The 127,892-nt window shown below is 38.3% G+C and overlaps 6 protein-coding genes, 2 long non-coding RNA genes and 1 pseudogene across 13 annotated transcripts; 6 read left to right on the forward strand and 3 right to left on the reverse strand.

The window, feature by feature from the left end:
- The first annotated feature begins 7,424 nt into the window (after window positions 1-7,424).
- LOC131315181 (cellulose synthase-like protein E1) lies at window positions 7,425-28,878 on the forward strand. 2 transcript variants are annotated; one of them, XM_058344288.1, is made up of 8 exons: window positions 7,425-7,859; window positions 7,999-8,323; window positions 25,490-25,630; window positions 25,769-25,900; window positions 26,753-26,965; window positions 27,068-27,292; window positions 27,452-27,799; window positions 28,160-28,878. In XM_058344288.1, the coding sequence occupies exons 1-8, from the start codon at window positions 7,588-7,590 to the stop codon at window positions 28,706-28,708; spliced, it is 2,205 nt and encodes a 734-aa protein (XP_058200271.1). In that variant the 5' UTR covers window positions 7,425-7,587; the 3' UTR covers window positions 28,709-28,878. The 2 variants fall into 2 exon arrangements, with proteins under 2 accessions (XP_058200271.1, XP_058200272.1); XM_058344289.1 differs by lacking the exon at window positions 27,452-27,799 and having other exon boundaries at window positions 7,495-7,859.
- Window positions 28,879-31,094: 2,216 nt separating this feature from the next.
- LOC131315184 (uncharacterized) lies at window positions 31,095-37,654 on the forward strand. Its single transcript, XR_009196623.1, has 2 exons — window positions 31,095-31,234; window positions 37,155-37,654. It is a non-coding gene; the product is annotated as an uncharacterized LOC131315184 (long non-coding RNA).
- Window positions 37,220-54,756, reverse strand: LOC131315183 (acetyl-CoA acetyltransferase 2-like). The gene is made up of 16 exons (XM_058344291.1): window positions 54,468-54,756; window positions 52,788-52,855; window positions 52,187-52,285; window positions 51,916-52,089; window positions 50,439-50,544; window positions 46,980-47,118; window positions 46,618-46,695; window positions 46,469-46,531; window positions 44,506-44,591; window positions 42,496-42,595; window positions 42,285-42,395; window positions 42,164-42,205; window positions 41,871-41,957; window positions 41,455-41,540; window positions 40,618-40,653; window positions 37,220-37,599 (listed from the first exon to the last, which is right to left on the reverse strand). The coding sequence occupies exons 2-15, from the start codon at window positions 52,831-52,833 to the stop codon at window positions 40,620-40,622; spliced, it is 1,251 nt and encodes a 416-aa protein (XP_058200274.1). The 5' UTR covers window positions 52,834-52,855; window positions 54,468-54,756; the 3' UTR covers window positions 37,220-37,599; window positions 40,618-40,619.
- On the forward strand, window positions 38,589-40,303 carry LOC131313968 (cellulose synthase-like protein E1; annotated as a pseudogene).
- A 3,187-nt stretch (window positions 54,757-57,943) lies between the features above and the next one.
- On the reverse strand, window positions 57,944-85,318 carry LOC131313969 (uncharacterized). The gene is made up of 13 exons (XM_058342464.1): window positions 85,259-85,318; window positions 85,069-85,138; window positions 81,853-81,980; window positions 76,817-76,912; window positions 74,910-75,211; window positions 74,699-74,706; window positions 74,524-74,588; window positions 73,828-73,881; window positions 73,061-73,088; window positions 70,680-71,029; window positions 59,269-59,385; window positions 58,972-59,161; window positions 57,944-58,695 (listed from the first exon to the last, which is right to left on the reverse strand). The coding sequence occupies exons 2-13, from the start codon at window positions 85,082-85,084 to the stop codon at window positions 58,490-58,492; spliced, it is 1,560 nt and encodes a 519-aa protein (XP_058198447.1). The 5' UTR covers window positions 85,085-85,138; window positions 85,259-85,318; the 3' UTR covers window positions 57,944-58,489.
- LOC131314668 (protein ALP1-like) lies at window positions 60,569-65,065 on the forward strand. Its single transcript, XM_058343486.1, has 4 exons — window positions 60,569-60,936; window positions 63,600-64,122; window positions 64,232-64,457; window positions 64,541-65,065. The coding sequence occupies exons 2-4, from the start codon at window positions 63,601-63,603 to the stop codon at window positions 65,014-65,016; spliced, it is 1,224 nt and encodes a 407-aa protein (XP_058199469.1). The 5' UTR covers window positions 60,569-60,936; window position 63,600; the 3' UTR covers window positions 65,017-65,065.
- On the forward strand, window positions 65,197-66,554 carry LOC131314670 (uncharacterized). Its single transcript, XM_058343487.1, has 2 exons — window positions 65,197-65,592; window positions 65,664-66,554. Exons 1-2 carry the CDS (start codon window positions 65,212-65,214, stop codon window positions 66,324-66,326), a joined length of 1,044 nt encoding a protein of 347 aa, XP_058199470.1. The 5' UTR covers window positions 65,197-65,211; the 3' UTR covers window positions 66,327-66,554.
- On the forward strand, window positions 68,243-69,156 carry LOC131314671 (uncharacterized). The gene is made up of 3 exons (XR_009196468.1): window positions 68,243-68,299; window positions 68,533-68,561; window positions 68,881-69,156. It is a non-coding gene; the product is annotated as an uncharacterized LOC131314671 (long non-coding RNA).
- A 5,687-nt stretch (window positions 85,319-91,005) lies between the features above and the next one.
- On the reverse strand, window positions 91,006-116,875 carry LOC131314667 (sister chromatid cohesion protein PDS5 homolog A). 5 transcript variants are annotated; one of them, XM_058343484.1, is made up of 33 exons: window positions 116,522-116,875; window positions 113,662-113,865; window positions 113,260-113,441; window positions 110,088-110,214; window positions 109,732-109,950; window positions 109,086-109,302; window positions 108,861-109,006; window positions 108,612-108,757; window positions 107,689-107,838; window positions 107,540-107,588; window positions 107,257-107,448; window positions 106,991-107,173; window positions 106,346-106,500; window positions 106,129-106,255; window positions 105,863-106,012; window positions 105,717-105,776; window positions 105,384-105,520; window positions 105,134-105,251; window positions 104,819-104,953; window positions 104,467-104,666; window positions 100,771-100,927; window positions 100,452-100,595; window positions 98,554-98,634; window positions 97,810-98,442; window positions 97,608-97,706; window positions 95,116-95,195; window positions 94,267-94,318; window positions 93,701-93,787; window positions 93,555-93,592; window positions 93,374-93,436; window positions 92,713-92,888; window positions 91,625-91,965; window positions 91,006-91,545 (listed from the first exon to the last, which is right to left on the reverse strand). In XM_058343484.1, the coding sequence occupies exons 1-33, from the start codon at window positions 116,615-116,617 to the stop codon at window positions 91,501-91,503; spliced, it is 4,989 nt and encodes a 1,662-aa protein (XP_058199467.1). In that variant the 5' UTR covers window positions 116,618-116,875; the 3' UTR covers window positions 91,006-91,500. The 5 variants fall into 5 exon arrangements, with proteins under 5 accessions (XP_058199467.1, XP_058199466.1, XP_058199465.1 ...); XM_058343483.1 differs by having other exon boundaries at window positions 97,608-97,709; XM_058343482.1 differs by having other exon boundaries at window positions 98,536-98,634.
- Window positions 116,876-127,892: the final 11,017 nt, after the last annotated feature.

Genomic DNA, 127,892 nt, shown 5'->3' on the forward strand with positions numbered 1-127,892 from the left:
AGGTATTATACCTTTGCTTGAGTGTATTGAAAATGGCTTGAATAAGGTGGTGTGATTTGGAAATGAGTGTGTAGGAGTGATTTGGAATGGAAGAAGTGCTTAGGCCTATGTCTCCTTCTCTTCTTTTGGCAATTTTTTTGGTAACCCTTGAAGATGAACCATGGGGTGGTGGGGGGGAGGGGGGGTACTTATAGAAGGAAATGTTGGTTGGTGGCTAAGCAAGGCAATGCAACCAGCCTTGTAGGCTGGTTGCAATTACTTGGTGGAGAAGTGGGGTGTCAAAGGTGATGGGAGAGTGGGGGAGAGGTGGTGCAAGGGCAACCCTGCAGGACGCTGTTCAATCGACGAAACGGGGTTACATAGGCCTGTAGCCCCCTGATCACCACGCAATCCAACTGGAAATTGGTGAAAATGACAGGTGTTAACCATCGCGCGAGGGATTGGGTGCATCGCGCGAGTGTCAAGCTAACCCCGCGAAGGATCAACAGTCAAAACTTTGACTTTGACGACCACCTGGCAAGTGAATCATCGCGCGAGGGATCCAGTGCATCGCGCGACTGTCAAACCTAAGGTCCAGGTTTGGATTTTAAAGGCCTTTAGGGTTAAAGATGGGTTCCACCCACACCAAGCTCAAGTCATTCCATTCTTTCAAAACTGTTTTCGACCTGAATCATCATCGGGGAATCAAACAACCGAAAAAGGAAGTAAAACGATCAGGGAATCAGATTGGGGTGTCTACAAAAATGAAGAAAGAAGAGGCAATGTCATTAAAAGGGTCCTGAACATTTCAAAAACAGTAAATAAAACCAACTGAAAATACCATAATAAAAGGGGATAGTGTATGCAACATGCAAAGGTACGTGTTAATTGAGTAAAAACATAGTGAATTAATAGATCCAACTTCCAAAAGCACATAAATTGTCCTCTCTCTCTCTCTCTCTCTCTCTCTCTCTCTCTCTCTCTCTCTCTCTCTCTCTCTCTCAGTATGTGTTGGAGTATTTTACAGTCTCTCTCAGTCGTATTCTTAGTATGTCTTGGAGTATTTGACAGCATGTCTCTCTCTCTCTCTCTCTCTCTCTCTCTCTCTCTCTCTCTCTCTCTCTCTCAGTATGTGTTGGAGTATTTTACAGGCTCTCTCAGTCGTATTCTTAGTATGTCTTGGAGTATTTGACAGCATGTTGCTTATCGTGCTTGTATACAGTGGCAGTTCTAGGAATTTCATGTAGATGGGTCACCTTTTGAATACAAGGTTAGCCCTTAAATTTCAAAGCTCACCTTCTATGTCGGATAATGGGTTGATGAGTTGGAGGAGTGATTTTCCCCAATGGCTCTTGGCCCTAGCCCTTAATGATGTTAGAGCCTCTAGCTCACCTTCTATGTAGTAATAATAAAATCTTCTTTCGGTTTGAAAAAAAAAAAAAAGGTTAGCATGAACCCTAAGTAATAAACAAACAATGTAGGGTAACGTGCATACGGGATCTAGCCATTTAATTAGAGTAAAAGAAGCCACATAACATGGGAAGCGGGGGCATTGCTATCCCTTAGGGGCAGCAGTTTGTTGTTGTGCCCGAGTTGTAGGTCCACTCCGGTCTTGTTTCAATTATCGAAAGCGTTCACTTCGTAGAGCTCATCGAGTAGAACAACCATGCAAAAAATCAGCTCAATTGGATATCATTAAGTACCTGATTGGAACACATATAACTCTTAGTCCATGAGTTACAGTGGATTTGATCCAGTGTTTTGAATCTATTCTTTTCAAGATAAAAAGGTTCCGATCGGGCACTTAATGATATTTAATTGAACTGATTTTTTGCATAGTTGTTCTACTCGACGAGTTTTACGAAGTGAACACTTTCGATCATTGGAGCGAGACTGGAGTGGACCCACAGCTTGAACACAGCCGCAAGCTGCTGCCCCTAAGGGACAGCAGCGCCCCTGCATCAGTTTGACATGGCATAATAGTCTATGATGTTACTTTACAACCATTTCCCTTTTGTTTGTTTCGTTGTGTGTGTTTACGAGAAATTGCCTTCTTTTCTTTTTTCAAATTTTTGAAATTCTAGTTTTTTAGATTCGGTTTGGAACGTTTACCAAAAATTGTAGATAACAAATTCTTAGATTCTACATATATATTTTGAAAAGCTAAAAAGGAAATAAAAATTATGAAAATCCCAAAGCTAGGTTTGGATAGTTTCTGGTTTTTTCGGATCAAATTTTAGATTTTAAATTTCATACATGCTTATTTTCAGCTTTATGCAGTAAACACAACATCAACTTTTATTAGAGCTTAATCATAATTTCACTGCTATGGTAAATATGTTTATCCACTTCTAAATTCCAAAATTCACAATCCATAATAGGATTTGAAGCTACAATCTAAATTTTTTATCCATAGCTATATATCACAAACATAAACCTTTTGCAAACTAAAAGAGAAAAAAGAAAGAACGGTTAATCGGTTGAAGAAATAATTGTCCATAAGGGATTTGGTGGCCTTTTTCACGTGTTGGTCGTCAAGCTACCAAAAGGACGAACGCAAGGGCGGATGAGCCCGGGCGACCGCCCTACGTACTCTAGTTTCAATATTTGTGGTAATATGCGAAAATTTGTTATCAAGAATTGATTGTCACGTAATTATTAGGTGATACTTGGGCATTAATAGGAGTTTTTAAATATCCATCCCAATAAGTCATCTCACGTAAGTATTCATCCCGCTCACTTTTAGCGGTTATGTTTTCATCCTTTCAATGAGTGAATTACCCTTCTTGCCCTTTTTAATGATATATAAATATGTGTGTGTGTGTGTGTGTGTGTGTAGCTATATATTTGCTTCCTATCTTGGTGGAATTTGAATTTTAATGATACTTAATAGGTGATTTCAAAATGGAAGGAATGCACAATATTAGGGAATTCTAAAAAGGAATAATTGGGGAAGGAAAAAAGAGATAAACTTTCAAAAAAAAATACAAATCGAAAAAGAGATAAGCCATGAATACACCATGATATAATCAGAAGAAAAAAAAAATCATGATTTCATGAATACACCTTGATTATAAAAATACAAATCTGAGCCATGGTTTCATAAATCAAAGAATACACCATGATTTCAAGATTACATCATGATCAAGCCATGAATACACCATGATTTAATCAGAGAATAAACAATCATGATTTAATGAATTAACCATGATTATAAAAATACAAATTTGAGCCATGATCTCATGAACCAAGAGGAATACACCATGAAAAAACATTCATGAATTCATGAATACACCATCATGATTATAAAAATACCGCTCCTTCAGAGTATTCCGCTCCTCCATCACCGCCACCGCAATCAGCCATGCCGGAATCGTAGAATAAGATGGTAATCCATCACTGACGTGCTTCAATCAGTGCTACTCAAAACCCAAACCCATGGCCACGATAAGAAAAATGGCCCTTGATCCATGCCTAGTGCTACTCCGCCCATGTTGCCGCCATATGGCCCATCCTCACCGCTATACGATACATCCCAAAATTCCGTCCCCATCCCTACTGCCGTCCTCCATCCCCAAGCTGTGGCAGCGGAAAATCATGATGCGGCCACCGGCCCCGGAGATGGGGTGATTTTGACGCCATGCTGGGTTTGGGGCCTTCTTGGTTTCATGCAGCCATGTGTATTTTCTTTTTTGGAGAATGGCGTGACTGCCTTTCGCTCCTTTTGATCTGGAGCTAGATCAGACCGAGAATTCCGGATTGTGAAATCTATAAATACGGAAATGGATTTCAAATTGGTCAAAGGATCATTATCTTCTTACTTAGAACTTGCGAAGTTAAAATTTGGACTTAAAATGCTTTGCTATATATAGAGTAATCAGATTAGTATAAATAGGGGTAAAATTGGGTTTATTTAAATGTCAGGATGAAAACATAATCGTTCAAAATGACCAAGATGAATACTTACATGGGATGGGATCTAAAGATGAATATTTAAGTATCCCTAATTATTATGACGGGTAGAGAGATATTATTAAAAATTATTTTGGGATGGAAATGGAGGATGGTGAGATTTCGGATAAGGAGCTCAATGTTATTATTGATGGCTTTGATGATTTGTAAGAAGATGCTTCCATTTCTGTGGAGTTTTGATACAGTTTCTACTGGTCTCTTTGGGTTTTTGCATGTGTTCCTGTTGCTTTCTATGCTGTTGGTTTGCTGCATGTGTTTGTTGCAAATTGCTAGGATTTTTGTTTGATTGTTTCTCTCACTGGTTGCGCTCTACTAGGTTTTGCTCTAGCGGGTATTGCTTGGTTTTGTTGGTCAAAGGCTGGTTGTTGTTGCTATTTTGTTTGGTTGCTTGTTGTTGTTCTTTTGGTGTTTCGTTCCTTGATTTTGCTACTAGGACTGGGTGGTTGGTTTTTTCATTGGTGTGAGCTATGTTTGTGGTATTTTCTTTTCATTGTTGGTTTCTTTGCCAATTAACGGTTCTCTTTGGGTCTCGGGTTGTTTTTACTTACTTACCCTTGTCCTTTTAATCTTTGTATCATTTTCAAAGTTTAATAAAATTTCTTTTGCCAAGAAAAAAAAAAGAGAATTGAATAATCACTTTAAGGAGGATGTGATGAATCTACTTGTTCTAAGCTTTGTTTTAGATCCTAGGGATGGTTATAGATCTTTCAATATTGATGATATTTGCAAGCTTGCAAATATATGATGCCTCTAGAATTTCATCGAGAAAGAAAAGCTACATTTGAAGTTTCAATTGCAAAATTATGAGTTTGATCGATGTACGTTTTCAAGCATTAATCAGAGTTTTAGAATTTGTTCACAATTTTCTGAATTGTGCCATGTATTGGGGAAAACAAGAAAATCCATCATTTATCCCCTTGTTGAAGACAAGAATGCGGAATAGAATGTAGGATGATTTCATTGCGAGTTATATGCTCTAGTACATTGAGAAAGACATTGCACGGCACTTTGATGTTGATCCCATTATAAAATGCCTTTTACATTTGGAAGAGCTTCGAATCGCAATTTTAAGTTCTTACGTATTGGATAGGGATGGAAGCAAGGTTCTATATTTTGCGTTCGGAGTAGAAATTGATACATTATACTGTATGCATGTGATTATTTGCTATCTCATATTTTTGTAATCATATATATATATATATATATATATATATATATATATATATATATGACAATTATGTTGATAATTTTTTGTGCAATTTGAATTGGCTTAATTGATGTTGTATTTCATATCATATGTTTTAAAGACGTTTGTTATAATATTCGTCCAACCCACACTCAAATTTTGTGTTCGTCCCTTAATTAGTACAATTAGTAAATCTTTTTGAATGAATAAAAAGATAAAACATAAATCCCCACACTCTGAGGTGGTTAGCTTTAAATCAATCAGTCACCGCTCCTTTTAAATCAAAAGTACCGTTGATTTGATCAACACCAAGCTGATTTTGGTTGCAAAAGTGAAAAAGAGAGATGTTACATACACTACTATCCATCAATTACACTATTTACTATATTTTTTGTGGGACTTATTTTGGATTCCAAAAAAATATAGAAAAATTTTCATAAATTTTGGAATAATATTTTATGGGTCCTTGTAAAAAATCAGCTCCAACGGATATCGGTAAATATTATATCTTGATTTGTAGAGGCGAAACTGCGCAACTGTACAGTTTCGCCCCTACGAATCAAGAAATAATATTTATTGATATTTGTTGGAGCTGATTTTTTACAGAACCCCATAATATATTATTTTAAAAATTTTGAACATTTTTCTGTATTTTTTTGAGACCCGAGGTGGGCCTTACAAAAAACGTAGTAGATGGTGTAGTGGTTGGAAATAGTGTACCTAGACTTATTGAAGTGAAAAGGACAATCCAAAACACGCCCACCTCGATCTCACAGTCTCAATTGGCTAGCTTGTACAGTATCGTAACCTAGCTTATTCTAGTTCGCCACGGAACTGCGTGATAGATAATTACAAGCAATCATGTTCAATGTCGTTGTTAATATTCTAGCTAGAGTAAAACAAATTTTTTTTTTTGCCCAAACAATAACAGATAATATTATGGATCTAAGAAACAGTACATCAAGAAAAAACTTCATCCTTAAACAAATGATCAAGAAATCAAGCAAGAGAGGACTCAGTACAAAGACTACGCCCAACTCCAACTAAACTTATCGCTCCAAACAGTCGGAGCACAGCAGAAAATAATCAAAAAACACCCACACACACAATGGTGATATAAGCCCCACAAACGGGGAGAATCCCACATAGGGGACACCAAATTAAGAAGAGAACAAAAAAGACAAAAATTGGTAACGGAACCGAATGGAGTTCGCCGTACCGGAGCAGACTTCATCCACCAACCTAGATTTCCTACTCCGGCAAGGGAGGACACCTCCGGTGACCACAATCTACAAGGCACTACCTCCAAAAGCCGTCGGACTACACGGCGGGAGAGGTGAAGGAGGGGCGGCGGATGGTAGTTTGGGGAGGAGGAGGATGGGGATGAGGGGGAAAGGAGAGAAAACCTCTGAGGTCTAAGATCGGGAGATGGAAAAATCCCACAAGGAGAGAAATCCCTCCCCTCCCGTGACCTACTGAGTTGTAAAACCTTGGGGGAGGGGAAGGAAGAGATGTGGGGCGACAGTTTCTTTAGAGTTTTAAAGAGAGAGAAAGAGAGAAATGTCGGGTGTTCAATCAAATAGAGTAAGACAAATTAATAGCATAAAATCTTACTTGTTGCCAAATATAAGATCGAATGAATCGACAACTGCATGCGTACTAATTTTCTTTTGCTTGATGACCAGTACCGATATGGAGGATGAACAAGGGTAATTGCCCACCTCTATCGAGTCTCCAATTTACCCTAGCTGTTACTCCCTTCGTTTCAAAAAAGATAATAATTTTTGAAATTTATACCATTTTTTATTGCTTATATCTTTCAATTTATAATATTTTTCATAGGTTTGAAAACTTTGCATAATAAAACTAATCGAGAACTACAGTATCAAATAAGATCCATATTGCATATTTTTTGAGATTCATATAGAAAGATATAAGAAATTGAAATTGACACAAATATCAAAAATTGTCATTCAATTTGAGACGGATGGAGTATTATATTGTCAAATTTTTCATAAATACGTTGGATTAATTATATATGCATTCACCTCTGAAGATTAAAATCATGTGTCCAAGCCAACGTATGAGTTGCATGTCGGTCACAATAAAGCATGGCAATCTAGCTAGGGACCAAACAACAGTACTCATCGAAACAGTCGTAATCATAATTTATAACGTTCATTCCCTTCCAAATTCTAGATCACTGTTTCTAGGACCGTAAGACTTTTGCAACATTGTACTTCATCATTTTATATATATAGCTGCTTTTATTATATTATTACATCGCAAGTAGACAAATATTGATGCGCCAACACAACACGGCACTCAAATACTCCACTAGTTTGAAAGTACTCCTCCTCAAATTGCCGAACTACATTTAAGGCCACATACCCTCGATCCGATACACTTAATTCCACATACCCTAGCCTGCTGCCACTCCAAGCTGAGAGATGAAGAAAGAAAATTATGTACCTCTGTTTGAAACAAAGGCAGCAAAGGGACGCCTAGCTTACCAGGTGTATGCTGCTTCAGTGATCATTGGACTATGTTCGATATTTTCTTACAGATTTATTCATTTACCATTACAAGGGGGACTCGAAACATGGACTTGGATTGGTATTACTCTGGCAGAGCTCTGGTTTGCTCTCTACTGGCTTATCACACAATTTGTTCGATGGAATCCCATCTACCGTTATACCTTCAAAGACAGGCTATCTCAAAGGTCTCTCTCTCTCTCTCTCTCTCTCTCTCTCTCTCTCTCTCTCTCTCTCTCTCTCTCTCTCTCTCTCTCTCTCTCTCTCTCTCTCTCATGTGTGTGTGTGTTTTACGGCGTGCTGGTTATTGTGACTGTAAAATAACAGATACGAAAAAGTTCTTCCGAAAGTTGACTTATTTGTATGCACGGCTGACCATACGGTAGAACCACCACTAATGGTGGTGAACACGGTCTTATCGGTCATGGCATACGATTACCCGACAGAGAAGCTGAGTGTGTATCTTTCTGACGATGGAGGATCTGAGTTGATGTTGTATGCTCTGTTAGAGGCTTCTCGCTTCTCAAAGTACTGGCTACCATTTTGCAAGAAGTTTAAGGTAGAACCAAGGTCACCTGGGGCTTATTTTTCAACAGATTTCAAGCCATTTAATATTGATCCTATCATGGCCGAAGAGTCGTTGACGATCAAGGTACTTATCCTTTGAATTTTCATATACACAGTTTTTTCCCATACAACTAATTACAACCGCAAGTGGGGCGCCAGGGCCGGCCGAGGGTAAGCCCACGGAATTGGGTAACTCCGGCCGGCATGGGGCACCCAAAAAAATGTAAACCCAAAAAAAAAAAAAATTAGTTTCAAATTAAACAAAGTTTATTGCAACACAACCAGCATGGTGATGGATGAGTTATTATAAGAACTTGGACATTTGAAAATAATATTGTCGAGAAAAGTAGCAAAATTGAAGGTCACCGGCCTTGATTTTATAAGTGTTTTTTTCTTAGTGGAAAGATGGTTGTTTCCAAATGGTATAGGTTGCTTGCCATATTGAATTTTGTGTTGACTATGTGGGTTATAGTTACTTCAGTGGAGATGAGTTCTCTAAGTTGAGGTTGATAAAAATTTACCTTTAAACTACCATTTCACAAAAGAGATTAAGACTCCGTTCCGTCAAGATTCTTATTTTTAAGTATTTATTTAATTCACAATAATTACCTTTAATTCAAAAAGTAGGATGACTTTATTAAAGAATTTGCTTCAAAAAATGCAAGGAATTTTTTTTGTAATCGAATTTTGCTAATCATAAAGCATTATAATAGGAGTTACATTTTGATTTTTTTGACGTAATTCAAACTAAAAGTACATTGTTAACCTTGAATTTTTTTTTTGACTTGTATGTCTTTTTATTTTTTATAACTTGCTAGTAAGTGAGCAACCAAATTTGGAGTCGGACTTGATCAACTCAAACATCAAAGCCGGCATTGGCAATTGGCACGGCTCTTTGCCCCTGCATGAGGTGTGGGGTTCAAGTCCCACCCTCCCCCCTAACACTAAGTATGTACCTAGAAAAAAGATGAAGATGAAAGAGCAAGGCAAGAGATACATGCCCCCAAAGGGAAACACACCGCCTCACACCACTTCAACATCAACAACCAAATTTGACAAAATGCCAACCCAAAACACCAAAAAAAGGAAGACACAGCACCAAATGACTTGAAACACCAACACCCACCACCGCCCACCACCGCAGCAATCAGAGGACACACCAACATGTATTACAACCGAAATAAAGAAAAACAAAATCAAAAACACACAAAAGCCTAGTCCTCAATCATCTTCAAGCACTCTTGTTCATTATCAAAGAAGTGAATACGTAGGGACTTTCCTGTTTCAATGACTCCCTCTGGATCCTACGCACAAAATGAGCTCATTCCTGTTTCTAAGGAGTTCTAAACTGTGAGACGCCAGAAAAGAAAGTCCCACATCGGCTATTAATCGAAAGTGGGAATAGTTTATAATGAATCGTGAGCAGCTACTAAATAACTCAAAGTTAATCTTTTGAGCCACGTGGTTAGGCCAATGGTAAGCAGGTTAGCTGACGTGAGTCGTTACATAAACCTTCACAAAAGATTCTCACGAATTTGGGAAAATTGAAAAACTCTTAAAAAAAAAAATTCAATACACTCTTGCGATATGAAAATCTCAAATAAACCACAAACTTGGACTGAACTATCAATAACGTAGCCAAATGCTTTCAGTGGAATAGTCTTCCTCGGTTCTCGCTTTCTAATTAACTCTGAAAGCAATTTACAATTGAAGTTGTAAAAGGACGAATCAGAAATGAGGCCAGCCTCTGTTGTGGTCCTTGAATCGTAAATAAAAAATGTAGTGGTCCTCGGGTAGTTTTACTGATAAAGTCAAGAAAGACTAACAAATTTGGCACTTTGCAAAGGTCTAAATCTACATTCAAGCAACAGGGCCCATGCTCCAGGATTGGTCCCCCTCAGTTTTTCTCAAAAAAAAAATACCCCTTATATTTTACTGTGATTTGTAAGGTTCAGAATAGTTTTGAATTTCAGATAAGAGATCCAATGGTTTTTTTTTTTCTCAGCGAAATTTTTTTATTAATCCTTATAAAGGATTACGAAGATTAAATGGATCAAGGAAACACAGGCACAAAATTAAACCACCCAAGACCGAAGGAAGGCAAGACGCCAATCGAAACACCAAAACAAAAAAGACACTACAACCAAACCCCTAAAGAAACCAGCCAAACACCAAACCTGTAGGAAGGTATTCCCGAACAGATACATTTAGCTGCCAAACACGTGATGTATAAGAGCACGTGAAAGATTGGACAGGACTTATCGCCGGGCAGTGCGTTGAACGGCGATAAAGGCCAATAATATGAGAAGTCATTGGTGTAAACTAACTGTTCGGCAGATAGAGACATACCGATTACATTGGTCCAAATAGATAAATAAGGACCAAGTTACATGTGAAGTAACTGGTCCAGGCAGACTGTTCGGCTACGATACAGCCAAACAAGGAAAGAGCTCCAATCAAGAGCAAGAGCAGAGGAAGTACTCTGGAAGATTTCAGAGTAGTCATGTCCCGTAAGGGATGAAATCCCAAGAATATAGGATCTGAGAAAGATACCCAACGAGAATGAGATTTTCGGCTTTTAATGGAAAAGAATCCTAAAAGGACTCTTTTATAATAAACTGATAAGGGAACGAGAATCCAAGATATTCTAGTTTCCTATACAAGGTAGGAAACCTAGTGCAAATACGGATACTTGGGCAACAGGCATCCATGAATCTATAAATATGAGGTAAAAACTAGAGAAAAAGGTACGCAATATGTTGCATTCTCATATTCTCCTACTGATAATTAGGATTTATTGACTAGTACGTGATATTAACTTTGGCATCGGAGGGCCTTTGCCACGAGAGGCAGAGGTGCACTCACCCCTTGTCTATTTTGCAGATTAGGGTTCCGACGACGAATTAGGGTTACGGTGAAAAGGCACGAATAAGCCGTTGCAATCCAAGGTGATCCGAAGCATCAATTGTTTTCATCCCCCTACTATTGGCCCCGTCTATGGGAAAACGAACCAATTTTTCTGAAAAATAATCATAATGGAAGAAGATCCAATTACGCCACTTAATCCAAAGGACCAGTCGGGTGGGGGAAGAGATAAATCCCCACCAGGTGCTCCAAGGAAGCCCACTGGTAGTCATGACAGAGATAACTCCAAAGAAAAAAGAGACAAAACTGCCACTGGCTCCACGAGAAGGAGTAAGTCTCATCGAAGAGAGGAATTAGTCACCCATTCAAGAAGTATACACAATGACAGCGATGTCCTCGATAAAAAGAGAAGGGAAATCGAGGAGTACGCTCGTTTGATTAGAAAACGAGAGTACGAGATACAAGAATTACAACGGGTACGAGAGCACCCAGAAGATTCTGGACTTTCACGAAGGAATTCCCAGAAACACAAACGGACCTTGGTAGTCCATAAGCAGGCTCATTCACGAGGGAGAAAGAGCAGGAGTCCTATCATAGGGCGATACGAAGCTTCTCCACGAAAAAGGAAAAACAGAAGTAAAAGCCGAACATTGGAAAGACGAAGAGCTTCTTCACGAAAAAAAAAGGAGCAGAGACCGAAGTTCCACCCCAGAAGAGGAGGAAACAAGGAAGCATCATCGGGACAGGTACGAGAGGCCTGATGCTGATTAGGTCAAGGCTACGACTCACAAATCAAAGGAGCTTGAAGATGAAACCATGACTGCACAAGAAGCAGCACGGAAGGCCCTGAGTACTATAGCAGCCTCCCCATTTGCAAAGAGGCTACAAGAGGCTAGGTTGTCGAGCAGAGTGAAGCATGGTACGTTCATACTTTACGAGACAAACGCAGACCCCGTAGCTCACGTACAGCACTACCAACAGGCTATGTTCATGCATGACGGGGATGATGCCATTTTGTGCAAAATGTTCCCTTCGAGTCTCGGAAAGGTGGCCCTATCTTGGTTCCATAAATTGGCCCCACGATCCATACGAGGATGGAGGCAGTTGGCCGAGGAATTCACTGCCCGGTTCTTGACAAGTAGAAGAGCCCTGAAGACGTTCGAAAGTCTTTCCACTATGAAACAAGCGGAAAGTGAGCCGATCAGAGATTACGCTAAAAAGTACTGGGAGACTTTCAACGAGATAGAGAGCTGCAGTGAAGAATATGCGATTGCAAGCTTCAAAACAGGCTTGCCTGTTCGGGGAGAGTTGCGCCGGTCTTTGAATATGCATCCGGTAGCGACGTTGGCCAAACTAATGGAGCGAATTGAACAACACGCAAGAATGGAGGATGACATACTCCGGAAGGACGGTAGGGTTGTTGCCGAACAGATAAAGGCACCTGTCAAGAAAATGGATAAGACAGAGCCCAAGACTTACAGAGAGAGAAAGGAGTACGGGCAGGCTAAAAGAAAGCCATATAAAGATAAGCAAGCTCCTGACCCTAAATCTTTCTTTTCTATCACTACGGTTTGGAAAGAACCAATTTATAGGATTCTTTATCGAATAAAGAATCAGCCATACTTCAAATGACCCCCAAGTCTAGGCGAGGATAAAGACACAAAACGTGCTACGAATCAGCACTGCAGCTACCATAAAGATTGGGGCCATATGACTGAAGATTGTGAGATGTACAAAAGACACCTCGATGATTTGGCCTCTCGGGGCTATCTCAAGGAATTTATCCAAGAAGATCCCAATGACAAAGGGAAAGCCATGGAACTGGGTTACGAGCAAAATCCTAAAGGGGTAATCCATATAATACATGGGTTGGCCACACCTTATACGAGAAATGAGGTCAGGCTATTACAAAGGCAAGTCAGGCACAATCAGCACGTGATGCGATTGGGTAACAAGAGAGGGCGAGAGAATGATGTGTGCAATGAAAGCATAGCATTCACAGATGATGATCTAAAAAAAGTCCAAATACCCCACAACGATGCTTTGGTCATAACCCTACGAGTTGGGAAATACGACATTGAGAGAATTCTAGTGGACTCAGGGAGTTGTACAGAGGTAATGTACTACGATGCGTTCAAAAAGCTGGGGCTGGCCCAAATAGACTTAGAGCAATCTTCAACACCCCTGATTGGGTTCGGTGCGGGAGCAGTCTGGCCTCTTGGAAAGGTAACACTACCTGTTCGGGCTGGATCAGTGGTGTTGAGGACGGATTTCTTAATTGTTGATGTTCCTTCTTCCTATAACGCGATTATAGGGAGGACATGGATGCACAAAATGAGAGCTGTCTCCTCGACTTACCACCAGATGGTGAAATTCCCATGATCGAATGGGGTTGAGGTAATTAGAGGCAATCAGAAAGTGGCCCAACAGTGTCTAATCTCCATCATTAAAAGAACTCCAAAGGCCCACCACGTTCATTCATTAGAAGTATCAAATCAAACAACTATTGAGGGTGTTGGGAGAAGTCCGGCAGAAAAGGTGGTCGAAAGCCTGGAGAAAATTCAGATCAACAAGATTGATCCTGAAAGATATTTCTTAGTTGGAGAATCATTGCCAGCAGACGAAAAGGCTGAATTGATAAGATTTCTGAAGGAATATGTAGATGTATTTGCATGGGTGCCAGAAGAAATGCCCGGAGTAGATACAGGTGTGATTTGTCACCATCTAAATGTTGATCCTCAGCATAAGCCGGTCATTCAGAAAAAACGGAGAGCAGTCGTGCAGCATGTGGATGTTGTAATTGAAGAGGTTGATCGTTTGCTGGAGGCCAAAGAAATACGTGAAGTTTACTACCCAGAGTGGTTATCCAACACCGTGGTGGTAAAGAAAAAGAATGGGAAGTGGCGTGTCTGCATAGACTTCACAGACCTAAACAAGGCGTGTCCAAAAGACAGTTTTCCTCTTTTAAGGATAGACCAGTTGGTTGACGCAACTGCTGGTTACGAACGAATGAGTTTCCTCGACGCATATCGAGGATATCATCAGATTGCTATGTTTGGGCCTGATCAAGCGAAGACTTCTTTTCTCACACCGCGAAGGTTGTACTGCTATAGCGTCATGCCATTTGGGTTAAGAAATGCTGGGGCAACATACCAAAGACTCGCAACCATCATGTTCAAAGAGCTGCTTGGCAAGACTATGGAGGTTTACATCGATGATATGGTGGTGAAAAGTGAAGATAAACAGGGACATATAGCTGATTTAAAAGAAGCTTTCAAAATCCTGAAGGAGTACAAACTGAAACTCAACGCCTCGAAATGTGCGTTTGGAGTCGGTTCAGGAAAGTTCCTGGGCCATTTAGTGACCATGAGAGGGATTGAAGCTAACCCTGATCAAATTGCAGCCCTACAAAGGCTACAAAGTCCCAAAACCACTAAGGAAGTCCAAGATTGACTGGAATGGCTGCAGCACTTAATAGATTTATCAGCAGGTCAAGTGACAAGTGCAGACCCTTTTTTCAATTATTGAAAAAGAGGGAAGGATTCGAATGGGGAGCAGAGTGCGAACAGGCCTTCCAGCACCTGAAGAAGTATCTGGTCGAACCCCCACTTTTGTCAACTCCATAGCTAGGTGAGTCTTTAGTTTTTTACTTAGCTGTTTCTGAGCATGCAGTTAGTGCAGTCCTGTTAAGGGATTTGGGAATCGAGCAAATCCCTATTTATTATGTTATTAAGACACTGCTGGATGCAGAGACGAGATATCTGTCCTTAGAGAAACTTGTCCTGACACTTAGGACAGCCACAAGGAAATTACCACACTACTTCCAAAGCCACAAGGTTGTGGTTTATACTGAGTTTCCATTGAAATCACTATTACGAAAAGCAGACTTCTCGGGAAGGATCTCGACATGGTCCGTCTAGTTAAGCCAGTACGATATCGATTATCAGCCGCGTACAGCAATTAAAGGCCAAGTGTTGGCTGATTTTGTGGCAGAGTTTTCTCCTGCAGTAGCCCCCCTGCCTCCTATGAGAAAGGAACAGGAGACTAAAACATCACCCACGAGGAAACAAGTTTCAGCTAAATAGGACCCCACGGAATGGAAGCTGTTCGTTGACGGATCAGCATGTAATGCTGGTTCAGGAATTGGTGTTGTCCTTTTTCCTCCTGAAGGAGTAATGATCAAACTATCTGTTCGGCTTGGTTTTAGTGCATCGAATAATGTGGCAGAGTATGAGGCACTCTTAGCTGGATTAAGGAGTGCAAAGACTTTGAAAGCACAACGAGTCAGAGTGTATTATGATTCACAGCTCGTAGTCAATCAACTGTTCGGGGAATACGAAACCCAGAGTGAAAAGATGGCAGCCTACGTACAGGCAGCCAAAGACCTGCTTGACACCTTCGAAAGGGTATACATTGAACAGATAAATTCCGGACAGAATGCTCATGCAGATTCATTAGCTTGGTTGGCTGCAGCTGTACCAACTGAATTTAAAAGGAATGTGATAGTAGAGTATCTGAGTGAGCCGAGCATTGGGAGAAGTGTGGACTTGGTCTTGGACGTGAACCGAGGTCCAAGTTGGATGGCCCCGATCGTAGAGTTTTTACGAGACGAGATACTCCCTTCTGACAAAAAGGAGGCTCATAAGATAAGGACCAAATCTGTTAGATTTTGGCTATCCCCAGAGGGTAAATTATATAGAAAATCCTTCACGGGCCCGTATTTGCTATGCGTACATCCCGAGATGGTGCAGAGATTTCTTCATGAAATCCACGAAGGAACATGTGGGAGTCATGCTGGAGGCAAATCCATCGCCCACCGAGCAATTACCCAAGGCTACTGGTGGCCACACATACAGGAAGATGCAAAGGTGTATGTGAAAATTTGTGAGAAATGTCAAAAATTCTCACCAATGATTCGAACACCAGCCGAGGATCTGGTGCCTTTGACAAGTCCTTGGCCGTTTGCTCAATGGGGAATGGACATCGTAGGTCCACTATACAAAGCAACTGGGAATCGAAAATTCCTGCTAGTTGCAACAGACTATTTTACTAAATGGATTGAGGCAGAACCACTGGCCAAAATCACTGAACCTATGATAGAAAGGTTCGTGTGGAAGAGCATCATCACTCGCTTTGGGGTCCCTTATTCATTGATTACAGACAATGGATCCCAATTTCAGAAGAAATTCAAGGCTTTTTATGTCCAGTACGGAATACGAAATTATTATTCAACCCCAGCTTACCCTCAGAGTAATGGGTAGGCAGAGGCGTCTACTAATAAGACTATCCTTAACGGGATCAAGAAGAGGCTGGACAAAGCCAAAGGGAAATGGCCTGACGAGTTACCACTAGTGCTGTGGGCTCACCGAACAACGCCTAGGAGGTCTACGGGAGAGACCCCCTATTCATTGGCATATGGAACAGAGGCTGTCATACCTCTGGAATTTGGTCTTCCAACCAATAGGACCGCACTGGTTGAAAGTGGGGGCAATGATAGGGCCCTCGAAATTGAGCTTGATCTCTCCGAGGAGAGGAGGGAAAGGGCCCTGGTCCATCTAGCTTCTTACAAGGAACAACTAATGAAGAGCTATAACAAGCACGTTCACCCTCGAGAATTTGGTGTTGGGGACCTTATACTACGGAAGGTGCTCGGCAACACCAAGGTGGCCAACAAAGGTAAGCTGGGGGCCAACTGGGAAGGCCCGTATCGAGTAACCGAGATTGTAGGCATAGGGGCCTATAGATTGGCTGATCTGGATGGTAATCCAATTCCGAAGCCTTGGAATGTCCATTATCTGTGAAAATTCTTTGTTTAGAAGCATTGAGTTCTGTTTTAGATTGCACTACGTGCTTGTGTGGGAATTTCGAATATAATTCCCCTGTTCTAGTTTTTTATTTTATTATTTTAGTTGCAAGGGGTACGAATAACGCCCTCTTGAGTTTTACAGATTATGAATAAAATCACTTTTTGCAGTATAAATATTGCGTTCTTGGTATTTGTCTTAAAAATACGAACTACGGGCTTGGTTTCCCTCATTCGTATTAAGGAGCAGGGAACAGGCACCTATACACTAAGTACGTGAAACTTAACGAGTGCAAGTATGAAACACTTGTATGGTTTGTAAGTACGAGAAACTTAAAACTGTTAAGTACGTGAAACTTAACGAGTAACTTAATGAGTACAAGTATGAAACACTCGTATGGTTTGCAAGTATGAAAACTTAAAACTGTTGAGTACGTGAAACTTAGCAAATACACGTATGAAACACTTGTATGATTGAGGAACTTAGAAATATTCAAGTACGAAAAAACTTGGTTCGCATACGAAAACATGCTTGAACACTTGCAGTACATATACGTACGGGAAGCTGAGGATTGTATAAATGTGCAAAAACTTACAAATCATTTAGTTGTGCAGAATTATTGAGTACGAACATAACGAGCATATGTTTAAATCAAAAAACAACCTTGTTTGAATAAACTGCAGACACACAAAGAAGCTGAGCAACATGTATAGTTATGGCGCAAGGGGCCGAATACCTGTGTTATCAAAAGTATTGACAGTACTGGTGCCTCGCAGGGCCAATGCTTACGGTCACGCAGGACCAGCCAAAATATTCCAAATATTAAACAGTTCATATACTTACCCATCAGTCCACATTCTGGACCTCTGGAGGAGTTTCATCTGGAACATCAGTACTGATCTCGGTATCGGTACCATCTCCAGCTGGATTCTCCTCCAGGATAATAGGTTCATTAGCTGTATCCCGGACAGGTGAACGTTCCATAGTAGTATCACGGGTATCTGTTGGGGTCTCATCTCCAGCATTAGCAAAATCTTCAATCTGTTGCTCAATGTCGTCTTCAGGATGCTCCGCTGGATCGTGAATGCTTTGAGCACGGGTGCTTGGCAGATCATTGTCAACCCAGAAGGGTGTGTCCTCGGCAACCCCCAGCTTGGTAAGACATGCCTCCCAGCAAGCTGCCCAAATCTGATCTTGGATTGCTGGCATCTGTTCCACGTAATTGGCTGTTGCTGTGTCAAAACCTTTTTGGTAACCTTCTTCAAAGGCTATCTTTTTTGTACCATCGATTTCAGATAAAGCCTGGCTAAGGTTACCCTCAGCAGTCTCGAGTTTGCCTTTTGTCCCTTCAAGTTCAGTTTTGGCTTTGTCTCTTTCTCTCTCGAGTCTGGAAATCGTCTGCAATTGCCTGGTGTTGTCTCTCAAAAGCCTATTGCGTTCTGGTTCAATCTCTTGTATTTTTTGACCCAGCATTATCATTTTTTAAATAAACTGGCAAGAAACAAGCAGTTGTTAGAAATCAAGAGCCTACCAGAAACACAACTACAAGTGAAGTTGTAGAGAAAAACCTATTACCTTGATTCCACTGACGAGACCAGTGGACACCAATCGATCCGGAGAGGAAGCAGCCTCCTTCTGGACATCTACAGGTAGCAGTAGGCCTTGTGCAAGTGCTAGTGCAGTCTCAGAAGAACTAGCACTATCCCCAATATGGACAGGTCGATCTCCCCTTATGAATTGTGGGGCCCATAATTGAGGAAGCATTTGGGAGTTTGGAGACGAGGGCTGATTGCCAGTCATATCAGCCTGTCCGGCTGAGTTACTCTGGTCCTCAGTCCTAGGACGTTTGTTCAGATTAGCATCTGTAGCCTCTTGGGAACTATCGTGTTCCCGAGGAGAGGTGGGGGATCGTGTCAAATTCCCCCTAGTTCGGCGCAGTGGTGGGGGAGCATGCCCAGTTGACCTCCCACGACCTCGACCTCGTGCGGACACAGTAAGTAGAGAGCTCAGATTAAGGGGTTAACGAGTCATTGTACCTGGATCAGAAGGAGATGGAGAATAACCAGAGGAGGAGGATTGGCTGGTATCACGGTTTAAAACCAACTATTCGGGCTGTTGTTGTTCAAAGACTTGTCCACGCGTAGATCTTCTAAGTCTCAAACGAGGAAGTGGCACGCCTTCTGAAATGGGAACTTCACCAGGTTGACCGGCAACAGTAACACTAGAAGTGAATCTCGAGTTCCTCGGCTGGGGAGCAGTTGAAGTGAAGGCAGCACTAATACTTGGGTGGGCGAGTCTCCTGTCAATAATGCCTCTGTACGCGGGATCGTATCCTAGTAGAACGTCCGCATTACGACCCCGACCAGCTGTTGAGGAGCCAGGCTCACCCGTGTATTTCATAATCCGATTGATCTCCGTTGTTCAGACGTAGCTTAGTTCTCGTCTGGGGCGCTTGTTGGCATTATCCGCTGCAGATTAAAGCACAGGTATGGTTTAAATACAAAAAGAGGAAAACAGTGGAAAGAAATTATAAGAAGAGCAAAAAAAAATTAGGAGCATACGTGGGTAGCCCCAAATACGGGGGCAATGAAGGCCCACCACCTGGCTATCTTCCCCTATTGGCTCGAATGCTCCGGTGACGTAGAGGAAGTCAATCTCGTGGTCGCGAGCAAAATCAGGCAGATTTAGCACGAGACGCTTTTCTGCTCTTCTGACCTTGAAGTAATATGTGTTGTAATCGGGGTTTAGCACTATGCTATACCACCACTGAATGTCCCAAATTCCTAACTGAGTCCCCAGAATTCTTTTCAGAACTATTACTCCCATTACAAGCCTAAATAAGTTTGTACAAACTTGTATGGGGGTGAGACGATACCAATTTAGGATCTGGCGGAGAAGTGGGTGAAGTGGAAATCGAACCCCACCCTCGACAATGGCCACAATAGGGATACACATTCTATCCCATGAGCCACCGTCCCTATCTGCTCCCAATGGGGCAAGTTCAAGGCCCATATTGTCTGGGACGTTATACTCTGCCCTAAATGCTGCCATCGCAGTAGGAGTTTCACAAAGTTTCCTAAACTTACTGGGTTTAGGAAGGTTATCATTATCATCCGCCATAGAGGTAATCAAAAGAAAGCTATGAAATCAGAAAAGGGTATGAACTAGCCCTAGAAACCAGCGGTTCTGAGATCTCAGAATAGAACTAAAAATGAAGTAAGAACGAGGATCTTACAAAGATACTGTGAAGATTCCCTGGGACGCAATCGAATTTGCAGACGACGGCGATGGCGGATGTGAGGCGGGTTATTTTCGCTTGGTTTTAAAGAGAGAAAGAGAGGGTTCATGTTTTGGTGAAAAATCCAAAAATACCCTTTCTAGGGGTTTAAAGTGGAAGGAACGGAGATAAAACGTCTCCTCTCACGCCGTTACAAGAAAAGTAAATGGAAAAAAGGCTTCGAAGGATATGCCGTTCTGACGTCGTTTTTAGCCAGAACGTCAGTTAGAATTAAATACAAGGCATACGAAATATGCCACGTGGAAACACTACTTCGAAGAAATGATGATTAAACCGCCAAAAACATCAATGGGTTTGGGTATTATATCTACATGGAACTCAAGGAGCTCGCCTCAAGGTCTAATTTAAGCTTTACTTGTAGTCCCCGAATAGTGGCAACAAGCAAAATTGGGGAGCAACTGTAGGGAGGTATTCCCGAACAGATACATTTAGTTGACGAACACGTGATGTATAAGAGCACGTGAAAGATTGGACAGGACTTATCGCCGGACAGTGCGATGAACGGCGATAAGGGCCAATAACATGAGAAGTCATTGGTGTAAACTAACTGTTCGGCAAATCGAGACATACCGATTACATTGGTCCAAATAGATAAATAAGGACCAAGTTACATGTGAAGTAACTGGTCCAGGCAGACTGTTCGGCTACGATACAGCCAAACAAGGAAAGAGCTCCAATCAAGAGCAAGAGCAGAGGGAGTACTCTAGAAGATTCCAGAGTAGTCATATCCCGTAAGGGATGAGATCCCAAGAATATAGGATCTGAGAAAGATACCCAACGAGAATGGAATGTTCGGCTTTTAATGGAAAAGAATCCTAAAAGGACTCTTTTATAATAAACTGATAAGGGAATGAGAATCCAAGATATTCTGGTTTCCTATACGAGGTAGGAAACCTAGTGCAAATACGGATACTTGGGCAACAGGCATCCATGAATCTATAAATATGAGGTAAAAACTAGAGAAAAAGGTACGCAATATGTTGCATTCTCATATTCTCCTACTGATAATTAGGATTTATTGACTGGTACGTGATACTAACTTTGGCATCGGATGGCCTTTGCCACGAGAGGCAGAGGTGCACTCATCCCTTGTCTGTTTTGCAGATTAGGGTTCCGACAACGAATTAGGGTTACGGTGAAAAGGCACGAATAAGCCGTTGCAATCAAAGGTGATCCGAAGCATCAATTCTTTTCATCCCCCTACAAAACCAACCAAAAACAACAAAACCTCAACGTCCAAAAATCGAAAGGCCAAAAAATACAAAAAACATCAAACACCTAAGCAAAAACCCGCAACACAAACCTAAACATCCAAAACAAATCAAAAAGCCAAAACCAAACCACCCAAAACCTAAGCAAATCCCGCAAAGCATCCAAAACGGAAACTAGAACTCCAACAAAAGTGAAACATCATCTTCCCTATCATAAAATTCTCCCTCTTCTAGCTCTGCATGACTCTTCAAAGCATCCTCCCTTTCAGCGATTTCCTCTTCTTTCATCTCAACCAATCGCTTTAAATTAAAAGACCTCCCCCTATGAGTTTTATTCCCAGCGCATTACCGACATCCAGCATCTTACGAACATTCTTGAATAACAAAGAGTTTCTATTCCGGATATCAGTGGAAGATAAAGAAGAAGAAGAAACCACCTTATTTTTGTATGGTGCTTAATTTAGCAGTCTTAATCCCAAACTCAGTCAAATGCTTCTTCTTCCTAATCTTTCTTTTAGCTCTGCCACACGAATTAGATACACCCTACCATCAGCCTCCAAGTTAATCTCTTCATTAATAACATCAAAGTTTTTTGTAGAAATCTGTACTTTACCTGAAGAGAACGATAAACTTTTTGATGTAACATATCATCCAAAGTGATCGACTCACCCCAAATCCTACCAACCTAAAGAAAGTGTCAGAATTCCACAAATGCAAAGGCACACCATAACAATTAATCCAGACAATACGTGAAGCATCAATCACAAAATCAGGGCTCCGCCCTCAATACTCCTCAAAAAGTTCCCCAACATATTGACCTATGGGCCTTCATTCATCGATTTTATATCCTCGACATTGGGAAAAGTAAGCACCACCTATTTACCCCGGCCCCCATCGATTTAATAAGTATATCAAGAACCCCTTCACTAAGTGTCCGACTCGACAGATCTAATGGAAGGTAATTTAGCGATGACACTTTGCGAAAGCCAATCATTTCCTTCCACAGCGGTTTCATCCTTGGCTTTGATAGTGACCTTGGAGGAGGACAAGTCCTACCATAGAGAAAATATAGTAAGAGATTTACTATGGATATAGCTTGCGATACTAAAGTAAACGATACTTAAAAAATTACCTATCCGTTGTTGTTTTTTAAAATTCTCCCAGTCCAAATTAAATATTCATGGAAGATGTAATCCAAAAAAATCTGGAATGTACTAGTACAATACTACTATAATAGGTGTGATACATTATTAATTTCATCATTATTTAGTCTAGCGGCCAAGCAAACCAACCTTATATGAACTAGCAAATGCTATTTTAAGCTATTCTTGTTGACTACTGATTTCAAATTCCATGATTTTACAACCATGCTTATCCAAGAGGACATTTTTTTCTTAGCTGGGGTGCACACAATCTGAATTGCAGATCTGCAGAAATTCAGTAACCAGAATTGACCATTTTGAAAGATTATGGAGAGCTGAAAATCAAAACCCAGCCATTATGTATTGAGAGCCTAACTACAACCAAATTGCAAGACCGATCCGGTTTACAGTACAAAACACCCACAAAAAATAATGATAAGAAATTTATTAAGATTCAAAACCTATGGTTCACAAAAGCATATTTGGTACTTGACAGTATTCTTAAAGTCGGCCTAAGCAACCACTCAACGCCTAGATTTTTTGGTCTAGGCTATGATTAGGCATTTCGTACATTAGTGGAGAATTTATTCGAAAAATAATAAAGATTGAATAACACCTGCAAATCCATAATTGGAAGACCACACCCATATGCCTTGTTGAAAACTACGGCCTTCAAAGGACTCCTTTTTCATTAACACCTTATCAGCTAGGTCTGGATTAGTCGACTAGGCAGCGACTAGTGGGCTCGGCTAGCTGGACGGGATTAGTTGGCTGGTCGGAGACTAGTCAACGGGTCTATTTCATAACTTTTAAAAGTTCTAGGGTTAAGTATGTAATATTAAGAAGAAAGGGGGTTAATTGTTATAATTTGAAAACAAAAATATATATGGTATACTTATTTTAGGGCGCCGCTATTTGCAGTCCTCTATTTTTTCCCATACCCCGTTAAAAATTTTCAATTATACTCGACAGTTAGTTACCGAAATTGAGATATATTTTCAGCATCCAATTACCGAAATATAATTTTTTTTAACAGCTATTACCGAAAATACATGTTCGGCAGTTGTTTACCGAAAGTTGAACATATTTTCGACATGTAGTTACCAAAATATAATCTTGTTTTCAACATCAATTTACCGAAATGTTATTTATGATTTTCAACAACCATTTACCGAAATGTAGTGGGCTATGGGAGAAAATAAAGGGTTCCGAATAGAGGCGCCCTTATTTTATTTGCTAAGTACTTGATTTATTTTGTTTGGACCTTTGAACATCCAATTTTGTATTTGACTAGTTGTTTGTTACCAGTTGCTATTTTTTACTGTAGTTGTTACTATTTACTCGTAATTCTTTTCTTCTTTCTTGTGTCATTTCTTACTCAAATTTTAGGAAATGTGGGGAGATAATTTTAAAAAAATTAGAAATATCAACTAATCTCTAGGCCCGAATTAGTTCACAACTAATCTGCCTAGGTGTTGATCGGGCGAGAGAGAGGCACCTAGCACCTAGCACCTAGCGCCTAGCAATTTTTAGAATATTAGTATATTGATTATAGGCTTTTCTAATGCAAGTGGTCTTTACTCTCGAAATGGTTATACAATTATAACTAACAGAAGAAATTACCTAACCAAATAAGAAAACAAAACAATATATGTTTGTTTATGATGATATTGGTTTGGTTCTAACTGTGGTTTCGCAATCGAGAACCAATAACTGAACCAAAACTAGCAGTTTTTATTTATCAAAACCATAATCAGACTACTAAAACACAAAACCTGATTCGGTTCGGATCGGATCAGTCGGTTATTCCAATTTTTGTGTACACACATTGTTAGCTTTATAATCTGGCCTAAGACCTACAAGGTATCAAAAAGTCTTATCTAGAACTATTCACCAAGGTAAAAAGTTTATCGTCCTGGGATTTTTTTTATTTTTTCGATAAGTGAGTATTTTTTTTTTTATTCCTCTTGTCTATTGACAACCCAGTGGACTATCAAATCCTTAGAAAATTATTATAAAGAAAAACCTAAAACAAAAAAAGGTGAAGGTAAACATAAAGAAGTTACATATAGAAAAAGGTTTTCATAAATATAGCGTTTGTCATCTATATACATGTCTCAATAGTGGTGAGATACATTCAATGAACATTACCATAACTTCCCAATAATAATAATAATAATAATAATAATAAAATTGAGCATTACCATCTTCTTTTTAAAATTGGGGAAAGATCCTCTCTTGAGATTCTCATGCAAAATGAGACCAACGCGCTATGATCACATTTAACAACCTTAGCAATTTGATCTGTTTCTTTTATTGATCAACAATATGTTTATATCGTCGATGTACAAAATCAGGTTTATCTAACATCAATAAAAGCTTGGTCAAATCATACTTGTGTTTAAGGCAATGGATAGTTAGACTCTTAAGTGTACATTGCACATAAGACAAATGTGGTGTTCATTCAAATGGATACGAATGTCTTTTCTTTTTCTTTTGATCGGCAATGAATACTAATGTTTGATCGGCCTATTTTTTCATGAACAACTTACACATAAATTCCTACGAAATGAACGACTTGGATTGTTAGAAGAGACCATAGTGAGTTCAGTTTTACATCACATAAGAAATCACAGGAGAGGATCTCGATTCCGAAAACTCTTGTATTGGAATGAAATTGACTAGGAAGAAAAGTTAAAAAAAAAACTTGGACGAGGAGGAAAGGTGAAGTCGATCGCGTCCCAAATATTGATTTCAAGAGGCCCCTGCAGTGAGGATTGTCCAAACTATAGATGTAGCAAATAGCATTCTCCTACAGATCCCTTACATACCACCTGCTAAACTTTCGTTTCCCATTAACAATCGTTGTCCACTCTTTCTTTCTTTTTCTTTTGTTAATTTTAATGGAAACAATTCGTTCTCTCTCCATAGGAACTGTATGAAGATATGAAGAAATGGATCGATAATGCTACAAAGTTGGGCCAAGTTCCAGAAGAAGCAAGAAAAGAGCACAAAGTCTTTCAGGAATGGGATTTGGTTTCAAGCAGACACGACCATCCCACCATTCTTCATGTACATTTCGCTCTGTTTCGCGTAATGAATTGCTATATCATTACCAGAAACTTAATAAAAAGAACAAACAAAAGGATCGATGTAGAGGATTCCTGACGTTTGTTGTTAATGATATAGCTCTTTTTGTAAACTTCACAGATAATTACTGATGGGAGAGATCCTAGGGCTGTGGATATTGAAGGACAAACCTTGCCAACTCTGGTATACTTGGCACGGGAGAAGAGACCGCAATATCACCATAACTTCAAAGCAGGAGCCCTGAATGCTCTTGTAAGTCGTCTTACACGCATATACATACATAAAAGCAAACACACGCATACGGAACAATGATGATGTTTATGTTACCATAAATCAAGTTCAAACGCACCCTGCCTTGACGAAATTATAGCTTCTCTTCCTTATAAATGCAAATCTTAACACACCTTTCAAGTGAGTTCCACAACATGGTCCATTCCATACCACGTCTAAGTTAAATATACTACTTCTACTTCCCAAATGCAAGTAAAAACGACCAACGGGCTCCTGACCCAGTTGGTAACTCTTTTCCTTCCCATGGGCTCCTGCCCCGTCATGGGTGTTCGAGATTCAGGGCTATGAATAGTCTTTGAAACCCTCTGTGAACTAACCTACTAACACCCGCTAACTCGTATAAAAACGACTTTCATAGAGTTGATAATATCGCTGCAAAAGTAATGAAGGGAACATGTGGAATACATAATATTTTACTATTAAAGGCAATGCTTCTTAAATTTAAGTCGTTGCCTAGTAGTCTCATTAGTCGCAATACATTACTATTAAAGACGTTATTCTTGATGTAAGTGACCAAGAAATCACTTACATCCATTAAGCTTTTTATCTAGTTAAGTAATCAAAATCTTTACAAATTTCATCAGCCTAAACAGCTATAGGTAATCAATTAAGAAAGGGCGAACAATTACTTCTGACAAAGTTCTATACAAATTCCAATTGAACTCTTTCTGATACTAGTTTTTGGGAGTTCAAAGGATTTCCTTGAATGCTTTGGACAAATGCTGGAGCCACTCGCGTACCCTCTACAATTATCAAGTACTCCAAACTAATTCTATTTTGTCGTGCTTGATATGTGATGTACTATATATGTAGTTAAGGGTGTCATCACGGATAAGCAACGGTCAGGTTGTCCTTACTGTGGATTGCGACATGTATTCAAACAACTCCGGGTCACTGAGAGATGCTCTGTGCTTTCTCATGGATGAAGAGAAGAGTCAGAGGATTGCATTTGTACAGTTTCCACAGGGTTTTGATAATATCACGAAGAATGATGTTTATAGCGGTTCCTTGAGGGTAATTATGGAGGTGAGCATTAACAAACACTCGAAAACTAACTACAATAATGTTGGTATTCATAGTAACCGGAGTAGGACACATTGGATAATTCTAATTTTGACAAACTTGAAGGTGGAGCTTCCGGGTACAGATGCCAATGGAGGACCTCTTTACATTGGTACTGGGAGCTTTCATAGGAGAGATATCCTCTGCGGGAAGAAGTATAAAAAAGATTACCAAAATGACTGGTGGACGGAGAATGACAAAAGGGTTAAAGAGAGTGCAAAGGTTCTTGTCGAAAATTGCAGAACTCTCGCTAGTTGCAGCTACGAAGAGAACACTGAATGGGGAAAGGAGGTCCTCTCTCTCTCTCTCTCTCTCTCTCTCTCTCTCTCTCTCTCTCTCTCTCTCTCTCTCTCTCTCTCTCTCTCTCTCTCCATACACACCCAACTGTCCATACACCCTATGGCTTATAGTTATGTACATCCTACGAACTCGGATGATGTCAATATGCAGATGGGACTAAAGTATGGGTGTCTAGTAGAAGATGTGATTACTGGTTTATCAATACAATGTAGAGGGTGGAGATCTGTGTACTACAACCCAGAAAGGAAAGCATTTCTGGGACTTGCTCCCACAACTCTGTTGCAGGCACTCGTACAACACAAACGGTGGTCGGCAGGAGATCTCCAAATCTTTCTCTCCAAACACTGCCCTCTTGTTTACGGGCATGGAAAAATCCCCCTGAAACTTCAAATTTCGTACTGTGTCTGGTTGCTATGGGCTCCCAACTGCTTGGCTACCTTGTACTATGTTGTTGTACCATCTCTTTGTATCCACAGAGGGCTCTCTTTGTTCCCACAGGTACGGACCTCAACTTTCCAAAACTTTTTCTAAGAGAGATCTCATTGTTTGCAGGAGTTCAGAACCATTAACCTATTAAATAAACCATTCCAACTACTACTCCTAACCTAGTTACTAGTTACTTATATTCCAGAATATCACAGTCCATTTTCATGTGTGCTCCATGTCTCCGTCTCGGTAACAAAGATAGATAATTATCCCACACACAAATAAAGTACTCCTACTTAGTTCACCATATTTGCATAGAACATTGAACATTTCTATGTTTATATGTTCAAACTTCAAAATTCTCGTTAACCTATTGCCAAAACCTAGCTAAACAATGCTAGTAGCGAAAACTGAATTATAGTACGGCCACAGGTATCAAGCCCCTGGGTCCTGCCTTTTCTGTATGTCATTGCTGCAAAATATGCTTACAGCTTAGGCGAGTTACTCTGGATCGGAGGAACATTTCAAGAATGGTGGAATGATCAGAGGATGTGGCTGTACAAAAGAACAACTTCCCACCTATTTGGCTTCACCGAAAATATCTTGAAGCTATTAGGGTTTGCAAAGTCTGGTTTTATCGTCACATCAAAGGTGGCCGATGAGGATGTGTCCCTGAGATACGAAAAAGAGGTCATGGAGTTTGGTGCTCCTTCACCAATGTTCGATATATTAGCAACACTCTCAATGGTCAACCTCTTTAGCTTCTTTGGTGCACTAAAGAGGGTTTTCATGGATTCACAACATGGGGTTTTGGATCAATTGGCATTGCAGATGCTCCTATGTGGGTTAGTGGTTGTAATCAATCTGCCTGTCTATGGAGGGCTCTTCTTTCGGAAGGACAACGGCCGCATGCCCTCTGCTATCACATACCAAGCAGTTATCATCGCTATCCTTGCTCATACAGGAGCCTTCCTGTATTAGGATACTGTCCATATGACCCAAAGCTTTCAGTAGAACTGCATGTATGATGTATCAGTAACATTTCAAGAAACAACTATGCTTCCTATAAGGCAACTATTTATATATTCTGCATCATATACTGATTACAGGGCTCGAAGTGGAAGTTCTATCTAAAAGACCATCCTTCTCTCCCTGTAATGTTGAATTAGGTCTCTCTAAAATCTATTTCTCTCTAGAAGGGGGAGTGATCTCAGCATCTCGCTCACATTTTTTATTGTAAAAAATTCAACTTTTTTTTTTATCTCAACTCTCCGGTGAAAGTTTTGTTCCGGTAAATTTTTGTCAAAAGTGTTGCAGGAAACACCGGATAACAAAAGAAAAGAGAATGACTTCAGCAAAATCATTTTACATGAGAAATATTTTTTCTTGTAAAATATTTTACCTCAAAACAACTGGAGATTTAGTTTAAAGCAGAGTTCCGAAAAGTCAGACATCCAGATCGTTGGGATGTTATGATACAAGCGCTCTCTAGCATGAACGACTGATAATTTAGCTAGAAAGTTATGTTTGATAATTTAGCTAGAAGGTTAAGTATAATCTTGTTTTTAATAGTAAGCTCCAATCCTCATCTAGGCTTCCTTTTGTTTTGTCAAATAAACTCTTGAATCCGATCAGGAAAAAAATAACTCTGTCAATAATACCCACGTACGCTCTAGTCAAAATTGACGTATGGTAAGAATCACAAGAAGATTACTTAAAGAGGGCCACCCACATCATGTTCAAATCTGAATTTTGCCATATTTAATAAAATTTTGCATATTGTACTCAAACAGTTATATTTATTTCTCAAACACGTGAACGATATGTATTAAAGTAAGGCCAGATACTCTCCAGTCCAATACACTTCCTATTTATACATTCCTGGATGGAGAGAGAGAGAGAGAGAGAGAGAGAGAGGTGAAGAAAGAAAATTATGTACCTCTCTTTGAAACAAAGGCAGCAAAGGGATGCCTAGCTTACCAGGTGTGTGCTGCTTCAGTTATCATTGGACAATGTTTGATATTTTCTTACAGATTTATTCATTTACCATTACAAGGGGGACTCGAAACAGGGACTTAGATTGGTATTACTCTGGCAGAGCTCTGGTTTGCTCTCTACTGGCTTATCACACAATTTGTTCGATGGAATCCCATCTACCGTTATACCTTCAAAGACAGGCTATCTCAAAGGTCTCTCTCTCTCTCTCTCTATCTCTCAATAGTATTCTTAGGCCCCGTTCCGGAAACCTTCTTAAAAAATAAGTACTTATTTTGCCACTTCTCATTCAAAAATAAAAAGGGTCATTCCACAAAACCCAAATAAAAAGTTACTTTCACATTTTCAAACTCAAAAATCATGAAAATGAAAAAAAAAATCAATTTTTTTTGCACCGTATTAAAGATCTCAATGAGATCTATCAAACAAGATCCATAGTGATAGGAAAATTATTTGCGTAAACACATGATTTTTGAGCTTGAAGTTGCCTTATACAAAAAATAAGACTGTTGCTATGATAATGGGCGCCGGCGGAGGGAAATCGTATCGGCGGCCGCGCAGGGCCGTCTCCGCCCACCGGACGACCGATCCGAGCCGTCCAAAAATTCTATAAAAAAAAATCGAGGGGGCCATTGCGGGAATCAACGGCATCCGAGGTGTGTAGGGTGCTTGATCCGAGCACCCATTTTCCGTGTATATGTGATGATCATATATACACGAAAAATGGGTGCTCGGATCAAGCACCCTACACACCTCGGATGCCGTTGATTCCCGCGCGGGGCCCCCTAGATTTTTTTTTATGGAATTTTTGGACGGCTCGGATCGGCCGTCTGGTGGCCGGAGATGCCCGGAGCGGCCGCTGATACGATTTCCCTCTCCGGCGCCCATTGGTTCCTATATAAATTCTGAAAATAAGCACCTCCTTCTTATTTTTTGGGGAACAAGCCTTCTTATTCAACAAAAAATAAGTTCTTATTTGGGTTGTGGAACACAGCCTTAGTATGTGTTGGAGTATTTTATAGCATGTTGCTTATCGTGATTGTATATTCACAGATACAAAAAGGTTCTGCCGAAAGTAAACGTACTTGTTTGCACAGCTGACCACATGATGAAGCCACCATTAATGGTGGTGAGTCAGTCATGGCTTATGATTACCCTGTGGAAAAGCTGAGTGTCTATCTTTCTGATGACGGAGGGTCTGATGCTAGGAAATGCTAGGTACAAAAAAAATTTATCCCGAAAACAGCAATCAATGGTTGAGAATCACTTTGATAATTGTGTCACACACATCAAAGTGAATCTCAACCACTAGTTGATCTTTTCGGAGTACTTTCAGGATAATTTTTCTTTGTCCCTAGCATTTCTGATGCTCTGTTAGAGGCTTCCCATTTCTCAAAGTACTGACTACCATATTGCAAGGAATTTAAGATAGAACCGACGTCACCCGCAGCTTATTTTTCCCAACAATTGAATATCGATCATGCCATGGTTGAAGAGCGGCCGACAACCAAGGTACACAACTTGTGGATTCTTATCCTTGGAAATTACATAGGCAGTTATTTTCTTTCCGTACAAAAACTGAAGTTATATAGCTCAAGTATGTGGTTCTGCTTATTCCAGGTTCACATATATACTATCTAAAATAATAACTCTTGGAGAAAAACTTATATAATTGAAAATTTGATGTGAAATCTAGCTTTCCCGACAATAATATTTGCCACTGCAAAAAGGTGAATGTGCACAGGTAACAACATTTCAGCTTGTAATATACAACGAATTGATCTTTTATTAATTATTCTTGCATTTGCAGGATAAAAAAGATTCAAAAACAATGTAAAATTAGAATGGAAGAACCGGTGATTAATATTTTACTATGCAGATCAACAAAAGAACATTTGTATGCGTAAAATACTGGGAAGACAATGCATACAGAGAGAGAGAGAGAGAGAGAGAGAGAGAGAGGTACTAAACCGATTCAAAATCATTGGTGAATTTGGTGTGTCTCAAGTATTGAATGTTGGGTCCATTTATAGACTCACAGCCACCCAATCAGAAGGGTCATATATCTTGTGGCACCGTATCGGTGGGGTTGTGTCTCTTGATCACATATGTACGGTTAGATTCGCACCTTGTGCATCCAAACAATCATATCCCTTCTTAGTTCTAGATGAGAAGATTGATTATTTTCCCAAATTAGAGTTATTCCTCCAAACAGCCATCCGTATATGCAACTCCTCAACTCAAGTATTCCATATATCAGCTAGCTCTGGAGCTAGCCTTTACAGCTGTTGTGTATATGCATGAGACCTGGGTAGAAAGGAACAGAAGGGGTAGAGTAGAGCTGATATATGGAGTTGAGGAGTTGCGTGGCTGATTCCAGGACTCTCTCTCCAACTGCACAGAATACGAGGATTGGGAGAGCCGGCTTAATTGCACTTAAATTTCTTGGCTGGTGGTTCCTACTTCCTAGGCTGGTTTTGGCTTTTGGTTTCCTAGACGTAGTTTTCTTATACTCCATTTTGCTGTTGAGTTTAGGATCAATTTGAGCTACATCCTTTTTTTGTTTTATTTTGTTGGGAGGAATTTTTTCCAGGTCCACTATACCACTTTCCAAACCCACTAAGTTCACTTCTAAATTCTGTAACCTCCTAAGTCCACTAACCTATTAGTAAAGATATAATAACCCTGATTAGTCTAATATACCCCTGCTTTCAAAAAAAAAAAATTGCCCCTTTTTTTCACCATCTCCGTATTTTCCTCCATGTCAAACATATCCATTTACTCCCATTACAAAACCCGTCCCCCCTCCCCCCCATTTCCAAAATGAACCAGACTGAGAGGAAAAAACAAGCCATTGACCCAATGAACCAGACTGAGAGTCCTTCGTCGTCGTCGGGCTTCTTCGTCGCCAGTCCTTCTTCGTCGTCGTCGGCCCTCCTTCGTCGTCGTCGGCCCTCCTTCATCGTCGCCCTCCTTCGTCAGTCGCGATCGTTCACCAACGATCGCACCTGTACACCCACGTTCGTCTCTGTCGCGCTAGTCGCCTTTGATTCGCCCTCGTTTCAGTCGGACGCCGTTCTTCGCCTTCGTCAGATCTAGTCACCTTCGTTTCAGTGCTAGTCGCCGTTCTTTGCCTTCGTTTCTCCATCGCCTTCGTCAGATCCTACAACGCAATCGATACACCAGGTATGTTTCTCTTCATATATATGGTTATAAACCTAAGTTATTTGCCCTGTGATTGAGGGTTTTGTACACAGCATTCTGGGGAAAATTTATGATTGGTAGCCGTCGACTCTGAGACCATGCTCTGAGTAGATTATGTTTCTCATCGTATATATGGTTATATAAATGGTTTGGCTCAGTTAAATTAGGGTTTTGATTGCGAGTAGATATAGTTATATCAAACTCTAATCGGTTAGGTATTTGTTAAGTTAAGATAGGGTGTTGATTGTGAGTATATGTGGTTATATCAATCTTTGATCTGGTATGGTATGGTATGGTTGAATTAAGTTAGGGATTCGATTGATAATATATATGGTTATATCAATGTTGGTAACTGAGTACAGTTCAAGGTATATATAGGAACTCATTAGTAAAGCACAATTGGATAGTTAATAATATATAACATTATATGTGCCTATTTTATAAGTTTATATATGGTTATATATTCAGATCTATAAGCCGCTGCGCGGACCAATTCAAAAACGTAAATATATATGGTTATATATGATATACCGTATCATTTTCATTGTATTGCAACAGCATACAAATATTACATGTTCCATATTAGTTTTGATATAATGTTATATATGATCAGTAGACTTGCGAAAGGTTATATATCATGTTTTCACCTTAAATATATATGGTTATATATATTATATAATGTTACGTGTTTTATTAATGTCTTGCTGGCTTTGGAATGTTTTTGTATTTTTGTTTAACTGCTATCGGGTAACATATATGGTTATATGTTCAAGTCTGTTAGGGCCGCTGCGCGGACCAATTCATATAGGATTGTCTACTGTTATTTATGATTATGATAACATATACGACTATATTTGAATGCTAGTGTTTAGGTTATACATGATTCTTGAATCTACTTTATTACCATGCTAGTGTTTAGGTTATCTATGTTTGCATATGTTTAACTCTGTGTATCTTTGCAGGAATGACAAAACCAAATCAGAAAGATAAAAAGTTGGTACCTGTGGAACGAACATATAATGTCCCGCCAATAGCAAGGATAGACCTTTCAGCACGGATGAACTGATGAGATGGTGATAGTGAAGGACTAAGATGGTGTCATTGGGACAATTTTTATTTTTATTTTTTATTTTTTGTGGGGGTTTGAACAAACTTTGTCTTCGATGGTTCGAACATTGATGATGTTTCATTTTGAACAAATTTTGACTTGCCCACTGACTTAGGTCGTACATTTTGGATATATTGAAATTGATGGGGTCTTAAGGTTTGATACTGCATTGTATATAATGTTAAAATGCGAGCTGATGAATGAGTATATAACGTAAAATGTAAGTATCTCACGTTAACTGTGAACTGATGAACGAGTATATAATGTTATATAACGTTATATATTTACAATAACGTTATATTGACATTATATAAGGTTAAACCTAAACAACCAAAATTATTTTAGGTTTGCATCCTTAATATCATTATATGTGGTCTTCTGTCATGAGTGAATGAGTATATAATGTTAAATGCAAGCTCATGAATGAGTATATAACGTAAAATGTAAGTATCTTACGTTAAATGTGAACTAATGAACGAGTATATAACGTTATATATGTACAATAACGTTATATATAGTGTATCAGAAAAGAATAATCTTCTGTCGCTATATTCCAACGTAACTGCCGGGATTTCAAACGTAGAACGGGTAATGGGGGATAATGGGCTAAAAGTATGGGATTTGAATGGAAAGGGTAATTTTGTCGGGCACAATTTTTCATTTTAAATGTAGTGGACTCTATGTCTTATCAAATACATATTAGTGGACCTAATAGGTTAGAAACTTGATCAGTAGACCTAGTGGGTTAGAAACATGCTATAGTGGATCCTAAACTAATTTTTTATATTTTTTATATTTTGATTGGGTTCTCATGGATATTCCCTCGGTCAGTTGATTTTGGCGGTGTTTTTTTTTTCTTATTAATAATCAACTAACTAAAAATATAACAACGTAGCTAATGTTGTTAACAGAGTTGTCTTTATGTGTGCTCGCATAAAAATTATTGGACAGACCTAGGGCACGGCCATTTGAGCCCGAACATCCTTTTCCCCCACATGTTCTTGTGGGGCCCAAAAGAATTAGTTTTTGAACACCACATGAATTTGTGGTGCAGAAGAATGTTGTATGGCACTATGCGGCAGTGCCCAATTGAATTACTCGCTCTCGCTTTATAATTTCCCTTCGGAAAACAAACCCACAATTGAAGTTGTAAAAGAACTCATCAAAATGGGACCACCATAATGGTCCTTGGTTGGTTTACTGCTTGAAGTCAAGAAATAACTAACTACTTTGGCACTGTCCAAATCTACATTCCAGCAACAGGGCCCATACTCCAGGGAGGAAGATTCGGCGATTTTCCCACTCAAATTTTCTACAAAAACCTCTTATTTTACTTGTAATTTGTAAGGTAATGGTGAAAGTTTGAATAGTCATGGATTTCAAAGAAGAAATCTACTGTTCCACTTCGGCAAAAATATTACTTCCTCCGTCTCTTTTTCAAGAGTCCTAGTCATAAATCCAAAGAGTCCTACTTCGTAAATTCAACTTTTTATGAAGATGTCATTACACTCTAAAAGTTAGAAATTTTCATATCTATCCTCTATAGAGACATTATCATTATACTTTTACCTACAAATGTTTCAAATGGAATCTACTTTTATAGGTAAAATAGAAAATGTATCAATATTTACCCACTAACTTTATAAAATGAAGACTTATTAAGAGATAACTCAAAAATAAACACTGGGCTCTTAAAAAGAGATGAAGAGGGTAAGAGAACTAGGTATAGATTGCTTGTGAAACGAAGTAAAGATGAATTAGAATCAAGTAATTCATTGATGTCAATACTTAACACGAAGGATTTCGAATCACTCCATTTACGTATTTATTCTGCCGGCAAAAAAGTTACATACAAGGGTGAGCATAGCCCGGATTGGTTCGATTTTATAGTAAACCAAGAACCTAACCAATACCTACGGATTATGAATTTTGAGAACCAATCCAGACCTTTAAGATACGGATCGGTTTCGGTTTTGAACCACAGCTGGTTTCATTAAAATTAAAATATAAATTTTATACATGATTTAAAGTACTCAAAATGGCATAGATAAATAAAACCAAAACTTATACTCCCTCCGTCCCTTTTTTATAGTCCTGTATTCCATTTTGGGCTGTCCCTTAATAAGTGTCCATTTTGTAAAGTTAGTGGGTAAAAGTTGGTGCATTGTCTATTTTATCCCTAAAAGTAGATTTCTTTTTGAAAAGTAAGTGAGTAAAAGTGTAATGATGATGGGTAAGTATGGAAAGTGGAGAAAAAAGTTGATGTAAAAGGTATAATGATGATGTTTTTTTAATAAGTTGGAATTACGAAGCAGGACACTTAAAAAGGGACGGATGGAGTATTTAAACTTAAAATTCTATTGAAATCACCAAAACTCATCAAAATCAACCATTACCAAAACTCGTGAACTAATACAATTTTAGAGCAATTACTATTCCCAGTAAAGGAATGTAGCGGTGAAGTGGGGTACTAAATTAGGAAGTCAATTCATCATGGCATAACCTATGTTTATTGGTGTATCTATATTAAATTAAAAAATAAATAAATGCATATATACGGTCCGGATCGGTTTGGAACCATAACCGTTAATGTAAAATCCACAAACCAAACCATATAACTCAATTTTAAATTTTTTAAAACCAAGACCAAACCACACTACTTAAAAACCAAACAAAATAATTCGGTTTGGACTGGATTCACAGTTTAACGGATTATTTGCTCACATACATGTGAAATTACATTACAATAATATAAAGAGCACTATTATAAATTCCGAGTATAAATATAAAAAGAAATAGTGAACATTATAAACAGGTCCAGTGAGTGTGAAAATGAATTACCTACATTTAATTGCCATTACCATTTTCTGATGGGAAAAAAAAACCTGTGGTCATAAAGTCAATCAGGTCACAAATATATATTGATTTCATAAAAAAGAGGTCCCCCGTAAGGATTGTCCCAACTACAAAACGAAGCAATCGTTGCTTAAAGTATGAGGGCTAAACTTTTGTTTACAATTAACAACCATTGTCCGCGCTTTGTTCTATTTCATATTCTTCATTTCTCCTTTTTCTTTGCTTAGCGTTGATTGTAACACTTAATTTGTTCTTTCTGCGAAGAAACTATATGAAGACATGAAGAAACGAATCGATAATGCTACAGAGTTGGGCCAAGTTCCAAAAGCAGCACGGAAAGAGCACAAAAGTTTTCAGGAATGGGATTTGGTTTCAAGCAAATGCGACCATCCCACCATTCTCCAAGTACATTTTGCTCTATTTCAGATAATGAATGGATATATCATCACCAGAAAGTTACTAGTAAAAAAACACAAGGGAAAGACACAAAGGAATTAATCCTGATGTTCGTTGTTATTGATATAGCTCTTTTACTTGACATACAGATACTTATTGATGGGAGAGACTCTACAGCTGTGGATATTGAAGAACAAACTTTGCCAACTCTAGTGTACTTGGCACGCGAGAAGAGACCGCAATATCACCATAACTTCGAAGCAGGAGCCCTGAATGCTCTTGAAAGCCGTCTCACACATACAGAGATACATACCTGCAAACAAACTCGTAATAAACGAATAAGTGTTGGTTTCCCAAAAGTAGCCCGAGCTACTTTTATATGCAAAAAGCCTAGCCATTTCTCTTAAAAAAAAAGCCCCGGACTACATTTGGGAAACCACTCGACTTTTTAGCACTTTTATCCAATTCATTTCTCTAAAAATCCTTTAGCACTTTTAGCTCCTTCAACACTTTTGGGAAACAATTAACTAGGCTTTTTCTAAAGTGCTTTAGCACTTTTAACTGAGTCTAGTCTAAAACAAAACTCCTCATCTTTTGTCGTCCACCCCTTTCGGAAAAGTACCCTTAATTATGTTTATGCTACCATAAATCAAGTTCAAATGTAGTAGCTTCACACCTTATAAACGCATCTTTCGAGTGAGTTCCACAACATATATGGTCCATCCAACAACCCTTCTAGCTAGATATACTTATCAAATGTCTGGTAAGAAAAAACATTAAATTTTGCAAATAACGGCAATGGATTCATATGTTTTAAGTCGTTGCCTAACAGTCTCGTTAGTCTCAATATCTATACAGTTTAAATACGCTATTCTTGAAGTAAGAGAGACAGGAATCACTTATATCTATTGATCTTTTATCCGGCTGCGTAGTGAAAATCTTTATAGATTTCATCAGCTCAAATAGATATGGGTTCATTTACACCAAACAAGGGCTGATGGCTAATTCTGAAAAAGTTGTAGTATATGAATTGCAATTTAGATTTTCTGTTAGTTTTTGGGAGTTCAGAGGGTCACTTGAACGCCCTGAACATGTGCCAAAATTTCTGTTAGTTTTTAGATTTCTGTTAGTTTCTGTTAGATTTTCTGTTAGTTTTAACCTTCTACTATTATCAAATACAAACTAATACTGTAATTGTTATCTTTGTCTGCCTCAAAAAAAAAATTTACAAACTAATTCTGTTTTTCGTGCTTCCATGCATGTTATGTACTAGGTAGTTTAGGGTTTCATCACAGATAAGCAATGGTCTGGTTATCCTTACTGTGGATTGCGACATGCATTCAAACAACTCCAAAGTCACTGAGAGATGCCATGTGCTTTCTCATGGATGAAGAGAAGGGGCAGAAGATTGCGTTTGTACAGTTTCCACAAAACTTCGATAATATCACGAAAAATGATGTCTATAGCAATTCCTTGAAGGTAGGTAATGAGGTGAGCACTACAACTCAAAAACTGGCATAAAAATGGTATTCATATTTACAAGAGTAGGATGCACTATGTATAATGCAAATATTGATGAAATTCACATAATCAAGGTGGAGTTTCCAGGTTTGGATGCCAATGGAGGCCCTTGCTTATATTGGTACCGGGTGCTTTCATAGGAGAGATACTCTCTGCAGGAAGAAGTACAAAAACGATTACCAAATTGACTTGCGGACTGAGAATGACAGAAGGGTTGAAGAGAGCACAACAGTGCTAGAAGAAACGTGCAAGACTCTCGCTAGCTGCAGCTGCGAGGAGAACACTGAATGGGGAAAGGAGGTCCTCTCTCCCTCTCCCTCTCCCTCTCCCCCTCCCTCTCCCCCTCCCTCTCTGTCTATTCCACTTGCGCACACTCTATACTACTATAGTATGTACATCATACAAACTCAGATGATGTCAATATGCAGATGGGAATAAAGTACGGGTGTCCAGTAGAGGATGTGATTACAGGGTTATCAATACAATGTAGAGGGCGGAGATCTGTGTATTACAATCCAGAAAGGAAAGCATTTTTAGGAGTTGCTCCCACAACTCTGTTGCAGGCACTAGTACAACACAAGAGATGGTCAGAAGGAGATCTTCAGATCTTTCTCTCGCAATACTGCCCTCTTGTTTACGAGCGTGGAAAGATTCCCCTAAAACTTCAAATTTCATACTGTATCTACCTGCTATGGGCTTAAACTGCTTGGCTACATTATACTATGTTGGTGTACCATCTCTTTGTATCCATAGAGGCCTCCCCCTGTTCCCAAAGGTATGGAGCGTTGCATATACAGTTCTCAAAGTTTACAGAACTTCACAACCATGAACTTCTTAATCAATCATTCCCAATTCCAACTACTTCTCATAACCTTGTTCAAGTTCCGTAAACTTGTCATTGTAATGTAAAGCCTAAACCATGCTAATAGAAAATGAATCACCTTATGGCCACAGGTGTCAAGCCCCTGGGTCCTGCCTTTTCTATATGTCATCGCTGCAAAATACGGGTACAGCTTAGGTGAGTTCCTCTGGAGTGGGGGAACATTTCAAGAATGGTGGAATGATCAGAGGATGTGGCTGTACAAAAGAACTTCCTACGTATTTGGGTTCAGCGAAACGATCTTGAAGCTATTAGGGTTCGCAAAGTCGGGTTTTGTTCTCACATCAAAGGTGGCTGATGAGGATGTGTCCCTGAGATATGAAAAAGAGGTCATGGAGTTTGGCGCCCCTTCCCCAATGTTCAGTATTTTGGCAACACTCTCACTGGTAAACCTCTTCAGCTTTTTTTGTGCACTAAAGATGCTTATCATGGATTCACAACACAGGGTTTTGGATTTATTGGCACTACAAATGCTGCAATGTGGGTTAGTGGTGGTTATCAATCTGCCTGTCTAGGAGGCCTCTTCTTCCGGAAGGACAAGGGCCGCATGCCCTCCACTGTCACATGCCAAGCTGTTATTATTGCTATCATGGCTCATATAGTAGCCCTGCATTAGGTTTTTTTTTTTTTTAATAAGTCTGCATTAGGTTATGATCTGTGAAGCAATCTATAAAATTGAGTCAGTAAATTTCCCCAAGAGACACTATCATTTCCATAAGCTGAATATATATTCTGGATCCTATATCGAGTACGGAGACTAAACAGAGAAGATACAGAAAAACAACTGCAACATATATGTTTCCTAATTATACTAGAAGCAGCACTTTATTGGAGGAAAACAACAGCAATTAAGTTGAGAGGAAGATTGCATAGCAGGAAAATCATTACACAGCAGCAAGCAGGTAACAAAAGACAACGGAAGAATTTCACCTTCATAATAAGGACCGCCCCACCTTCAAAACCGGCCTGCAACATGAAAGGTTCTTTCAAAAATATGGAATTTAAACTGAACCGTAGTAGTCATCCGACAAAACCCATGCGGATTGACCAATATTTTGAAGTAGTTATTGTTTTAATCTCTAAAATTTCTCTCATTACAGAGATCTAAATTGGGTTCATTACTTGATCCAGGAGCCCTTCTTTAAAAAGTTCAATAGATACTGTGGCATTAGCCCCCAAGTGCATACATTATACATTAGCTGTATGCTACGAGCCTATGACAAAACAAAACATTTATAATAGAGATAATACAGCATACTGTTTGGTTCAGTCTTTGAAGAAGGGACAGAATCCAAGAAACAAAGACATGAACTTCTTAAACCTTACAGTTCATAGCCAAGGGCCAAGGAGAGGGAAGTTGGTTATTTCCCCGTATTAAACATAGTTCATCTTGGTTTTTACTTCCATAGGAAAACAACTCATAAAAGAAAAATCTTCAGGAAGCTAATGTAAAGTTTGAGTTGGAAAAATGGTTTCAAAAACTCAGGGACCGCGAGCATTGGATTTCTTACTAGGTATGAACCCAGTTTGACTGGCAATATCGTGTAGAGATATTTTTTTCTAGGCACTAGCATGGCACAGGTTTCAAATTCGCAGGCAGTTATTTTTGGAAAACAGTTTTGTGCCCTGGAGTTTGGAAACTCAATGAACAAAACCAGTAGAGATATATTCATATACATTAGGCAATGGTACTGATGTAATAAACTACAGAACTATGAATTATTTGAAGGGAGCTAATGAACCTTGAAAAGTTTTTAAAAGCCTTACATTAGCTCTACAACAATGGCAGAAGCTCCTCCTCCACCATTGCAGATTCCAGCAACCCCAAACTTCCCATTCTTATGTCTCAGTACCTGTAACGGCATTACATATCACTCAACCTCAGCAGAAAAAATCCTAGTGCGGTGCTTTTTCAATTGCACGTGTTCCAACATCAACACAGAAAGCAGAGCTGTTCTCCCATATGTTAATTATTTGGAGGATAATAAAAGCAGAGAATTACTTTCAAACCCCATACATCATTTGTCTGTGCGGGTGAGAGATCAAAAGGGATCTAAACCGAATTGGGAGAGATCATGTACCGAAGTAATAAAAGAAGAAAAAGAGAGGATACAAGAAAGACACGGCTGATAAAGTCAGGTATGGAAACACAAAAATTTGGAGCAAGGGATAAGCTAACTTGCCCCTAACAATGTGACCAAGATACGAGCACCACTACAACCCAGTGGATGTCCCAAAGATACTGCTCCACCGTGCACATTTAACTTTTCCTGCAACAAAATTAACTGAGCATAATCACACAAACACTGAGGAAATCGCGCTTGTGAAGATTAAAGAAACTTGCTATATGAAGCAAAGAATAATTGTACAAACTAATGGAACTCATTGAAGAAAACAACAATGACGACTAGAAACTACTAGCTCCATGAAACATTCTGGAAAACGTCACATGCCAAAGAGGCGGGAGAAGACTTACAGGACTAATACCGAGCAACCTCCGATTAGCAAGAGCCACAACCTGCAAAGACAAGATGAGATGAGTAATACTGATTATTTAAAGACACCAACAATAGCAAATGCAAAGAATAAGCGCTTACAGAAAAGGCTTCATTTATCTCATAATAGTCAATTTGTGATGCCTCCAAGCCAGCATTTGTGATGGCTTTCGGTATAGCAAGTGCTGGAGCAGTTGTAAATAACTCAGGTGCCTGCCCAGCCAATCATGTTACAACACCAAGTTACAAAACGTACAACTAAATCGTGACAAAGTAAGGGTTACATAATCGTGACAAAGTAAGGGTTACATACCTGAGCCGCATCATCATATCCTCTAATCTTCGCAATCACTTGTAATCCAAGTTCACTTGCCTTCTTACCACTCACTAACACTAATGCAGCAGCACCATCACTGTACTTGCAAACATTAACATCAGTACTGAAATGAAATATCTACCAGGGCCAATGACAACACAACCACATCATGCCATCATGGTCAATTTGAAGGACGCATACTTTCCAAAGGGAGGGTCATACTTTGCATATTAATTTTCCTATCTAGACTATCATAAGTGTCTGTAAGACATGTCTGATAATTCAAACTCTTCAAAATCCTCGCACAACTAGGAAAAGATGCAGTTCAGTACAGTACACAGCAAAAAAACATATGTAAATGTTACCAATTTCCTATTAGATAAGATAATTTATGTATTAAGATGTCCGCCTTGGCGCCTTATAATGCTATAACTTATAAGCTTATAGCTCCATGTTAAATACAAATACTTCACAAAGCTAGGAAAAGGAAGAATACCCTCTCCTCCTGACTAGTTGTTTGTCTGTCAATGTGCATAATAAGGTTGTCAAATCGTGAATCGAATTGAGAATCAAAATGATTCCTTTTAGAATCGTGAATCTAATCGTATTGTGAACTGCTCCGATTCGGTCATGATAACTAAAATGCATGCAAAAAATATATTTATGTGCAGTAGGCTGAACAATAGTGATTCGGTCAGGGCTGGAAACCCGGCAGATGATACAAACTGATCGGATCTCGCTTGTTTAGGCTTGACCGAACCATTGGAGTTTGTTGATCCGACGGTTCGGGTTACGTCACTCTTGCCTCGGCATGAAGGATTCCTAAGTGGTTCAGTGGAGCCGATCGACGGTGTCATGCGTGTCCTACATTCTGGCTCACCCGTGTGCACTTAACCGCTTGGATACATCACATCTAGCGTCGGCAGAAGTGGTTACCGCACAAGCTAGGCACGCGCGCATTCGGATAATAGCTTGTACACGTGGGCAGTAACCGCCAAGCTCAATTGGTCAATCGTGACATCAGCCGAAGGGGTTACCGAGCGTGCCAGACGCATACTTACTTGGAGGCCAAGTCTAAAGGTTCTATGTAAAGGAGAAGGATAAACCATAAGGAGGTATGCCGCTCACTCTAACCGTATAGTTTCCATTCCTTTCTTCTTCCTCCAGATACTTACTTAACCATCGGAGGGCCTTCCCGGTCAACACCGACCAGTTAGGCACTAACGGTGGGTGTTCATTGCACGGGAGGAGATCTGTGGAGGAACCCCAGCCAGACCCGAACCGAAGCACCACCTGGCCCTACGTCGATAAACCAGCACACCACCTTATGGATTTGGGTGACAAAAATATACACTATAATTACATTTTAGACCTTAATGAATAAAAAGCTTGTTTTAAACGATGAATTGATAATCATGTGGAGTAATAGGTAAGCAATTTGTATGAGGTGAGGATTGGTGACTCCTACTTATGGTCACTTCTATGAAAAAGAGATAGAAGTAAGAAACAAATCCTTTGAAGGTCTTTAGGGTGGTTTTATGCCATTTTTTATGTCGTTTTTGATTCACACTCGAAATAAATCTTCCCTTTGTTGTTACCTATAATACGTAACAAGAGAGAGGTCTATTTTTTTGACAAAATAAGTAGAAATAAAGACGGAAAGGTGGCATATAGCGCCATGCAAAAAAAAAAAGAAAGGTGGCATATAGCAATATTAAGACCTTAAAAAATAGTTTGAACCCTTATCCAACTACAAAAAGGCAAAAAGGGAGTCAACAAATTGAAAGTGAAATCATTAGGTTCACAAATTCAACGATTCGGATTAGCAACTCACTTACAATTTGCAACTATTTCCAATTCATGCAACCAATTTGTATCGATGACCCACTAAATCTTATCGAACCGTACAACACGAATCGTGAATGGTACGATCCTAACAACAATGAGTGATTAAGATCAAGATAAGAGAGAGAGAGAGAGAGAGAGAGAGAGAGAGAGAGAGAGAGCCTTATGCTAGAAGCATTGCCAGCTGTAACAGAACCCCCACTCTCCTTGAAACTTGGTCGAAGCTTCCTTAGTTTTGCAGCATCAAACTAACAATAGAAAAGAAAAGAAAATTGGTCATATTATACAAGTTGTGTAGCACATAAGTTGTCTCCCCAAAAAAGATAGATGACCGGTTGATATAGATCAATGGCCTGGTGACTTGTTGGAGCCTAACAACGTGGCCCAAAATACTTAAGCCCGAGTTACTAGTAGCTTGGTTTCTTATATTCTCAAGATCAACCGTGTAGACTTCCGATGTGGGACGGAGTGTTACACACTAACACTCCCCTCCTTTATACCCACGCATCCTGCAGTTGAGCACGAGAGCCACCACGGCTTTGCCAAGGTCTTTTCCCTAGTGGCCGCAGTCACCACACTTTACAGGGTCTTTTCCCTAGTGGCCACAGTCACCACACTTTACCTTAATCTTTTTTCTGGACTTCACCTCGGACTCACTGCATCAACCGAGCTACTAAACTTTATAGAGTCCACACGGCTGTGTACACGGTTAGCTCTAATACCACCTAGATTGTCTGAGTTTTTTGATATGACAGATCCTGACCATTCTTAATACTACTCATCTCCTAATAAACATAAGCAATCCATATAGTATTTTCTCAATCTCCAGCTATTGAATCTCTCCTAATAAAATATACCTACATATCTACCAGGATACCAAGGATAGGAAGAGCTTATCAAACATAACAACAAATCATGAGAACTTGCGATTTACTGAAAATTCCAAATAGGCACATCCTCATACAAGTAAATTAGGTCCTACCCTCAATAACTAACCATAGTCCTAGTCCCATTCCTAAACCAATTTTCAAACATACATGCACGCCATCAATAGTCAATATAATTCCTTTCAAATTCGAAAACATAGTAATCCAACTTAATTTCTCACCAAAACACTCAACAAAGAAAAAAGAATTGTCATCCCAACATAACTAAATCTCTTACCTAGTATAGTAGGTTGTCATCCAATACTTCACTCAAAATCTCAAAGAAAAAAAAAAGATACTTGAATTACGTCACCTACTTACGATGTTTCCTTAATACTATATGGGTACTACTATGCATGAAATTACAAATACTCTCCCAAATACATATAGGACTCCAAGGACTCGACCCTACACTAAACGAACATGATGCAAAATTTGAATGCAAAAAACGTTTGGTTGAAACCTAAGCTCTCATACCACCATTACGCCCCCACAGGCCGAGTAACTATGAGAGCCTACAATGTGGCCCAAAATGTTTAAGCCCAAGTTATTAGTAGCAGGTTACAGGGTTTCCTATATACCCAAGAAAGCCCATGTCCCCACCTTTATACCATCGCGTCCTCGCAAGGTTGAGCACTAGAGTCACCACAGTCCACGGGTTTACCCAGGCCTTTTCCCTAATGACCGGAGTCACCACAGCTTACCTGGGTCTTTTCCCTGGACATTACCTCGAACTCAACACAGCAGCCGGGCTACTAAACTTTCTCCATCCCACATCAGAAGTCTATATGGGTGTAACATAAGCAGCAATTGTAAAGGAAGAAGATGACATTGAATTCTCCAAACTCATGCCATTGTACTTTGAGAGTTTGATCAATAACAAAATTGGATCCATTAAAGCAATTTTGTCCATTGAGAATCCAATGGATGTCAAAGTCATATCGGTAAGTGTTCTTTTTTCCACTGCTCTGGTATGTACTAGAACTGGTGCATACCAATATACCAAATTAATAAGGATTTTTGCAGGTACGTCATGGGATTCACAAAATTAATCAGAATAGTAAGCCATATAAACATATAGCATAAACAATTTGATTGACTAGATAATAAAATTTCTATTAAGTAATCATATAAGAGAAGCCAAATTATAAAGATACAAGTTAGTCACCTTATGGGCCATCCGCACTAATGATATTTACCTTTCCTAGGCCTTCATCTGCATTTACAATAATAGCCGGTTTCCCTCTTCCCCCAACAGTAACCTGCATGTATGAAGACGTTTTCTGAAAGAACAATACTGAAACCAAAAACAACAAAATTTTGTCAGTGTTTGAAATACGAGTCTCACTGGAATGATTTCCCACGCAAAGGCACCTTTTCTTTGAGCAGCAATTCCGCGATCAAAGCTTTGAATAGCATAAGCATCCTAGAAGAGAGAGAGAGAGAGAGAGAGAGAGAGAGGAACACTCAAGTGGAACAATTATGAGAGATAGCAATACAAGGATCAATACAACCAATTTGTAGTCTTCTTTTCTAATTTTTAATTTGGACATTTCATCAATGTTTCCGTTGTGAAAGTGGAGTTCAACTACCGCTAAACATGATCATTAAAAAAAAAAACTACTGCTACACATAAAAGCTCTTGAACAGAAATCAACCAAATCGTTCAAAGGATAGCTTTAGAGCTGATAGATGGCTGAAGAATAATACCTGCTCTGCTCTTGTAATGTTCTGCTGATCAGCACATAACTCTGCACATACGCCCATTCCAAAATCATTGTAAACATCCCATAGACCATCTTTCAGCATCCCGTCAATGATAGTGTCATGTCCTAGCCGAGATCCCCTTCTGTCAATGAGGACGGAATCAGCACAGCTTTGTGGCTATTCTCGCCATAAGATAAAAAAGGAACCATTGATATTATGGCCTGATAGCATCCTATATACTGGTCACAATACATAGCTCTCGTCAAAACACAAAAGAGAAACCAGTGATATCATGGTCTGACAGCATCATACATTTCATAATTTTCATTCATAGTCAATGTTTCACAGGCATCAAATGGTTATGCTGTCTTTGTAGCTTCAGAAAGAACATAAAACCCTTCTAATAACTTCACTGGGATAGACGTTCCCAGTAGTCGGATTCAACATTGTAGTCGATTCATAAAGAAAATGGAATTGTCACTGAAAGACGGGTAGAGAAAAATGCATGGCTTAATATAAATTCATGGAACCGGCCCAACTGGGCACATCCCAAGTTGCCAGTACCAAAAACATTCAACCAGAAACCAGCTAGCAAAGATAACCGAATGCATGGAGCTTAATAACTTACGTAACGCATCTGCGATATACATGTTTAGGTGACCATTTAAACCAACAAGCTACAATAAGCCAAAGGGAGAAACCAACGATCTGAACCAATCGCAACGTTGTTATTTGCAGTGGACAAACAACCACACACATAGCAGACATGAGGCATCATATATACTAGTATAAAAAGCCAACGCATAACTGTCTGACACCGTTTAGTAAAGGACCAGCATGTATAAGGGAGGAAGACAAATGACAGTTGGCCAAAATTTAGTTGCAGGAACCTTTCAACTATACCCGCGCTTCTTCAACGGGAACGCGTTTCCACGTTTCGGCAGAGGAAACTCCAAGAAACTCGTTCCAATGATGACAGGAACTCGTTCCTAACCTATATGTGGGCTCCCCGACCGGCGAGCTCAAGAGTAACCGCCCGAATTTTTAAAGATGGATGATCCGAGAAACCGAGAGCTTGATTTGAAAAATGATAAGGCTTTTAGTCTAGCAAAAACCTTGAAAATCTTGGGTTCGGGAGCCACATTACGAATAGGAAAGGTTTTGTTGAAAAAGCACCCCGCTCGCCCGACACGGAGTCGGTCTCTACTTAGCATTTATAAAGGGGGATTTAAAATCATTTGGAAAGATTAACTTTGATAAAACACAAAACCACGTGACAGGTGCAATTTTAAAATGCTATTATGATGTAGAAATGAAGTGAATGATTGCTATGATAAGGATGTATGTAAAGATGTAACCTGTGGAAAAGGCCAGAGAGCAATGTGATAGAATATAATGCCGCACGACAGTATAATACGCCGCACGGTATAACCACTAACCCGTGCGGTTTATTACTCGGTATATCCCAGGATAATTTTGAATTTGTACCACAAAGTGAATCTTAGTCTTGAAAAATGATCTTGTGTGCTCCGAGTTTCTGAAAACAATTTATGGAGCCCTTTTCATTCACTTTTGCCGTATCAAACCATATTAAAAACCGTTTCAGAACATTTAGGGATCTTATCAATGTTCAAAAACAATTTTTAATATGAGAAACTCTGCTGGGATATAGCCGTACAGAAAAGTAATAAACAAACTAAACAGAATAACATAAGGAGGAGTATGTATGAGAAACGAAATAAAGCACGATGTAATACACTATGCCGTGCGATTTTGTAAAACACTGCATGATGTAGCATATCCAGTGCAGAAACTGTTTTTGGTGCTTTTTGAATATAAAGCTCGTTCGAAGCCAAAACCCAGTATAGAATGACGGGGAAAGTCCTCAATGAACTCCCCTCAAGGCCAAAATGTGGTTTAGCCTAAGGAATTCGATTTATACCTTCCTGTAGGCTTGGATGTGCTTGAAAATAGAAGAGTGGAGGTAGGTTTGGACTGGAAACTCCTAAAATCAATTGGGTTTCTAAGTTTAGGGAGATTTGAGTGAGTTTTGTGAAGATTTGATGAGTTTTTGTGGGGAGAATGAGAAAGAAAATCAGTCTCGAGACTGATTTTGTAATAGACTAGCTTGTGGGTTGATGTAGAGAGAGAAAGAGAGAAGAGGGATCCCATAGAATTTCAGAATGGCTTTTCTCAGGATTTAAGGGATGCCTTTCAACTAGAGAAGGGGTGTATTTATAGGGGAAAGTAGAGGGCATGCATATGCTTGGAGTGCACCCAAAGGTAAAAAAAACGCGCTCTGACCGCTCTGCTAATGCTCATGGGAATCTGTCAAACGCTCCTTCTAACGGTGTTTCAAAATGCCACACAATATATTGAAATCTTGTGCGGTGAAGTGATTTTTGGAAATTTTTTGAGATACCGCGCGGCGTTTCTGAAATGCTGCGCGGTATTGTGTGACAGCACAGCACACCAAACTTCGCGGGGCGCCCCGAACACTCCCGAACTCGGATTTGAGCGCAGTTCGAAGCGTTGGAAAGCTTGTCGAGTCCTCTTTCTAACCCAATTGGTTTCACTCAAAGATGTTTTATACATCGAAATGTGTGTCCATTTTACCATCAATGTGTCATGGAAAAAGTTGTTTTTGACAAGGCAAACGCATCTTTCTCTTTTGCAATTGAACCGGGAGCCACCCTATATGTTTGAAAAGGGGTTTTCTTTGAGGTAAGCGAAGGAATACCGATCCAAGCCTTGAAGGTATGTTTTTCCTTATTTCATCATTAGGGAACTTAAAGATTATTCGGAGGCCCGGATTGGGGTGTCTACACTATACGGGAACTTACACCCAAAAAAACGGTTGAGAGACTTACGATTCAAGCTGCAATTGGTACCTTTAAAGTTGTTTTGTTCTTGTTGGTATGCACATATGATCTTAACCTTCAAGAATCATAATAATGCCTTTAACTTTTACACCTACTTAATATGCACAACAGCTCTATTCTGTAATCAAATGCTACAATAAAAATATTGAAATTTAACTCGAAACTCACAATCTTAATAATATTCTATGTGGTAGAATAATATTTTCATTTTGACATTTAACTATATAAAAATCCATAAAAATATTTATAATTTTAATAATTTTTCCTAACCGCTCCCAATGGCGCCCCCACACTTCTATGATCATCCGCTCCCCGTCCCCGCTCCCGCTTCATGCAACCATGGGCCAAATCCAAACCCAACTGAATATCTAAAGCCACTTCACATAATTTTTTGTGGATAAAACTGTGAATAGAATGGACACAATTTATCCATCTAAGGGGCTAGGTGTCCATAAGTCATACCACTTCAATTTTGGCCCCACTTACATCTCCAACTTGAGTATCACTTCAGCAGTCTCAACAAAAACTAGAAAACTAATAAAGGGAAAACAAGTACAACGTCATTGACGAGATGTCAAACCTTGCTTCAGCTAGATATTTAGGCGCATTAGACATGCTTTCCATGCCACCAGCTACAACAACATCTTTGCTTCCTAATTGGATAGTTTGTGCTGCAAGCATTGTTGCTGTGAAAGAGACAGGGAACATGTCACTATTTAATCAACAAAAGAAAATCCTTTCTACGGCCTCTATAAAATTTAAGAGATGTTGCCTATTATTGTTAGAAAATGGTTTTGACAAGAACCTAGCTTTTATTGATGTGCATCATTGATTGTGATTATAAACCATAGCCCTAACATGCCTTTATATAGGCTACAAGACTTGGTCACTGAGAAACCTAAACCAACTAGGAAACATGCATTATAAAGAAACCAAGACTAACTAGGAAACATGAATAATAGAACCCTACAAAACATGGTAACATAATATTAGGAAATATTATGTTAACAATTATATCTTCCCATTTGTTGTGATCACCCTAGTCACCATACCCTGGTTAGTAAACAAACATTGTGCTACATTCAGTATAGAATACTAGCCAAAACCGATCAAAAAAAAAAAGAATACTAGCCAAAAGAATGCTTCAGAGCACAATTTGTTTGTGTTGTCAAAGTACCAGAGATATTCGAGCTATGAGAAACTCTGAATATTATGTCCTGACCCAAAGCAAAATCTTTGCGGGAAGTGGTAACGAGTAAAGATACGGAAGATGTGATGTTTGAAGGGATATTATCATATTAGATTTGGAGGCTTGAAGAGAATCAGAGATAAATGCCTAGCTTGAGCCCTTATTGTGATGGAAAAGGATCCAGCTAAGAGATTTTGTAGCGTTTGAGTGCACAATATTGGAAGTTTCAGCTTCTGTTTAGCAGGGACTAGTACTACAGATGAAGTTGCTCCGTCATTCCATAAACTCAGTGGCGACTCCAGGAATTAGTGTCTACACTTCTTAATAACTAATCATCTATTTTCAACAAACTACAAATTACCAGGAAAAAACAAACTACAAACTAAAAATCTAAACAATCCTCCTTCCCGGTAAAAAAACTGATTGGTTTTGATTCACAAGGTTCATGTGATTCTGTGACCAAAAAATAAGGTTCATGTACTTTTGTGTTAAAAAAAACAAGGTTCGCATATTTCTGTCAATTGCCTACTGATATGTAGAATGAGAAATTCACTAACTTTGAAATAAGGAACAATGATTCAGTGTACTGCCTCATGTTTTGGTCATGCATGCTTTTAATGGTGTCAATCGCTGGCAAACCATTTAGTTATGGTACTGTATCAGCAGTAATTATCACTTACATGGGGTCAGCCGGCCCCACTTCTTTACAAGTGGCATCGCCCCCGCATAAACTGTTTGGGGGGTTTGTAATTTGGTTGCCTCCTCTGATGTAACAAGCTAAAGTTTATCATATTTGGTATTGAGGATTTTCCACTCAAGAAATTATTTTATCTAAACACAAAATTAACTACAGATAAAAAAAACTCACCTTTCATCCCTGATGAACAAACTTTGTTGATGGTGGTACAAATCACAGAATTAGGTATACCAGCTCCTAATGCAGCTTGTCTAGCGGGAGCTTGACCTAAATTTGCACTGAGAACATTTCCAAAGAAAACCTCTTGCACCAGTGACGGATCAACATTTGCCCTTTTAAGAGCACCTACAATGTTCTAGGGAGGTTAACAGATTCAGACATCATAATGAAGAGCCAGTCCCCAAAAGGGAGACAGAGATGGAAGTTATTAGAGATATCTTACTTGCAATAGCTATAGAACCTAGTTGAGTAGCTGAAAACGATGAAAGGGATCCAAGGAAGCCACCAATGGGTGTCCGTGCAATTCCAACGATGCAAACATCTGAAAGGATTTTAGCAAGATAACTCAGAAAGAAAATGATTAATTGAAAGGCTACAAGCCTACAACTTTAAATAATGTATTTCAGATGAAAACATACTCTTACAATCTTGATTGGAGAGCATATATATTAAAGCAAAAAATGCAATCCTTAAATACACAACATCACACAGTCGTGCAAGCAAGAACGATTAACATTAGAGTGTGCATGATTGCCCCGTATGTATTTCAAGTCGATTTCCAAATCAAGACATTCATCGCCCATTTTTTTTTCCCAATAAAATAGTGATAATTACAATGATGAAGCTGATTTCAGAAATATACAGTTTGAATCATTGAAATGGCACCCAAGGAGGCCTCACGGACCCGAACAGCACGGTCAGTCCACCATGCTTAGTTCTATTATAATAACGGATTTCAGAAATAAGACAGACAAGAGAAAACCATATCATGGTACAGTAGGGATTAATTTCCAAAGAAAAGTCCTTAGAAATGAAATCAGAACCTTGAGGGTTTATGGAATCTGAATATGTCTCTGTTCTGGAAGTCATGGTAAGCTACTTAAAGAAAAATCTGCAAAACACATAAAAAGGACAACAATAAAAAGAAGGCGGCACCAATTTTGGCAGATTGGTTAAACCGGCGTGTGGAAGCATGCATATTACCAATAACAAGTTCGGGGCGGAGCCAAGAACTTTATACAGTGGTGCACCTTTTTACCGTAAATTAAAAAAATCCGCAATCAAATATAATAAAGAAAATAATAAGCACAAAAGTTTTAGCCAATATATATTCAAAAAGCTTCTAAACATAAGCACACAAATCTACAAAATTTGAAAGTTTTACATGATGCTTCATTATTAATCCCACCAAAAACATCTAGCTCTATGCATACACCAAACCATTGTTCAACTATAGATCATTCATTGGGTCTACAGTCAATTTTTCACAACATGAATTAGGCTAGGTTTTGTCCTTATTCTTGTAATTAACGGAAGAATGAAAATTGGCCAGGAGACTCTGGTTCGAAACCCACAAATAACTTAGGGCTCCGGCTATGATACTCCCAAGTCGTTTTTTCATTATTCTATGGTAAGTGTTGTCAGCAACGTGGTTAGTGTTGTTAATAAGTAGTATTAGTCATGGTAAAAAAATTCAGCTTTTGTGGTATTTGTAGCCTTATTCTATGGTAAGTATGACATTAATGACGGGCAGGTATACATTTATGTATCATCATTAATGTCCTGAATAAGGATAGTTAAAATGGTACCTACTACATGAAATTTAATGTTATTTAGGATCATTAGCGATTCATTAGTGTTACTTAGGATAAAATTTAATGACACTTGGGATCATTAGTGGTTTACAGAACAAAATTTGTACTATAATTTTTAGTTTTCAAATTATTGTTCTAATAATATCTAAAGACCAAACTAAAACTTTATACTAGATTTATAATCGAACCCCTTTTTTTAGGTTGCCCACTCTCCAATTGTTAGCAAAAAGACAAAAGTAAGGTGTATATAGCTAAAAGTGGAGTGAATTTATAAATTCCCAAAATATCAAATATTTTCTGCCAAAAAAAGGGGATAACTTGCTACTTTTTTTTTTACCAATGGTAGCTTGTTACCCAACGAACTGGTTGTAGTAAGTGTGGTCATACTCTATAGCGTGCATGTAACATAATAAGTGTTGCCTTAAGGATGGTATATAAAAACTGCTTATATGGTAAGTAATACCTATGGTTTTGTTTTTCAAAAATTCTTAAAACCATCTCGTTTTTGACAAATCCAACCTCTTTTGTGAGTGGTCTTGATCTAAGGGCTGTAATTTACCTACTTTTCAATCTAAGGCTCCATATTTAATGAGAGCATCATGCTCTCATACCACTAGAGAGCATTGTAGAAGTTTTGAGAACGTAGTCGCCACCCAAAAGTTTCCAATTCCTCTAACATCGTTTTAACTTTACCAACAAAAAAAAAAGGGCTACTAACAGCCTAACAGGAAATTCCAGGGGGTCACGTGACCCCACCAACAACGATGACTAACACAGGATCAAGCAGACAAAAGGAGGATTGATATGTACTATGAAGGAAAGAGAAAATCAATTGATGAATACAACAAATTAGAGCTGAATCCCTTTAAACGAAATTCAAGTATCATCATAAACGAAGTGGCGACGTACCTGAAGAAATTTTAGCGAGAGCGAAAACCTCTACAGAATACGAACTACTGGACACGACTCTGCTTCTGTCTGCTATATGGCGAGTACATATGAACAGATGAAGAGAGAGAGAGAGAGAGAGAGAAGATAACGCCAAGGCTGTCTCGACTGGCGCTTCCGGTTAACGATTTGCCCATTCTGCTAGGCTGCATCCGAATTAATTACAATTTCCTGGGGGTGTTTATGAAAGGATCCAGCTTCTCAAGAATCGGAGAAGGGTCGGGCTCCTCTCTAGTCCGATGATTTGGATTAGATGGGACAATCTAGATCGGCAGGGTCTATTGGTAGATTTGATGGTCTAGATTTTATACACATAGAATCAAATGAACGGTCTCGATCAAAATTCTCCTCCGATTCAAAACATGGAAGGGAAAAGATCAATTTCCATAGTGAGTATCGGAAAACGAAGAAGCTCATGCAATCATCAGATTCATCACAGCAATCAATGGTTTTAATTTTAAAATGGTCTTGCTATTATCAGCTCACTGAGCTAACGATAAGTACACTAAAAATTTTAAATGGTCTTGCTATTATCAGCCCAGTGGACTAACGATAAGTACTCTAAAAGACAAGAAAAACAAATATTTCTGTGTACTTTTGACCTCATTTAATATACATTCACACACTTATTATTGTCAGTTCATTGAGCTGATTTTAAAATTTTTCATTTTAAAAACAATGTTCCAACAAAGAAACTATACGAGAAGTCTTTCAACAAAATACAATCATTAATAATACGAAGACGATTTGGTCATTAGTGGAACACAAGGGAGTTATTTGTCAAAAGGCCAAACCATAAATAAGTAATTCGTATTTTGTCCTAATATTTTTGGACATCTAAAGTTACACCGACTACTCCGTGTAGTTCAAACATATACAGCAGAGGAGTAGATTCTTTAGATAAATGGGAACAAATGATATGTACAAAATATGTAGAAAAGTGATTTTCACATTCTCAATATTTATTTTTATCCACATGAAATTATTAAGTTTGCCATTTTTTTCATACATCCAAAGGTAATATTGTAAATTCATGCAAATAAAAACAAAAAAGGGAGTTTGAATTGTAAAAAAGTGGGTGTGAAATCTATTTTTCAATACGGAAACTATTAGTATCTTTGTATTTGTCTATCTGTTTACAAATTTATTAAATAAACTAAGGAGAAATAGTATGTAAGAGCATCCACAATAGAATAAGCAAAATAAAAGGTTGTTAAAATTAAAAATGTTTGTTCAAAAAAGTGCTCACATTGGAATAACCAAACTTAACAACCTCTTAGCAACTCATCAAATTTTGGCTTTTGAATAATCAAAACTAACAACAAGTCAATAACCAAATTTAGTGATTCCCGCATTTTCTCAATCAAGTACACCCATCATTACACAAAAATCTCCTCTCTCTCTTTCTCTCTCTCTCTCTCTCTCTCAACAATGTTTTCAAAAAATAATTATAAAAAACTATTCTTACTATTCTTTTCAGAAACTTTTTCTAAAAAAAAAAAAACAGTCTTTATATGAACTTTTATTTTTATTTTTTTATACAAACTGTTTCTTCAATTTTTTTAAAACTATTTTTAAAAAAATTGTATTTACACAAAACTGTCTTTTTACACTTTTTTTTTCATAAACTATTTTTTTATCCAACTATTTTTAACTTAAACTGTTTTTTTCTTACAAAAACTGTTTAATAAACTGTTTTTTATTTCAAGAACAAATATTTTTTCATAAAAACTGTTTTTAACATAAACTAGTTTTTCAAAATATTTATGTGAAATGAAGGGGGAAAGTTTGGAGAAAACTCAAGGAAAGAAGCAATGGTTCCATTGGTTTTGGTTAGGAGCAAAAAATAAATAATGTGAGATTTGACATTGCTAATTTTAGCAACCTCGAAATGGATAATCAAAATCTGATGTGGCAAGTTTTGATTATTCACTTTTGCTTATTCCACTGCGAATAAAGGAGCCCTCATCCAGTATCCAAATCCTTTATTAGAGGATTCTCATTGTAATAAGCAAAATGGGTGTGGATAAACAAAATTAATAACAATGCTAAAAAAGCACCTCACATTGTAATAAGCAAAGTTACAAGTCTTTTAGCAAATAACCAAATTTCACCTATTCCATAACTAAACTTTACAACTTTTACCAATAATCAAAACTCAATAACCAAACTCAAAACTCAATAACACCCCACATTGAAACTCGTTTGCGATTAGACAAATGTGCATTATGTATTATGGGGGTTTTTTTGGTTAGAGATGCAAAAATAACCTATGTAGAGGTAGAGGTTGTTAAGTTTGATTATAAACTAAGTGAATTAGTGAATAATTAACTGCTGACGTGGTACATTTTGGCATTTTGGTTATTACTAGTAGTTTTGATTATTACCATTGCTGATGCTCTTATTTGGAGTAGTAGTTATTTCTGTTTGTCGGTGACTGTATTTTCCTTTTATTAGGTTCTATACTTGTATCATTAAGTCTTGATGAGAATAATTACTTTTGTGCTTGATGATTATTAGGTTGGTTTAGCAGTTCAAGAAAATATTATTCTCTGTCTCGTACTGGGGTTCGGCCCCCGTCCAGTTCCGGCCAGTTAGCCTTTTTTCGCCAAACGTCGAGTTAATTCAATGATCGGATCTGTCCATATTGTATACCTTGTTGAGACGCTTAACCATATCGAAAATCATGTCCATCTGATATCGATTAATATGCGATTGTAATCAATTTATTTTGGAAAAATGAAAAAATGGATGAAAGGGGTTCCAATCCAGTGTGGGTATTTATTTTTTTTCAAAATAAATTGATTACAATCGCGTATTAAATGATATCAGATGGACATGATTTTCGACATGGTTAAGCGTCTCGACAAGGTATACAATATGGACAGATCCGATCATTGAACGAACTCAACCTTTGCTAGAAAAAGGCCAACTGGCCGGGACTAGACAAGAACCGTCACTGGACCCAGACAGGAGCCGCGTCCCTCATACTGTTAGTCTTTTTGGATAATGTATGAGATTATCTACTCTAAAATATTCACATACATAATTTTCTAAAAATTTTTGCATCATTTTTTAAAATTAAAGTGAGATCTTTAAATTGCTTAAAATCGAAAAAACTTGCAATGAAGACTTTATAGTTTTAACTTAAATAGTGACAAGTTTTTTTCTATTGGATAAAAACAACAGTTACAAAGTTGATAGGAAGATTGCTCAGCAGGGAAATGATAGTAAACATATTTGGATCAGCGAGTCATGCGACAACCTCTAAGGGCCAGTTGTACCAACATATTTTTAACATGAATTATATATGTTGTGAAAGAAACTGCCAAGATTGATAATTCTTCTAAGATAAAGAAGTACTACGTCGAGACGAGAGAGTACAAAAGTAATGTGTTCAATTGAAGGCAGGGATGAAGTGTTTAAGAAAAATTGAATACCTGCAATCTGCATCCATGCTTGCTATATCTCCCAAGAAAGGGTAGCTGATGCTAAAAGCAAAACTATACACCAATTACCTATCCGTACTTCTCACATAATACATTGTTGCACAACCAAGCCATTGTCTTCTTTTGATCTATAAGCAAGACGCACACAGCCAGAAAGGGAAAGAAGTACGCTACACTCGAGTGGATGGCATGGCCAAGTGAAACTCTTTAGATAGGGTCCCGATGCAAGTGCTCTTGGAGTGTGGACTTGCTACAAAAGCCCATGGCGAAAAGCAGAGTTGACCATACAAATTCTGCTCAGGATCAATAAACCCTGAACCGTCAAATGCACGACTATCTAATGAAATGATTCTAAAAGGCCACATAGAGATTTACTCTCTCTCTCTCTCACTCAAACATGAGCATAATTAAACAACATCTACCATCCGAAGGTGGTTGACACAAACAAACAAAGATGTCCAGCAGCACTTGGCATTAAGAACCTTCCATACAAAGTAGATCTTGTCCAACACAGCATGAAAATTGCAGGCTAGATCATAGAGCGCGCCTGAAAGTAAGGTTAATGCGTGTGGCCTCTGCTTTTGCACGTTTAGGCACCGAGTGGACCCAATCCCTCTGGGTATAGCCTCTCATCAGCAATAGCGAGCCATGCTTTAATGTAAATGAGTGTTGGTCGGACTGGCTATTCTTCTTCAACCGCTTGCTTGGAGGTTCACCCTCAACTCTTTTATTGGTTTGTACTTGCATGTAGAAGAAAGTAACAGAAGTGCATAAGTACAATATCAGGCTGTACAATTCATACATGAATTAACTTGTAATAGGAGATTGTATGGATTGCAGATCAAGAAATTTTGTCGAATCCAACACTGATGCAATTCATTCCCGCACCACTGAAATCCCAGCTACAATGCATTGGTGCAAAAAGAGTGGAAGCATCACCAAAACCAAAACAACAATTAATTTTGCAAGACCGATTCAGATACCGAAAATGACGAGCAAAAAATGCATGGTTATACCTCGAGGAATTTTACTTGGTTTCTTCCTCAACAAGAACTCACGATCACAACCAAAGGAAACTGATACAATTTCAGGGGTTGAACCGTAAAGCTTTTCATCATCAGCATGCCAACCTACATAGTCATTACCACCTTTATACCTATTCAAGAGCAAGCTGTTAAAACTACTCCCAGGAAAAGTTTTGTGGACCTACAGGGAAAAGTGAAAACATAAGATTCTGCTGAAGCTAATTAGAAATAGGAGTGGAAAATCTATTCAGGGAAGATTATGAGAAAGCTTGAATTAAACATTCTTACTGCCTCCAAAATATCCTTTAGTGGAGGAAAATCATCCCAGGAGTATGCATGAGGCTGATACCCACTGTAACCTAGTTCTGGCAATCCGGAACTTGCAATATAACAAGTGTCTCTAGGCTGCAGACGAAAGAGAAACCATGGGAAACTAGCATTCAGCCATTCACCGATCACGTCCGTGGGAATGAACATAAAATCTTTAAACATGAGAAAGTATGCACCAAAAGCAGATATAATTATCAACATTAATCACTTTCACTGATATAATGTCCAAGTAAATCACAAAAGCCACCAAGGTGGAAGTGGGAATCAATCCCTTACAATTGGTACATTTTGAGTTCGTTTTATGTCTTCCACCAACAGAGTGTTTCCCAGTACACTCAAAGTACTCCAACACTTTTTCTCAGAAACGACCAATCAAACTTTATTTCTTTTGTCGTGAACAAAAAAAAAATTGGACAAAATGAGGGAGCCTTTGTGATGATTGGAAATTAATTTCATGGGACGACTTCAAAGCAATTCAGTTTGCGTAACTCACAACTCCGTTATCCCGTAAGAGAAGCACGAGCACCAAAAATTTACGTAATGTATTCAGACGATATTTTCTGTCAGTGCTTAGGAAATTTAGAAGGAATTGTCATGGACCATCGAAACCTCAGCCTACCAATTTTCCCATACCAAGAATCCCTGAAGAAAAATGGGGGTCAAAATGCTCAGAAACTGCTTCAACAAGCAATAGTTGCAACAAAGTCGCTTGCATACATATTGTTGTAAAAATCCTAAAGCAAAACTACAACTGAAAGAAGCCATACTCGGTCCAAAAGCATTGCTAGGTAGGAATCAGGGGTCTAACAGCCCCTTTGGATTGAATGATTAGGTAAGAAACTAAGACAAGAAAAGAAAGGATTAGAGTTTCTCACCAAATCAATCATATGGATTAAGCATTGAGTAATTTGGTGAGAAATGTTCCAAAAATCAGTTTTCTAAAAATCACTAGGCGCTAGTCGGACGTAAGAGGGGCGCCTAGTTGCCAACTAATCAGCGCCTAGGCCGATTTTAATCCAGGCGTTGGAACGCCTGAGCACCTAGGCGCCGACTAGACCGACTTTCAGAACACTGCCAAAAATTGCATTTTCTGATTAGTTCCTTTCCATTTCTAAACACAAACTTCTCACAATCCAAAGGCACTGTAACTCCTTTGCACACAAAAAGGATTGGATTCTATGCGATGCAAATGGAAGTCGAATCGTAATACGAAAAGGAAAAAAAGAAGAGCATATTTGATTAAGGCCTCGATTGGATGCTGTGGAAGAGAGGTGTATTGTGCAATACACCCGTATTAGGGTTTGACAGGACAGATATGGAGCCGCTTGGATGCTGTTTTGTCTCCTGTATTCATGTATTCCCTTCTCCGTTTATCCCGTCGATGGCGTACTAATTATAGCCACCCCTTCAGGCGTCTATAATTTATCCGGCCCAATACACCCCATTTCTTGACAGATCTACCCTCACTCATCCCCCTCTTCATTTGTTCCATGTGTTGCCGTACAATGACGACCTGAGAACTGTGGAGAAGGTTTTGGTCTGGGTTTTGGGCGATTTGAGTTTTGGGTGGCGATTTCTGGTTAGGGTTTCACAATCTCTACCAAATCCCTTCCCCGATCTGTGAAGGTATGTGTTTATTTCGAAATTTCTTGTTTTCGATTTTATTTTTTTGATTTCTACCTGGGTTTCTCGATTTCTTGTTGAAATTTTTGTTGGGTTTTGTGATTTCTGGTTAGGTTTCGATTTTTGTCTCCATAAGCTGTAGATTGTTGGTATTTTTGTCCATATGAACAGAATTTGGGTTTACCATATTCTTGAGCATGCTGTTTACGGGTTTACCAACTGTTTTCTAGTCGTTTCTGGATTTATAAGGGTGTTTTCTGCAGATTTCATCCTATTTAAGGCTTTAGGAGAAGAATATTGATCTCCAAAATCAATGTGCTTAATAGAAATCTCTACCTCCACTGTGCTCCTCCCTTCTCGAACATTGAAATTGACATTGGCATTCACAACTTGCCATTACAACATGACTTTTCTTCCCATTACGGGTATGACAGCATAAACTTCACCTGTTGCCTAAAAAAGTCAGCCTTAGAAGCACTTCTGGCCAGGATAAGAAGTCCAGAGACCAAGCGATCCAGTCGATGAATGGCTGACATTTTTAGTGTCATGGAAATTAAAAGGATTATGTGACTTATCAGGATGAACACAAGGATAAAATATAACTCCAAATATAGAAAAAGAAAAAGGAAAAAAGAAAAAGAAAAGGAAGGGTGGGGGGAGAATTTTGAAAAACTAACGACCATAGAATTGAAGTAACAATCAACATATGCTTCTGTATTAGTGAAATGAGCATGTTGCAAAATACATTATGACAGTTGCAATTCAAGGCCAACTGTCAGAATGTTCTTTCCAAAGTAACTTCAGAACCTCGTCGAGTATTCCTCCCTACTATCCATTTTGGGAGTTTAATCACCCAATGTGTGTACAAATTGAATTCTTTTTCAACCATTGGAAGGTCCAAAAGATACTTGAGAACCAAGGGATCAAATACCATGCCATCTGAAGTCCATGACATGTATGATGAAATGGAAATCCAAAATAAAGCAATTGCTAAGTGCTTGTATGGGTTTGCAACCTATTTTCATGCTGTTTTATGGTATATTTTTTTTATAGGGTTTCATGATTTCTGTTGTTATTTTTCGATATAGCAGATAAAGTATAAGATGTAGCATGATTATTGATTAAAGTGTAAGATGGTTTGGATTTAGACAGCCTAAGAACTACCATCGATTTGCTGTAGGGAAAACAGATTGATACAGAGAGTGGTGACCGGTGAGTAACCAGAGGGATCGAGTTTTGTACGATGGAGATTTTACTTGTTGAATAATAATCTGAAATTTCCTCTCAATGGGTTGTGTGTGTGTGTTTGGTTTGATACCTCGGCAAAACAAATGGCCATTTTTGTTCTCTGATGTCATTTGTTTTTCCTCTCAGTTGGTTGTGTGTGATTCGAAAACTCAAACCAAGAAAAGGCCATTTCACCCCCAAATGTTAGCACGTGAAACGATTATGGAAAGAATTGTAGAGATTAGTAAGAGGTGTGTGTGAAAACGGGCTCAAAACACTTTATATTACCAAAAATACAAAACACATGCACGTTTACTTTATCCCAATATTAATGGGACTCTCCGTTAGTAGAAGATGGAATTGAGTCATCAAAAATTAGTTGAGATGCCTTGAGTTATTAAAATAAAGAAATAGAAGCAAGAGCACGTTTCCTTTTTTTACTTTTTTCGTACTTCGGAATATAGCACCTTTCCTTTATGTACTTGGTCCATAGCCTATGAAGCACGGATACGGATACGGGATACGGATACGACACGATACGGATACGGCGATACGTCAAAACCTAAAAACATAGGATACGGATACTTCGGGGATACGGCTGTATAAATTATACATTTTTATAATTATTAGTCTCTTAGGCATAAAAGTGAAGTCATAAGAAATAAAAGAGTAGTTGAATTGCTAATACCAAGCATGAAGTACATGTCAATCTCAAAAGAGTAGGAACTTATTTGCCGTATCCTAAACGTATCCTGCCGTATCCTAAACGTATCCTGCCGTATCCTAAACGTATCCTGCCGTATCCCCCATGTATCCCTCGCGTATCCGAAATAAAAAATATTTAATTTAAATGCAGGATACTTATTTGCCGTATCCAATACGTATCGGAGCGTATCGGGCGCGTATCCGTATCCCTCGCGTATCCAATACTCGTACGTGACTAGTTTCGGAGTATCCGTGCTTCATAGTCCATAGCTGTTCGAAAATACAAGATATAACAAAAAGAATGCAATAGAGAATACAATTGCATATGAAATTCTTCACATATAGCAAATACCTCCTATAAACCATGGTCGTAGTCTTCCTGCAAACCCACGGAAGCATATGGAAGCATATAGACCTAACATTTACCTATTGGTTGTTCGAACCAACAATCCATTAGTCAATTTTTCCTATCCTTAAAAACTTCTCTGATATATCACACATCTAATGCTTGTTTTACATTTTCTTGGCAAGTGAAAACGAAATTGGTTGCAATTCCTTTTCAATAATAGAGTGGTATATGCATGAGACTTTGGCCTATGGCGACAACATGCAATGGAGTATTATTTTGACTTATCTCCAGAACTATCACAAAATTAACACTTGTTGACAAAAAGAGATTTTCTAACATACTAGTAGTTGAAGACTTGAAGTTTAATTGTTTTTATGGTTGATAGGATGGCAAGATTAAACAGAACCCAAATAAGAAGAAGAAGAAATGAAAAGGCAGTCATGGCGTTATCCGCCTTTGTTATTTCTACATTGGCTGTGCTTCGCCTTTACTTGTTCATCACCTCCACAAAACGACGTCCATGTCCACACTTGTCTCCTAATCCGAACTTTTACCAGACCCAAGTAGATAACCTCAATAGGCTTGTGAGGGGTAATGAAAGTGATTGCTACGATCAGTTGAGGGTGAATAGACATACGTTCTTGAGATTGTGCTTTCTAGTTCGAGGTGTTGGATTAGGGGACTCACGCTACGTATGTCTTGAGGAGAGGGTAGCCATTTTCTTGTGGATCATTTCACACCATACAAAGCAGAGGCGTACGAAATATGAGTTTTGGAGATCGGGTGAAACAGTAAGCAGGCATTTCAATGCCGTGCTCCAAGCCATCTTGCGGCTTTACAACATGCTCCTAGAAAAGCCCGAGCCTATTCCTCCTAACTACCACGACAGTAGATGGAGTTGGTTTCAGGTACACTCGAGTTTAATTAATGCTATTTCTTTCGGTTTCAATCATAAACTCTCCCATAAGTACTCTTCCCCATAAGTTCTCACTTCACTTGTTTCATAATTTTTCCTAGAATTGTCTTGGGGCTTTGGATGGGACATACGTGCCAGTTAATCCCCCAGCAGTTGACAAGCCACGGTATAGGTCAAGGAAGGGTGAGATCTCTACTAATGTCTTAGGTGTTTGTACTCGAGATCAAAAATTCTCCTATGTATTGTCTGGTTGGGAAGGCTCGGCCACAGACTCTAGAATTCTTCACAATGCCATTACGAGACCCACTGGCCTTAAAGTCCCACATGGTACATTTCATATCCTAAGTTCATGTTTCCTTTGAGTCCATTTCATTTTCCGCAGTCAATGTCGTAACTTCCATTGGTTACAGGACATTACTACCTTGTGGATGGTGGCTACACAAATGGGGATGGTTTTCTAGCACCGTATCGCGGCCAACGATATCACATTAACATTTGGAGGCAAGGTGGCATCCCGGCTACGAAAGAGGAGTACTTCAACATGAAGCACTCCCAAGCTAGGAATGTCATTGAGAGAAGCTTTGGTGTTCTTAAGATGCGATTTGCATTATTGAAATGTGCCTCCTATTACCCCATAAGGACTCAATGTCGTATTGTGACAGCTTGTTGCCTTGTCCATAACCTCATTAAGAGAGAGATGCCGAACGATCCTATTGAGGCCGAGTATACGCAATGGGAACAAGACAACCTACATAATGTGGAGGTTGATGACAACATTGGTACTGTCGAGGCTTCTAATGAATGGACTGCGGGGAGGGATGCATTGGCTACCGCAATGTTTAACAATTGGTTAGGCAATGGTGGGGGACTAGTGGGAAATATTTGAGACATTTGTATTAATAAGTGATTGAAGTACTTGTAATAGAACTTAGTAATTCTTCTGTGGTATGATCTATTAACTTTCAATGTGTAACTTTCAATGCTTTCCTAGTTAATCAATGTGTAACTTTCATCATTAAATGTGCGATCTCGTTCATGATAATATTAGATGTACTCCTTTTATATACCTTGTAGTATTTGAATGCACTTGACAGCAATGACTACCGAAGAACCCGAACTTGTTGAAATCGAAGGTCCTTCCAAAAAGCCCCGTAAGACTTGGAGGCAAGTGGAAGAGGATACATTACTCAAGGTTATGATGAATGAGGTCTGTGAAAAGTGGAAGTGGCCTGCCGAAAATGGGTTTAGACCCGGGTTCTTCACACACTGTGAGGTGGAGTTGGCGAAGGTGTTACCGGATGCTAACATTAAGGCCAACCCACACATCGACTCAAAAGTAAGGTATTGGAAACAAACATACCATAAGATACTTGACATAATAAGTCTTAGTGGGGTGAGTTGGGACCATACCAACAAACGCATTGTGGTCGATGACCCAACTGTGTGGGCGGACTACGAAAAGGTAACTATGAATACTTTATTGGATAGTTAATGCATGAGATATGAAACTAATAACTTCCAATGTTTATGTAGGCCTACTCAAAAAAGGCCAAAGGCATGAATATGAAGCCATTCCCAATGTTTGATGATTGGGCTATCCTATTTGGAAAGGATAGGGCAACGGGGGAGGGTGCGGAGGATCCGAGCCAAATGGCTATGCCGGATGTATTTGGTACACCAGATGATGTTTACATGCCCCACTTCGGTCCAGAATTTGATGATTCCTTCTTGAATGAAACCCCCTCCACTCCCATACTTACTCCCACACGTCCGAACTCCACACCTCCGACCTCCACACCTCCGACCTCCACACCACATAGGTCACTCCCAACCTCCATTCCCCGGCCAACCTCGGCCCCGGCTAATGCTGCAGCTAAGAAGGGGAGGAAGAGGACAAGAATGGGTGAGGAGGAAGAATCCATGCATGCATGCATGAACACTTTTCTGAAGGATACCTCGAGCCATATGGGAGAAATGGTGAGCTCAGTAGGGTATGAAAAAGAGCTATCGAAACGTCGACAGAACGTTCAAACCGAGTTAGGGAAGCTTAATATCACTCTTACACAAAAATTCAAGTTAAGTGCTGTTATTTGCGAAGAGGAACAGAGGGTGGATAACTTCTATGGGTGCAAAGAGGAGGAGAGGCAAGAGTACGTTGAGGCCATCCTCAATGGTGAGATCTATGGACCGATATGAAGTGGGCAAGAGTGGGAATATTGGTGCCTATTTTTTGAAGTGGCTGATATTGAACGTGATCTAAATATGGTGGAATTTTTTTGTGTAACTAACTACTTTTTTGACTAATGGTACCAATTTTTTGTGTAACTAAGAAGTTTATGATGTATGAGCACTAAGAAAACTAAGAACGATGGGATAATGTTTGCGTAATTAAGTATGGGGCAATATGCTTAAGTAATTGCACGGTGGGAATTTTTTGTGTAACTAAGTACTTTGTAATGGTTTATGATGTGTTAATGACATTACCATGTATTCTTACTTTACTTTTGTTCACTCAATTTATGGCAAATATGGTTAATTAATTGTAATTATGTTCAATGACAGGTTATGGGTGATTCGGTACCCCTAATAGGGCGATGATGAAACAATTACAATGTAAATGAAGGTAGTGCCTTGGCGGGGTAACTTTTGTTGCAGCCATGAGTACCCTCCTGTTTTCTTGATACTTTTCTGAGCCCACTGGACAACATGCTAAACTGCATAGGGCTGCTACAGTTTTGGACATTGTTTTCTGTTTAGCTTTACTGCAGTTTGATTTAGCATGCTGTTTTCTGCTGTTACCAAGCTATTATGGAAATGCATAACCAATTTGGTGGCTATGATGTGTTACAAGCTGAGCCAAGTATTTGTGGATTTGGCTGTGATGATATTTGATCTGAGCCTAAGGTTGCTTTTAAACTGCATTCAACTATTTTTGGACTGCTGTGTGTGTGTGGGTGTGTGTGTGTTATGTGCTGCTGCTGAAGTTGTTTCGGGACTGGTGAAAATTCTTGTGTTGTTGCTTTTGTTCTGGCAGGATAAACCAGTTTAGCATGCTATTTCCTGCTATTTCTGAGTTGAGTATGCTGTCTTGTGCAGTTTTTGGTTATGAATGGCTATGACAAGTGTTGGCAGGTTCTTAGGAATGGTAAAGAGTAAAGACAGCCTTAGTTTGATGTCTTAGACTTTGGTGTTTCTGCTGTTTTGTGTTGTTTCTGGGTTTACCATGCAATTGGCAAGCTGTGTGTGTGTGTGCTCAGTTAAGTGTTGTGTGTGCAGCAGGTTTTTGGTTCAAAAGTGCAGATTTTGGGGTTAAAAAAATGGCAGATTTTTTGTCCAAGTTAAGTCTTGGTTAATGGTTGAAAATTCAGTGGTTTGTTGGTTAAAAAACCCCATGAACAACAGGTTAGTTGGTAAAATTAGTGGATTGGCTATGATGATATTTGTTCTGAGCCTAAGGATAGGTGGTTTGACATATATTGGTGGATATGGTCTAGCTATGACTAGCCTAGCTTTCTGTTTGTGTTGTTGCTGCTGGTGGTTCAATTGCTATGTTAAGAGAGTGTGTGTTACAGGTGGCTATGATGTTGTAAAAGCTGAGCCAAATTTGATTGGCAATGTTGTTTTCGGCTGTTACCATGTTATTTTGTTCTATTTGAGGGCAGTTTTCTGCTATTACCATGCTATTTTGTTCTGTTGGAGGGCAGTTTTCTACTTATGAAGCGATATTTTCTACGGTGACCATGCAGTTTTTCTGATGGGTATAAGGGCATGAATGTGTGTGTTCTCTTTATTTATGGGCAATGATGAATCAATTCTATTATTAATTAAGGTAGATACCATGGCGGGGTATCATTAGATGCAGCCATGAGTACCCTATGATTCCCGAATTAATTTTTCTGAGCTCAATCCAGTCTAGCTATGGGTTTGGAACCTGTTTTCTTGATCTGCATGTTGTTTTCTGCAATGTAGAAGGCTGTTTTGTGGGTTTGGCAGTGATGATATTTGATCTAAGCCTAAGGTTGCTTTCGAACTGCATTGGTACCTGTTTTTGGACTGCTGTGTGTGTGTGTGTTGTGTTGTTGCTGTTGCTGTTGCTGTTGTTTTTGGATTGCTGAAAGTTTTTGGACTGTTGCTGCTGTTCTGGAAAGTTTTTGGTTACACTTCGGCATGTAGTGTGCAAGGTTTTTTTTCAAATTAATTGTTGTGTGTGCAGCAGGTTTTTGGTTCAAACATTTTGAGGTTTGAATGCAGTTTTACTGCACATTGCTATGCAAGTGCAACTGCTGCTACTGCTCTATGTGTGTGTCTGTCCAAACTGCAGTTTTAATGGAGATTGGAGGTTGTTCTAGTGCAATTTTTTGAGGGATTTGCAGCAGGTGTACGTGTGTGTATGTTCCAATAGGTGTGTTTGTTGTTTTAGCATCCAAAGAGGTGTTTGTGTTGCTGTTGTGTCCAAACAGGATACACCTTTTACTTACAAAATCTGGTGCTGATACTGTTATGGCCAATGTTTGGTTCAAACTGACTGTCGTGTGTGAATCAGGTTTTTTGTTCAAAAAATTAAAGGTTTGAATGCATTTTGGGTTCCAAACTGTATCCAAGATTGTGCTTGATGTATCAATCGGGCACTTATCCAGATATTTTTGGCTATGATGATAAATTTTTCAAAGACGTGTTGAGAACTTAGGCGGGGCAACATTAAAAGGTCAAATTGGGCACTAATGTTGCAGCCTACTAGTCCTTCAAAAAGTAGTCTTGAACTTACAAATTATCTGAGCCAAATGTTAACAACTGTTCGACACGTATCCAAGCACGCCACCGAGTCCTACAGGAAAAAGAAGCAATGGAAGACCAAGAAGAGGATGAAGCATTGTAATTTTTTCTTAGGTTTCGTATGTTGTATTTTGTTGGCACATTTTATTCGATTCAGAATGAAGGTGTAAGTATAAGTTTGAGAATTTCGAAATGAAGATTGTCTTATGTTGAGCAAAATTTTGTGATTCGACAAGAGTTGTTTATTTCTTGAATGGAATCGAGTTGTTAATTTTGAATTTCTTCATTGGATCATTACTATAACTCTTTTTTTAGACAAATGATTTTTATTGGTAAATTGCGTGTCCCTCATGTGTCTAACTTGTGGATTCAGCTACAAAAAAAATACATGAACAATATGAAAAATCTTTGCTAAACAAGAGTGTGTATAGAATTGCAACATCTCCTCCTCCTCCTACTCGCTCCAAGCCCGGTGTGCCATTCAAATGATGCAAAAAAACAAAAATGTAAAACTAGATATTTAAATGGAAATATGTGGGATGAGATAAGAATAATGAGTGCTATTTATAATGAAATTAACCAATATTAATGAAATAAAACAAAATATAATAACCCATTTTAAAAACGAATTTTTCATATTATTATAAAAATGGAAACATGTGGATGGTATTTAACTAATTCAAAAAACGAATTATATGTTTAAAAAATGATTTTTTAAATATTATTATATTACTTAACTAATTTATTATTGATTATTTGTGAAAAAATTAAATTAAAAGTTGGATTTCATAATTATATGTTTAACGTAATAAATAATCATATTATACACTGCATAAGGGCAAATGAGTCATTTGACAGCTTTTGACATCATACACCCTTTCTTATACACCCAATTTATCCTTCATCCAAACCAAGTATTAATTTATCCTCCTTCTCTAATACATCATCCAAACCATCTACTTTTTAATACACCCTCTATAAATGTCACATCAATGTGGGTCCTCCCTTCTTAACTAATACCCCTTACTATTTTATCCCCCCTTCATAAATAATACACCCAAAACTCATACCGCATCCAATCGGGCCCTAAGTGTTAAATTTATTGGAGAGTTCCGACCTAAAACCAATTGGCAATAGGTGGAGTAGCTTCTAGATTTTATTAATCAAGCTTTGGTGACAAAGATGAGCGATGTCGGAGAAAGTTTAACAAAATTGGGGCCGATAATTCACTCAAAATACTGCCTTTACTCTTCCTTCTCGTAGGCAACAGAAATTAATGAATATATATAGATACATATATATATGAGTCTTCTTCCCTGAAGACCACCATAACTTAATAAAATAAAAATAAAGACCTCCCTTTCCCGATTCGATAGAATTTCAATGATCAAGCCGCTCAATGTGTTCAGAATGTGATTTTAAGTGTACCCGCGAAAAATCAGAAAAAAAAAAAAAATGGAAATGACTTCATCCGAGCAGTTTTTGTTTGTTTTTTTATCAAACGGTTCAAATTAAAACTGCTCGGGAGAAGGCCTTTCTGTTTTTTTTTGTCCCGATTCCTCGTATGTACCTTAAAATCACCGTTCTGAACACATTGAACGGCTTGGATCTTCCAAATTCGAACAGAAAATGATAAAAAATTGAACGGCTTGGATCTTCAAAATTCGATCGGAAAATGATAAAAAATGGGTAAGGACCTCCTCAACAATATATATATATATATATATATATATATATATATATAATATAGAGAGAGAGAGAGAGAGAGAGAGAGACCTGGACGCAAGAACGGCCGAAGACGCGAATGATGGGTCTGGTCCAGGGTATCTCTTTGTTGAGGTAATGGAACCATTTCCAGGACTCCTCAAACGACAGAAACCGTGGAATGAAGACTACTTCGCTTCCATTCTGCAGATCAATGGTTTGTCTTTTTCCTTCTCCGTTGGGGTTAGAGCTCGTTGCTTCATGCCCTGTCGTCGATTTTATTAGATTCATCGTCGCTGATCGAGAGAGAGAGGAGAGAGAAAGAGAACGCGCGCGCTCGCCAAGGAAAGAAATGGAAAGGGGAGGAAACACTGAGGCGCCATTTGATAACAATAATACGTGGATGGAATTCGCAAGAGATGATATTAAAATTGAGATTGGTAATAAAAAATAATTGTTAATGAGAAGAAATTAATAATAAGTATATTTGTTTGGAATGAAATTAGATGATCGAATTATCAATAGCATGTTTGTTTAAGATGAGATTGGATTGATAGAAGAAATTGGTAATGAAAAGAGATTGGATTTGAACTATAAATACCAAGTCTCACGGGATATTGCTACCCCTAAAGTTCGGCTTCCTCATCACATGAGATTTACAATCTGAAGCCATTTGTGTTACCAAACAAGAATTAATAATCCGAAGAGTCTATTAGTCCAATCCCATAGCCGAATCGGACGCGGGACTCTGGCACAACACCTGAGGCACAGCACCCCTACCCACACCCAAAAAGGCCCAAAAATGGTATCTGAGGAAAAAAAATTTAAGTTTCTTATTTGCAATTCTACGGAGTAGAAACGTGATTATAAGAGTCTTAGAGATAAAATTTAATTATGTCTCTTTAGAATAATTTGATCAGAATAATAAGATCTTCACACTGGTTCAAACGAATTGAAAATTGGAGCAGATAATTTTTTAACTATATTTTTAATATATAAACAATCTATATATTAAAACAATCAATCTATATATTAAAACAATCTAAAAAAATTAAGTACTCCAATTTTTAATCCGTTTGAATATGTGCGAAGATCTTATTATTCTGAATATATTATTCTAAAAAGACATAATTAACTTTTGTCTTTAAGGCTCTAATAATCATGTTTCTGCTCCACATGATCCTAAATAAATAGCAGATACTTAATTATAAGAGTCCTAGAGACAAAAGTTAATTATGATCCTTTAGAATAATATGTTCAGAATAATAAGATATTTGCACTTATTCAAACAGATTAAAAATTAGAGTACTTAATTTTTGTAGAATGTTTATATATTAAAAATACAGTTAAAAAATTATCTGCCCAATTTTCAATCCGTTTGAACCAATGTGAAGATCTTATTATTCTGATCAAATTATTCTAAAGAGACATAATTAAATTTTATCTCTAAGACTTTTATAATCACGTTTCTACTCCATAAAATTGCAAGTAGGAAACTTAAAATTTTTTTCCTTAGAAAACGGTACGGTTTTTGGGCTTTTTTGGGTGTGGGTAGGGGGTGCACCAGAGCCCCGCGTCCAGCCGAATCAAGTTATCAAAACGGAGCGTAAATGATTTAGAAAAGTAGTACTCCCTATCCCATTTTTATTTTATTTTTTTATCCGTACTCTCCCAATCCCATTTTTAGGTCTTGTTTCGTTTTTTTTTAAAACCTACTTCTAAAAAAAAAGAAGGTAATTTGAAATTTAAATATAACGAAAATAAAAAATAATATTGCACCGTTTAAAAGATCTCTATGAAATCTATCAAACAAAATCCATATTAGTAAAAAAATTATTTACTTAAACATATGATTTTTGAGCTTGATATTATCTCTTTTTTTTTAAAGTTTATTTTTTAAGAAATCGAAACGGGGCCTTTAATAGTCCAGGAATCCTTTTTTTTTTTTTGAAATGGGCGCGATCCGAACAGCGGTTATTCACCAGAAGCATTTGTTATGTTTGGGGTGCGTTTGACGTCTTTGAGATGGATTCGGATTGATAGTTGTGAGGTAGTTTGGTTTATGATTGGGGTTCAACTTAACGTGGGTTATTGTCGCTGTATTGGTTTGTTCAGTGTATATTTGGGGTTCGGCTTGACGCTTGTGGAGTTCTTTTGCGGATTTGCGCTTTTCGTGATGGCTGCTTAGTTTGTTTTTGGTCTGTTTTGTTGAAGTTCGGAGGTGTTGACTAGGGTTGGGGGTGGGTGGTTAGGGTAGGTAATAGTTAAATTCGATGTTGAAAAGTGGGCATGTATTTTGGGATGTCTCAAAATATAGTATAAGACTATCTAAATAGGACGGATGGAGTAATACTGTAACATTTTTCCATGTGAAAATTATATACAAATAGATTTATTTAAAAATACTAGAGTTCTCTTCCCTTTTTAAGTGATTCTATTTGAGATAGGAGTACCATTTTTTGCATACATGGGACCAGGTTGCTGAAAAGACAAATATACCCACTAGAAGTGAAACACTAAAAACTTTTCTCATTGGGGACAGTCTGTTCATAAAAAATACAATAAAATATCATAAGTATAAGGTGCAACGTTATTCGATTGAAGGAGCAAATGATACATTTCACAAAATAGAAGTATAATCTGACACTATCCGCTTGTCTTGAATTAGGTGTAATTTAGTTCTATTAAGAGTGCAATTTTCTCGACCAGATGTGCAAGAAGGTTAATTACCTCATGGAGCAGTGTTTACATTTTGTCATTACGTAAAGTTTTAGACATCATGATAGCACCCAACTTGTCCTCATTAGGGGCAATCCGTTCGATACAAAGTGCAATAAAGTGTCATATAAGATGCAACACTATTCGATCAACGAGCAAAGGATTCGGGTAAGGGGTATTTTTTGTCTGGCTAATTTTAAAATACCATGTATGTGCAATTATTGTTTGGCTCTCCATGACTTGATGATTCTCATTTCTAAATAACTTGTTCAGGAGTTTGCATTTGCTCCTCTTCCCACTGAAATGCAATTTCCCACATAAAATCTCTTTAGCCCTATTTTGCTTTCGCACCCACTTAATATATTTACCCACTTAAATCCGAAACTTAATTGCTCCATCACCTTAATCTGTTGCCCCGCCTATCTGCCACTGTTTCTGCCATCACTGAACCCAATCGCTAAGCATTTGAATACAGTAGATAGATCTTTTGTTAAGAACTTACTTCATGCCGTCTACATATGCATGTCTTAATGAAAACAGAAGCAAAGTCAAACACCTGATTTGTGCATATTAAAGTGAGTTTTCATTTTAATTCACGGATCTACTCCGAAGCTCGTTACAATAATTCAATTCCGTTTGAATCAGGTTAAGGCTTCCTTAGAAAATAAGTTGTCATCGTCGGAATTGCTTTGTTATTCAGTTTGTTGTGGCAGTCAGTGTAGTAGTAGTTAGACTAGTTTCTTTATTGCTAGAACACCATTTTTGTTATTTGGAATGGAGGCTATAATAGGAAAACTATCTATTAACGTCTGTAAGAACAGAAGTATTATCGTTATTCCAGGCTCTTCTGTTTCTAGTTGAGAGTGGCGGTTGATGGTTGGGTCGTTCCGTAAACAAAAATGAGGTTTAGGGTTAGGTTGAAGAATGAAGATGCATGGGTACAAAACCTTTATTATGAATTGCAAAGGTATGCATGTGGCAGATGTTCAATTAAATTTTCTTTTCACTAAAATTGAGTTCTAATAAAACTTCTTTCGCTCACAAAAGCTACTGAGATAAACATGGATCAGCCAGGTCAGTCAGTTTATGATGAATAACTGCTATATCTCTCTCGTCGCAAGTTACAACACAGTTACCTTCAAAAAAAAGAAAAGAGTTCAAAATTTTGGACATCACTTTAACTATGGCTAATTGATACCTGGACGGATAAATGAAGGACTAGTCCAGGTAATTGGCCTATATTCCCAAGAACTCCAGCCCAATCTAAAAATACACCATCAAGGTGAGGCTTACACTTTCCTATCCAAACTTGCAAGTAAATAAAAATGGGTCATACTCCTTAATGGGAATTAATGGGCAGTAATGAGACTAACATAACACTCTTCAGAAATGGGGCTCAAACTCACATACACACTTAGAACCATTACAGCCCATTTACTTCCTACATTAGCCAGTCAAATCCATTGCTAAACAACCTACATATGTATATATTGTTTTTCTTCTTCTAAAGGTACTACAAGACTATCATAAAACTTGTCCCCCAGTACAACACTACATGCTTCAGCAACCTTAGTTTGAAACTACCTTGACCTTGAGGGAGCAACAGGAGATGGATTGGTCAGTTTGATCTTTAACTCTATCTCCCCAGACTCCACATCAGAAAGCCTCAGCCAAACATCCTGCACTACCTCACCATTTATGCAACTAATAGTGCTGTCCCAAGCCAAACAATTGTCGGTGTCGGGTATAACCTTCCTTAATGTTGTCTCGCCGGAAGAAACCCCCAGTATCTGTCTCAATCTAGCAGCCGAGATTAATGGTTGAAGACTGAGGTGAGCATGACCCATCTTGTCATCCGCCTTGAATCGGTCTTTATCGAATACTTGCTGTCAACAATCATTTTGGTCAGATCCCATACAACTATAGAATTCTAAGCTTAATATACAAATATGGATGAAACTCATATTGACATGGGAATAACATGTGAAAATTTACTCTTTCAAAAGTAAACATTAAACTACAGCAGCTAGTAAATGACCGTTAGTCTAAAAATGCCTAAAGGTTACAACAAACTTATTTGGACCCCAAGTAGCCACTTCTTCTGTTGAAATTTCCCAAACAAGCTCAAAAAAAGCTCAAAAACAGAAATTTAAATAATGATAAAAATAGGAGTTACCATTATTGCCTCTCATTGTTCCTACCAAGACAAGTTAACATATCTGAGTATAAAGTAGCAAAACCAGTCCCTTCAGATGATAACAAACGTATTGATGTAACTGGCACTGTAGCACAAACGGGATCAAGGAATTCATGGAAGTACTCAAAAATTAAGGAAGGCGTTAATGCCACAATTCATAGTGTTAAGAGGCATGACTAATAATCTAAAATGGCATATTCCCTAAGAGAACGTTCAGTCATTCTACATCGTAAAATGTTCACGAAGTCGCAGTTTCCCCCAAAACCTTCTCACTGCTCCACTAACCTATCTCCTCCCAGTTGTTTTCCTCCACAATAACATTACCCATTCTCTCTATAACTGGTTCCTCTCTAGTTCAATGCACATTCACATCGTGTAAAATGTCTACCCGATGAGAAGATGGAATCAAATAATTTCAGAATTATAGAGCACTGCTCAACTTGATAATTACCACTCTGTCAATGGCACCTAATGGCTAAAATTGGTCTTCTCAAATAGAATCCCTCGTCTACAATTTCATTTTACATCTGAACCAACCTCTCTCATTCATTAGACCTGCCGATCCACCTTCTCTATACCTATCTAGTATCTGTCAGTGCCCACTCTAGATTAATTCCAAAGAGCTTGGCAAGCTCTGGCTAAAACTTGAATTTGTGATGAAGAGAGAGAGAGAGAGAGAGAGAGAGAGAGAGAGAGAGAGGAACTCTATATCCCCAAAGAAAACCACGTTGTCAACTTTGTTTTGAAATGATTCTTCTCGATCTGGACTGCAGTTCTTTGCACTCAGATTTCTATTTATCAAGGATTCTCATATTGGATCTACATCGAACTATCCTTGCAACAACTCCTTGCTTCAGAATGGAGTAGACAGTAGAGGCATTGAAAGGGAAGAGATGGTGGTTGTTTGGTAGAGAGAGAGAGAGAGGAGGTCTGGTGTCAAGAGAGGAAAGGAACAAATGTAGAAGACATGGTCACCAAGTGACACAAATGCTCTAAAGGGCAAATAAGCCATTTCGGGTAAAAGCTCGTGGCTCCAACAATTGGAGTCGTGGCATTAACGGCGTCCAAAATCAATCAATATCAATGTTTTGCTGCTTCGCAACACTAGACATTCAACAAACTTGAAACATGGCAAGCAACTGAAGAACATTAGAAGAAAAAATTTCTATTCAATAAACAATATTATGAATCTTTTGACAAGCTCGAGTAAAGAATAAATTGACCATCAAGGTGTTGATTTCTGATACTAATAGTTAAATACCACAGGGTTAAGGCGTGACTCATAGAAACTTACCAAGTTCAGAATTTCAGCAGATTCTTTGAGAGAGAAACTAAGTTCTTCATTCCAAACAGGGTTGAGGCAGCTACTGATAACTCTGGTCTTCGCTGTCTGTCACAGAAAATGAAATTTAATAACTTGGGCAGTAATAAGAGAAGCAATTTGACATAATCAAGTACTAATTACAAATAGTCTAGTCGAATGTGTTCATTGAAAGAAGAGTTCATATGAAGAAGTGTATACGATGGGTCTCACATACTCAAACCAAAAAAAAAAAGAACAAAAAGGAGGAGGATACATGGAGGAAATGAAAGAAAAGAACCATTATGGCATATTGTTGTTTCTCCGAAAAAAGGACATCATATTGTTTATGTTAGAATAGAGTTTAGTCTTTGTCCAGCATCAGTTAGTTGAGTTATGTAATAATCACTTGACAATATAAATAAAGTTCTCTTGTGCTACGGTTAATTAACACCATATACACTTTTACTCTCCCAAATAACATGGTACCAGAGCATAACCCTAACCCTAATCCTAACCAACCACCACTATAGCTGCCATCTTCCACCACAATAGTTACCACTTTTTATTGCTGTAAAACCTAAATGGCTGGCCTCATCCCATTGAAACCCTAAGAACAGTCAGAAACCTAACCTAATGTAACCCACCCTATACATAAAGTTCTCCTGTGTTACGGTTAATTAACACCCTATACACTTTTACTCTCCCAAACAACATGGTACTAGAGCATAATCCTAATCCTAACCAACCACCACTATAGCCGCCACCTTCCACCACGATAGCTACCACTTGCTGCTGCCGTAAAACCTAAAGGGCCGAACTCATCCCATCGAAACCCTAAAAACAGTCGGAAACCTAACCCTTATGTAACCCACCCATCCTCCAACCCTTGCCGTACACCATCCATTTGTCGAAGTCTCCCCATACATCATCTGACGTCAGATGACCTTCATTTGGTTTTATCCAGTCACCTACGACCCTGAAATCCACCAATCGACCGTCCCAAAAACTGTCGAAACCCTAGCGCCACCCTTTGAAACCCTAAACCCACCCCTCGTCAGCCTTTGTCTGCCTCTCGCGACCATCGCTGCACCATCTACAGTGCTTGCCAATTCTCCACAGTACTCACCGAGCTCTTTACAGTGCTCGCTGCACTCGATTAGTGAGATTTTGCAATTGATTTGGGTTTTTTAGGCCCGATTGGTACTCGTTTTTGGTATTTCAAAGTCCTCTTGGAGTCTTCCACCTCTAAGACTCAAGCAATGTCTTGGTAGGTGCTCTTTTGCGATTTGTTCCACGATCTTCTAGTCTCTGTTGGGATGGTAATGCCTTATCTTGATTAGTTGCTTTCTATATTTCGACACTGCTCTGCAATGGATTCATTTCTACCCTATCATGTCTGTTTTTGTCCTCAATCTGTTGGTTTGCTGGTGGGTTCTTGTTGTTGTTTGATTTGAAGCAATGACACGTTTATGGTTGTTCGGTCTGCTCGGTGGTTCATAGTTGGTTGTCAGATTGGTGGGTTGATTTGTGGTTAGTTGTTTACTGATCGTAGTTGGTTTCATCTTGGCTATTGGGTTTATTTGCTCCTGTTGGTTGATTTTGTTGGTTAGTTGGTTATCGTTGATTCGGTGCAATTACTAAGAGTGTTGAGTCTGATTCTACTCTTAAAGTTTGGCTAGATCGTCTCGGTTTTGAGAGAGGTTGTCTATTACCTCCACACCATTGAATGGTAAAAATTATGTTGTTTGGGCTAAACCTATGAGAACCCACCATGGGACTAATATCCCACATCGGTAGATTGGAAAAAACTGAAGTGGAATATTAATGACAACGACAAGTTACTGTATAACTTAAGATTAACCTTTTGAGCCACGTGATTAGGCGAATCGTTAGCAGGTCAGCTGGTGCGGGTCGTGACAAGTGGTATCAAAGCTTGCACCAATCGAAAGCGTGAGGTAGGTCCCGCGAGGAGACGTGCTTGGGTAAGTTCAATAAGTGAGGCACCTAAGGTGCTTGTCATGCTTGGGCGGGTCCCTCATGAGAGGAACCCGAGGTGCTTGTCGTGCTTAAATGGGTGCCTGTCTCACATCGCTTGATGAGTTGTGATGGACTATGAGGCGCAATGGGGACGTTGCAGCCAAGGTGGGGAGATTGTGAGAACCCACCATGAGACTAATATCCCACATCAGTAGATTGGAAAAAACTAAAGTGGAATATTAAAGACAGCGACGAGCTACTATATAACTTGAGGTTAACCTTTTGAGTCATATGGTTTAGGCGAATGGTTAGCAGGTTAGCTGGTGCGGATCGTGACAAAACCAGTCGAGGTTTATTATCTGGGTGAGACAAAGTTTCATTACTTGACCGTAGAGGTGGCAATTTGGGTCCAGTAATATGGTTTCACTCAAACCCATCCATTTATAATCAGCCTAAACCCGCCCATATTTTATAATGGGTTTATATGGGTTGAACCCATATAAACCCACATTTACATGGGTTAAATGGGTTAAAAATGGGTTCTATATGGGTTAGAATTAAAAGACCCACACCTGCAAAAGAGTGAACTATGGGTAATCTCTCTCTCACTCCTGCACGCCTCCCGTACGAACCAATGCAAATCACATGGACAGATGGACTCTTTAGAAAGATTTTCCGAAATAAGTAATAGTCCTCCTAGTAAAAAAGAGAAATAGATGGAATTCAATTCGATTTCCACTTGCCTTGCAGTTAGGATAGGCACAGTTGACTGGCTTGGTTCTCTTTCACTTAATTAATTTTTACGTTGGTTTTTCTGAATTTTTGTTAGATTCGAGTAATTTTTTTTGGGTTAATCATCTGTCTCGATGAGAGGAGTCTAAAAAGTATAAAATTATGACCAAATGCAAAAAAAAAAAATCGCTAAAGACGAAAAATGTATCAAACCACTGTCTTCTGGAGCTTAAGTCCCGTCTTATTTGAATTTTTTCGACATCGGTCCATATTTTCATACTTTTTCAATCCGTCTCGTCAAGAAGAACGATTAATCCTAAAAATTAACGTGAAACTAACTAAAGTCCAAAATTTTAGATATTACTACCAAAAAAATCAGGGTGAAAGTAAAAAAAAATTACTTTTCTAATTCCTCTCGTCAAGACGATCAATAAGGGTAAAAGATTTGTTGCAAAACAAACCAATGCGGGAAAAAAAGAGTTGAATTAGGACAAAACTAGAAAAGGGGAGAAAATGAAAAACGGGTCAGGTCGGGCGGGTTTGGCTATGACTTGACCCATATTCAACCCAATCCATTTTAACCCACCTAATATTGACCCGTACTTGACCCGTCCATATTCAACCCGCGACTTGTTTCAACCCGCCCATTTGCCACCTCTACTTGACTGTATGGTTGAATGGTGCTCATGTGGGGCGCAAGTTGGCGATGGGAGGCGATGGTGGGAGATGTTTGATGCTGGCGGTGCTCTTTGACAATGGAGGAGGTAGGGTATTGAGGAAGATGGGATGGGCAATTGAGAGAAGAGAATCGAAAGGGACGATAAGGTAGCTTACTCTCATCAACTAACAGCAAGAAACGGGGTTATTTAGAGGGGAACATGGTTATACCATTAGACGACACCGTCCTACTAATTGTCATCAATTGGGCAAGCTGGGCGTATCATAACCGTTCAATTCAGTCATTAATGTATTGGCAGCCATCTGTTGAAACCTCCAGACCATATGGAGAGTGAAAAGATGGGGAGAGGAACCCGTACCTACATTCACTACTTGGAAGCATACACAGAAATAATGATTGGCTTATAAATGAGAATGAGCACACCCTAATAGCCCAACTGATCAAAACAGTCGTATGAGGTAATTTCCAATATTTTGAACCAGTACCTGATAGAAAATACTCAAAATACTTGCAACCTAGTTCGGTGGAAAAATATTGGAAGTATTACTAAAAAAGTTTGACTACTACAGTAACATATAAAATTAGACTAAAAAGTTACGCAGAAGATTAACCTTTTCTAGCATATTGACTACTGGTATACAAATTCACAACATTAAAGACAACAATGATGAGCACTAAAAATGGTTTATGTTGAACACAAATGAGGAAACCAACTGAAACTGTTAAGACGGGATGAATCTTATAAAATTAGACTAAAAAGTTACACGGACGATTAACCATTTCTAGCATATTGATTACTGGTACACAAATTCACAACATTAAAGACAACAATGATGAACACTAAAATGGTTTATGTTGAACACAAATGAGGAAACCAACTGAAACTGTTAAGACGGGATGAATTTTCTTCCACAAATGCATTTGAGCTAACGGTAACTAGTGCCAGAGATGCATTTGAGCTAAGTAAATTGTCACATTGTTTGAGAAAAGAAAGATGGTGGTGTGTTGGCTACTCCCTTCGTGTCTACAGGAGCTCAATTGGCAGATATCTTTACCAAACCATTGTTTAAACCACGTTTAGTGTTGTTATGTAACAAGTTGGGATCCTGTGATATTTATTCTCCAGCTTGAAGAGGAGTGTTAGAATAGAGTTTAGTATTTGTCCCACATCAGTTAGTTGAGTTATGTAATAAATAACTTGATAATATAAGTAAAGTTTTCTTGTGTTAGGATTAATTAACACCCTATACACACTTTTACTCTCCCAAACAACAGTTTAAGTTGACAAAAGACAATAGGGGAAACAATAACTAACCGAATTTGTCATTCTTATACAAGCCATCATGCCCCCAACTTAAGAGTAAAGAGTAACATAGAGAAGAAAGGCAGAAGCCATTGATCTAGTCAATCAACTAGACAGAATTAGAAGGTAGGTTTACACCAACCAGAGAAAAAAAAGAAAGAATAACACATATAATAACTTATATGTTCCTTCACAACACTTACGTAGTAAAGGAGTCTAGTCAAGGACCAAAGAAATTGCAGGAAAACCAGAAATGGAAGCATGCAAGTACAAGACAATAATGACACATATTTACAGTACTCATCATAATCCAACAAAATAGGAGCATGGGAAAACCTGATTGCCCAGCTTGACAATAACGTAAGGATCACTGCTCTTGAAGTCTCTGACTACTAACCTTTTCCCTTGCACAACAATTACTTTTAGCAGACCCAATGGTTCTCCCATAATGAACTGAAAGCCAGCTAACCAACAGTCCAAAAATGCAAGAACAAAACAAAATTAATCTCCAACTTTTTAATAAAAAGGGGAAATTGATGAAGGAACTATGACCAATGAAGACTACTATTTTCTTCTTGGTCCAGGGAACAAAATACAGTACAGGGTGTAAAATGCTAAACCGAAGAATTGTTATTTAGAAAGAGGCTATCAAGAAAGTATCCAACACTAACTATCGTTACTATCCAAAAGAGAATTTCAGCCAACATGAAACTCTATAAATTATAGAATTTCCTCCGTGAACAAGAAAGCACATGACAGCCATGTTATGAGAAGCAACCTCACCAATACCCATGGCCCACCCTCAATGAAAATCTAATAGTCGACTGCTTGAATTGGGACCCCTTATTTCAGTACAAGAATAGAGACCATATTAGGCTTCCTTCTTTGCCAAATGTTATGGAAGTGAACAATATTCCATAGAATACTGGTATGTCATCAATACTAAGATGGTCTCTCTTTATTTTTTTGATCAGCAATATACTAAGACAGTCTTTGCAGAAACGATATCCAAGAAGACGACATAAAGGTATCAGTTTTAGAATTACTTATTTTAGTAAATTCGAAAATAAGTATTATTTCCATCTGCACGCTTGACATGTCTGTACACTGTTCAGTAGTTAATGCTGTAACGGGGTATATGATCTTAAGTGTGGAAAACAAAATCAAGTACCTCTAGCTTATATTCCTTCTCAGAATATACTCTCTATGTACTTTCCCTTGCTACTGATCTTACTATACCGTAGCGCTCATAGTACTATCAGCAGATCTCAATGCTTAGAAGCCATTATGCATGCCACCTAAAACGAGGAGAGATAGACGCAGAGAGAAGTAGGGTGAGGCCGTTCAACAGTTGTAGGAGGAAAAATAAGACAGTTTGATAGGTGCCTTTTCCACAAACAATCATAGAGATTCATTCCCATACATCTTGCAAACATGTAGTATGGAATCTATGGATAGAGAATCTTGAATACATGCAGCAAACCATTATCATTGTAAATGACTAGTCATCCTTGTAGAATGAATGCATATCTCCCCCACCCCAACCATACTTCAAACATGTAAACATTCCACCCCCCACCACCCCTTTACGGCTCTGCTCCCTATTTTTCTTTCTTCACCATCTGCCAAATGTGGTGTCTCAACTCTCAGTTATAACCATCAGATGCAAACGGCAACTTTAAGGTATGGATAGAAGTATACCTAAATTTCTTTTGGAAACATCTTGAATCCCGAAATTTGAATTGCCATTGTGAGTACAGTTGACTGGCTGAAGTTTTCCAAGATAGACTTTAGGACCCAAAATAGGCTACTGTAATGGGAAACCCTAGCTCTATCTGCTTACAAAGAAATTAAAGAAAGCACTACCAACAAATAGAGCAAAATACACCAGAGTCGTGGAATTTTGAAAATGGTAGTGAGACGGAATGGTAAGAGGGATCACAATTAGAGAGGAATAGTCCTAATTGCCAACCCTCATGGGCTGGGAAGGGTAGGGAGATGAAAATGGAACAGAAAGGATAATGATGGGAACGCGGAAAACCGAAATTAAACCTACTCTTTAGGTTATCCTGTCCTTAGATAAGTATATTTAAAGCCAGGATACATGATACATAAGGAGAGCCAAAGAAAGTGGAGAGAAGAAGAACTCAAATGCCACAACCCTAAAAACAAGAGCCTCAACCTTTAATCACAAAATCTTGTCATTTATTAAATCTGCCTAATACATATGCGGACGCTTTTATTTATAGGCTAATGCGGACGCTTTTATTTATAGGCTAAAACCCTAATAAGAAACTGAAATCTTAATACCAACCAAACGGAGACAACTGATAAGGTTCCTAATTACCTTGAATTTACAAGGAAACAAAATTAAAGATATCTGGAAAATAGGAAATTAACCCTCAATGTGAAAGTTTTGCGCACATGTAAAAATTTTGGATCTCATCATTCCGTATCAATAAGCTTTGGTCTTAAGCCTGATTGCTAACGTCGTACAATTCACCCCAATCCAAACTCCTTAACTTAAAAGTTCCCTTTTGAACACTAGGGATCCTAAGCTTACGAGTTATGAATATCAATAACCACTCTATGTAATGAACTACGAATGACGGTTGACATATTTCTTTAGTGAGATTGTCTGGTTATCAGACTTGCAGCTAGAAATTGATCAGACTGTTTGACTCGACATAATTTCTGCAGAACCAAAGTACGGAATGCCGAGTGTAATTAAGCATCAATCGCCTAATGATCAATGCGTTCACTGGATAACTTGTGTTGTTGTTACTGGTATCCAATGATGAGAGCATACGCATTTACTATATATCTATTCAAGTGAAAAAACAGTAACATCATCTGAAATATAAGGTAGTAGGTTACCAAGGGAGATCAAGACACCAAAAATCGCTTACAAACCGCCAAAGCACATGTAAGCAAGTCTATCAATAAAATTGCAATATGGGCCATAAAAGGAAGTGTAGCAAGTTATACACATTGACTAAGTAAGTATAGAAACGCTACGAAGCACTAAACAAATTATCTGAGCTGTGGGAGCTGAGTATAACCAGTTGGAAATATTTTTGTAATCAAAATAGCTTCTCCAATAAAAGCATTTAACAAGTACAGCATGCAACAAACTTCATTCATATCATCCGAAGCTCTCCTCTTGGGGTTGATGAATGCAACTGCAGAAAGCTTTATACTAAACCCTAGACCACCAGAGAGAGAGAGAGAGAGAGAGAGAGAAAGAGACTTGTAGCCGCAGCTACAATGCAGGAAAGATTTTGAAACAAAGAAAGCCTCCAACTTTAGATGACAAAAAGGAAAACCCCCAAGTACTTAGAGACCTTATAACCGCAGCTAAAATGCAGTAAAGAGTTTCAAACAAAGAAACCCACCAACTTTCGATGACAAAAAGGGGAATGCCATGACGACTTGCCTGCACAAACATCCTCATTCGTTCTCAACGAAGTTCTTATCACATCTTCACGAAACTCGAAATAGAAGCAAAATGACGACACCCATAAAGGAAACCAGTAAATTAAAGCTAAATACATGTCTCTGAAACCATCCAACCGTTTGCAGAGGAAAAATTGAAGCACAGTTACAAATTAAAAATATACATCTGTAGCAAAAAAACACCTAAATTATAGTAGTTAGTGAGCTTGTACCCACAAAATAAAACAGGAGAACAAGAACGAATTTACAATGGACAAGGAGTTTGAGCCATATGAAACCAACTTACGAGCGGAGAGAGGGAGAGACCCAGGAGCGCTGTTCCCTTTCTCTGTGGTTCGATCGGATTTGATATGCAACTAGTACCCAATTTTACCTTCAGAAGAGCAACAAACAGCTTGTTATCCCATGTGCCACTGTTGCATTTCTTTTTAATTAAAAAAATGTTATGACAACCTGCGCAAATTCGAATACAGACGTGTGTTTGGGACTTTGCGGGTGTTCCTACCACGACCAAGTTGTGGACCACCACTTTTTCGTATTGTCCTAATTCAATTTTTTTTTGCGTTTTGTTGATTTTGTTTTAAATTTTTGTATAATTTTGGTTCGTTTCAACACTGACTTTTTAAGTTTTTTCTTGGATATTTTCAAAAATATTTGTGTAAAAGTTATAAATTTTTACTTCTTTAATTCCTCTCGTCAAGACGAACCAATATTACATAACAATTTGGCGCAAAAATTACAAACGCGAAAAATATTTGAATAAGAACAAAACCAAAAGGTGGTTGTCCACAACTTGTTGGTTGGTGAAAACACCTTATCGTTCATTAGACAATTTCGAACGGGTATTCGTAACCGAATTCATATAATTCCCTCCATATATCTATAGCGTTTATGTTTTAGTAAAAAAAAATTGACAATATTATATACATCAGTGGAAAGGTACAATAAGATGGGCTAAGACATCTAGTAATTTTTTATTTGTGTAGCCGAAAAGTAGATATACAAGCATGTGGGGCAAATGGTGATAGATTATTCACCAATCATCCACTATAGTAAAGGGTCTTGAGACACACCCAAAATAACTTCTCTTAAAGGTTTAGTGGCAATTCTATTTTTCAATCATAAGGCTATATTTTGAGTTACACTCAACCCGACATGGTCATCTACAAGAATCTACAGTACTTATTTACATTTGAGTTGAAATTAAAATCATACTAGCGCTAATGAGTATAGTTAGACCTATATATATTCTGGGGACAAAAACTGTAATAGTCTTTGTAGTTAAGTGTTCGTGTCAATTTGGTCCATGTAGTTATAATTTGCTCGATTTACACTCTGTACTTTCCATTTTGTTTCAATTCGGTCCAGTTACTAACTTCTGTTAATCCGCCGTTAGTCCTTTAAATAGCAAAATCATATGGCCCCCTTTTTTAGGGTTAAAACAGACCCGTTCGGCTAAATAAGCCATTTTCTTATTTTTTGTCCATATTCAAATTTTTTTTCGTATTTGTTAGTTTTTCGTCAATTTTTTGGGGGTTATTACATCATCATGACGAGAAGAATCTAAAAAATAAAAAATTATTATCAAAATTCAATTTTTTTTAATAAAGACGAAAAAATTGGCTTAGGTTTATTTTTCAACATTCCTAGTCAGCAATCAGTGCATGGGCCAAGTGTAGGAAAATGAATGAAATGACAGAGCACTATTTTTTGTAACCACTTGGGCTGTTAAGTTAGGTTTATTATAACCTAGTTGAGTGGTTTGTTATGTCTATGTATTAGGTTATGACATGGTAAATTTGGAACTGAGTTTATATAATATTCTGACTTTTGGACATGGTTATTTATCATGTTGTGACTTTTAGATCTATATCATGTTGTGACTTTTGGACATGGTTCTATATGCATTTTCAGTACTATGCAGAAAAATAAGGCATCTCAGTATTTGTCCACAAGTTGAACATGTAGACAATATCAGTGGTTATGATGTCTCATGGCTGATCATGAAAATGTTGAATTCGATGACAACTTTTTGTAGAAAATTATAACCAACTTTCTTCCCAAGTGCCTCCTTATCAATGAAGAATAGAAGAATGAGCTGTGTTTTGGTTCGGAGGTATATTAGGGCAAGAGGAGAATGAGTAACCCTATTTAGCTAAATAAGCCAATTGGCTTATTTTTTTTGTCCTTATTCAATTTTTTTTTCGTATTTGTTAGTTTTTCGTCATTTTTTTTTGGAATTATTGAATCGTCATAACAAGAGGAATCTAAAAAGTAAAAAATTACGATCGAAACCTATTTTTTTTAATAAAGACAAAAATAAGCCAATGAGCCAATTTTTTCGTCTTTATTAAAAAAAATTGAATTTCGATCATAATTTTTTACTTTTTAGATTCCTCTCATCATAACGATGCAATAACCCCAAAAAAATTGACGAAAAACTAACAAATACAAAAAAAAATTCAATAAGGATAAAAAAAATAAACCAGTTGGCTTATTTAGCCGAACGAGTCTATTTTAACCCCAAAAAAGAGGGCCATATGATTTTGTAGTTTAAAGGACTAACGGCGGACTAACGGAAGTTAGTAATTGTACCAAATTGGAACAAAATGAAAAGTATAGAATGTAAATCGAACCAATTACAACTACAGGGATCAAATTGACACAAATACTTAATTACAGGGACTATTTCAATTTTTTTCCCTATATTCTGCCTCTTTGAAAATTTGAGACCAAGCTTATCATTGAGCATTTCGCTGTGTTGGACCAAATAAGATTTGAAGTACCAGGTCAAAGGTTTATTATTGACACGGTTGGCAAGAAATTGCCATCAGCTTTGCAATCAAGAATCAAGGGGAATTTTGGTCGCCCACTTTTTCCAATCCTTTTTTTTCCGTTTGAGTCTAGTTTGGTTTGTTGATTCAAATTGGTTTAAGATAATGGGATACATCTAGAATTCTCTACGCAAAATTTCTATAATCTTTTTATCTTCAACACGCTTATAGATTCTATGCTTGACTATATAAAAAAATATTATACTCCTAACTCATTTTCATTTTGAATATATAACCAGCCTCCGAAAACACCGACCATTAAATAAGGTTTCATAATCAACCACATCATTACTTTTGTTATTGAATGGAGCTAAAATGAAGAATAAGACTTGATTTAAGTAGTTTTTATTTGAACCGTTCAATAAAAAATTGCACAAAACTGTTCGGATCAAGCCCTTCCCGATCATTTTTTTGCTGATTTCTCGCGGGTACCCTTAAAATTATGTTTTGATCACATTGAGCAGCTCGGATTATCAAAAAAATTTGATCGGGAACTATGAGGTATTTTTTTAAGTGTCCCCGGAACAGTCCCGTGTATATATATATATTCTTAAACAAGCATAAACGCGGCTAAGAAAGATAAAAATGAGTTTTTGAATATTTTGACAATGTCAAGTGCAAAATGCACTAAACGTAACTCGATCTTCCACCTTACTCAAAGTTCCGGTATATGTTGGAGGAGACGTGGACCGGAGAGTGGAGACTCTTTGATCAAATTGTATGGTGTTTACGCTAATGACTAACTTATGCAGCATAATTTTTTGGTTTTATCTTTATTTATATTTTTTTGTGTTTATTAGTTTTACGGCAAACTTATATGTGATATGGGTTCGTCTCGACGAGAAGAATCGGAAAAGTAAAAAACTATGACTTTTATACGGAAGTATTTTGGGAAATATTCAACAAAAAGTAACTTTTTTTTGGATATTTCAAAAATACTTATGTATAAAAGTCATAATTTTTTTACTTTTCCGGCTCCTCTCAACGAGATGAACCCATATCATATAAAAGTTTAGCGTAAAACTAACAAACGCGAAAATTTTGAATAAGGACAAAACAAAAAAATTGTGGTGCATAAGTTAATCACTAGCGTGAACGGGATTATAATATTAACAAGTAGCGTATGGGGCACACGCCCAAGCGTGCGAGAGGGCGGAATTGACGCAGTTAACAGATAAATGCCTTGTTCACTTCACAACTTTTTTCAAAAAATATTTCTCAACTCAATCATTACTTTCATATCTCTCTCTAACTTTTCAACCATTACTCTCTTTTCTCACTCTATCTCCCTCCACTTTTTACCTCTCTCTAATAATTACTCTCATTTCTCTCTCCGCCCATTTTTCAAAAACACTACTCAAATCACAAACCAAACAAAATGGTTGGGAATGGGCAATATTTTTTTTTTTTTGTGTCAATCGGCAAGTTTTATTAATTTCGAATCAAAAGACAAGTCCGAAAAAGCCTCCAACTGAGCCCAGATAGAAAATTTTCCAACCCAAGTCAGTAGAGCATCAGGAAATAGGGCATACTTGGCCACCAAATGAACCACCCTATTACAAAAACAAGGAATAAAATTAAAATTACAAGAAAGAAAACTACTGGCTAGAGCTAAAGTGTCACGAACAACCACTTCCAAATTGGCACTGATTGAACATCTCCCTTGCAGCATACAAAAAATCTTTTGAGCGTCACCTTCTAGAATAACATTATCACTTTCACAATTCAATAGACTAGTCACTACCACGCATACTTCCTTAGCTTCCAAAGGGTGGAGTCAGCCATTTGGGAATGGGCAATTTAAAATGGTGACATTTGGTTACAGGAATGAATGCGAATTGACACATCCATCCCAAAAATCTCGACATGCATTTGAAATTAGATTGTGGATAATTTTGGAATTAAAAGGGTGAGTCAGCCTCAGTTTTGAGTTCATACAAAAGCAACCCCCCCGCTGGAATTAATTTAAACAAGTCTACAGAATATCAACGTAATCTCTCTCTAGAATACCACAACTTCGCTCTTCTCCTTCTCTCTCTAGAATACTTGTGGTATGGTGGTTTCGCTTGACCTCTTCTGATCCTCCTTCCGTCGCTTCTCGATGTACCAGCACCAAGGCGTAGGGCGGTTGATGCCCCTCCAACGAGCAAGTAAGTATACAGGAGAGGGAGAGAGAGTATTACAGTATGGTGTGAGAACGTACTCCTCTTAGGGTTTATCTCTTCCCTTTTATAGGCGAATGTACTTACTCTCTAAGCTAGGTGTGCATGGCACATGCCTGTGACGTCACATGTAACCGCTTTAGCTCCGTTAGGGTGAAGTCCGGCCCACGCTAGCCCTAGTTCCGGAATGTTCTAGATACCCCTAGACCCACATTACTCGGACCATAAAAAAATTGGACTTCGTACTCATTCTTTTTGTATTTATCTTTTGATAGTATGAATTGTGACTACATAAAAAATTGGACTTCGTACTCATTCTTTTTGTATGTATCTTTAGATAGTATGGAAAAATTAATCTTTCATTCAATTACCTGTTTTTTGCTCATCGACAGATTTTCATTTATTTTTTCACATAATCATGCTTAATCTTAATTTTTTCCTTTAAGGATTTGTGCCTCATCTTGAGTAAATCCTGGGTCCGCCATTGGATATAGAAACTCATTTATTTGCCGATAAAAAAAAACATCAACGTAATAAAAAGGTCTAATAAATACAGATAAAGTGGGTTAAATTACTGCACACTTAGTTGACCCGTCATGGTTTTAGTGCATAAGAGGCACGATCCTGCACATGGTAAGAAGATGCATTGTAAATTTTGACATCAACAAAAATGCTTGACATTGTCAACTTGAAGGCAACTTTCGGATGACATGCCATAGAAAAAATATGGCTCGGCATCTTCAAAATATCCACAATCATCCAAAAATCTAGATAAACTTACCTAAATTTTCACAATTCATATTTCCATCCTACTTGTAATTGGATAAATTGGTCTAGACATTTTCACCTAGACCACTGTTTTGCAAGCCAAACATTGATGTAACTAGAAAAGATCTTAATCCAAACAAATCCACCTCAATCTATGCGACAAGACGTGCACATAGGTTTGACCCACCCAATAAAAAGCCTTCATCCAAAACATACCCAGCTCGGAACTTCTGATGACAATTGGGGGCACTAGCATTGACTATAAAAACTGATCCACAGTACAAGCATTTCCTTTATAGCCACTATTGGGAAAAATCAACAATCATACAAAAACCTAGAAACAAAGGGCGGAGCCCCCAGCAAAGCAAAAGCCAGTTTTTGATAAGCGATTTACACATGAAGCAGCTGCTAACCTAAACCTCCTAGGATTGGCCTACACTGTAATGCTAATAATAGCTGTACAAGAGATCCAACAAATCCAATCAACCACGGCAGCAACATTGGTGCACTCGCAATAGACGTCGATAGAGTATCCATCGGAAAACAGGATTACATACAGAACTCCACCATTGCTATTGTCTATCTATGTTAACCTACATACTATGCCCTACCTTCATTCAACTGTACCTTTTTAGTGTAATACCAGTCAAATGTTGCTCATCTTCTACACTGTCAGCTGAACTGGACTACAACTTCACATTCAAGTCAACCAAATGAACAATTGTGCTGCAGCTTTCTGAATTCTTGCATGAGTTGTAAGGTGCCTATTTTCGTCTGACTGCTTTGCCCACACGACTCTTCCATGTGCTCTGTATTTGTTGAAAAAGCTAATATTAGAGTCTAGATAGCTAGTTAAAATGCATAATCCAAGTGTCATAAGAAACGTACAAGAGGCTCATCCTCCGAAATCTCTGCTTCTACATTACTATCAGAGTCATCAGCTTCAGCCCCTTGAGAGTCTGACTGCTCTGTCCGGTCTGCTTTATCTGCTTCTTCTTCCCTTGACTCATCTGATTGTTCCTCTTCTAAATGAAGATTGGCTTCCTCATTACCAATGTGGGTACCTACCAAATCAGGCTTCTCTTCTTCAGATTCTTCCATATCACTTGGGACATTCTCAGTATCCCTTTCTAATTTCTCCTCAGAATCCGACTTCTGATCCCTGTCAGATTCCTCCATGCCTGTTACACTCTTCTCTGTTGTTTTAAACTGTTCACCTTCTGAATCCCCTGCAAAAAAAGGTACTTCACATATACAAGTTACATAACTGACTTAAAAAGGACCATGAAAAATATGAAGCTTTACAAATAGGTGAACAACATAGAGATGGAAGAAGATGGGTTGCACTTAAAGCCAATTTCCACACTAGGACGTCCAACGATTCAGAAATGATAAAGCGAATTACTAAGTGTTGGATTTCCATGAATCCTTACAAAGTGGCTCTTCCAGTTCACGAATAGGTGAACAACACACGGGTGGGAAAAGGTCGGTTGCACTTGAAGCCAAGTTCAACACTAGGCCATCAAAAAATCCTGAATCATAACGTAATTTCTGTACTTTCTTTGGATTTCCTCGTCAGATATCAACCCATTGTAACACAATTGTCCACCCACAATTATCAAACTACAAGTTCTAAAGGCAGATTAATGTAGGAAAGCACTAAAGAGGGTTCTTCGGGTAACAAACTCGTATAACCTAAACGTTGGTAAAATGGAATTTTAGTGTTTGCAAAGTATGAGAGACGAATATGTCGGAGGCCTATCAGCTGCTACCCATCCATGAGCAAATGCTATAGACGGAATGGATTACATACATCTGTATTATGCTTACTTCACAGAGCATACTTGTTAACATCATCAACTGTAAGCATATACACAATCACAGCTAACAGAAGAAGCCCTTGAAAGTAAATTCGTGCATAGGATAGATAATAACTCTCCAATTTAGAACAATAACTACAAATATGGTCCTCTCACCGGAGTTGATATCATCAACTTTGGAAAATTCAGCAGGTTCGGGGTCAGATATCCCAGGGCTCCTGTCATCAGCATTGAACAATCTGGAAGAAGTATTATTCTTTCGTGCACCTTTTAGTCCATGCTTCATATTCTTCCTAGGAGTTCTTTTCCCTCTTGCTTTAGATGGCGAAGATCTGAAACTCATAGCAAGTTAAACAATTAAACACAATATATACACACACACACACACACACACACACACAGTCCTTATCCAGTGAGGGATCCTGCACGGTTTTACCGTGCGGACCTCACTTTCCCGATCAAATTTCGATGATCTGAGCCGCTCAAAGTGATTAGAACGTGATTTTAAGGGTACCCGCGAGAAATCAGCAAAAAAAATGACCGGAAAGGGCTTGATAGGAGCAGTTTTCATTGAACGGTTCAGTAAAAAACTGTTCAAATCAAGCCCTTCCCGGTCATTTTTTTTGCCGATTTAGCGGGTACCCTTAAAATCACGTTCTGCACACTTTGAGCGGCTCGGATCATCGAAATTTGCTCGGGAAATGGGAGGTCCACACAGTAGACTGGTAAGGGATCCCTCATTGGATCCGTGGGGTGTGTGTGTGTGTGTGTGTGTGTGTGTATTCAAGCTACACTTAGAATGTAATCCCAAACTCACACGTTGATTGACTTCTTGCTTTGTTTTGAACTGCTCGGAAAAACCTTTTTCTGCTCAGATGGTCTGAAAACAAATAAAATTCAATCCATCCGCCAATACAGCCACAGATACTGCAGATATGACCATCCTTTTCCTAATACCAGTTGTAATCGTAGAAAATAATAAGAAGGCTTTGACTTACAATCCTTTATGAGGTGAACCTTTTGATGGTTTTGATCGCTGTTAATGATGTTAACAGATTACTGTCAGAGGTGAAGCACAATTCATTTTTTCCAATGGAAAACAAAAGTCTATACTTTCACATATAGGAAATACTAGAAACTTAACCTTTGTCGGCTTGCGGCCATTGTCAATAAGCTCCCAGCGCTCTTTATCTAACCGGAGCACTTCCACGTCTCCATCCTCATAGAGTACCTGTTAGACCACCAATTGATCCACAAAGCTTCAAATGTTTAGGAAATTTGCCAAAAATGCATACCAAGTTAAAAGTACCATAAGGCTTTTTTAAGCGTTCAACACAATCAATAAGACAATTCCCTCACTCTCTCAAAACTAATTGATATTCAAACCGCAGCATCTAGTCATAATACTTCCGACCCTATTTATGACAATAGAATCCAAAAAACGTACGAATAAGAGAAAGGTAACCAATTCTAGTTCTTGTAGACCAAGTAACTGCCAAAATAGGATACCAAATTATTCTTAGACTACCTGTTTGTAAAAATTGCATGACACTAGTTATGCACTAATTTTGGAATAATAAGTATCCAATGTACAGAATGTATGTTTCACCTGCATCCGAATCATATGAGGATAGCATTATAGAAAACACAATGGGTTGTAGTTTTATCGATGACCTAATAATAAAAAGGACAGGGAACAATGCAGCTTACCACATGTTTCTTTTTCTCAGGATCATATGACTTCACCAATCCCTCATAAAACCTGTAGATTTCAGGAAGAGGACACCATCAAAAGAGTATTCCCGAAGCATCAATCTTACACAGATTTTTTTACTCAGTTTTAAACTGCAAACTTCTATATAAAGAGACCACACTCCCCAAGGCAGTCAGGGACTGCCGAGCATAAGTTGCGTCTTTGAATATCATAGCACACTCACAATTAATGAGCTAAAAAACAGGAACGATAACATCAGAAATTGGAACAGAGCATATGAGTAGCTGGGTTACAATGCCAACTATGAATTAGAAGACCACAGAACGAGCTGCACAAGAAGAGGCATTTTTAACCACTGACAAAAGTCCAATGTACAAGGCATGGCCAATGGTTTGACAAGCACAGATTATTTATAAAAAAAAACCAACAGTAGCAGCAATGAAGAACACATAAGTCTCAGTCAGAAGTGTAACTGGGCCTTCCTTGGAACTGGCTCGTAAAAGAGGTTGATAACTGATGAGGCTTTCACTGCTAACAGGTTACAAGTAGTGAAGTAGAAAAAGTTCATTTTCACACACTAAGCGATGAACAGATCAAAGCCATGGTAATCCCTTGGTGAGATGCAGAGAAATTACATGCCTAACTAACATCTGATGCTATTGAAGAAAGATTTTAAACAGTAAGGATATGAGGTGCTTAATAAATCAGGAGTTTAAATAGTCAGATTCTTGATTTCTTCCGATCCCATTTATCTCATGCTCCAAGTTGGATATCTTTCAATTATTCTTTCTTACTCTTCTGAACAACAGCTAATCTTTTTCTTCCCTATACCAACAAACACTTACAGCTTATCCATTGGCCACCAAATTTTTATTCGGCAATTAATCAGGTCCATCATCTCGCTTCCTCCTTTCTTTGATGTGCACTGAGGAAGAAACAAAGCACTACGTCAAGTGCTAGCATATGTAAGCAGTAAAGCTAATCTCTGCTCGTAGATTCTTAGAAAACGATAAACATTAAAATATGTTAACAATCGGAAAATTGCCCCACCTATAACATTTTATTTTAATCCACATAATTTAGAAATAACAAATCAATACCACTTTGAGAAATCGAAATAAAAATAACATACATTTTATGCTTTTGAGCAAGTTGTTGGAAAACAGTTTACACCATGAAATAATAGCCCACAATCACATTGAACAAGCCATATGCACCTAGCAATAAGGTGTGTCCTGTGGCTTGTGCAGGCCCCAAATCACATCGAACAAGCCATATGCACCTAGCAATAAGGCGTGTGTCCTGTGGCTTGTGCAGGGAACCATGCACACCCGATCTTCGATATAGATCATTCTTAGGAAAGCCATAAGCATCTTTTCACAGTTCAACCCCTCGTTGCAACTAAACAGCTAGCAGGGGAATTATTCAACTCCATAAATCTCCAAAATAGTCTCTCCCCCCCCCCCCCCCCCCCCAAGCCACTCTCTCCCTCTCCCTCTCTCCCACACCCCCATCACTGTCACCACCTCACATTACATCCTTGGCAAACCATCACCAAAAATATTCCCCATGCCCGTCTCCATTTCCGCCACCCCTCTTAGCTACCTCACCCACCTCGTAAATCCAGTCCCCTATCCCCACCCCACAACCCCCTACCCCCTAAGACGAACCACTATCTCATCATTGAGATGATCCCCAAACCCTCAATCTCGAGGTCACAACTTCGTCATCCAATTTGAAGATGGTGGAACTTTTCAGGTGCACAGGGCGCAAGTGAAGCATGTGCATATTATCCACTATCGCCAAGCAACGTTCCACTTGCACCCGTGCACACAAAAACTTGTACCAAATAGCAACCGCATCACGTTAGGAACCTGACCCTTCGAGACCCTACATCTGTAGTCTGAGTTCTTTGGTGGTCAAATTGGTATTTTCTTTGATCAATACCTACCAGTATTTCGTCAGTCCTATCAATTCCAAAAGAAGCTATGCATAGATAAGAATGTGTGTATATATTGTTTAAATACATAAATATGCAGGAAGCAGCAGAAGTTGAGGGTAATGATGTATATGTCAGGTTGGTTGTTCAAAAGACCTTCTCTTTGCATCTTCATCTTTTAGGGAGCCCAGACCCATTCTTCTGGATTTTCATTAGTCACATTTCAGGTGCAAAGCTTCTTCAATGAAGACCCCTTTCTCTCTTCCTCCCACCCTTCTTCTTTTCTCATTTAGTTGATTGAAAGAGAATAAGCGCTATCCCTTGAGTAAAGGGAGGGTTTGCTTCTGTTATTCAGACAGTTGATGACCCTAGTCTCGTATCCTAGGTTTATAAGGATTCTGCTCTTCACATGCATTCCACGTTCAAAATGGTCAGCTCTCATGGAGTTGAGGTAGCCCCATCTATCCTGACATTGAGGTAACCCTGCCGCTCCTTGGGTATGGTTTCAAAAGGCAGTTTTCATGAGCTTGGTCTGTTGTTTTTGTTTCTGTTCTTGTAGGGAACACACACACACACACACACACACATATATATATATATAAAAGCACTTCCCGGACATATTTTGAGCTGATTTCTCGTGAGCACCCTTAAGCACGTTCTGAACACATTGAACGGTTCGGATCATCAAAATTCGATCAGGAAAGGGGAGGTCCTTAATAAGGGATCACTTATTGGAAGGGCCCTGATACACACACACACACACACACACATATATATATATGAAGCTTCTTGTAAGGACCTTAGGTAAGGACTCATAGATCCTGATCAAATTTCGATAATCCGAATACACACACACACATACATAGTGAGACTCAGAGAGGGTGCTTGTGGAGGCGGTGGTGGCTGGTGACGAGTGATAGTGGTGTGGGATGTATTTGCAACGTTTTGACGAAGGAAACGGGAGGTAGCTGTGGAACAGTGGCGGGAGGAGAGACGAGGTGGTGCCGGAGTTGGTTTTTTGGGAGGAGGTGGCTAGCAGTGGTGGGTGTATCACGGGGTTTGACAGAGAGAAATAAGAGGGAAGGAATAGGGTTAGGAATAAGGACATTTTGTTTCAGAAGGAAACAAGAATGCATGCGTTTACTATTTAGTATTATTTGGCCGAATGACTACTGAAACGAAATTTCCACAAATTACTATTTCTTATCAAACAAGCAATAAGCACAAATAAGAACAGCTGCAACAAAATCTAGCGCTACTAATCCTAAAAAAAGGCTTCAGGTGAGTGTCATTATACATCCTAGCGAGAGAACTGAAAATAGAAATAGCTTCACTCTACAATGGAAAGAACCACTCCCTCACTGGTAAAAAAAGCTAGAAAGGACTGGAGAGACTTGCCTTTGCCAAACCCGCAATGCTTTTTCTTTTTCGCTTCTTTGCAGATGCTGCCAAGGATTTGGAATTACTAACTGCTTTCATACTATCAGTCTCCACAAACTTCTGCAAGGAAGGGAAAAAAATAACTTCTCTCGATAAACAACTAGCAAAACACCAGATGCATGTCGCTTTCAGAGTAACTTCATGAAGCGAAAAGAATTACCTTCACATCATAGTCGTCGAGGCCTCCAACTTTATTTGCCTCATTGGAACGATCCTTATCGGAAATCTTGCTTTTACGTTTTGACAAGGAATTTGAGTTATTCTGGAGGCATGTTACCAACAAATCTGATTCAGCTGGTTCAACCATGTTTTCTTGCGAAGACATTTTACCTTCTGAAACAGTCCGAAGTTCCTCGTCGCTTTCAGAGGACCCTTCTTCCTGGGATAGAGAACCCTTTGAAGTATTCCTTGAGATAGAGACTTTGTAAGCACCATGAGCAGATAATCTCCGCTGTTTGGATACTGAAACATTTGTTTTTTCACTTCCCACTCTTTTTCTCTTTTTCCGGTGCTTCTGATCAGTTTTGATTTTCTTTCCAACGTCTTCATGGCCATTGCTTACCTCAGCCTTACTAGAGATCCCCAGATTATCCAGATTGATTTCCCGCACCATTTTCAGGATATCTACATTGTCTTCATTTTTTGTTCCAGCTGGCACAGATTCATTCTTCACCACTTTTCTTGCCTTGGTATTCTTTGCTTTAAGGAGTTTTAACATTTTCCCCAAAGGTACGTCATTACCATCTGCCTCAATGTCTTTCAGAACCTCGTCATCAACGTCGTCTGGAGGAATCTGATGTTATCCAAGCATAACAATGAAAACAGGTTAATAAACATGAAAAACGCAAAAGAGTTACAGCAATAACCAAAGTAGCTGAAAGCACACTTTGAGCGTAGAAGATACCACTGCATTGACTTCAAACTTGAGTGATTCAAAGTGAGTCAAGACGCTCTCCTCAGCCAACCACGTCTGCCCTTCATGGACCTGTCCATGGAAAATTAACAGTATTAGTTTAAATTACAAGGTCCAAGGAGGTCCAAAGAACCAAACCCAAACCCAAACAAAAACAAAAACATAACCAACCACACTGTAATTAATCCACATCTCCCCCATATTGTACTGACTTTAGAAGAAGGCAGGACCAATAGCTCCTTGAATCTAGTATATCCAAATGAATAGATTATTACTTTCCATTGAATAGTTAATATCCATATAAACTCACAAATGTACACCAACTACAAGGACTAATTCTTCAATCATACAAGGCACAGAAGAGACACGTGGTTGGACATATACACCAACACACAATAAGAAACCATCAAGTCCTCCATCTATCTTCTTTCAACATATTCCCTTCTCATCAATTAAAACACATCCTAACTTGTATGATGCTGGCCACAGGGCTACTGTTTCACTCTTCTGCTTTGTGACGATGTTACCTTAGTCAACCTACATTTTCCACGTCTTAGCCATACCACTTCAACCCACAAGAAGTTTTGGTCTTTCCCTTTAATTAACATTCCTTTACTATGTACCATATCATGTCTCCCCGCTTGTGCCACTATTCTTGTAGCCAACTGATTTAGAAGCCAAACGATTTTGTAGCCATTGTTCCTGTGACAAGTTTTCAATTTTGGCTTCTTTTTGCCAAACAATTTAGTAGATTTCCACAGATCTTTACGTATGACTAGGGTAAATAAACGTGTTTATGGTATATCATGACTTTAAGTCTCAACTGCTGGCAACTAATGAGTCAAACTATGCATCTAACAAACCAACCAGTCAGGACTGTGACCACAGTAATATAGAACAAATGACCCAGTAAGGAAGGAGGCCAACGTTGTCCCAAGACTTCCTAAAAAAGGAACTTCTTCATAATAGCTAAAAACATAGAAAAACTTCACTGCGCAAATTATCAAGCTGTTCCCGAATCACGTCTTGTGTGCACCGACACCTATGTTAAACCAACTACAGCAGCCTAAGCTTTTAGAATTAAGATAGCTTGGTTGTCAACTAGGTACAAAAAAAAAAAAAGGTAGATCCTAATCCCAAAGCTTGGTTGTTAACATGGTGCCAAAGCAGGGAGATCCTGATCCCAAATCCCACCAGATACTTTTCAAGTTGTTAAAGCATCCAACTCAATACCAATTGGCAATGAGTGAAGAGGCCGACTAGGCTCATACACTAGGTTTGGAGGTTATATTTAAAAGCTTGAACACAAGTATTTGCATATTCATGGCCCACCCATGCGAAGACATGGTGAAAAGCAAGGCATGTGTTGAGACATTAAAGCAACTTTAACAACTTAAACCTTCTTAATTGTTCACAGGATGAAATAAACTGTTAAGTCCACTCCTGAAAACTCAAGTTTACCAAGCGAATTTTATCTTGGAAAGAAAATCATTTAATTCCAAGTTGAATTATATTCCAAAAAAGGTGTGAAAGTAGAAAAGATATGATGACATACATTGACTTGCAAGATGAATGGAACATATGTATGCTAATTTATTGTACGGAAAAAGTAAAATATACAGCTTATGTTACACTAGATGTTTGAACCATTGTACAATAGGTAATGGAACAAAAAATTCCTTTCTTCTAAACAAGCAATCCTTGTGGAGAACATAGCCAATACAATATGATTTCCAAAACTATAATTTGATCTTCAATAAGATGGTATCAAGACATCCTATCAGCAAGAAAATACTCAATCAGTATATTAAGTCAGGAACTTTCTCTTTCTCTTAAAGCATTGACCCTATTTTATAATAACAAACCAAAATGAGATTCAAGTAACATACCAGAGGACCACCCCCTTCTTTCTTCTCACATGGTTTGTATAGCACCGGAGGAAGGGCCACGGGTACGATTGATTCGTGAATAGCATCTTTCTGAACTAAACGTTTGGTGATAGACAGGCCAAGGTCACAGATGCCATGCGAGTTCTGCAAAGATAATTGACCACATAAAAAAAGTATACAAGGGACCTCCCTCCCTCTCTCTTTTTAGTATTCTTTTTTCTTTCCGAAGGGGGGAGGGGATAAGTAAACTAATTATGATGGGAAAACAAAAGAAAAGTAGTCACCATAAAGAGTATGGACTAAAATATTTAATCACTACCTTGGACTTCGCTGGGTCAAAAGCATCTTCTGAACACTTAATACCCTGAAAGATAGAGAGTATTAAAGATACACTCTCTTTATCCTTCTCAATGCTGACTTCTGACTTGCCATCTTCCCCACCATGCATTAGCATAGAGAGAAATAAGTGCAATTGCCTGAAAAATTGTGAATGAGACAAATTATATGAGAACAATGATTCTTGAGACCATCAATGTAGAAATCAAACACTATCCGGAATCAAGTAATATGCCGCATGCCAAGATGTGGATGAAGTCCTTAGTAGGATTATCCACCGAGAGCTACAACTTCACTTTCATAACAATCCAACATCTACGCTAATAATCAGACAATGTTTCAATTTTTGGTAAGTATGATAAACTACACCGGACAGGACTATTAAAATCTAGAAAACCAGTGAGATATACACCACTGTACAACCATAAAAGACACTCTCAAAATAAATTCCACATGAATACTTAAAGTTCGACTACATAAGCTCTTCTGTCATTAAATTCACAACAAAAGAATACACAAAAAGCAATCTCTTCAGTCTTATCACGGAGATTGATCAAATCTGACAGAGCCACCAGGCGTTTCTAAATTCAGAGCTACAAGTGTTCAAGGAGCGCACATGAACACAGGCCACAAGAATAAATGTGTCAGCAGCATCTGATATTTCATTACATAATAACATGACCTTTATATCTGTTTAGTTTATGTTCTGCCAAAAAAACTAGTACCTTTCCAATATCATAATCAAATAGACCAAAATCGGCTTAGAGTGGAAAGCTGTATACTCTCTCTCCTTTCCCATTCTCCCTTCTTGCAGCTGCTTGAATGAGCATTCAGATGAGTGATCACCGACATATATTCATATCCTTTTGTAGGTTAAAGATCTACAGTCCTTCAAAATGACTGACATAGTGACATTTCATCTCCATAAGTGGCCACTGAGCCAAGCAGGTACTTGGCCAAATTGGCATAGGTAGTACAAAGCCTTCAAGAACGTGGGATGCTAACCATAGCTCCACAATAGTGCATCCAATACATTTTACATTAGGGGAATTAGCACTTACCCCCCTTGTACTTTGCTCGATTTGTAGAGACCCCTTGTACTCCATTTTTAGGCACTTACACCCCTTGTACTTCGAAGTAAAGCGCAACTGTTAACAAATCTGCTGATGTGGACGGAAAAGCAAGTGGCGGGAGTTTTCCCTCCAAAATGACTTCTATAATGCCTAAAACACCCCTGGAAGCATTTTTAAGGCTTATGTTCCTCCCTTTGGCAAAAACAGAGCAAGCAAAGCCCTCCCCCTCTCTCTAAAAGCAGTAATCAAAACTATCCTACGAGGAAGCTCCTACTCTCTCTCTCTCTCTCATCCGAGCAGATCCTCTCAAACATCAAGAAGCCCATAAATCCGAAAACGATAATCGAGTCTGAACATAAATCCGAAAACACTAATCAAAACCGACAACATAGCCCCAATTTGCTCATAAACCATAACAAAAACCCAAAAGGACACAAGCCACTGCACAATTTTCGAAAACCCACTTCGAGGGCATTATTCACGGGCAGGCGGAGGCGGTGGAGAGTGATTCTCCGGCGAAGGTGGCGAGGAGTTGGAGGGTTTTTGCGTGGAGGTTGATCGAAACATTTCTAGGAGTTGGTTTTGTGGAATTGTTGGTTTCTGAGTATGGAACGAGCTCCATTTTCACGAGAGAGAGAGAGAGAGAGAGAGAGAGAGAGAGAGAGAGAGAGGGGAGGGGTTAATCTAAGGGTTGTGGGCTTATAATACTAAAGGGCTTTTAAGTCTTTTCCTTGCATCCACCCGTTGCACTTTACTTCAAAGTACAAGGAGTGTAAGTGCCTAAAAATGGAATAGAAGGGGTGTGTCTCTGCAAATTGAGCAAATTACAAGGGGTGTAAGTGCAAATTCCCCTTTACATTATTGAAGAACCTAATTTGAAGAGGCAGGACTTAGGCTCAGCACCAGTACTGCGTGACCTGGGGAGCATTAGTGGCTTGGAGGCAAGAGGGAAGGAACTGCCCATGAGGCTAAACATTACCCCTGGCCAGCCCTGATTAACAAAGAAGCCACACCACCTTTGCTATGCACCATGTTAGACCCAAACTAACCTGATGAGACATCTCTAGAAAATGTTAAAACTCAGGAATATCCACGTGTGATGATATTGTCACCCATGCAGTGAGGAAAAGGGGCAAGCTGCCAAGGTCCATGTGACTTCATATAAATAGAGAGCTAACCCCTCCTCTCTCTACACACTGATCCAACCCAATCTCAGCCCTTTTCATGCGCTTTTACCCTCTCTTAGTCCAGCTGCTTCTCTCTCTCCCAATCATCTCCAGGCATGCGGTGTTGTAAGAAGATTCTAGAAACCACACCTTGATTCAATACCTTCTACAACCATCCAATAAAACTCCGTACACAGCCAATATGAATATTGAAGCTAATGGCACATCAAACACTCTCATCATAAAAATATCTACCCGACAATCTTATGCTAGATGCATCATGTGTCAATGTTCCACAAGTTACCGATTCCGTAATAAGTAAACGCATCACTGAATATGATGTATCCCAGGTATATACTGCATACCAATATAACGATGCAAAGATACCTTTGCCATTATAAGAATATGTATAACCAAATGAAGAAGAATACTTTTGATAAACAGAAACCTAAATTTTGGAACTGTTTTGGAAACTAAATGCTGAATTCTTTAAGCCAAAATTGGCTTGACATAAAAATCTAGTTGCTGAATCAAAACAAGTAATTGGAGGGATGATCGACAAAATTAAGTAAGAACACTGCTACTATAAATTTCTTACCCTATATCTAAAGAGGCCCATAAAACTTAAAGTGACATAACATGTGTTTATTAATAAACTTAGGATCTCTTTGGCCAAACTTCTTTGGGTCTTCTTTGCAAGGTATTTTTTGGTTGTTTTCTCTCAATTCTTACGAGATTGGGGTACAAATTTTAGATAATATTTTTTGATGAGAGGAATGGAACAAATATAAAAGCATAGACCAAAGTTGAAAAAAGTTCATATAAGATGACGGAAAAGACCCTAAATTTTGATATATGGTGTAAAAATCTGACCCGACTCTTGTAAAGATTAAGAGAAAGCAACCAAAAAGCCTCTGAAAAGTTTGCCCGAACTCACCCTTACTATACCATCACTACTGCATTCAGTTTTAAGTGATGAATCATTGAATTGAGTTATCAAAAAACCCCCAAGGCAACATTCAAAAGTTTGGAGAAGAAATGGGAGAAAACTATATTCTCGGTACACTAAGAAAACTCACGAGATAGAAAGGCAAGTTATCCAGTCCAGAATTAGGAGTGGAGCTATATTTGGCACCAAGTTTCTATCAGGATGCAACAACACCATCCATAGACGGACCAAAAGTCATAGAAGTAAACCAGACGCCTGACCATTAATTTTCAATGAATGTAATGCATGAAAAACAAACAGATACGACATAATGTATCAGAGATACCAGGCAACATCTCAATCAACAATGATCTCAACGAAAGCCTACCATGCTAACACATTCTTACATGGAACGGAAGAAATAACAGTTATATATTGTATTTCAGATGTAACTTCCTAATTGGTGTGCATAAATGCATTATTACATCGTTAAGAAGTATAATCAGACTTACCGGTATACAGGTTCAAATGCCTTAACATCTCTGCATTCATCAACATTTGGACATGAAGAATGATGAGCGAAAGCATGGACCAGATATGGGAGAATGTACTCCGGATAAACCACCAGGGAATTTGCATCACATTGCAAAGAAAGCTGGCGTGCCTTTCCTTGCTGGCATGTCTGAATAATATCACTCAAGTTAAGCTTACCCTGCCAAATAAGTCCAACAGAAGAAGTACAAATACATGACTGAGCAGCGGCAATTTATACTCTAAGAAAAATATTACAATATGAACGAAAAATATTTACTGCAATGGAACAAGGCGTCTCACTATGAACTGATTTAATGTGGCATCAAGTACCTCTTCAAACTCTGGTTGCTGCAATCCGCTTATGTCTAATAAGAAGGCGCAAGCATATTTCGGATCCAAAACCCGTTCCTTTACATATTGATGAACTTTGTTCAAAAACTGCTCCTTGCATTGAGGGAAACTTATCTGTATTCTCCAAGTCAGGGAAAATAATTATTTAGTAAATTAATTACCCAGGGGAAAAGGAATTTCCAGCATACTAATTTCTAGCGAAGATAACAATGAAAGAACAAATTAAATACTGGCTAGCAGCACGACAAAATCAAGGTGCTTTCTTATATAAGATTCATTCAACAAGAACTCGACCTCCAATGTTCTCAAGGTGAGGTAAAAGAGATCAACAGGTATCTTATGATCCCAATGCTTAGATAAACGAAGAACTGCCTTTGCTGCTGCAAGCCTTAAATGAGCCTTATCAACATAACTGCAAGATGTCAACAGAAGCATGTATGTCATTCTGTAACCTTTTATTAACCGAGGAGTTTCACTCATCAAGCGAAATCTATGTTTGTGCAATCCGCGTGTCATAATTCGTCTTTCATTTAATCAATATTACCTTGATTCTACATCTTTTGAGATTTCTCCAAACGAAAGTATGTTTTTAAGGATGTCCAATAGGTCATCAATCCCAAGTCGGAGGTGAGCATCTTTAACAGGCAAGTAACTCTTGACCAAGGTTTTAATGCCAAAGATCTGCACTCAAAAAAATAAAACGCTGATTTCTTTATAATACATAAGGGGTCTGACAAGAATTTGTAAAAGAGAAAAAGACAATGACAAACGAACGTATTTGCTGATCTAGACACTGTAAAACCCTAAAATGTTATAATCTAGCTTGAAAGAAATCATGTAATTCCAAAACAAAATGTACAAACTCCCACAAAATGACCTTCAAAGAACAAAGTTCGCTTCTGTCATCCCAACTTTGGCTTTCTTGATCTTCCACTTTCTGAAATAGAAAAGGCATTCTTTAGATGGAAAAAATAAGGAACTAATCATAGGTTGCAGAAATCCAGCAGAGTTTGGATGGCCTACATTAGTGCACTCTAGAACCTTTCTTTTTATGAATCCTTCAATTTCGCTCTCTCTTGTTTCGAAAACTGACATTGCAGTCTGTGCTATGCAACCCAAAGATTGAAGAACAGCAGGCAAATGTGTCTTTTCCTCCAGCATGTCCACAAGTCTCTGCACATTTTTTTGTGCAAGAAATGTCATCTAAAAAACCCATATCATCTTTGAAGTAGAGAATTACCTGATAAAATATAGGATTTACAATGACAAATTATAATATTAAAGCTAACCTTATACAAGACAGAGAGTGACATTAGGCCATCATCCTTTGTTATAGCTGCTAGGGCATGTACAGCATACTTGGCCTCCCTTCGACTACCCTCTAAACATATTCGTTCCAGTATAAGGTCTAATGAACTGCAATTCAAACACAAAATGACAATGAAGTAAGAAGAAAGTATGCACAAGGAATTCAATAACAGAAGTAAACAGTTTCAATAGTTTCACCTGGATGAAACTCCAAGTTGTTCTCGAATGGTTCCACCAGCATTTGCTAGAACATGCAGAACACCTTCTCTAATTATTTCGTTTTCGTCTTTAAGAAGATGTACCAAATCTTCTTCAATTCCACTAAGCAGCAAAGGGCTAAAACGTGCAAGAATCTGCAATTCAACATAAGCAAAATTTAATAACAAGCATCACCCATGGGTTCTTACCCGATTCATAAAGCAGAAACACAAACACACTCCTCTGAATGTGGAAACACAACATGTTTCATTTATCATCACCCATCACATTGTGGACACTTGTATGAGTCGCAGTTTTAATTTGCAAATGGGCATGGCTCATAGGCTATCTATTCAGTTCTCCAATAGTCTTAGTCCGTTATGCCTAAAAAATTGCCAGCCCACGCAACTTCATGCACCGTATGTCTGTATCTGCTGGCATGAGTGTTCAAATATTCTCCACATCAACATGAGTACCAAGTGTACAACAACAGCCTCGTCTGTTGGTTCACAAAATTCATGCAGTTCATGTTCTATGATACAGCTCAACACAGCTGATGAAATCTTATAAACCAGCAAGCAATACAGAACATCTATAGCCCAATAGACCAATTCAAAACCTCGTCTGAGGAATACAATGCTTTACCACAAGAATGTTCATGCAAGCCAGGGTATATTCGGTATGTCCAGCAGATTTCTGTAAATTAGCCTCCAGAAGGATCTCCTTCACATGCTCCTTGTTGAAAAGTAAATATGAGCATTTCAAAGAGAGAGTGTTAAGAAAATCAAAAAGTCGATGTTTCTGGCCAATGATCTTAAGCAAATCATCCTGCAATAAAAAAATAGGTCCATGAAATCATCTGATATAAGAAGAAAGCTAGTATTTAGTTATACTCAGTTTCATTTGCTTACCCTGCAACTACAAGTTTGAGAAGAGCTAGTGTTTGGATCAAGTAGGAGTGCCAAGATCTTCCAGATATTAGCATCTTTTAGCTGGTCAAGAATTTGAAAATTTTCCTCAGCCTTCGCGGGATCAGTAAAACAGCGAGACATGATCCGGAAGCAAAACAGCATCTTTTTTTGGGACTCAGAAGCATCATTTTCCTGCATTTGGAAGGAAATGGGTTCTTAGGATTAGCAGTCTCTTTATCTTCCATCCGCGTAGAAGCATTTCAAACATACAGAAACCATGAACCTGATGTAGCTGCCTAAGAGAAAGATACTTCTGCATCTCTTGTTGAAACCTGCAATCCAAGAGAAAATCACCTGAAAATCAGCATACACAAATCTCAAGTAAATACAAAGGATGGTCCATATAATTCAAACCAAGCCGTCGAAACAAACCTTTGCTTCTGCTCTAGTATCTTCTCAAGAGCCTTAACCTCAACTTTGTCAAATCCTGAGAAAACTCTTATCCAATCCCCAACCTTTTCCTTGACTGAGAATCCATCTGGGAACAGGGACCCACTGAGGATGGGTTCAATTAAATCTGATCTGCAGGACAGATCAAAATGTTTTGCTCAGATAGCTCAAGCAGTCACTTCTTACAGATACCCTGGATTCTTATTCAGTAGTTTGGCATGAAATTCTTTCTCTGACAACTAAAAGATCTTCCTACAGCTGCTCTAGGAGTTAGTCATGTTGACTTGGAAAAAGACCTTATGTTGGGGGGCAAACCGTGCAGTTCTAATTCGTTACAGGATGATTTACTTTTTGGCTTACCCAATTTGTTAGCATTTCTTTTTCTTCTTCTTCTTTTTTTGTTTTTTCGCATATTCCTAACTCCCAAGGACATTATGCACTTGTTTTTTCACTGATGAGTGAATTGTGCACTTGTCACACAACAAACCCTAAAGCAAGAATTGTCTCACGTCTCTAGGCAGTCTCTTCTTTTTAACTGGCAACAGGGGGAAATTTTAGAAATGTAAAAAGTAACTAGAAAGGTACTTGACAAAGCAGGAAAAGCAGTAGGTATGCCCCCAGTAATTCTCTACGAGTATCCCCTTTACGCAGGTGGTTTCTCTTGCTTTGCATAGTAATCCACCACTTAACAAACTCAAAAACCCACTGCCTAGGCCCATACCCCACCGAAAGAACAAACAAAACCAGAAAACAAAATTGGCTATACTTTGATTAGCATGAAGATGGTCTGATGATCCATTCTTGTTCTGTACCTACAGGGACAACTCAGATCCATCCATGATTTTCTATGAAAAAACTAGAGCAAAAAGTTTAATCCACTGCAACAGCAAACGAGAATAGTATACCTGAAATCTTTATCATAAAAGCATCTCAATATCTTTCCCGGGATCCAATCAAAATCATCATTTTTAGTTGAGTCACCGGAGTGACTCAAGCAAAAAGTCCTGTATATCTCAGCCAGCCTCTCCATGGTATATTTCTTAACAAGTAGCTGGAAAAATGTCAAGATCACCGACAAAGTATTGGTAAATCAATCAATACCTAGTCTAGAATAAAATACGTGCACACAAAGAGAAAGGAAGCTGTAAATGTACAGATTTGTCCCGGAGGCGCTCTGCAACAAGCTTTACAGTTTCAACTGGAATGGAAGTTAGGGTATGACATGCCACATCACAAACCACAGCAACCACTTGTTTGCGAACATTTTCATCATAGTCCAACAGCCGGTCACAGAGGGCAGCTAAAAATGATAGTTCAGGTCAAAATCAAAATATTTAAAGTACATGCAAACAACTTGACGAAAGACCAAGAAACCTTACAGATGATCTGAGAAGCTTCAGAACGGGAAGGATTTGACAGAAAACAAATCTTGGCACGTTCAAGGACAGACATTCGAACCTCAACTACTCTATCAGTCAACCTCTTCAAAAATTCCACAAAAATGGGCTCAAATGTTTCAGAGATAGCAGATCCTGGCAGAGCAAAAAGGTCGCCAACCAACCTTACAGCTTTCAAACGAATGTCTAACTGATCTGTCTGTAAATGATGAAACGTAAAAATTAAGAGAAGCTGTTTCAACGAGTTAAGAACATAGGGTACTGAAATAACATTAAACTGATAGGAAATGGAGAAACTAATGGAACTTCGGGACTGATAATAGGATGCAAGTGTTCACGACTTTTTTTATTCTCTTTACGGTAGAAAAGATTCATCCTACCCAAAAGTTAAAATACAATTAGTAATTCAAAAGTATGTTGAGCTTTTCTATGTACCTTGGACCAGAATTTTCAAGCAAGTGTTATATGGGAGGAATCAGGTCACAAATTTTAGAACATACTTTAGAACACTCTTAAACTATTAACTCACACTTTACAAGTCCATGTCAATAATCAAATTCACAGGACGTATGACACTGGAACGGCAGGACGTATGACACTGGAACAGCAAGCAACTAATTGTAATTACCAGTAGCTCTCCTGTTAGGTAAGGGACAACTCCAGATAATATCTGAGGGGCACAACGATAGATGTCATAGATTATTTCATGGTAATCCATTTGACAATCCAAAGACCCGCTATCCCCTGACAATGACGATATAAGAAACTGCTTTATGCCCGGCTCAAGTTTTCCAGCACAGTGCTCTATAACATCCATAGCAAGCCTCCGTGCAGCCAACGTAACATCCTAGCATGACAAATTCCAGAACTTAATTTCTCAAGTTCTATTAAATCAACTTAACATCATGGAGGCACCTTATCAGCCAACAATATCGTGACAAACAACAAATGAAGGGCAAATAAACGTGCAGACATAGAGCTTACAGTTTTATTCCGGCCTAAAACAGAGAGTAAAACAAGTAAAAGATCCTCACGGACATCCTCACTTTCTTCTAAGAGAACGACCATGATTTTTTGCATTGATGTTCGAACAGTGTCTGGATGATCATCACTGCATGGTAGAAGTTACAAAACACAAGTTACTAAATTGGAAGACAAAAGCTAATAGCAAAAATCACATTCACTCAAAAAGTCTTGATGCAAAACAACCTATCAACCTTGATGGTTCAAGGACGTTCAAAAAAAAACCTTGATGGTTCAAGCGAACACAACGTTAATTGAAGAAACAACAGTTCCTAGATATCCACCAAAAGACCCAATACTAAACCAATCACTGTACATAAAGATAATTCCTAAGGGGTCGTTGAAGAAACAAAATGGTCATCCAAATACCACTCTATTTAGAGAGAATTATTTCCACCTCTACAGTACTTCTTTCTCCAACACGTTTCCCACAGAATTGTCAAATGATTCAGTATAACAAAGTCTGAGGGCAATGAATTGAATGTTCTTAAGTCTTTTATTTAAGTCAAAAATCTTCTATGAATCCCTTATCGTCTAAATCCTTCACCAGGCTACTAAGAAACATAGGAAGGCAAACCACCAGATCCAAATTGATGTGCAACAGCCCATAACCAAGTTTTACTTAAACTCTACATTTCACATCCAAACTCAGGCACAATATCTACTCAACATCCTCCCTCACGTACAATCGTGTCTTCCATGTGGAGATACAAATACCTATAGATAGAGCAAAACGGAATACAGAAGGGAGAAGCATAATGAAAAACTGGAAACAACTGCAAACGAAGAGACTCAAACCCAAGCCCAACCTGAGCTCTCTGATACCATGACAAGGACACCAATTGTCCCAACAGATTGAGCAATAAGAAATTTGGCCCAATAATGAATATCAAGCTATTCAAAAATATTCAGAAATCCACATTGGCTCAATCCGAAATCAGGATAGTATAATGAATATCAAGCTATTCACCAACATGGACAACACGGTCAATCATATTAAGCAAGTATACATTCCAAATCTCTTAATCAGGCTCTCTTCGGTATCACTTGGGGAAATGGCTGAGGAGTGAGGAGATACGGTTGCGAGAGGGATACATGGTAGAGGAGCATGGTAAGGATAAATATGGGCTCACTTGGGGAGATTGGGCCTCACAAGAGGTTTCCTTGTCACATATGGTGGGTTTATAGAAAAGAACTCAAAAGGGTTGGGAACTTTTTCCAGGTTATTTGTGCTTTGAGGTCAGGGATGGGTTATATTGTTTTCCTATTTTCAATCAAGGAGAAGATGCATTGAAATTGGATTTGGAAGCCTATGGTTTTTGAGTGAAATCCTTCTATTTAACTCTCTCTGGAGACTGCAAATCTTTACTCCCTCGAAAGGCTATTTGGTACTCATGCCCCTCCAAAGCTTGCTTTAAATGTCCGATGAGCGGCCTAAGACAAAACTCTGGACAACTTAATCTGAATAAAGAAGATAATTTTATCCATTATGTCATAAGTGTAAGAAGGATGGTGATTCAATGTTACATCCCCTACTCCTTGTTCAGTGGTTTGGGACATTTGGACATCAGTTTGGTTTGGAGTGGTACTGGTTTTCACTTTTCAGCAACGATGATGGATATTCTACAACAATGGAAAGGGGAGAGAATGTCATCATCAGTGAAAGATTTGAGACGATTCTCTTTAATGCAGCTCATTTGGAGAGAAACGAACTGGCAATGCCTTAAGGGCATTGAGATTCCTTTGCATAACTTGAAGAGCAGTTTTCAAGGTCTTTTACCTAGTGAGGAGTCTAGAAAAGGTAATCCCTCACTTGACCATTATTGACATTCTATATAGACCTTTTTGTATAGAGAGCACTTTCTATGTAGGGGTTGCAACCCTTGATGTTCTTAGTTATTTCACAATATGGTAACCTGATAACCTCAAAACAAAAGAAAAACTCTTCCATGTAATTAGCTACGTAAGATTCCAAACACAATCAAAACGAATCTGCCATCTGGAGTTCCGTTTGACCATAATCAGTTCTCACCAATCAATTTCAAATTTGAACCAATAACCAAGATCAAACTCAAAAGGATACTCAATTGAGCCAAACTCTGATTGAGCCTGAGTTATGAAACCTTATGGCCATGTTCAGTTCTCTCTGCGCACGGTCCCCAAAAACTTTTACCCCTAATTATTACTCTCATTTCTCTTTCTATCTCTCTCCTCCCAAATCCAAAATCCCAAACCAAACAAGCTCTATTTGAACAAAGTGGAGGCGAGGGAGCAGAGGTTTACAGAAGCTCCTCATTTGGGAGCATCAGGGGAGTGTTCAGGAATAATTTACAGAAGCACAATGAATTAATATGGTCTTAGATAGCGCCCAAACTCGGCAAACTCCACCCAACTAATCACTTACCGACCATAGAAGATCCTCGTTTAGGCAATCCTTGCAACTAAGAATTGGATTCAATTGCAAATGCTTTTACGCTAAATATAACAATGTACGTTTATACTACGTACGTACTCGTAACTCGGGTAAAATGGAGTAAAGATTTTTCTAGTATCTTGTAGATATTAAGCAAATGTTTTTCTACTATCTATGATGAGTTGAGTATGACCAATTTGTGCCTCAATACTTTTTCTTTTCTCGTACTTATTGGGTGTCTATCTACCCCAACCAAGTATGGGTGGTGAATTCTGTAATTATAGTATTGAAATCTTCCTTCATAAGTGTTCAATAAAGTACGCCCCTGCACAGAAACTAACAGAATGATAGTGCTACTCACTGAAAAGAAATTTATGTCTCCCCATACGAGAATTGAAGCACCCAGTGCAAGGTAATATCCTGAATCCTAATCATGTTAAAAACAATGAGAAGAAAAGGTCTCTATCCCTTTGACAAAATACATCACTAAGTTATTAATAAATAACACAATCAACCAACAGATAAATCATAGATCAACAAAAATTAGCAAAACTGCGCTGAAAAAAAAACGAAACAAAAGTGGATAAGCTAGTGTTGTTGGCTTCAAAAAGTGATGTACGGACCAAACTGATAAGGCCAGTTATAACATGCCTACTTTCACAACATAGGATCATGTAATCAATACAAAATTTAGGAAAACATCATTGGAACAAAACAAACCTGGCAACTGAAAGAAACGTAGTGAACATTTGATTGACTAGATCGTCACATTCAAGATCCAACATCACAACACACGATCTATATTTTGCAACAGTCTCTAATATGATAACTCTCCTTCCAAAAGATGGACCACTGGTATCACTCAACCCACTAAAGGTGCTGACAATCAAATGAAAGATGTCCTGTAGACCATACAGAAATAACAGGGATCAAGAAGCAAAAAATGACGTTGGTATATTAGGTGAAGGTACAGAAAGAGAGGGATTCCAACCCTCAAAGAACAAAAGCCTATATAGCAGTTCAAGTTGTTATCAGAAAGCAGGAAGCCAAAAAGCAAAGGATTACGTATGGTGCATATACCAACTCCATTTAGGATTTGATTTAAGAACACTGGAAACATACCTTCAAAACATCATCCCTATAAGGAGCTTCAGGTGCAGTAATCCTCGTTATCTCACAAACACAAGTAGCAACAAGAAGGTTAACTTCCCTATCTTGATGCTTTAGCAGCTCTGGTTTGACAATTGCATCCAAAAAGGGCTGCATAGACTCCAATACGGACTTTCTAGGTGACTGATCCAACTCAGAAAGGCAAGTTGCAGATTGCTGAATATTAATCAGAGTTCATATCAGTTGAAGACCACCAGTCAGAATTCATATCAGTTGACCTTACTCATAGAACTAAATAAATACCAAAAGTTTAGTGGTCCATAATCGTACATAAGCATAAAATAGACACATATCTGCCCTACTCCAGTGATAAAAGAAAGTGAATCCACCTTTCTGCTCACCGAGAGGTCTAATATTTTGAATCCACTGCTCATTGGACAAAAAAATACGAAACAAATGGAAAATAAATACAACAATGGAAAACTTTGATTCAAATCATGAGAATAAGAAACTAAATTTAAGAAGCCAAGGCCGCGAAGAAAGGCTTGTCATAAAAAAATAATCTGAAAACTACAAAATAAAAGTGATACAAAATCTTCCTATGCATCTTTTCTGCCAATGTATATACAAGCAGAAGAAACTATACATTCTGTTTATGTTGGTAAACTGGTTTCACTGAGAGCAAAGTTGCATAATATGGGTCATTAGACTACGTTTATTTGTGTACTTGTCCACCGCTGAAGACAAACATATACTTACAAAATTCCTTCTTGGACATGTCCATCCAATTACTCCAATATTGCATGTGGGGAAAAATGTCAGAGAGCGAAAATTAGCAGCTATTGAGTTAATAAGCTGCTGCTAATACAGATGGTTCCATTTTATTGATGCTGAATCAGCAAAATTAGTAAGCATCTTCTTTCTCTCTCTTTTGTGAATAAAGCTAACTTAAGCCCATAGGAAAAAAAATAATGGATTCAGTTAGCCCCTCATTCACTCACTCCAGTAAAACATTCTTCTTTATTTTGAACGGCCAGTGAAACATTCTTCGATAGTAACTCCACCATTTATATAGACATGAATTCAAGCTAACTTTGTTCCTTTCTCCATCAAACAAAGGGTGAAAAAAGTTGTACGTGGAAAGATCATCTTCCATGACCCACACACTACAAACTGCCACATTGTAATTTGAGAATAAAAGTGAATGCAGTATCCAAGGAAGCTGAGAAATACATAGTAAATAATTTCCTTGGGGTCCACCCAAAAGCCAAGTCCTAAACTAAGTCATCTACAGTCACACCATTGTGCAAGCATAATGGTTTAGTTCATGAAAGCTTTTCTGTGCATCAGTTGCAACAAAAGACACTCGACCCCAAACCGAAACAGTTCTTCAATGACTTACTCTAAATCTTATCTCGCGTACTATATTAGCCGGACCATCTATTTTAATATAGAAAGGGGCTACACACTTTGGCATGAACACTTTTGTGAAGTTGGGTCACAGAAGTGATTTCCAGAATTACCTCCACACCAAAAAAGTTATTACTGCTCTTTAACAACGATAAAACTAATTGTCAGGGTTATAAATGTAAAATCGTTCTCACTCTAACTACCATACCCCACATTCCACTCAACCACCCACTCCCCAACCCCATGTATTCACACATGCACGTACGGAGTGTGTGCCCAACCTCTAGTATATCTTAAGCAGGACGATTAAGAGACTCCACATAGCCTTTTTTCTTCTTGTTGTGACAGTATAATGGCTCCTTAAGTACTCATAGCCAACATCATTTGCCACCCTACAGACATTATAGCCGAATAGAATCTTTATCCCCAGCAGTTATCACAAAGTACCAGTAATCTGAGCAGAATTCCTGCGAAAGGACATCTCCTCAGAATTTCCCCAATTATCATAAAATTCCGAGTCCATTTCAAAAAGGGGAAAAAATCCTCTTCATTCTTCAACATCTCATTTGCAGACAGGCTTCAACCTCAACCGACTTTTCTTCAGATGTATTATTATTCTCCGCTTACCAAACAGTTAATAAAATTTGATCAATGCTAGGGACACGTCCAAGTTTACATCATTTCTTACATCCTCTCTCACAAGGGTTGGTCGGATCCACAACATAATTTGGAGGGTCCTACCATCACTTGTGAGAGAGGATGTAAGATATGATGTAAAATTGGATGTGTTCCTAACATTTTTTATAAAATTTTCCAAGTTTAGACCTCAAAAATACCTCTAAATATATGCATTCCAAGTTTTACTAGAAACTACTGTGTGTGTGTGTGTGAGAGAGAGAGAGAGAGAGAGAGAGTTCCTGAGTTCAAAGAGAAAAGTTGTTTTCTCCCAATGTGAATTTCAAAGGCAATATCTCCCTAAGCTTTCTTTTTTTTTTTTTTTGTTGCCAGACGATATGATGTTAGTATGTTAGTATATATTAGATTACTACGAAGGCCAACCTCCTGTCCATAGGAGTCAAACCCTAGGAGCGTTCCTCACGCTCCTAACCAATGGGCCAAAGCCCAAGGTCATCTCCCTGAGCAATACAGTGAAGAATTTGACGAGAGAATTAGGAAATTACGCAGTGCAGGAAAATACAGAGGAACCCCAGATTTTCGTACAAGGAAAATGACAGCGCATTACACGGCAACAAGACTCAATTTTCAACCCGCCGCCATTTCAAATGAATGTAATCCGACAGGAAATGCCTTCTTTCAGTGAACCCTAATTCACTCAAAATTCCCCAACTTTGCCAGCCAAACCACGAACAAATCAGATTTACAGTAGAAAAAAGAAACAAGAAACAACGATTACACGACAAAATTAGGTAACTTGGGGACAAAGTCGGAAAGAATTGCGCACCTTCAAGAGCTTGATGAGAGCGTCTTTGGTGGTGGGAGGATTTAGGAGCTTCGACCCGAGCTCCTTCAGCTGCTGTTGTTGGAGCTTCTGAGCCATGTTTTTTTCTTTTTTCTTTTTTCTTTTTTTTGGGGGGGGGCTGCGACGAAGCTCTGTTTCTCAGAGTTTCATCTGGTCGACAGATCGAGAGATGTGGGGAAGAGAGAGAGCGAGAGAGTTTTACTGGGAGTAGGAAAAAAGAGGGTTTCGAACACGCAAAGCGAAATAGGCTCTCTCGCTCTAATTTTAGAGCGAGAATGTGAAATCATGCGATATATCCCCTTGACTTCAGCGCTTTATGCATCTCCAGTATTTCGTTATCTCACGTGCTATTTTTGCTTTCTACTCCTTTATTTTTGCCCATTATCGGTACATGACGACTCCGTTACAGGGGCCCCTTTGTTGGGCAGTGGGCCAGTGGCAATGGTGATTTAGGCTCCATCCTTCAGACTTTAGAGCATATGAAGATTTGATATATTTGTGTGTTAAAATGTGTATTTGAATAAAAATAGGTCCCACAAGTATGTATTAGACATTATTAACATAGAAATGTGTTAGAACATTCACAATAAGTTTGGTAAATGTGTGTGTTAAAATATGTGTTAAGATAAAAAATGGGCCCCACAAATGTATATTAGGAGTAATAGACATTTATATTTTATGGTTGGAATTTAAATTATAGATGTGGGATCCACTTATTGTTTGTTAGCATAGTTGTCAAATTTGACACACATGCTAACACACTCTAGCACACAAACTAATGCAAGCATTGTGGCACAAAAAATACATTTTTGTTTGCTAAGTCTTAACACACACAATTAAACGCACTAGTTAGTACACCCATTGTGGATGCAGGCCCTGTTCCAGAACACCTTCTTAAAAAATTAGTATTTATTTCATATTTTCAAACTCAAAAATAATATGTAAATGAAAAATAATTTTTCAATTTTTTTTTTGCACCGTATAAAAGATTTCAATGAAATCTATTTAACAAGATCCATATTGATAGGAAATTATTTGCGTAAGCATATGAATTTTAAGCTTGTAATTGCCTTCTTAAAAAATAAGTATTTATTTTCCTTTCGGAAACGGAGCCTAAGGCCTTGTTTGTTTGCTAGTTTTTGGTATTTTAGTTTTGGTAGTGGGTGGAGAGATAAATAAGGTAATGATTGAAAAGAGGGGGTAATGAGTAAAGAGAGATAGAGAGAGAAATGAAATTAATAATTTGATAAATAAGGTAATGACTAGAGAGAGAAATAAGATAATGATTAGAAAAAAAAACTAAAACAAAGTTAAAAAGAGAAACAAACAAAGCCGTCTTTATTGTTTTATATCTTGTTCATATTATCTGATTTTTTGTTCAATTTTTTAATTAATTATAACTGTAACGATCCTGATTTTTGGTAAATAAAAATTTCGTTAAATATTTAAATTTTATTGTAAATACTTAGTATTACTTTTAAAATTCCGTTTTAATTTCTAATAATCCGTTATAATTATATTTTAGTCCTTTAAAATTATATTTCTTGACTAGAAATCCTACATGGCAAGTAGGGTTAGTTTCTAACTAATTAGTTAGAGAAACCGAACTACCAATCCACCTAGTTACAATTCCCTAACCCTAGATGGACCTTTTTGACCGTCTTTGAACCTTATGAACCCCTCTCACCCCTAATTGAACCCTTAGACCTCTAGTAGTAATCATTATACTCCATGTTTAGTCATTTCTACCTCAGTCATCATCGATATTCCTTTACCCATTGGATTATATTTGTTAGAGAAATTTTTATCCCTTGGATAATGGACATTTGACTTGCCAAAGTGTATATATATTTGACAAAACAAGTCAGACCAAAAGAAGTCATTATTTTGCTTCTAAAAGAAGCAACCTTAGTCTTACCATGCATGCAAACCTAGAGTATAGCCTTAAAGCCTAATTATTCTAGGGTTACTTTTCCTAGAAACTTGTATATACTTATATATATATACACGCACACACACACACATGTGTGTATATATATATATATATATATATATATATATATATATATATATATAAGCACATGGTACAAGAGAGAGAGAGGGAGATAGAGAGAGAAAGAGAGGGGGAGAGAGAAACCAAAAGGGAGAGGGAGAGGGAGAGAGGGAGGGAGAGAGATGGAGTGTGTGGTGTGCTTTGTTCACTCCTACAAGCTACCCCTTTAGCCTTAAGCCTATTTATGACTTGACAACCCATTTCTAGTCAATTTATAGCATAGAATCCTAGCTTTTAATCATCCTAAACCTAGCTCTCATTACCCTAGAATTTGACTACAAACCTATACCTATGAATGACTAAACATGGAAGGTTATACCTTAGCCTAATCAAATCCTACCTTAGACTTGCAAGACTTGCCATAATCACTTAGATTCACCTAGAAAGCCTAAGATTCTAGTTAGTTTATAGCCTTAAGCCTAAAAGGATTAGACAAGACAAGTCATGGAAGGCTTTCAAGCATGATTTGACATGACCATGGAGCAAATCCATGGGAAAGAGAGAGAGAGATATGACTGGCCAAGAGGAGAGAGGAGGAGCCAAGAATTTTGCTATAAATAAGATCCCTCAATTGCCATTTCAACCCACACCTTCATCCTTCAACTTCTCTCTCTAGAATTCTTGCATTTTGTTCTTCGTTCTTCCTTGTTCTTGCTTGTTCTTGAGTTCTTCAAGAAACTCATCTTAAACTACTCTTTTGATCCATAAAGTTGAGTAGTTTTAGTCACAAACTAGTTTCGAGAGAAACCTTTCTCTTTCAAAGCTACCGGAAGGCAACCGTAGGAAGTTACTCCACCCAATCGTCAACTTACTTCTCGTAGTCGTCACTACCACCAAGAAGAAAGGTAGAATCCCTAGTCCAATAACTCTACATATAAGCATTGAACCGTATGTTGAAAAGTATAAATATCCGTAAATGTTTTTATTAAGTAGATAAGGTTATCTATCGTTTAGTTTTCATTAAATAGATAAGGTTATCTATCATTTTATAATAATCGGAAATGCACGATTGTCAATAAGTTTATCTTGCTAAAGTATGGGCATATTAAATAAACGACTTTTATTTAAATAAACATATGTTGTTTAGAACTTTCCATAAAAGAAAGAAAGAACAATTTTCAAAAGATAGAACTTAACACTTGATTATTAGTATTCGGATTTTGATCTTTAGATGGTTATGAGCATGTATGCATGAATTGCTTGTATTACTTGTGATAAAGTATAAGTGATTTTCATTCCAAAGGCGTCCGTATATGTGGCGTTATGCTTTACCTAATAATTAGAGCATGATCAGTAATATAGAGTTGGATGACCTTGCTAGTTTAGTTTCAATATTACAATGAATGATTTATGATTATGTATGTGAAAAGTCCTACCGTGGAGTCTATGCATGAAAACGATACACAGAATTCGAGAAAGTTAGAGACATGACACCTGAGATATGAAAAGGCAAGGTGTGGTTTTGAAACCCCAATGTGGCCGGACTTGCCCATTGTGGGGTATGTGTGTGTAAATGAATGATTTTGAAAACCCAATGGGAACCCGAAGCGACGGAACCATTGTGGTATACTCGGAAACCTGGAGCGGCGGAACCGAGGGATGAATTGTGATTTTCGAAAGCCCAAATGGGAACCCGGAGTGACGGAACCATTATGGGAATACTCGGGAACCCGGAGCGGCAGAATCGAGAGTTTTGAATTGTGGATTGGTTATCCGTGGATAGGAGCCAATGCCAAATTCAATATTTTTGTGTGCCAATGGGAACCCGGCGCGGCGGAACCGAGGTTGGGTGTGTAACAAGATGATTTTGAAAATATTGATTTGGTTAATGAAAGGTGAAACCAGTGACACGGTCTACGAAATGTCGCGTAGGAGAAACTCAAAAAATAATGGACACCAACGTTAGTTTGGATAATGAATGTGGATGTGTCATTGTTAACTGTTTTCTCGAATATGTATGAACTATGTGGAAATCATTGAATTTATGATCGTTCGTTCGTAAGTTAAGGGTTAGTGAGTATGAGTTGTTCTATTGAGCTTTTGTAGCTCACGGTGTTACCTTTGGTGACCTTGACATATTATATTGGTGGCGACGCCGGTATAATGTGTCAGATCTTATAGACGAACATGATGAACTCTACACCTTGGAAGCTTTTGGGGCCGAGGAGCTGGCCAGGATGAAGGAAGAAGCGGAGCAGTAGATAGAACCCTTAGTTCCCCCTTGTTTTGTTGTATAAAAGTACTTTTGTTAAGACTATGTGATGAGCACCCAATATTGTAGATATTTGGTGCGACTAGTCCCATTTTATGTTGTTTTAACTTGCATTTATTTAGTTTTTATTTGATACTGCACGTAAGGTGTGTTTTTAGTGCTTTCAGGTAAAACGTGCAAATAAGGCGCATTTCAACGCCATGGATGACTCAAGTGCTTTCAAGTATCCGAAGGCCCTGTCGGCCCCTTAAAATCTGTCTAAGTATGAAAAAATGACTTTCTGAAAAAGTATCAATTTTTGAGATTAAAAATGGCGGTAATTGATTCTTGAATTTTTGTAAGAGTAACTACAAAGTTGCAAGGTTTTATTTGAAGAGCAATGTCATGTTTTGAGCCATTTTCTCTTGAGAAAAATGTGCAGTTTTCTGTTTTGTACTAAAAGTGGGGGGTTGACATTTTGATTTAAATAGAATCTTGAAATTCTGGTAATGCCATTGTTTCCAAATGGGGGTAATTTCTTATTTTCATTAAATAAATTAAAGTAAAGGAAAGGTAAAAGAAAGGTTTAAAATGAAGCCTTTACTTAAGTTTAGAGAATGAAAATAAGATGCTGAAGAGCTATGAAGTGCTGAGAGCTATTTGCTGAAGCTGAAGCCAACTTGAAATCTGCAGTTTTGAAGATTGTTATCGATAACTCCCAAGATGGTATCGATACCATTTGTTCCATCTTGGTCCAGAAGTTGTCCAGACCCGAGGGTAGCGATACCTTTCTCATATGTTATTGATACCATGCTTCTCCGGGGGAATATTTGAAGGATGTTATCGATACCTTTGCTTATGGTATCGATAACATTGGTCTCCAGCAGATATTTTTACTGCTTTTTAGACTTTTCATTTATGGAATACTTGCCACTTTTGGCAAGTTCAGGGATATTTTGTGGAGAGAAAATGCTGAGTTGTATAAATACTCTACTCTCTCTCTCTTGTAAGTAAGTAAGTAGTTAGCTTAGGATAGTCTTTCTCCATTGTTGTGCTTTCAAGCTTTTATCTTTAATTTGTCAAGAACTCAAGTAAGTATTTGGTTTCGTTTAATTTGTCGTGTATTAATGTTGTAGCTACGGACTAGATTCTTCTTTAAATCAAGTTTATTTTCATTTCTATCGGTTAATCATGTTTTCTTCCTTTAGCATGTTTTCTAGTCTTTTCCTTAGGTGTGAGAACTCATTTAGGCTTGGCCATGGGGTGAATAACGCCTCGCGACTTTGGTTAATCTTGCCTTTCTCAACTTAAGACTTGAGGTTTGGTTTGGAAATGTGAGTGGTTCGCCTTTTATGTAACAAAACTTGTCGATGTTAACCTCCGGTGATCATGTGCTCACTCACATGGTTCCGTGAGCTATGTCTCGCCTCGTGTTTGCCAAAAGAACCGAAGAACTTGCTCGCTTTCCAAACCATGCTTCTAGTTCTTGACCTTGATATTTAGTTTGAACGCAAGTCTTGGCGTTGTTAATCTCCGGTGATCATGTGCTCGCTCACATGGTTCCGGGAGCTATGTCACGCCTTGTGTTAAGCTTGTTGTTCAAACTCTATGTTAAGTCTAACCATTTTCATAGCTAAATCTTCCGGTTGATAGCCTATGTCGTGCGATTCAACCGTGTTTTCGTTGATAATTGTTAGATGGCTTAAGTTACGGGTGTTAGTAACTACATTGCCTTGCCGCCTTTAATTCTTAGTTCAAACTCTTTTTCTAGTCATTTTCATAAGGGCAATTCTCACCTTTCAAAGGAAAACTAAAAGTTGGCCGTCTAAACGCCGGAAACCCTTACATCTACAATCCGAACAAGCTATATTCGAACTCCCTGTGGATCGACTCGGACTTCCTCACTATACTATGCAAATCTTTAGTTGTAGTCCGGTTAATAAATAATTGAATTTGACGGCCGTTTGGTAAACTTCAACGACTACCGAATGGGCGCGATCACTATGATATAATATCGTGTCAGACTCTATTTATATTTTCAATGAAAATATCTATTTAACATTCTCAAAATTCGGAACGTTACAATAACTAAAAGCAACAAAAAGATTCATTGAAGACGAAAAAAATACTCCATCACACAGTTGTTTTTTAGTCTAAAGTATCATCGTACATGAATTTTTTTTAACATCGGTCAACATTTTTTACTTTTTTGATTTCTTCTGTCAAGACGAATAATTAACTCCAAAATTATAACAAAAAACTCAACAAAAATGGTAAAATAAATTAAAAATAATACCAAAAAAATTTAGACAAATACAAAATTGGAGAATGGAGCCTCAGTGGCGGCTTCAGAAATTTACCTCAGAATATTTAAAAATTACATTAATTCTACTAGCTTCATTAACCAACTATTTAGGTACAAAATTCATATAGTAGTATAAGTAGTGTAGTAAAAAAACATGACCTCCATTAAAAAAAATGTTTACGCAAAATAATAACTTATATATATATATATATATATCAGTCTGGTTTCTATTCACACCTCTTCCTGTCCGCACTTCTCCTTTCCCGATCGACTTTCGATGATCCGAGCCGCTCAATGGGTTCAGAACGTGATTTTAAGGGCATTCTCAAGAAATCGGCAAAAAAAACACACCGGGAATGGCTTGATTTGAGCAGTTTTTTATTAAACCATTCAATAAAATACAAACAAAAATTGTTCGGATAAAGCCCTTCCCAATCATTTTTTTTGCCGATTTCTCGTGGGTATCCTTAATCACGTTTTGATCACATTGAGCAGTTCGGATCATCAAAATTCGATCGAAAAGGGAGAGGTTCTGACGGAAAGGGGTGTGGACTTGATCCGGACTGATATATATATATATATATATATATATATATATATATATATATATAAGTATTTGTCAATAAAAATTCATTCGTGTGGACAATCTTGTAGGAATGAGGGAGTAAAATTTTACAGTTTTATAGACGAGTTTTCATATTTTGAGCCAATATCAAACCAAAGTACTAATTCTGGAGAATAGATTAGAGATCGAAGACCTTTTTAAAATATTCTCTTCTTTCGAATGGTATGATGAGATTTTCCATTGTTGTCTTGAATTCGAAGAAATTTTGTTTAGGTTGATAAGGTTTTGCAACGTGGTTAGTTTTCTTGATATTGTCCATGATTCTATAAGCTAACTAAACAAAAACAACTAACGTAGTGAAGGTTATGAATACAAAATTGACACATTTTGATCATCGACGATGAACATTGACAGAGAAGGCAGAGCACAATATGTACATCGATAGATTCATCTTTTTATTTTTTTTAGTTATGTGTTGTGATTCGGTTGTATGCAAGTGGTTCAATTATTTTTAGGCCGAGTGTTTATCTATTTTTGGACTAAATGTTTGAAAATATAAGATTGGGTATTCAAAAAGGAAACGGATCTTTTCCGGTCCAAAGGTTTGGACTGAACGAGACCGTCCATGTATGGACCGTCCAATATTTGCGCAATGAATGGTTAAGACTTGTTCAAAAAAATTTGGTAAAATGACGGCCAATAACTGGCGGATATTAATTATCAAAACATGTCATTAGCTATCATTTTCCCGAAAACCCATCGAAGAGTTAACTCTTACATGGAAGAGTTACAAATCCGAACCACTGATTTTTCCAATAGACGGTCTCCATCTGGACTATCTCGTCTAGGGCTGTTAGCCAAGACCGAAAAATCGATTGAAACCGGAAAAACCGGGCCGGATCGAATTTTTTAAACCGGTTGAATAATTTCGACCGGAAATATAATTTCGATCCGATTTATGTATTTTAAAAACCGGTCGAAACCGGACCGGTTATATATATATATATGTATAATATATACATACATATATATAAAAACATAGGGAAGGGGTTGAATTATGGGTTTTTCGTGGATATTTTGTGTTGTATATTGGTTTAATAAATATATTTATTATATAAAAAACTGTTTTTATGAGTTAATTATGTTTTTATGGGTTTTTTATTTTATTTTATGTATTGGGCTCAAAATTGAAATTTTTTTTTGTTGGGCCCAAAAAAAAGAAAGAATTGAATTATGGATTTTTGGTTGATATTTTGTGGGTTAAATTGTGATTTTTTTGATGTGTTGGGTCCAAAATATGGCCCATGAATAAAAACCGGACCCAAAATCGGTTGAGCCGGTCGAAACCGGACCGATTTATCTCAACCGGTTCCGATTTCTAAAAATCTCAAACCGGATAACCGATTTCGACCGAAAAATACACTCAAACCGGTCGAAACCGAACTGGTATCACCCCTAGTCTCGTCTAGTCCAAACTTTTGGACTGGGGAGGATCTAGACCTATTCAAAAATTGACTAACTCAAAATTGCTACGTGTATTCTTGGAAAAAAAAATGTAAGGCTGTTCAATTAAACACATGGCATGGCTGTAGAGTCGCCACTAACGGTGGCGACAGAAATACATAAAATTATCATTGGGTCATTCTTAAACTTAAAGTTCGGGGATATTCTTATCTTAAATAAACATATATATTGATGAAATGACTTCTAATCTATTTTTAACAAGAGTAGTGCTACATGTACCGACCTCCCCGGTACCGAAATCGTACCGCCGGCCGCCATGTGGACCCTTACACGAAAAAAGGGTGCTCGGATCAAGCACCTTACACACCTCGGATGCCGTTGATTCCCGCGTTGGCCCCCTCGTTTTTTTTTTTTAAAATTTTTGGACGGCTCGGATCGGCCGTCCGGTGGCCGGAGACGGCCCACCGGCGGCCGGCGGTACGATTTCGGTACCGGGAGGTCGGTACCAATATCATTTCTGTATCAGTAATACTCCATTTTTCCGGACTTCAGAAAAAAAATATACCACATAACTACCCGAAATTCTACGAATTGCATACGATGAGTTTTTATATTTTGGAATCATTGCGTAATAGTTTCATTATTAATAGTACCAACCACTTTCTTTTTAATAAATGTAACCAAGCCATTATTGTAACCCTCCAATTTTTGGAACATTAATAAAATATTTAAATGACAATTTTTTCAGAAGGCCTTCATAGATGTACTAAATCACTCTTTCAAAAGCAAATGTCATCATATATATTACAACCATATCAAATTTAATTCAAAATTTTCAATTTGTCAACATATTACAATTCCCAAATAGACTTTATGCTAGAATTAAGGATATGATTTAGTCAATATTTGATTTGGTCAATAACCTTAATTGTGTAATCTTATTTTATGCCATAAGTGTAGAATATTTCCATGTAATCTTGTATTCTTTCCTTGTTAATGTTTGTACTATATATATTGTACAACTACGATGAATGGAATTATCAGAAAATTACTCCACAATTGTGTTTATTTTCATGGTATCAAAGCCATCTTCAATCTCCTTTTCTTAAACTCTAGGAATTGAAGTAGGTCATGTATTCACAATTGTTGGTGTTTCTGTTCATATCATTCCGCTGCAAAATTTTCTTCTAGTGCCGTCATGGCTGAAGTAAGTGGTGCTAAATCACCAAAGAAGAACGAATCTTCGACTATTGTGTCTGGTCTCCATATGCAGGAAACATCCTCTCTCATCACTCCGGAACGGCTGGACGGTACCAATTATGTGGAGTGGTCTTTGAATGCCCGAAATAAAATCCGTGGGAGAAAACGTTGGGGTTATATTTCGGGTACCAAGGCTGCTCCATCAAATAAAAAGTCTGGAGAGTATGAAGAATGGAAGGATGAAAACTGTTTGGTCAAATCTTGGCTTCTTGATGCGATGACAAAGGATATTCGGTCTCTCTTTCTTCGATTGTCTACGGCAAAGGAGATATGGGAGGCAGTTAAAAATACGTATTCGGTTGATCAAGATGCATCAAAAGCCTATCAACTTCATTGCGAGGTATTTTCTGTCCGCCAGAATGGAGGTTCTGTTATTTCTTACTTTGGCAAACTACAGAAAATATGGCAGGAACTTGATGATATTGATGCATGTATTATGGAGTGTGCTAATGATATTGCTATATACACCACAAAGGTTAATTCCGAACGGGTGTATAAGTTTTTGGCTGGTCTTGATCCTCATTTAGATGGGGTTCGAGGTCGTGTACTGTCTACAAAACCACTTCCTGATATACAGGCAGCTTATGCTATAGTGTGTTCGGAAGCTAATCGCCAAGATGCTATGCTTGGAGAAAATATTGGAGAAGGGACTGTAATGGCTTCTCGGAAGATGACCATCTCAAAGAAAGATAAAAAATGTACTCACTGTAATGGTACTGGTCATACGGTGGACACGTGTTTCCGACTTCATGGGTATCCAGAATGGCATCCAAAGGGTAAGAAGGCATCTCATAAGGAGGCGAACTCTGATCCAAAAGCAAATCTAGTCACAACCCTTGCATTCACTGCTAAGTCTTGTATGTCTTTTACTGGAAATAGTAATTGGATAATTGACTCTGGCGCAACAGACCATATGACTTGTGATCGTTATAAGTTTAGTCATTTATCTCCTAAATGTTCCAAAGCCACTATCACCACTGCTAATGATGTATCATCTCCGGTTATTGGAGTTGGTACAGTTCCATTATCTTCCACGTTAAAAATCCATGATGTCTTATTTGTGCCGTCGTTAAATTGTAATATTCTCTCTGTGAATCAATTAGCCAAATCTCATGATTGTGTTGCTCTATTTTTTCCTACTCACTGTGTCTTTCAGAACATCCATACTCGGGAGAAGATTGGCAGTGGTAGACAAATGGGCGGATTGTACTATCTTGAAGATGGATTCCAACAATCCGATAAAAAAGGGCACGCTCTTGTGGTAAATGGAGATTCGATGAATAAAAAAAAGGAGGAAATTTGGTTATGGCATAGGAGATTGGGACATCCTTCTTTTGGCTATCTTAGGAAATTATTTCCATCCTTGTTTCATGGATGTAATCTTTCAGATTTTGTTTGCGAAACTTGTGTGAAAGCAAAAAGCCATCGTACTAAATTTCATTTGAGTGATCATAAAACAGATTTACCTTTTTCATTAGTTCATTCAGATGTTTGGGGACCGGCCCCAATTTCTAC

This window comes from Rhododendron vialii, chromosome 13a (assembly GCF_030253575.1).
Source record: "Rhododendron vialii isolate Sample 1 chromosome 13a, ASM3025357v1".
Lineage (NCBI taxonomy): Eukaryota > Viridiplantae > Streptophyta > Magnoliopsida > Ericales > Ericaceae > Rhododendron > Rhododendron vialii.

What these genes read in the sequence shown, in the direction of transcription:
- LOC131315181 (XM_058344288.1), top strand. Translation starts at nt 7,588, where the DNA reads ATGAAGAAAGAAAATTATGTACCTCTGTTTGAAACAAAGGCAGCAAAG. An exon ending in AAGAGTCGTTGACGATCAAG is followed by an intron (nt 8,324 to 25,489) that starts GTACTTATCCTT and finishes CTCTCTCCATAG; the next exon opens with GAACTGTATGAAGATATGAA. An exon ending in CCTTGAGGGTAATTATGGAG is followed by an intron (nt 26,966 to 27,067) that starts GTGAGCATTAAC and finishes ACAAACTTGAAG; the next exon opens with GTGGAGCTTCCGGGTACAGA.
- LOC131315183 (XM_058344291.1), bottom strand. Translation starts at nt 52,833, where the DNA reads ATGACTTCCAGAACAGAGACATATTCAGATTCCATAAACCCTCAAG. An exon ending in GGCAATGCTTCTAGCATAAG is followed by an intron (nt 42,596 to 44,505) that starts GCTCTCTCTCTC and finishes TTGCAAGTACAG; the next exon opens with TGATGGTGCTGCTGCATTAG. An exon ending in AGATAAATGAAGCCTTTTCT is followed by an intron (nt 42,206 to 42,284) that starts GTAAGCGCTTAT and finishes TTGTCTTTGCAG; the next exon opens with GTTGTGGCTCTTGCTAATCG.
- LOC131314668 (XM_058343486.1), top strand. Translation starts at nt 63,601, where the DNA reads ATGGCAAGATTAAACAGAACCCAAATAAGAAGAAGAAGAAATGAAAAG. An exon ending in GTAGATGGAGTTGGTTTCAG is followed by an intron (nt 64,123 to 64,231) that starts GTACACTCGAGT and finishes AATTTTTCCTAG; the next exon opens with AATTGTCTTGGGGCTTTGGA. An exon ending in TGGCCTTAAAGTCCCACATG is followed by an intron (nt 64,458 to 64,540) that starts GTACATTTCATA and finishes CATTGGTTACAG; the next exon opens with GACATTACTACCTTGTGGAT.
- LOC131314670 (XM_058343487.1), top strand. Translation starts at nt 65,212, where the DNA reads ATGCACTTGACAGCAATGACTACCGAAGAACCCGAACTTGTTGAAATC. An exon ending in TGTGGGCGGACTACGAAAAG is followed by an intron (nt 65,593 to 65,663) that starts GTAACTATGAAT and finishes ATGTTTATGTAG; the next exon opens with GCCTACTCAAAAAAGGCCAA.
- LOC131313969 (XM_058342464.1), bottom strand. An exon ending in TCCTTCATTTATCCGTCCAG is followed by an intron (nt 73,882 to 74,523) that starts GTATCAATTAGC and finishes TGCACAAATCAG; the next exon opens with GTGTTTGACTTTGCTTCTGT. An exon ending in ACCAAGTAAAATTCCTCGAG is followed by an intron (nt 58,696 to 58,971) that starts GTATAACCATGC and finishes TCTACATGCAAG; the next exon opens with TACAAACCAATAAAAGAGTT.
- LOC131314667 (XM_058343481.1), bottom strand. Translation starts at nt 116,617, where the DNA reads ATGGCTCAGAAGCTCCAACAACAGCAGCTGAAGGAGCTCGGGTCGAAG. An exon ending in ACGTTTCTTTCAGTTGCCAG is followed by an intron (nt 110,215 to 113,259) that starts GTTTGTTTTGTT and finishes TCTACCATGCAG; the next exon opens with TGATGATCATCCAGACACTG. An exon ending in AAGAAGGGGGTGGTCCTCTG is followed by an intron (nt 98,635 to 100,451) that starts GTATGTTACTTG and finishes TTCCATGGACAG; the next exon opens with GTCCATGAAGGGCAGACGTG.